We start from the raw sequence: 144,179 nt of genomic DNA, 5'->3' as shown, positions 1-144,179 counted from the left end.
TGGACTTCACTAAATATAAAACACTTGGTGCAGAGAACACAGGATTTGTCTAATTCTGTGACATGTTCTTATGGCCCAGCCAAGGTATCAGCCCCTAAAGGTCAGAGGCTAGGTCTTACATGTTTTGGGGTTCTTCAGAGTGGCTGTCACAAGGTCTTACATGTCACAGACACAATAGCCACTGAAAAAAGAGGCAAAAAGCTACTTTTTAGTATAGAAGGATGAAGGTCAGCATTTTCCAGGCTATAATAGATTTAGGAGAAATCAGTGGTGCCTGTCCATGTGCCTGTCTGCAGGTTCGTGCCAGTCTGTGAAGAAGTTTCACGTGTCTCTGGTAAATATATGAACAAAACTAAATAAGTGCAATTTTATATATCAAAACTAAATCTTTTAGAAATTCTAAAATTATATCTTTATGTGGTGTTGAACACTGTTTCTTTTCACAAATAATTATGATTGTAGGTGAAAGATGCTTTTAATTCATATCCTCACTTGACAAGGCAAAATAAAAGTGGGCAAAATCATTCATTGGTCCCAGTAGCTTAAAAATTACACTTCTGTGAAAGCCAAAGGGATAAGTGAATCAAATAACTTATTCATATACCTTACTAAAATTAAAACAATTACAGGATTATGACTGTCAATAAATAGAAGTGTTTGTGACTAAGACACATAGCACTGGGGCACCTGGGTGCCTCAGTCAGTTGAGTGTCTGCCTTCTGCTCAGGTCATGATCCCAGGGTCCTGGGGCAGCTCCCCATAGCATCGCATCAGGCTCCCTGCTCAGCGGGAAGTCTGCTTCTCCCTCTTCCTCTGGCGCCCCTCCCCCCACCGCTCATGCTCTCTCACTCTCTCTCAAATAAATAAAATCTTAAAAAAAAAAAAAAGACACACAGCACTAATTGTGATATAAGTGGACCACACTGGACTAAGATCAAGTCATTTGGGGCTTCTGTTAGTTTCTCTTCTATTTTCTTTTTCTTTTCCTTTTTTTTTTTTTTTAAAGATTTTATTTATTTATTTGAGACAGAATGAGAGAGAGAGAGAGCATGTGAGAGGGGGGAGGGTCAGAGGGAGAAGCAGGCTCCCTGCCGAGCAGGAAGCCCGATGCGGGACTCGATCCCGGGACTCCAGGATCATGACCTGAGCCGAAGGCAGTCGCTTAACCAACTGAGCCACCCAGGCGCCCCTCTCTTCTATTTTCTATCTTTACAAACAAGTTATGGATTTTTAAACCCAAATCTGTGATTTGATTGAAATGCCAAAAAATATGATCTTAGTCATCATAATTTTAACTTCAAGATAATCTTTTCTGACAACATGATTCTTACCTCCAGCTCTATGCAATGTCAGGTCTGTTGCAAGCAGCAGCTCCACAGAAATGATGCCATTTGGAGGAGAAAATAATTTTGTTTCTTTGTTTTTTAATTTGATTTATAAAGTACATATTTAAATCCATACTACGTGCTTTGCTGTGCTTTATAACTTGTACTGTAGATTTAATGTATTAAGCATCTTCCCTCCAATAATCAATCGTAACATTAAGAATAATAAAGGATTAATAACTCTGGGTCCACTATCACCTCTATTTTAACCTCTGCCTCTTATCTTTCAGAATGCTTTAGGTTGCAAATAAAAGTCATTCCACAAAACAGAAGGGCAAAAATCTCATGGTCCCTCCATTTGTGACAACATGGATGAAACTTGAGGGCATTATACTACGTAAACTAAGTCAGACAGAGAAAGACAAACATTATATGATCTCACTTGTATATGAAACTAAAAAACCAAACTCATAGAAACAGAGAGCAGATTGGTGGTTGCCAGAGGTGGGGGGTCAGAAGTGGGGAAAATAGGTGAAGGTAGTCAAAAGGTATAAACTCTGGGGATGTAATATCTAGCTAACAATACTTAATTGTGTATTTGAGTGTTGCTCAGAGAATAAATTTAAAAGTTCTCATCACAAGAAAGGAACGTTTTGAAACCATGTGATAGATGTTAACCTAACATATTGTGGCAATAATTTTGCAATATAACAACATAATAAATCATTATATTGTATATCTTAAACTAATATAATGTTATATGTCAGTTATATCTCAATAAAATGGCAGGGGAGGGGAATCTTGTGGTTCCCGGGTTGACTGATTTAATATCTCAGTAATATCATCAAGGACCCAGGTTTTTTTTTCTATATTTCTCTTCAGCCATGTCAGCATGTTGGCTTCTCCTTTTATGTCTTTCCTTCATGGTGGCAATATGGCCACGTAGTTCCATGTGTCACATACAGATAATGTTCAGCATCAGTAAAAGGAAACATTCCTCTATTGTATCCTTTTTAAGGCCTGATGAACACCTTCCCAAAAGTCTGACTTTACCTCAAGCCTCTTCCAGAGTAGTGTCACAGGCCTAGTGGGGCAAGAGGAATAGACTTATCATGACTGGATTATTAACTAGTCTTTATCCATCCTCTGGGAATAGAGAAGGGCACAGCTTCCCCTAAAGGATACCAAGCCTGAAAATAAATTAGCTGGAAAAAACGTAAGTTTCTCATAACAAGGAAGAGAACAGGATACATAAACTTAGAAAAACTATTTTGATGACATTCCATCTTAGAATCTAGCCATCATGTAAGAAGTTCAAATACTCTGAGGACACCATACTAAAGGAAGCCTGAGCTTAAAGAAGGCACCAGACAAGCAAGTGAATGAGACCTTCTTGGACCTTCCGGGTCTGTTCAAGTGGATGCAGCCAAGTCAATAATCTAAGACAAAGGAGCAGAACTGCTCAACCAATCCCTGCCGAAACTCTTGACCCAAAGAATCTTGAGATGAAATGGTTGTTATTTTAAGCCTCTAAGATTTGGAGTAGCAATAGATAACTAGAACATCCCATAAGATGACACAATTCAAATATAAAGGGGCTAATAGGTTGTAATTAAAAGATGAAAATGAATATACCATGAAAACAGTAAGCATATGAAAACTGGGATTACTACATTAATATCAGACCAAAATAGACTTCAAGACAAGGAGTCTTACCAGAGATAATGAATAATAACTTATAATAATAAAACAGCCAATTAATCAGAAAGACATTACAATTAATGAGTATATGTATCTAAATCAGCTTCAAAATACATTAAGTAAAAGCTGACAGAAATAAGGAAATAGATAATTCAGAATTATAATTAAAGATTATAATGCCCCCCAACAACTAGACGCCCCCAGATCACTAAGAATATAGAAGAACTGAACAACACAATCAACCACCTTGACATAATTGACATTTATAGAATGCTATGCCAAACAACTGCAGAATACACGTTATTTTCAAGGATACATAAAATGTTCACCAAGATAGACCATATGCCAGGCAATAAAATATGTCTCAATAAATTTGAATAGACTGAAATCATACAAAGTATGTTTTCTGACCACAAAAGATGAAATTAGAAGGGCACCTGGGTGGCTCAGTTGTTAAGTCTGCCTTCAGCTCAGGTCATGATCTCAGAGTCCTGGGATCGAGCCCCACATCGGGCTCTCTGCTCTGAGGGAAGCCTGCTTCTCCCTCTCCCACTCTCCCTGGTTGTGTTCTCTCTCTTGCTGTCTCTCTCTCTGTCAGATAAATAAATAAAATCTTAAAAAAAAAAAAAAAAAAAACGAAATTAGAAATCAATGACAATGGGAGATATTTCAAAAAGCCCCCAAATGTTTGGAAATTAAATAACACACTTCTACTAACCCATGGTCAAAGAAGAAATCAAAAGGAAAATTAGAAAATATTTTGAACTGGATGATAATGAAAATAAGGGTTTAAAATCAATTATCTAAGTTTCTCCTTTAGGAAAGTGGGAAAAGATGAGCAAATTAAATCTAGGGTAAGTAGTTTTATTTAGGAAATACTAAAGAAAATGACAAAAGCAGAAATCAATAACAGAAAAATAAAATAGAGAAAATTAACAAAGCCAACATTTGGCTCTTTGAAAAAAATTCATTGATAAAACTCTAGCTAAGCTGACCAAGAAAAAAGAAAAAACACAAATTTAAGATATCAGGAATGAAACAGGGAATATCACTGCAGATCCCATAAATATCAAAAGGATAGTAAGGACGTATTATGAACAACCATTAAGACTTTGTATTTAACAACATAAATGAAATGGAAAAATTTCTTTAAAAAGCTTATCAAAACTGATGTGCAATAAAATAGAAAATTTGAATATCTTATATCTATCCAAGAAGTTGAATTATTACAAAAATGGTGTCACTGATGAATTCCATCATATCTTAAAAATAATGATATCAATCTTTTTTTTTTAAGATTTTATTTATTTGTTTTGACAGAGAGACAGAGAAACAGCGCGAGAGGGAACACAAAGAGGGGGAGTAGGAGAGGGAGAAGCAGGCTTCCTGCTGAGCAAAGAGCCCTATCGTGGGGCTCAATCCCAGGACCCGGGGACCATGACCTGAGCTGAAGGCAGACAGTTAACGACTGAGCCACCCAGGCGCCCCTAATGATATCAATCTTAAAATAGAGGAGAAATCATTTCCAAATTCCTTTTATAAGACCAACATAACTGATGCCAAAACTTTAAAAGACATTAGATATAAAGTTACAAACTAGATACCCCTTATGAACACAGATAAAAAACTCATTAACAAAATATTAACAAATTAAATCCAGAAATAGATAGAAAGGATGCATATTATCACCAAGCAAAATTTATCCCAGGAATTCAAAGTTAGCCTGTCATTTGAAAATCAATGTAATTCAGCACATTAACAAAATAAATGAGAAAAAAAAAAACATTTAAACATCTCAATATATACAGAAAAAGCATTTGATAAAATTTAACCCACATTCATACTAAAAATTTTCAGCAAACTAACTATAGCAACTATTGTGATATAAGAAATATATATTTTGGTTTTCACCCACGGTTCTTGGCACAGAATCTTTGCAACACTTGTAATTTCTTAAGTGATAAGAGCATAAGGGCATCTTTTGTTACATATTTAATTTTTGTTCCCAGTTCCTCAAATAGCTCCAGAGCATAAAGGTGAAATGAGTGTATTTTGTTATTCAAAATACTTTTGACCACATCTGAGTTTATGTTAATGAGGCAATTTTTGGAAAGTCCTTAGATAACCACTGGATGAGGGCTGGTTGCCAGGGAACCAACCATGTGTTTAGAGGGTTGGAACTTTCAATCTCCCACACCTATCCCCACCCCCCACCTCCAGGGAGGGAAGAGGGTCTGGAGTTTAAATCATTCACCAATGGCCAATGCATTCAATCAATCATGCCTACATAATGAAGCCTCCATAAAAATTCCAAAGCATGGGGGATTGGGAGTATGTGTGTGTGGAGGGGGATTGGAGACCTCTACAAAATTCACCAGGTTGGTGAACACATGGAGGTACTGAGAGGGCAGTGTACCCAGAGAGAGCATGGAAGCTTTACACCTCTTCCCCCATACCTTTCCTTATGCATTTTTTTCCATCTGACTAATCCTGAGCTGTATCCTTTTATAATAAATGGGTAATGTAGTAAGTTTCCTGAGTTCTGTGAGCCATTTCAGTGAATTATCAAACCTGAGCAGAGGGTTGATGGGAGCTCCAATTTATAGCTGGTCAGTCAGATGCACAGATGATAACCTTGTACTTAATAACTGACATCTGAAGTAGGGGCAGATAGTAAACAGTGTCAGAATTGAGTTAAGTTATAGGACACCCAGCTGGTATCTGAAGAATCAGAGAATTGCTAAGTGTAAGGAAAAATCCATACACATATTTGGTAATTAGAATTGTCAGAAGTGAAGTAATGAGAGTATTCTGTGGATAAACAGAACACAGAAGTATTTTTCCGGTAGAGTATCTACGAAAAATAGCTAACATCATACAAAATGGTAGTATGTTGAATACTTTCTTTGGAAGATTGGGAATAAGGCCACAATGCCCACTCTTCTTATAACATGGCTCTGGAGTTCCTAAGAGGGCAATACAACAAGGGGGAGAAAAGCATAAAGATTTGAAAGAAAGGAATATAAATAGCTTTGTCATCTCTATTTGTAGATGAATTTAATTGATTACTAAGTTAACAAGTACAATGGTTAGTTTTATGGGTCAACTTGGCTGGGAAATGGTATTCAGATATTTAGTCCAACATTATTCTGGATGTTTCTGTAAGGGTATTTTTGGGTAAAATTAACATTTAAATCAGTGGATGTTGAGGGGCAGCTGGCTGGCTCAGTTGGTAGAGCATGCAACTCTTGATCTCAGGGTCCTGAGTTCAAGTCCCACATTGGGTATAGAGCCTACTTCAAAAAATAATAAATAAATAAATTGGTGTATGTTGAGATTGCCCTCCATAATGTGGGTGGGCCTCATCCAAGCAGTTGAAGACCTGAATAGACCAAAAGACTGATCTTCCCCAAACAAGAAGGAATTCTGCCAGAAGATGGTCTTCAGACCTGACATGCAACATTAGCTCTTCCCTGGGTCTTTATCCTGGTGGTCCAACTTGCAGATTTTGGACTTGCCAGCCTCCATAATCATGTGAGCCAATTTCTTAAAATGAATTTCTCTATATATATGTACACCTGATTGATTCTGTTTCTCTGGAGAACACTATTACAACTAAATAGAAAGATACAAGTTCAAAATATAAAAATCAATTGTACAGTTGACCCTTAAATAACATGGGTTTGAACTGTGTGGGTCCAGTTATATGCAGTACTATAAATGTATTTTCTCTTCCTTATGATTTTCTTAGTAACATTTTATTTTCTTTAACTTTCTTTATTGTAAAAAAAAGTATATAGTGCATATAATATACAAAATATATGTTAATTGACTGTTTATGTTATTGGCACAGCTTCTAGTCAACAGTAGGCTATTAGTAGTTAAATTTTGGGGGAGTCATTGACCCTAACCCTTGCATTGTTCAAGGGTCAACTGTATTTCCTTTGTTTCTATATACTAGCAGAAAACAATTAGAAAATGAAATATTTAAAAATTCCATTTATAATAGCATCAAATAACATAAAATTTAGTAACTGAGTAATAAATTTAACAAAATGTATGTGAGCACTCTGTCTACATTGAAAACTAGTAAACACTGCTAAAACAAATTAAATAAGGCCTGGATAAATAAGGAGGCATTTCACATTTATGAACTGGTAGACTCAATGCTCTTAAGGTGTCAATTCTCCCAAGATTGATCTATAGATTCAATATAATCCCAATCATAATGCCAGATTTTTAAAATAGAAATTGATTCCTTGATTCTAAAAGTTATATGAAAATGCAAAGGACCTACAGTGTCTAAAACAATCTTGAAAAAGAGCAATACTGGAAGACTTAAATTATCTGACTTTATGACTTACTACATATAAAGCTACATTAATAAAGGACAGTATAGTATTGTTATAAGCATAGACAATTAAACTGAAGAGAGTCTTAAAAATAGAGTCATATATAAGGTCATTTGATTTTTGGGGCACCTGGGTGGCTCAGTTGGTTAAGCGACTGCCTTCGGCTCAGGTCATGATCCTGGAGTCCCAGGATCGAGTCCCGCATCGGGCTCCCTGCTCGGCAGGGAGTCTGCTTCTCCCTCTGACCCTCCTCCCTCTCATGCTCTCTGTCTCTCATTCTCTCTCTCTCATAAATAAATAAAATCTTTAAAAAAAAAAAAAGGTCATTTGATTTTCAAAGAAGGTCACAAGGTAATTCAATTGATAAAAATAGTCTTTTCAATAATTTAGTTCCTTGGAGGAAAAGTTGATTTCAGAGCAGGGGCAAGAATAGTAAAAGGGGCTCATAGTGGGCTAGAGTTTCAATGTGTTCCATGGGACAGGTGATTATTGTCCTTCTCCTGGCTGTGTTCCACTCTGCCTCCCGGGGCAGTAAAGCACTTCTGCTCTTTTCCCCAAGTTTCACAGAGCCTCTTGGGAAGAGAGCCCTGGGTGAGGGGTAAGTCTTTCTCCACAGGGCGCCCAGGCATGAGTTGTGAAGTGTTGTGAGGAACCAAGATAAACCTGCTCATCTCCTAAACTCTGCAGCTCTCAGGAAGCAGGGGCTGGACCAACATCTTTACATTATCCAAGGAGGTAATTCTTTAGTAGCTAACAAAGGAGACAGGAAGACTGACTTCTAATCTCAGTTTTGCCATTAAATGTTATCTTAAGGCCACAGTGATGCAGCCCAATCCAATTCCAAATGCTTTGAGAAGAATGTGCATCATTATGGAAAGCTTTTGTTTGAGAGGCAGAGGGCACTTACACCTCAGAACACATAGGAATACTCTTTAAACTCCTCTTTGTCTACTACACTCAGACCTCCTTTCTTCCCCCTCCCCTCAGACTCCTAGAGCTCTGGGCTGTGGCTCTCTCCTCACTTGCCTTACCTCCAGGGCCTGTTTGGGGGCTCTGTGTTTTTTCCCAGGTGGAGTGATCCAGCCTCCTTTAGTTCCTATCATTTCACCTCCAGGCCCAGCAGTGGTGAAAGGTCCAGTAGTAACAAGCAAAATCAAGTTGGTAAGGAGAGAAAACACTTTGAATTTAATATACATACGTATATATTTTAATCCTGGCACATACACACATAACGCTGAGCAAGTCATTTTCTTCCCTGGCCCGAGAATCTTTGCCCTCCCCTTCTTCTTCTCCTCGTGCCCTCCTCTCTCCCCTTTTCAGGTCACTTTATGTGAAGGCCCCACCACCTCCACTTAATACCTCACTCCAAATCAAGAACTCCTGCCATAGCAATGCTGGGCCCTTCTTCCCCTAAGAAGGAGATATGGTCTTCTGAGAATAATTTCTATCCTTGAGAACACCAGTCAGCACTTTATACAATTCAGGGGGAGAAAACAGAAATGACAAACACTTCAGAAATCACTCATATTAAATATGCCCTTAACAGCATAAATTTTTTCTCAGCTGGCCTTAAGCCTAACCTTATTCTCAGTCTCCATGGAAAGTCTGGCCTTCACACTTTCTCTATTTGTCACAATAAAAGGCAAAGGATTTCTCTAAAATTTCCAATATACAGGTTTTTCTGAGACCCACTCAGTCCCTGAAGGTTTGTTTTTTGTTTTGTTTTTTAAAAGCATGGGCTAATGGGACACCTGGCTGGCTCAGTCAGTGGAGCGTGCCACTCTTGATCTCGGGGTTGTGGGTTCAAGCCCCATGTTGGGTGTAGAGATTACTTAAAAATTAAAAAAAAAAGCTTTATAATAAAATAAAAAATTTTTAAAAATAAAAATAAAAAAACCTGGGCTGATGACCAAAACTTAGGGGGATGAGGGGCAGAGGGACAGGAAGCAGAGGACTCTGTCACAAACAGTTCTTTTTAGTTATGCATATGTTGGAAACTTCTTTGTTTACAAAAAGCAGGCCCTAGTCAATTTATGCCCTTTCTGTTTAGAAGTAACAACCCAACTTATTTGGCACAGGAGTCCTTGGTCTCTCACAATTAGGCCATGCTGTTCATAGCTTTGGCAACTTTCAACAAGATTCCCACTTCACTGTTAAATACCTGTTCTTACCTTGGAGCTTTTCAAGCTGGTAAAATTGTCTGAGGTTCGTTAAGGGTGTGTTAGAGGCATCCCTGCATTTACAGGTCAACAAATTGAGTTAGCACGAATTTGAGCCCCATACAGTTGCTGAGCAGACCTAACGAACATTTCCTTCACAAAGGAAAAAAAAAAATCAATTATTTTCACATCATTTACTATTTACTTTGTAAAGTATCTCCGCAAATCACCAAATTGCCAAAATGTTTTTAAACCCGGACAAGGGCTTGGAATTTTAAATAAGGTGGTCAAAGAAGGCCTTGCAGAAAAGGTAACATTTGAGTAAAGACTTGAAGGAAGTGAGAAAGAGAGCCATGTAGGAATCCTGGGGGAAAGCATCCAAAGCAAAAGGAACAGCAATGTACAGGTGTGAGATAGGAACGTGCGTGGGGTGTTCAAAAAGCCACAAAGTGGCCAGAATGCTGGAGTGGAAAAGGAGGCAGACAGATGTTGGGGATGGAGGATAGAGGCAGATCACATAAAGAGTTATTGTAAATTAGTTTCCCTTGACATTTGCTTAAAGTAAGATTGGAAGTCACTGGAGGATTTTAAACAGAAAAAATGGTGTCATATGACTTGTGTTTTAATAGCATCACATGAATGCTATGTTGCAAATAGGCTGAAAGAGGTCAAGAGTAGAGAAAAGTTAGAAGCCTGTTGTGATAAACCAGGTGAAAAATGATGGTGATTTTGATCAGGATAGAAACAATTAAGAGAGGGTTAAATTCTGGATGAATTTTTTGCCTAACTTTTTTAAGAGGTAATTTATATAGAATGAAATATATCCATTTAAGTGTGCATTTCTATATATTTTGACCATTTTGTGTAACCACTACCACAATCAAGATACAGGAATTTTATCACCCAAAAAAAGTTTCCTTGTGTCCCTTTGAAGTCAAAGTGTCCCACCTCCAACCCAAGCAACCACCAACCTGCCTTCAGTCACTATATGTTAGATTTGTATTTTCTATAGTTTCATATAAACTGGAACAATACCTTATTTTCTTTTTTGTGTCTGGCTTCTTTCACTCAGCTTGTTTTTGAAGTTTACTTGTGTTTATGCATGTATCAGTAGTTCACTCTTTTTTATCGCTGAGCATTATTCCATTGTTTGGATAAACCCCAGTTTATTCAATACTGTTATTTCCAGCTTTGGTTTATAATGCATAAAGCTGCTATACATACTTATGTACAAGCCTTTGTGTGGATATAGGTTTTTCTCTTGAAATACCCAGGGATGTGATTGTCATGTTAAGTAAGGATATACTTAATTTTTTAAAAAGATTTTATTTATTTATTTGAGAGGGAGAGAATGAGAGCATTAGAAGGGGGAGGGTCAGAGGGAGAAGCAGACTCCCTGCTGAGCAGGGAGCCCGATGCGGGACTTGATCCTGGGACTCCAGGATCATGACCTGAGCCGAAGGCACTTTCTTAACCAACTGAGCCACCCAGGCGCCCAGCATATATTTAATTTTATAAGAAACTACCAAAATGTTTTCCAAAGTGTTTGTATCATTTTACATTCTCACCAACAGTGAGAGTTTCGGTTGCTCTTGGCCAACATTTATTGCCAGTCTTTAATTTTAGCCATTTTGATGAATGTATAGTATGTGTGGTTTGGAAACATTTGCTGAACAAATTCTTTGACACTCCCTCCCATCAAAAGGTGGAGTCTTATTCCCATCTCCTTGAATGCGGCTGGATTTAGTGACTCCCTTTTCATCTCTTATTTTGTAATTTATTTATGGAAATATAGTTCACATACATAAAATTCACCATTTTAAAGTTTACAATTCAGTGGATTTTAGTATACTCACAGTAATTCGAGAACATTTCTGTCACATCTAAAAGAACCTCCATATCTATTAGCAGTCACTCCCATTTCCTGTTCTTCCTTCTGCACAGCCCCTCCCCTCAATTCCCTGGCAGCCACCAATCTACTTTCTGTCTCTATGGATTTGGCTATTCTGCAGATTTGCCTATTCTGCAGACTTCATACAGGGAATCATGCAATATTTGGCCTTTTATGTCTGGCTTCTTTCATTAGCATCATATTTTCAAGATCTATCCACGTTTAAGCATGTGTTAGTATTTCCTTTGTTCTTATGGGTATTATTTTATTGTACAGATATACCACATTTTGTTTATCCATTCATCAGTTGGTGGATATTTGGGTTGCTTCTACGTTTTGGCTATTATGAATAGTGCTACTATAAAAATTAATGTGCAAATTTTTGTGTGAACATGTTTTCAATTCTTCATTTTTGAGCAACTGCCAAACTGTTTTCCAAAGTGGCCATACCATTTTACAATCCCACCAGTGATATATAAAGGTTCCAACTTCTCCACATCCTTACCAACACATTTTATGGTCTTTTATTACAGCCATCTTAGTGGGTGTGAAGTGGTATCTCACTGTGGTTTTGGTTTGCATTTCCCTAATGACTGATGATGTTGAGCATGTTTTAATGTGCTTATTGGCCATTTAAAAATCTTTGGAGAAATATCTACTCAAATTTTTTGCCTGTTTCTAAATTGGGTTATTATTGAAGTGTAAGAGAACTTTATATATTTTGGATACTAGATCCTTATGAGATACATGATTTGCAACCATTTTCTCCCACTCTGTAGGTTGTCTTTTCACTTTCTTGATAGTGTCCTTTGATTCAAAAGCTTTTAATTCATTGAAGTCCAATTTATGTTTTTTCTTTTGTTGCTTATGTTTTGTTATGTCTAAGAAACTGTTGCCTAATCCAGTGTCACCAAGATTTATACCTGTGTTTTTTCTAAGATTTTTTTGGTTTAGCTCTGAAAACATTTCGGTTGTTGATCCATTTTGAGTTAATTTTTGTATATGGTGTGAGGCGGTGGTCTAAATTCATTCTTTTGCATGAAGATACCTAATTGTCCCACTACCATTTGTTGAAAAGACTATTCTTTCCCCCAATGAATGGTCTTGGCATGCATGTCAAGGGTTTAAGGTTTTCCAAATGTATAAGATCATGCCGTCTGCAAAGAGAGATCATTTTGCTTCCTTTTCCCCCCAATATGAATATCTTTATTTTTCTTCACTAATTGCTCCAGCTAAAACCTCCACTACAATGTTGAATAGAAGTTTTGAGAGCAAGTAAACATCCTTGTCTTTTTTCTGATCTTAAGGGCAAAACTTTCAGTCTTTTCTGCATATATTTACTGTATGATGATAGCTGTGGATTTTTCATAGACGTCTTTTATCAGATTGAGGAAGTTTTCTTATATTCCTTGTTTGTTGAATGTTTTTTATCATAAAAGGACTTTTTTTTTTTTTTAGCTTTACTGAGGTATAATCATCACACAAAAACTGTATATATTCAAAGTGTATAATTTGATGTTTTGATGTAGGTACACACTGTTAAATTATCACCACAATCAAACTAATTAGCATATTATTCCCCCTATCTAGTTGCCATTTGTGTGTGTGTGTGTGTGGTGAGAACATCTAAGATTTACTATATTAGCAAATTTCAAGTATACAATACAGTATTATTGACTGTAGTCACCATGCTATACATTAGAACTTTAGAACTCATTCATCTTAAATAACTGAAACTGTACCAACATTTCCCCATTTCCCCCACCTCCCCACTATGCTACCCTCAGGCAACCATCGTTCTATTCTCTGCTTCTATGAGTTTTAGATTTCACATATAAGAGATCATGCTGTATTTATCTTTCTGTGTCTGGCTTATTTCACTTGACATAACGTCCTCCAGGTTCATCTATGTTGTTGCAAATGGCAGGATTTCCTCTTTTTATTTTAAGGCTGAATAATATTCTAGTGTGTGTGTGTGACATTTTCTTTAACCATTTATCTGTTGACACTTATGTTTCCATATCATGGCAATTGTGAATAATGCTGCAATGAACATGGAATTGCTGATATCTTTGTGATACTGATTTCATTTCCTTTGGATATATACCCAGAAGATGAGTTGCTGAATCTATATGGTAGATCTATTTTTTAATTTTTTAAAAAAAGATTTTATTTATTTGACAGAGAGAGAGACACACAGAGAGGGAAACAGAAGCAGGGGGAGAGGGAGAAGCAGGCTCCCCACTGAGCAGGGAGCCCGATGCAGGGCTCGATCCCAGAACCCTGGGATCATGACCTGAGCCGAAGGCAGAAGCTTAACGACTGAGCCACCCAGGTGCCCCTATTTTTTAATTTTTAAAGGAACATCCATATCGTTTTCCATAATGGCTATACCAATTTACACTCCCACCAACAGTATACAAGGATTCCCTTTTCTCCACATCTTCACCAACATTTGTTATCTCTTGTCTTTTTGGTAACAGCCATTCTAATCTCAGTGTGGTTTTGATTTGCACTTCCTGCTGATCAGGGATGTTGAGCATCTTTTCATGTACCTTTGGGCCATTTATATGTTCGTATGTCTTCTGAGACATATCTATTCAGGTCCTTTGCCCATCTTAAAAACAATATTTTGTTTTTGTTTCCCACGAAGTTATGTAAGTTCCTCACTGAACCCTTATCAGATACATGGTTTGCAAATACTTTCTCCTACTCTACAGGCTGCTTTTTCACTCTGTTGTATCCTTTGCTCTGCAGCATTTTAGTTAGATGCAATCCCACTTACCTATTTTTGCTTTTGTTGCCATTGTTTTTGGTGTTTTATAGCCAAGATCAATGGCAAGAAGCATTTTACCTAGGTTATCTTTTTTTTTTTTTTATAGTTTCAGGCCTTAAAGACTTTAATCCATTGAGTTGATTTTTGTATATGGTGTGAGATGTCCAATTCCATTCTTCTGCATGTGGATATTGTTTTTTTTTTTCAACACCATTTATTGAAGAGACCTTCCTTTCCCCATTGTGCATACTTGGCACCCTTGTTGAAGACTAGTTGACCATAAATGTGTGGACTTATTTCTGGGCTCTCTATTCTCTTCCCGTGGCCTATATGTCTGTTTTTATGCCAATACCAAACTGTTCTGATTACTGTAGCTTGTAATATATTATGAAATCCGGGGGTATGATACCTCCAACTTTGTTCTTCTTGCTTTTTCTGCATCTACTGAGATGATTTGGGTTTTACCTTTCATTCTGTTTATGTGCTGTATCACATTTATTGGTTTGTTAAGTTGAGCCATCCTCATATCCCAGGGATAAATCCCCCTTGATCATGGTGTGTGATCCTTTTAATGTGCTACTGAATTCAATTTGCTAGATTTTGTTATTTTTGCATCTATATTCATTAGAGGTATTGACCTATAATTTTCTTTTCTTGTGGTGTTTTTGTCTGGCTTTGATATCACTGTGATGATGGCTTCATAAAATGAGTTTGGAATGGTTCTTTCTTCTATTTTTTGTTAAGAGTTTAAAAAAAATTGGTATTAATTCTTTGAATGTTTGTTAGAATTCACCTGTAAAGCTCCTGGGGTTTTCTTCTGTGGTAGGTTTTTGATTACTGGTTCAATCTCCATATTTGTTATTTGTCGTTCAGGCTATTTTTTCTTGACCCAGGCTTGATAGGTTGTATATTTCTAAGAATTTATCCATTGTTTCTAGGATATCCAACTTACTGACGTATGTTTATAATAATCTTTTTTTACTTCTGAGACCTCCACTGTGATGTCTTCTCCTTTCACTTCTGATTTTACTTGAGTCTTCTTTTTTTCTTACTCTAGCTAAGGGTTAATCTTTTTTCATCCCTTCACTTTAAGCTTATGTGTGTCCTAAAGTGAGTTTCTTGTAAACAACATATAGTTGATCCAGGTTTTCTATCCAGTCACTCTGTCTTTTGGTTGGAAGTTTAATCCATTTACATTTAATTATTGATAGAGAAGGACTTTTGCCATTTTGTTAAACATTCTGTCTTGTAGTTCTTTTATCCTTTTTTTTTCTGTTGTCTTCGTGTTCTTTTTGAATTGATAGACTTTGATTTTTTGTGTAACTTCTATAGGTATCTTCTTCATAGTTACCCTGGGATTTACATGAAATACATTTAAAATAGTCTATTTTAAGCTTATTACTTCACTTGCATATAAAAACTTTTACCTCTCCTCCCCCCAGTATATATTCTTATTGTCACAATTTACATATATTTATATTATATAGAAGGATGTTGGGATTTTGCCAAATGCTCTTTTCTGCACCTATTGAAATGATGCCCCCCCCCCTTATTCTATTAATAGGGTGTAATACATAGATTTTCAAATTTTGAAACAACTTTCCATTCCTGGGATAAATTCTGGTTGGTAATACTTTTCTGTGCTGCTGGATTAGTTTTGCAAGTATTTTGTTGATTTTTGCATCTATATTCATAAGAGATTTAGTCTATAGTTTTCCTTTCCTTGATGTCTTTGGTCTTGGTTTCAGGGTAACACTGGGCTATTAGATTGAGTTATGACATGTTCTCTATTTTATTTTTTGGAAGAGTTTTGAGGATTGATGTTAGTTGTTCTTTAAATGTTTGGAAGAATTCACCAGTGAAGCTATCTAGTCCTGGGCTTTTCTGTATTGGAAGTTTTTTTTTAAATTACTAACTCAATCTCTTTTCTTGTATAGTTCTATTTCTTTTGAATCAGTTTTGGTTGTTTGTGTTTCTAGGAATTTATCCATTTCATCTAGTTATCTAATTGGTTGGCATATAATTGCTAGTATCCCCCCCATAATTCTTTTTTCTGTAAAGTGAGTAGTAATGTCCTTTCATTTCTGATTTTAGTAATTTGAGCCTTTTTTCTTGATCTATGTAGAGTTTTGTCAAGTTTGCTGACTTTTGTCAAGGATCTTTTAGTTATGTTGATTTTTTCTATTGTATTTTTATCATCTATTATTTCCTTCCTTATGCCTGTTTTGGGTTTAGTTTCCTTTTTCTAGTTTCTTTAATTTTTAAAATTTTATTTATTTGACAAGCAGGGGGAGTGGCAGAGGCAGAAGCAGACTCCTCACTGAGGAGGGAGCTTGATGTGGGGCTCGATTCCAGGACGCTGAGATCATGACCTGAGCGAAAGGTAGATGTTTAACTGATGGAACCACCTAGGGGCCTCTCTTTCTAGTTTAAGATAGGTTAGGTTATTGACTTGAGATCTTTCTTCTTTTATAATGTAAGCTGTAAGCATGGACACCTTTATGTTTGCCCCCCCCCATATATACACATAAACTTTACACCCAACATGGGGCTTGAATTCATGACCGTGCGATCAAGAGTCACATGTTCTGACTGAGCCAGCTAGGTGCCCCTATATACTAACCTCTTACTACTTACTGCTTTTGTTGCATCCTTTAAATTTTTTTATAATGTGATTTCATTTGTTTATCTCAAAGTATTTTATTTCCCTTACAATTTTGTTTGACCCATTGGTTATTTAGAAATGTGTTTATTTCTGCATTTGTGAATTTCCCAATTTTCCTTCTATTACTGATTTCTCTTGAATTTTTCATCCTTCTAGCTCAAATCTGTTGAGCCATCCAAGTGCATTTTTAATTTCAGTTATTATACTCTCCAACTTCAAAATTTCCATTTGTTTACTTATCATTTCTATGTATTAATAGTCTCTATTTGTGAGACATCATTCTGATATTTTCTTGAGTTATCTAAATGGGATTTCCTTTGAACACATTTATTATTTTTAAAAAAGATTTTATTTGACAGAGAGAGAGAGAGAGAGAGCAGCAGAGGGAGACAAGAAGCAGACTCTCCACTGAGCAGAAAGCCTGATGCGGGACTTGACCCCAGGACCCTGGGATCATGACCTGAGCTGAAGGCAGACACTTAACTGAGTCACCCGGCGCCCCTCCTTTGAACATATTTAAAGTAGTTGATTTGAGGTTTTTGTCTACAAAGTCCAATACCTGGGCTATTTCTAGACACTATTAGTTAAAAAAAAATTTTTTTTGAGGAGTCATACTTTGTTTCATAGTATGCCTCATTGTTTTTAGAAAACTGGATATATTGACTATTATAATGTGGCAAGTCTGGAAATTAGTTTCTCTCTCTCTCCCCTTAGGGACTCTTGTTTAGTGACTTTTCTGAACGAATCCCATAAAACTGTATCATTTCCTATGTGTGGCCACTGCAGTTTCTGCTTGGCTGGCTTAGTGGTCAGCTAATAATTGTATAGAGACTTCCTTAAATGCCTGGAACCCATAGAATATTGGCTTTTGCCAAGGGGCTTTGAATGTGTGTTGAGGCATACTTACAGCACACAATCAGGCAGTTTACAACTCTGTGTTCACTTTCTGCTTGTGCAGAGCCTCAAAGTCAGCCAGAAGTGATAGCTTAGGGAGCTTCTTGGGTCTTCTTGCGCATGCACACAACGCTGTGCATTTGTGTGGCCTTCTAGATTTCCATGTCAAGAGCTTTTCTAAGCCCTTATGGACACTGCATTCCCCAGTCTTTTCCATCAAGATACTGTTTGCCCCAACATAACCCCTCGCAGCAGCAACTAAAATGTCTCCTTGTAAATATCTCAACAAATACCATCTGTATAGCATCTCTAGCACTGGATGAGTTTTGAGTCAGGTAATATATGTAAAACTTCTGTTTTTCCACAAAGCCACCAGACAGTTCCCATAATGACAATTCTTTGTGAATAGAGTCCACTCTGCTCCCGAAGGTACCTAGAATGTGGGCTGTTATTTTCAGGCTACTGCTAAGCTGCAGAGTAAGAAAAGGTGATGCTGTTCCCATCCAGCTTTTTCTTGAGACACTTATTTTTGGAATGAGTGATAAATGGTGATAATCACCATTTTGGAAGAATGCCCAGAACATATGGAGGGGCCACATGATGATGTTCAAGACAACAGCCCAGCTGAAGTCCAAGCTGACAGCTAGTATTAACCACCAGACATATGAGTGAATGAGTTTTCAACAGATTTGTCATTGAGCAGCCCTAGTTAACAGTAAGTAGGAGAGGGCTGAGTATTCCCCTACTGAGCCCTGCTCAAATTGTAGTTTCAAGGCTAAAAACAATGTTACTGTTTTATCATTTAATAAAAATTGTATATATTTAAGGTGTACAACTTGGTGTTTTGACATACATATACATAGTGACATGATTACAAGAGTCAAGCGAATTAACATATCCATCTCTCTATATAGTTACCTTTTTTTTTTCATGGTCAGAGCACCTGAAATCTATTTTCTGAGCGAATTTCCAGTATTCTATACAGTATTACTAGCTATAGCCATCACATTGTACATTAGCTTTCCAGACTTATTGATCCTATAGGACTGCAATTTTGTACCCTTTAACCAACATCTCCCTATTTTCCCCACTTGGTAACCACCAATCCACTTTCTACTTCTATGTATCCAACCTTCTTTAGGCTCCGCATGTAATAAGATCATGCAGTATTTTTCTTTCTGTGTCTGGCTTATTTCGCTTGGCATAATGTCCTCCAGGTTCATCCGTCTTGCTGCAAATGGCAGGATCTCCTTTTTAAGGTTAGATGATATTCCATTATATATACATATATATATAAAGTATTTTATATACATACAAAAATGTATATATTAACATATATACATATATATTAAGATCTGTTAGCAAACACAAAAAGCTGATCTCAAATGACCCAGAAACCATGGATGAGAAGTGGCAGGAATAACACGCCCAGTGGTTCTCTTCAGAGTCCACATCCCACTTGTGCCCAGGGGATGGGTCAGGGCAAGGCTGACACAACCAGGCCCAAATGCTTGCTTGAAGACCCCCATTGACTCTCCTGCTATAGGGTGGTGGAGGATCTGTGAACAGCAACACAGGTCAAAGTTACATTATGGATGGGAGACTCCAAAGCTGAGGAAATTTTGCATGGTCACTGCAGAAAGACTGGCTAATACTCACCAGCATGTGACTGTTGTTGATCTTTTCTAAAGTTGCCATCCTCCAGATTCTTAAAAATTGAAAAACACTGCTTGGTGTTACATTCCTCTGGAGCTGACAGAAAACGTCTGCTTAACTAGCTTACTTTCTTCCCCAAAAAACCCCTGCAAACATGTAGTTTTCTCAAATCTTCCCCAAGTATATGGAGAGTATTTTGGATTAAAAGTCCATAGGTATTTGAAGTTAAGGAGTTGACTACAGCATTTAAAAAAAAACTTCTTCTGGATTATTGTTTTTCTAGTTCCCTACTATTAGAAGCAATGGGATAATTTAGTGTGCTTTTCTATGTATTTTACAAATTTACCTTGTTTCCAATAATTTGTAGTTTTATTAGGTTGAACTACACCCACGACCATTTTTGTAGGTCAAAAATGGCTGAATATCAGCAATTTCACATGGTTCCACCTAATTATATTGTGAATAAGAATTAAATAAATGGATTGGTACATGGTGGAAAAACCCAACTTACTTCTGTATTTCTAATTACCTTCTGATGCTTTCCCCCGGCCCACCCCAACTTAATATTTAATTTATTAAGATCTCCCTCATGATCAGGAGGACCTCTGTATGTTTTTTTCATTTCTTCCTTAGGCACAAATTGTGATGTTGTGTTAGTGTTGTCTTAGTGTATTGACTAAAGTTTGCTTTCCTCTTCATCCTTCTTCCTGTCCTCTTCTACTCTGTCACTGTCAGTGACATGTTATGTCAGCCCTGTAAGAACCAGCCAATGAATCTGATTCGTTAGCCAATAGCAATGCAGAATAGCTGTGCTAACTCACAGTAATTAAGATTGGGATCACACTATCATTAACTGTTACTGTCAGGAAAAAAATTCAGTGAAGAAGTAAATCTTGAGAATGACCTTAGATGTGTGGTATATAAAATTCACTGACTTACTGATGTATTCATCAACTGTGATTATTATTTACATTAAACAATTAGCCAAAAAAAGAAACAACAAAACAATCGAACAACAAAAATTTTATTAGGACCATGGTGATGACCTATTTGAATTTAAATTCTTTCCCAGTGATAAGAGAAAATAAAAATTTCATATAGTCTAAACATGTGTCAGCATTTCTACACCCTGCCCAGCTTAAGTCAAATACTAATGGACTGGTCTTAATTCATTTTGACAGACTCCACAATGGCTCACCATAGAAAGCACCTATCACCTACTTGTTGAATAAATACATATTAATTATTAGCAGGGGCTCTGAAACTGGACAGTGACACTTCATGTTACCAATGTTACTCACTGTTGTGTAGTGGGGAGGACATCCATGTGAAAGTTCCCTGTAAATAGCAATATAAGTGTTTTCCTGAACATTATCAGTTTAGAATGAATATTAACCATACCATGATTGGAATGATTGTGTTCTGAGAATCCATTTACTTTCTCTCTGAAGGTTTAGGAGGGTTTTTGCCAAATGATTTTGTCTTTTAAATACAAAGAGCAGGCATTCTTAAGTAAATATTAAAGCAACTAGATTTTCCAGTCCCTACCCAAGAATTGTTTTATGGTCAGGAGCCCGAGGCATTTGGGAATTCTGGCACTGGGGAAGTTAGTGTCATTTTATTTTACAAAGAGTCTTTTACAGAGAGACTGAAGATATGAGATAAAATGTATCCTGGGGTTACAAAAATATGTGCAGGTCTGGGAATGAAGAAAGGAGGTAGTGGCCATAAACTGATATGTTAATGTCATAGTTCTGGTTCGAAAAATAAGCAAATAGAGAAATTCTGAACTGCTATGAAATGTGTTTCCAGCCAGGCTTTAACTGAACGGTAAACACTATTTCTCAGTGCATTAACCGTCTTTTTAACACCAAAAATACTAAAATCCACCAAAAATACCATAAACATGCCTCCAAACGATTTTCCCATTCTGAAGGTTGTGCTTACTGCTTCTAAGAACCAGTTCAGTTGACCTATAAGCATTTCATTTGCTGTTTATAGTAATATCACCCAGTTTGCTGGGTGATACTACTACAAAGACCAGTATCATGGGGGAACCTTCTGTTATATAATAAAGTCTTCAGTAGGATTTAAAAATCACAGCTCTCAAAGAAGCCATGTGTTTGTTAGGCGTGCTTTTAGACCATTTGCCACAAGGTGAGAGTAAGAAGTTCCACTTCATAATGACAATGGTGGCTGTCACTGAATAACAGAGTGAGGTTTCTGAACTTTGGTGTTTTATTGTATACCTGACATAGGACCCCTCATGTGCAAGAGGCAACTGTGCACCTCTTCCCAACTCTGCTTCAGTGATCTCATTTTGGTAGCTTGCAACTGGCCGTGGTGGGGGTATCTACATCACAGAAATTGGCAAATGCTACAAATCAGACACCTGCTTATCACCCCCACTTCCACTCCTCCACCCTCAGCAACACACACTCCTTGCCTAGAAAACCAGGTATTAAAACATTTACCAGGACGCCACTGCACAGAACTCTATCTTCTTGAACATATTATTCTTACACTGAAATCTATGATTTTACAGATACAAGAGAATGTGGCTTTTAACAGGCTGTTTGGATGAAGTTGAAAAATTCCATGCTAAAATGCTATCGGTATCTTCCTGTATCTATACCAGCATAAACAGACAGTTCAATCTCGGTCAAGCATCCTAGTTCTCAGAATTCTAGTTCCCCAGGATCCAAGCCCTCAGTGTAATAGATGTGGCATTCACCTAATACCCTAGGGTTCTCAGAGCCTCTAAGACAGCCTGAATCTTCTGGAAGTCAAACACTATACTATGAAAAACACTGACAGTGTGATAAAAAAATATTCCACTGATGCCAAATGTCTGTTTGAAAATTTTCTCCAGGAAACGGCTGTTCCAGAAACTGTATACATAGATCATAGATGCCAATGAGAATCAGACTCAATTCAAAACTATGTAAAATGACAATGCTAAAAACGAAGACTTCTTTGCTTTCCAAAAGCAGAACATTTCCAGGGAGTTTAATTAGCTAAATGTTGTCATTATGTTGATCTGTACATGTCTCTCTCATTTTTTTAATTAAAAAAATTTTTTTTAAAGATTTTATTTGACAGAGAGAGAGAGAGTGAGAGAGCTCACAAGCAGGGGGAGCGGCAGGCAGAGGGAGAGGGAGAAGCAGGCTTCCTGCTGAGCAGAGAGCCTGATGCGGGATTTGATCCCAGGACCCCGGGATCATGACCTGAGCTGAAGGCAGTTGCTTAATCAACTGAGCCACCCAGGCAACCCCCCCCTCTCTTTTTTGTGGTTATGTATTTCCATGCTTCTCTCTTGTGTTACTGGGTGTTTGGGCTAATTACTCCCCAACTCAAAGATTTTCTAATTCCCTTTTTTTTTAAAGATTATTTATTTATTTGACAGAGAGAGAGACATAGCCAGAAGGGAACACAAACAGGGGGAGTGGGAAAGGGAGAAGCCGGCTTCCCGTGGAGCAGGGAGCCCGATGCGGGGCTTGATCCCAGGACCCCGGGATCATGACCTGAGCTGAAGGCAGATGCTTAACAACTGAGCCACCCAGGTGCCCCAAAGACTTTCTAATTCTTGTGTAATCATTCACATCTCTTATTGCAGGGCTACCTATGTATGTCACAGAGAGACTAAAGTGTTTTGAGAGATAGCAAGACTTTTTAAAAGACTTCCATAGAATAAAATTCACTCAGCAATGCACTTCAATTCACAATATTCTTTCTCATTCTTGCCCAAATCCTTCACACTAAAGAGTATGCCCATTTCTTATTTTTTGGAACTCAGGGGAGAAAGAGAACAGCTGGTCCACATCTTCCATATAATGGCCCTTAATATTCACGTGGAGCATGCATTCAAGACAGAAGCTTAGGGACTGGTATTAGACTGGCTGAATAGGCTCTATTCTTAAAAAACATTAAAACTGCTATTATCTAGCCTACTGTTTTATTTTTATTTTTTTTAAGATTTTATTTATTTGAGAGAGAGAGGGGGTGAGCAAGAGAGAGAGAAGGAGCAGGAGAAGGGGCAAAGGGAGAAGGAGAGGCAGACTCCCAGCTGAGCAGGGAGCCCGACATGAGGCTTGATCCCAGGACTCTGTGATCATGACCTGAGCTGAAGGCAGATGCTTAACTGATTGAGCCACCCAGGCACCCCAGCTTTTATTTTTAAATAAATTTATAAATTAAGATTTCTTCCCCCTAGGGCACCTGGGTGGCTCAGTCGGTTAAGCGACTGCCTTCGGCTCAGGTCATGATCCTGGAGTCCCGGGATCAAGTCCCGCATCGGGCTACCTGCTCAGCAGGGAGTCTGCTTCTCCCTCTCCCGCTCCCCCCTCTTGTGCTCTTTCTCTCTCTCACTCTCTCTCTCAAATAAATAAATAAAATCTTTAAAAAAAAAAAAAGATTTCTTCCCCCTATACTAATTTCAGCAGTTTTACAGGATAGCAAGTCCACTTACTGGGCATCTGACAATCTCAGCATTATGATGCTCTCTTGTCTTCATTCACTTCACTACCCTTCATGATAGTGACTCCACTATCATTTGGCTCCATAATAATTCAGGCCAATTCTTTAAACTTGAGAAAATGTTATCAATCCTGTAGCCCTAAAGAAGTCCAGGTTAACTAGCTTTCCCCAGAATTTCATATTATTTCTTACCTTATTAGTCAGTGACATGCTCCATTTTTACTTTCTTTCTTTTTTAAAAATATTTATTTATTTTAGGGGGGCAGGGAGAGAGAATCCTAAGCAGACTACACGCTGAGCCTGGAGCTTGACGTGGGCTTGAACCCATGACCCTGAGATCACGACCTGAGCTGAAACCAAGAGTTGGTCCCTTAACTGACTGTACCACCCAGGCACCCTTTACTCTCCTTTCTAATTAACAGTTTACATGAAATTTAGCATTAGCACTTAATGAATATTTCTTCCATCTCATATCATTTTAAACTTTTAAAAAAGTTTTTATTTAAATTCCAGTTAATTGGGGTGTCTGGGTGATTCAGTTGGTTAAGCGTCTGCCTTTGGCTTGGGTCATGATTCCAGGGTCCTGGGATCGAGCCCCCACATAGGGCTCCCTGCTCAGCGGGGAGCCTGCTTCTCCCTCTGCCCCTCCCCCTATTCCTGTCTCTCTTGCTCTCTCTCAAATAAATAAAATCTTTAAAAACAATAAATTCTAGTTAATTTCTATAGTGTAATATTAGTTTCAGGTGTACAATATAGGGATTCAACACTTCCATACCTTTTCTTCTCATCTTTAAAGAGATTATTTTTCCTTCCTCTTTGAGTTTGCTGTGTCTAAAGAATATTTCTGTTTCCTTTTACTTTTATTGTGGCTCAGTTCTTGCATAAGGTTTTCCAACAAAGCATTATAGTTTTATATAACTTGAAGAAAAATGGTTATTTTAAATTTTATCCCTATTTCCACAAACTGCCCCTTCTTTAGCATTTATATTTATCGGCCAGGGTACCCCAGACCATCAAAAAGTCTTCAGGATTAACCTGGGATCTGTAGATTTGGGGTGCTTTTCAAATAATTGAGAAGAGGCTATAAAATAGTATCCTTCCTTCCCAAAAGCTAATAAAATATTTAACCTTCTAAGGAATGCCAAACATGTACTAAAAGGAAAAATACTTTCCATTTAGGCAAATCATAATATTCCTTCTCAAGTGTAAAATAATTCTAAAGTAATACAGAGTAAAAGAAGCCCAGCAGACTCTATCTTAGAGACAGGAAATACTGGATATGATTGTTTTTACTCTGGAACACATCTGAAATCACAGTTTAAGGTATAAACTAAAAAAAAACAGAACCTCAAGAGAAATTTCTCTTGAGTATAGCTCTCATCTGGCACACTTCCCTGAAGGTTGTGACAGAGAATAGAAACTCTAGGAACTCTGCTCCAACTCTTCTGTTTGGAAGGTCAAACTGTCTAGTCACAAACAGTTTAGTTCTTTTCTACCTCTTTATGTGTTTTTTTTTAACCACATAAAGAATGAATTTTTAAATTTAAAGCACATCTAATTTGCTTCTCAATTTAAGCTGAAATTTACAATATTTCTTGAAATTATGGCTGTGACAATGAAAACAAGACCACTGAATGTTTATAGGCCTCCCCAGAAGACTGTTGTTTTAGTAATTTCCACAACAGTCTACAGAATATAAAATTAGAGTCATTTTCAGCCTTTGTTATGAGAAGAGGATGTGCTCATGTTTAAGCAAATTTGGTGCATCCCACTGGGTTATGTGTCATTCAGTGAGACGTGCTCCCTGAGTTAGGGGCCAGATGGTGGATGCAGAAGTCTTTTGCTAGAATACATCTCTATAGAGGATGATATCGCATTGGACTTGGTGACCAGGCTAACACTGAATGCAACTCAGTCACGGTATTTAAATCACATTAAGACTCTCTTTTATTTATGGCTCTCCTTGTGATTTTGTCTGGCTTTATGTCTAATTGTTAGCCTCCATGTGGCAATATGATGTGCTATCAGTTCTGCCTTTTCTTCGCCAAAATGAACTGTGCAACCCTCTCTGAGGTAGAGAGGTTCTGGAAAAAAAAATTTTGTTACATAAACCTACTCCAATTAAACAGTAACTTAATTATAAAAGGACACCTTATTCTATATAATGTTTTTCATATTCTTGATACTGTTCAGTCTATTTTATTAGCATTAGCACAGACACTTGCTGTTGTAATTACAGAATTTTAGAGGCAGGACAAGAGATCATATAGTCCACTTCCCACTGATAAGAAAACTAATATGAATTCAGTCTTATGTTTGACTAAGGTAGGGAACAACCCAGACCTAAAAATCAAGTTACAATATTTGCTTTAGTATTCTTTCCACTACTCCCAACTTCCTTCCCCTAATAGCCACTAATCTTCAAAATGCTTTTATCATCATTGTCCCCGTCTTTGTCCACCTTCTCCTCCTCCTCATTTCACCATCATCAACTGACCATAGTGAGAAATACTACCCATTTTCTTTTTTCTAAAACCATGGGAAAAGGTCTTCTATCTGCAGAATTTTCTTCTTTCTTACAGTCAGGGGAAAAAAGTTGTATTTATTCAATAAAAAAAAGTCAACTGAAGTTGTATTTGTCATTTGGGTATTTCTGACAGTTAGTACCAGAGAAAGTAGTTGTGTGAAAACCAGTGGCAAAGACAGAGAAAACATAGGATCAGAAGTCTTCTTCCTTCCGGTAGGAGTTTTAACACATTTTTTTCCTGGAACACCTCCCTTAGGTCCATATAAAGAAGCAAAGATTTTCGTTTTTGTTTTTCTCCTGGTTGGCTCTTTAAGCATCCCCACTAGGTTGAGTCTGAAACTGCTCTAAACTGAAATCTGCTTCCTAAATACTCTGTAGTGCTAGTTCAACTCTATGATCTCTACTTTCAGAAGTTAGACTCTCTGACCTGCTCAGCCTTGTCAAACCTCTCATGTACTCTACAGCTCCTACTCAATACATAATCCTTCTGGAGTATTACATATTATAAATATGATTTTATCTTCATACACACTATTGGCATTAACCTGAAGGACTTGCTATCAGGATTAGTGTTTACATTGAACACACATAAAAGGCCTTTTCCAGCAGTAGGAAGTAGCAACATCCAACACAGGTACAACTGGATACATCACAGTAAAACCTTGGGTTTTTAGATTGTTAAATTATATTCCTTATCTTCACAATCCTTGATAATATTGCTTTTCTTTAAACCATTTATATGAAGATAGTTTATTTACTAAAAGTAATTAAGACTAAACCCCTGAGGCAGAGAGATTCTAGTAAAAGGGATCAACTCACCCAAAGCATATAGGATTTAAGACTCTTAAGCCAAATCTCTATCAAGTTATACACATTTTTTAGAACTGAAGAGGTAACTGGTTCAGATATTAGTCTTAAGGGGCTAATGGAGTTTGTTCATCAAGTTTAGGCTGGTTTGGCAAGATCATTCAGCTTTATATTTTCTGAGAAATAAAACTTCCACAGTGAAAAGTAATCATGTGGGAAATGTTCAGAACTTCATTTTGCCATGGTTGTTTATAGGTCAATTCTTTTTTGTTCTTTCTTAGTGATTTCATATTAATATCAGTTCCTTTGAACATATTAAAATTATATTCACACCGAATGGTCTAACATTTTTGCAAGCTGAATATAATCAAAACATGTGGCTACAGGAAAGCAGAACTATATACTATATACACTATAATGGTAAAGGGGGTTGGTATGAGGGGCAAGAACATAGCTGGAAAAAGCTTGCCTGTTCTTTACACTGAGAGATTTAAACTATTTCTGACAAGAGGATAACTTCCAAAAAGGAACAAAAAAACAACAACCAAAGAAAAATCAAATAAGAAACATCACTCCCCTTCGGGATGGTGGTTGACTCTACCACCTCTTTCAACAGGAAGACAGAAAAGCCAATCATAGAAATCTCTTCTCTTCGCCAGCAATTATTTAGGAAAGGGCACATGACCCCTGCCAACGAGAATGAGGTTAGTCAGCTAGAATGACTTTAGGCAGTTAGTCAGCTGATGTTTCCTTGTTCTTAAAACTTAAAAACTGATTTTGAGAATTTACTATTTGAAATTTTCTAAATCAGTAGTTACTTTAAAAACATACTAAATGTTTAACTGAATTCCTCTCTTCTTAAAGATGATATAAGAAAGAAGTGACAAATTAATAATGGATTAATTCTGAGTAAGAAGTTCTCTAGGAATGTTACATTAGGGTTTAAAAAGAAAACAACTCCAATTGATGAGTTTAAAATCATGTCATTAGGTTTTTTTCTCCTCTTTGAAAATTGTGCAAAGATTCCCTGATTTTTATTTTTATTTTTTTTTAATTTGCCATCTATTGACACCACAGATTCCGAAGTAGCAACTGCAGAGGGGGCAGTTCAGACAAAGAAACTGTGTTTATTACTAATCTGATTCAGTTTAGGGATTTTTCTTTTTCTTAACTAGAGATCAGGATCAGAAAAGTCTTTCTTATGACTCCTTTTCCCTGGACCCCAATCTGGTTCCTGTTTGGCACACTATGAGCATGAGCTTCTACCAAAGAGAGAGGCAGCCTTGAGCCCCTTACCAATGAACTCACAGCAGAAGAAAGAGGGAAATGCAAAGCACAAGGAAACCAAAAAGACTAAAGTCAAAAGGTTACATGAGAGAAAGAGTCCTTCACTTAGAAGAAATCCCTTTTTTTATTCAAGATTTTTATTTGTTTGACACAGAGAGAGAGAGAGAGCACAGGTAGGCAGAGCGGCAGACAGAGGGAGAGGGAGAAGCAGACTTCCTGCTGAGCAGAGAGCCCGATGTGGGGGCTCGATCCCAAGGGTCCTGGGATCACGACCTGAGCCAAAGACAGACACTTAACCAACTGAGCCACCTGGGCGCCCCAGAAGAAATCACTTTTAAACTTCTGGTTACATGAAAAGCTCCACCTAACAATATCATGGCTTTGCAAACAACCTATTACACTACCGCTTATGAGGAATGAGGCTTGGGGTAGGGTATACTCACTCTTGGAAATTGGAGTGTGCTGCTAATGTGTCTGAGACCTGAGATTTAGAACATTTTGCTTTGGGCTAGTACAGGCTCTGATGACAGACTGACTGGATTTTAATTCCAGCTTCACTATTTGCCAGTGAGTAGTTGGGAAAATAAGTTCTCCATGCCTTTTTCTCATTGTAAAAATTGGTATTTTTTACTTCGTTGGATTGCTATGAGAACGAAATAAGATTAATATATGTAAAATATTTGGAAGAGTGCCTAGCACACAGCAAGTGCTTAATAAATGTTATTTACTGTTATCATGATCATTATATATAGCTTTGACAGGAGTTTTGCTTTAAAAAGGAGAAATAGCAATGGGTGGTAGCTGGAGAGGATAGTGTAGGCCAAAAGTTTTTACTAAAAACAATTTTTTTAATATTGGGAGAAAAAAAGCATAAGTGTGGAGAGCTGGTTTAGCTGGGGTTGAGATTTTGTCAAGAGAGTACACAAAGTGAGAGAGGGACAAGGGATGAGTGATTACAATGGTGTGATCTTGACGAAGGACTGATGGATATAATTTCCATAAGGGAGCAAGGGAGAACAAGGAGGCTTGAGGAGGCTGAGTCAATAAAAAATGATATAAGGTCACTGGATTGTAGGCCCTGGTGGGGTTGAGGAACTACTGAAATCAGGGTATAAAAGAGAGTAAAATTGGAATACCGGAAATGGTAACGCATCGTAGGAATACCAGAACTGAGAAAAAAGATGGGGCTGTAATTATGGATACACACAAGGTTTAGGACATGAGTGTCTGAGAACTGAAATAGAGTGAAGGATAAATTTCCCAGAAAAATCTTATCATCTTGTATGCCTTACAATGGCATAGAGGCCCTATATGACCCAGTTCTGTTCTTTCTCTGACTTTATCTCCTCCTTTGTCCCTGGCTTTTCTCCAGCCATAATGGCCGTCTTGCTCTTCCTTCAGCACACCAAGCATGCTCTGCTTCAGTATTTGCACTTGTTCCCTCAGCCCATTACACTCTTCCCCAAGATAATTACATAACTAGCTCCCTCACCTTCTTTGGCAATTTTCTCTAATGTCACTTTCTCATGGACACTGAAATCTTCAAGATTTAGAACATATGTAGTGTTGCAGACACAGACCAGGAGATAAAAATCTTCAAGGCTGTGGCATCCGGGGGAACTGTTAGATGGCTGCAACGAGCACGAGGAGTGAGCGGTCTGATAGTACCAGCTTCAAAGCTGAGGATTTTAGGGAGGACAGACGGAGGAGTCTAGAAGAAGCAATGAAGAACAAATAGGATCAGACTTTTCTTTCCTTTGAAAAGTTAAATAAAATATGGAATTTATTAAGGATACTGGTAGATCTTACATAAAGTTAGCCCTAACTGCCTCTATTTACTGCTAACTGCACATACTACATTTTGCATGTGTTTTTAGGCAATTCAGAGGATCATCCAGAAAATGGGTCACGAAAGTAAAATTTACTGTTGCGCCAGTATTACTATTTAGAACCCTGTGATTTTAGCAGTAATTATGTGAGGAATTAACTTCCTTTTAAACTGCATGGGCCCAAAACCACTCTACTCTACTAGCGTTCCCAAACATCAATTCAAACAGCCATGTTAGCTTTAGACTTAAGGACATTTGCCTCCTGTGTCAAAATAGGAAATGTAGCAGTAGCAGATATCTAATACAGAAAATGGACCTTTAAAATTATATATGAGAGAACATAAGTTTTTCCATCTTCTCAGTGAATGGCCTTAAGTCCTTACTGTATTGGCCTTCTGGGTGAGAAGAGGTCTCATAAGCTATGATCTATAATATTCGGACCTCAAAGGGCTTAAATATACTATGTAAAATGATAGCAGGGGTCTTGGGAAACCACATTCACGTAATATTTTTCACCTTTGGTAAATGTTTTGGTTCTGAAACAGCACCAAAATATACATTTCAAATTAGTAGCTTGGTCACTTTCAGGAAAGAAAAATGAGCACAATAAATGTCACCTTCTAAAAACAAAAATTAAAAAGTAGAATATAATATTTAAATCACAGGGTATATAATTTATTCATTTTAATCATCTGTTGGGGCACCTGGCTGGTTTAGTTGGTAGAGCATATGACTTTTGATCTCGGGGGGGTTTGTGGGTTTCTGCCACATGCTGGATACAGAAGTTACTGAAAAAAATAAAATCTTAAAAAAAATCTGTGTTTTAAACTAGTTTCTAAAAAAATAAAATACTTTCATTTCTTATCTTTTTCTATGCATCTTTATAAAATATATATACCTAGTGACTGCTGTGAGTAGGAAGCACTGTTCTGATATTCTGAAAGGACTGACTTATAAAAGTTATATGCAGAAAAAAAAAGATTTGAGGCAGCTAAAAAGAACAGTGTTTTGAACATAACTACCATGTGCTATAACATGATTTCATAATGGTTTAATAATATACCACTCCAATTATATGAACTTTTCTCCTAGTAATCAAAAAAGGGCTTTCATGTAAATATATGTCTTATAGACTGTGCAACATACTGAAGTTTACCAGTGACTAAGAAATCACTGGAGAAGTGATTTGGGTAAATTAGGAAGGTTATACATTCACAATAATTTATGGATTAGTTTCTTAAGTTTGGATCAAGATCCCTAAAAAACTGACACAGAGAAAAAAATGTCTTTGAAGAGAGTGTATTTGATTAATCAGAAACTATGAGTAATCCCTGCAAAAAAAACAGATGATAAATGGAATCTGCCTGAAAGAGGAAATTTTAACCCAACCACTGTACTTGAATACACGGTGCTTTATGTATTCCTATAACACAGACTATAAAAATATGTGTACTAAAGGAAAGAGATTTGGGGCACCTGAGTGGCTCAGTCAGTTGAGCGTCTTAACTCTTGGTTTCGGCTCGGGTCATGATCTCAAGGTTGTGAGATCAAGCCCTGCATCGGGCTCTGTGCTCAGCATGAAGTCTGCTTGAAATTCTCTCTCTCCCTCTTCTCCTCCCCCACCGCTCACACACTCTCTAAATAAATAAAATCTTTTTTACAAAAAGGGATAGAGATTTAATATAATTAATAAAATTTAATAAACATGGAAGCCAAACTTCAGAGGGTCGAAAAAATATAGATTGCTGAATAGGAGGAAAATAAAGTATGTTAAGGTTCTTGTGGCGGTGGAGGAAGAGACACAGATATGGATTATTAGTAGATGCTAATTAAATTAGGAAATGCTAATTAAAAATTAATAATTGTTAAAAATTTTAAGGGTTAGGAAATTATGAGAATAGGTGTGATTTTAACAGAATTTCCTTTGCCGCTACTCTCAACACCATTAAAAAACTTTTAGTTTTTTCTAAGCCAGGTGACTGCTGAGACTTAGAGATAACTGGTATAAATGTGAGACACGAGGCTCGCTTGGAATCCTATCTGAAAGAAAAGGGAACTGATACAGAACTTTCTTCTGTATCAGTGGATTCTATGAACAGCTTGATAATCAGAGATATCTGGCCCCTATATAAGCATATTATATCTTTTTCAAGCCCAAAGGGAACTGAATGGGTAGACTGAATCGTCCCTGCCCTGGAGATGGAGAGATTTACAGAGAACTGAGAGACATAAGGGATATCCTTCAGGTACCTCAGCAAGGGATTGTCACTTCACTTTTCACTACTTGGAGGACTATTAATATAAAGGATATCCCCATATCTCAATATAGCAGATCTGATCCCCCTGAGCTAAGAAAAAAACAAAAAGAAAAAGAAAAACAAAACAACCCATTTAAGGAGCCCAGCAACCAGAGAGGAAATCAGCAAAGTAATCAAAACATGTACTCAGTAAAACAGAAATACTAGAGAAGATGAAAACATAAATGAAAATAAACCACAGCATTTAAGGAGATTCAAGTGTAGTGCACACACAGGTCTAAAAGCTTAGTACATTATTTTTAAAACAAAATTTTACTTTATTTTGAAACAAAATTTTAAATGAATTTAAGGGGATGTCATTCACTGTAAGTGCAAGAAATATTTCAAAGTACAAGACAAACATAAGTAAATGGAAATCATGAGGGTGAAGATTTGAAAAACAGGTCAAGGAAATACAAAATGCAGATAATAGGAATTCTGGAAGGAGAAAAAAAACAAATGGAAAAAATGAAACTATTCAACAGATAACAGTAGAAAATTTTACCTGAGTTAGAGAAAGCCTGGATTCTGCTAAGTTCCAGGTTGCACTGATGAGAAAAGCACACATTTAGACATGCTTGGCAAAGTTCTAGAACTCTAAGGATAAAAGACAATCTTATAAACATCCAGGTAGAAAGAGCAAGTTAACTAATAGAAAAAAACTCAAGACTGGCAACAAAATAGCTCATCTATGCACCCTGAGACAAATAGCATCTATCCATCCTGAGAGAAGAGGACTGCCTCTGAGGAGCCTTTACTCAGTAAATTTATTATTCACCTTTCAGAGGAAAAGTAAAAAAGAAACTAAAAAGAGACCTCAAGATGGAATAAGAGTAATGGAAACACTGGCTAGCCATGTTAAATTAAACATAAATGGATAAGGTCAGACTTTTCAGTGTTATGAAAATAGGAATTAAAACTTCTGAAGCAGAAGAGAAAGGCAGTAAAATCACTCTAAAGATCTCACTGTGAGAGAAGACTAAAGAAGGTAAGTATATTCTAAAGAGGGACAGGTAATTTTGCTCTGCCAGTTATCAGAATATAGCCTAAAAAAACCACTGTAATCAAATAAATATGGTATTTGTTTAGTATAGACTTAGAAAAAAGACAAAAACAAAACAAAATAAAAAACAGTTGAACAGAACAGAGATTCCAGATGCAGATCCCAGGTTACCTGAGATTTGATATGTGACAAAAGTAGTAGTTCAATTCTGCTGGACAAAAAACAGTATAAAAAATTGGTGTTGGTATAGCTATCTATCCATTTTGGAAGAAGAGAGAAACAGACTCCTACACTACACTATAAGCAAAAATAAATTTCAAATGGATTAAAGACTTAGTTTAAATTAAAGTCTTAGTCCATTCTGGTTGCTATAAAAAAATACCACAGACTGGGCAGCTTATAAACCAACAAGAAACATTTATTGCTCATAGGTCTGGAGGCTCGAAGTCCAAGATCAGGATGCCAGCACGGTCAGACTGTAGTGAGGGCCCTCTTACAAGTCACAGATATCTCATGTGGTGGAAGGGGCTAGAAATCTTTTTATGAAAACACTAATCTTGCTCAGGAGGGCTCTACTAATGACCTAATCAGCCCCAAAGGCCCCACCTACTCATACCATCACCTTTGGTGGTTAGGATTTCAACGTAAGAATTTGGTGGTGGTGGTGGGTGGGGTGGGGGAAACAAAACAGAGACCATAGCAAAGACTTATTTTGAAAAAAGAAAAAATTCTAAGAAAATCTAGAAACTGTATTAAACGAAAGAGCTATTTTTCTTTGTCCTATATGACCTCAATACCAATATATATGTAAAATATCATATGTAATATATATATAATTAACAAAGAATACTCAAATTCAATAAAAGATAGGAAAGGAAAAGAAACATTAAGAAAATACAATACATAGAAAGTATAAGATAATATGGGCAGAAAAGTATAAACATACATACGCATAAAAATATGAATGGTTATATTCATCTATTCATCTTGAACTGGGTGAAATAATAAGAAAATCAAGCTATTATATATCATTGACAAAAGGCAAACCTAGAATAAAATGACATTAGAAAGGACGGGAAAAAAGCATATCAGGTTAAGTAATAAAAATTAAAAATAGGACTTTTTTGGGGTGCTTCTATTGCATTCAAGTAGATTCAATAGTCATCATGAACCTTGTTATATTCAAGAACAGTGACAGGAAATATAGAAAGCAAAAACTGAGAATGAAGAGAAAGAGACATAGTAGCAATCATACCGGGATCCTAACATACCTTTCACAGAATCTAGCAGGTGAAGTACATGACATATCAGTACAATATAATTTAAATGGCATCATTTAAATCCTGAATATACATATATATACATCCTGTGTACATATATAGACACACATAACATTTATGTACATAGTATGTTTTTAATATATGATTCGTATCACAAATGTATCTATATATTTATATAATTCTGTACCCCAAAACTCAGAGTTTATACATTGTTTTCTCACACACGATATTGCCAACAAGTAACTATGTATCTTAGGCCACACAGAAAATTTCAACAAATTCCTCAAACGTAGAGATTGGCTAAAAAGGAAACTGAAATTGAAACATAAAGTAATAAATAACGAAGATAGCTCTGTATATCTAAATCCATGGGACATGATCAAATTTGATGTGCATGTGAAAATATATAGCCTTATGTATGGTCATTAGAAACCAAAAGGCTCAATGAAAATACGCCTTAAGTTGCGGAAGGTAGAAAAATAGAGGTGATGAAAAAAAATACCAAGTAGACGTTCTTGAAAAGACTAACAAAAACAGATAAAACCTTCAGTAAGTTTAATTAAGGAAAAAAGCTAAGCTTGAAGTAAACATTAGTAATGTGAGGAAACAATGACAGATACGGAGATTAAACAACTTGTAGGAGAATACTATGTATAAATTATTCCAAAATTTTAGAAAATCTAGAATAGGTATTCTTCTAGGAAAATATAACTAAACTTGCCTCAGAGAGGGAAAAAAACTAGCCTATGATTATAAAAGAAATAGTAAAAGTAATCAAAAGATATCTCTCTCAAAGCTAACAGGCCCATGAGTTTATGGATGAGTACTATTAAATCTTTAAGAAAGCAAAATTGCCTATGTTAAGAAAATCCTTTCAGAGCATAGGCAAATGTAAACTTCCCAACTCATTTTATGAGGTTAACATAACTTGAGTACCAAATCCAGACAAATACAGCAGAAGAAAACTAAAGTCCAATATCACTAATAGACATCAAAAAATTCTTTAATGAAATAGAAGCAAATTAAGTTCACAGTATGAAGCAAAGCATCAAGACTAAGGAGACATTTAAGGATGGTTAAATGTTTAAAAGTCTATTAATTTTTTTTACTAACATCAACAGATTAAACAAGAAAAATCCCATGCAAATCTCAACAGAGGCTGAAGAAACGTGTTAACATTGAGAGTCCACTTTTTATTTAAAAGAAATAAAAAGCTCTTATCCAATAAGAAATAAACTCTTTTTAACTCAATAAACTGTGTCTGCAAGTAACTCCCAGCAAATTATATTTAATGATGAAACAAAAGTATCTCCAATACAATCAGAAGCAAGACAGGAATGCGAACTATCACCACTAATATTCAATATTGTACTGGAGATCCTTGATAATGTAAGAACACAAGAAAAAGGCTAAGGATAAATACTGAAAAGAAAGAGAAAATATCACAATTTGCAGATGATACGATTGGCTACAGAAATGTCAAAAAGATGAAAAAATACTAGAATAAAAGAGTTCAGCAATGTGAGAGGATATAAATGACTGCCACACAGAGAATCAGTACTTTCCCTTTATATCAGCAACATTCAACTAAAAATTTTGAGAAAAATCCATTCACATTGGTACAAAAACTAAAATATATAGAAACAAATTTTAAATGTGCAATTCTTTATAAAGAAAACTGTAAGACTTTCCTGTAAGACATGAAGATAAATGGAAAAATATACCATATTCCTAAAAATACCAAATTCCTAAAAAGGACCCTTATCTTCCCATTTTCCACAAATTACTTCATAAATTCAGTACAGGTCTAAGCAAGATCTCAGAGTTCAAATGGAATTTGACAAACTAATTCTTTTTTTTGACAAACTAATTCTAAAATATATCTGGAAGAGCAAAACACTAAATACTATATGATTTCACTCATATGTGGAATTTAAGAAACAAAACAAATGAGGAAAGGGAAAAAAAAAAGAGAGAAGTAAACCAAGAAACAGACTCATAACTATAGAGAACAAACTGATGGTTACCAGACGGGAGGGGAGTGGGCGAATGGAATACATAGGTGATGGGGATTAAGGAGGGCACTTGTGAAGAGTACCAAATGTTGTATGAAAGTGTTTAATCACTATATTGTACACCTGTAATATAACACTGTATGTTAACTAACTAGAATTTAAATAAAAACTTTAAAAAATAACACAAATTTATTTTTAAGAAGAAAAACAAGGGGGATGCATCCCATAAAGTATTTACATTTGCTTTAAAATAATAGCTTATTCATTTAATCGTTCAGTGAATATTGACTGGATGTACACTATATATAAGAATTCTTTTTTTTTTTTTAAAAATATTTATTTATTTGAGAGAGAAAGAGCACTTGCGAGCAGGGGGAGGAGCAGAGGGAGAGGGACAATCAAGACTACATGCTGAGTGCAGAGCCCAATGTGGGGCTTGATCCCACAATCCTAAGAGCATGAGCTGAGCTGAAACCGATTTGGACACTTTAGCCCACTGAACCACCCAGGTGCCCCTAGAACTCTTATAGGAAAACAGAATTGAAAAAAAACACACAAAACCCCCTCTCCCAGAAATTTATATAAGGACTTCTGATTCTGAAAATGGTAGACTACATCATTCAATAATTTCTCTCACTGAGGTCAACTAAAAAGGTTGGATTAATAAAAACAAAAATATCATATAAGCAAACAAAGAAATAACATGAGAGTAAAGAATTAACCAAGTCACACTCTAAGAGAAGACAAGAAACCCTGTGGGACCACCCAGTAATAAAGCCTTTTATTTTTGCCCAGAGGGTATATCCTATCTAGAAGAAATAGCTATGAAACTAAGTTGCAATTTTGATGGCTGCATGGAGCTAGTAGAACAAACTATATTCATAGGGTAAAAGGTGAACCAGAGGTATATGAACTTTCCCATGATCTAGCTCTTATAGATAGCCTGACTTTGGGTCATCTGGTAGACGAGGAAAATACAAATCTTGAATTTGGGTTTAAGGTGTCCTAAACTGGTAGAACCCCCACTCATCTGGCAGAAGTAAATGAAATGAAGGGGGGGAAATCGGAGGGGGAGACGAACCATGAGAGACTATGGACTCTGAGAAACAAACTGAGGGTTCTAGAGGGGAGCAGGGTGAGGGGATGGGTTAGCCTGGTGATGGGTATTAAAGAGGGCACGTATGAATGGAGCACTGGGTGTTATATGCAAACAATGAATCATGGAACACTACATCAAAAACTAATGATGTCATGTATGGTGACTAACATAACATAATAAAATAAAATTTAAAAAAAAGAGAAGTAAATGAAAATCCTATGGGAAAAGATATGATCCTAGGCTTCAAAACAGTTCTAGAATAGTTTCCAAATATAATGTCTAAAAATAATGTATTGTTAAGCATCTAGGCACATAAGAAAACAAGATACCATAAACAAGAAGCAGGAAAAGCAGCTATGAATAAGCCCAGACCCACAATTATTTGGAATTATCAGTGGGAGAATATATAAATAACTATGCAGACCATATTTAAGGAAGTAACAGCCACATAGGCTACTAGAAACAATAAAAAGCATATCTGAAAAAGAACCAAGAGAAATTCTAGATCTGAAAAATATTACAACCAAAATTAAGACTTCAGTAAATGCGGTTTAGTAGTAGCTGAGAAAATGAGTAAACTGGAAGATGGGTCAAAAGAAATTATCTGAAATGTAGCACCAACACAGGCAGAAAACTGAGAAGAAATGGTAAAAAACCTAGAGGACACCGTGAGAAGGATTTAACATACATTTAGTTCCGAAAGAAAGAGAGAATGAGGCAGAAGAAATAGCTGGGAGACAATAGCTAGGAAATTTCCAACACCCAGTAGAGATCCCAAACTTGACAATAATAAAAAAGAAATTTCCATCCATATAGTAAAACTTTAGAAAACTAGAGATAAAATCAAGTAAATATATTAAAAGTAATCAGGAAATATAGAACAGCTTATTTTAAAATGAGTAACAGCTGAACTTGCACGAATAATAGGATGACTGGTGGCTGGGGGCCCTTAAATAGCTTCAGGATGGGAGCTCGTCACCAGAAAAACCAAGGCATGATTAGAGGATTGCAACTTTTAGCACCCCTCCCCACTACCCATACCCTGGCCCCACCAAGACCCCCGGGGAGGGGGAAAAGAGCTTGAGATTGAGTTAACCACCAATGTCCAATGATTTAATCAATTTACTTGATTTAATCAATCATGCCTATGTAACAAAACTTCCATAATAACTTCTAAGCAATGGGCTTCAAAGAGCTTCCAGGTTGGTAAAAGCATCATGATGCTGGGAGGGTGGTGTACTCAGAGAGGGAAGGGAAGCTCCATGCCACCCTCTTCCCTGCATACCTTGCATCTCTTTCCATTTGTCTATTCCTGAGTTATGTCCATTATTTATTTTAAAGATTTTATTTATTTATCCATTTGAGAGAGAGTGTCGGGGAGGGAGGAGGGGAGGAGCAGAGGGAGAGAGGGACAAGCAAACTCTGCACTTAGTACAGAGCCTGGCGTGGGGCTCGATCACAGGACCCTGATATTATGATCTGAGCCAAAATCAAGAGTTGGACGCTCAATTGACTGAGCCATCCAGGCACCTCCTCCTGAGTTATGTCCTTTATAATGAACTGGCATAGTCAAGTGTTTTCCTGAGTTCTGCAGGCTCTTCCAACAAATTATTGAGTTTGAAGAGGGTGTAGTAGGAACCCCCAACTTATAGCCAGTTGGTCAGAAGTACAAGTGACCCGGTACTTGTGACTGGCATCTGAAGTGTGGGGACTGAGCTCTTTAGCCCAATGAGTCTGCTGCTAACTCTAGGTAGTTAATGTCAGAATTGAATCCCATTCCTGGATACCTAGTTGGTACCTGGGGAATCAGAGAATTTGTTGTTGGTATTGGAAAATGCTCCAGATCTAATATTCAAAGGTTAGCCTAGACAACGCACCACTCAAATTTAAAACTGGGAAAACAGTATACATTGTAATACATACAATCACAAGTACACTGAAACAGTAAGACAAGAGAAATATAATAAGCTGTTACAAGTAAATGTCTTTGAGTGATTATAACAAGGTAATGTCCCCCATTTTTTACTTTTTCATTATCATAATATTTCCAAAATGAGCATATACTAAACTTTCTTTGGAAAAAAAAAAATCAAAGCTATCTTTTAGACTAATAGGTTCTAACTATACAGTTCTTGAGAGGTTTTAAGAAAAGTCTATTAAATTACTACTGGAAAACAATCATCTCCTTAACCCATAATTAAATGTGAACTCCAAAACAGAGATATTAGCTACACCAAGGTTCTAATATATTCTAAAGAAGCACAGTAGAAAATATTAGTTTTAGAGAAGTTAACTTTTTTGTCTTGATGCTACTAAATAAACACTTTTAACCAGATTTTTTAAAAAAGAAAAAAGCTCTAATACTAAAGAAGCTCAAATATTTTAGGTAATGATAAAAAAAAAAGAATTAAAAGAAAATTAGGCAATACTTAATATTGAATCATGCCATATTTTGATACCATGTAACTTGAGACAATATAATTTCTTTTCTAGTGGAAGCCAAATGAAAATAAGTCTTAACTCTCTAGTTGTCAAATAAAAGATAAACTTTGCTTCCAAAGAATTTTTAAAATTTTGAAACCCAAATATCCTTACCATGAAAAATGTTTTTTGTTTAATTTACTTTCCAGGAATCCCTCTAGTTTACTGTTTTTAATTTGAATTATTCTATTTAATTCTTCTCACATGTAGAAAAAGAATTCTTGTTTTAAATAGCTTAACATAAAAAATTTAATCTAGATTTGCTTATAAAATCTGTGGTCAAACTACCTAGTCTACTTGTATTCTTATATCTTGATAGTTTGCTTAATAAAATCACAGAATTATAAAAATTAGAGCTGAAAGGGGATGTAGTGATGGCTAGTCTTGTCCCCCCAAAACTGTAGCTTTTTTAAATTTCTGAACTCTACTTGCTATGTAAGTAACTCTTCCAATTTAAAAAATATATTCATTTATAACTATCAATGAAACATGCTCAGTAAGAGACCACTAGTATATACAGACTTGGTATAATTTCAGTCGGAAGTAAAGAAATTTAAATACACAATTTAAATAAAATGAAACACAACCTCAAGTGGACTATTTCCACCAGTGATAAAAATAAGAAATGTTTCACAATATAGACATTATAATTTTCTTTAAGTCTTTTTTTATTTAGAGATTTTTCTGGTAAGGAGATATACCATAGGAAAGCAATTTCACTGGCAGTGAGGTATGTATATACTCTACCAAAATACTCCTTATTTTAACTGTTTTTAACTTTATTTACATACGAAGAAAATTATCAATGCATATCCTTGTTTCAACTATAGTATTAGCCATACTACATGAAATAAAATGAAATGGTGCTTGCATACAAAACTGTTATTTGTAAAGGAATCTGATTGCAGGTTAAAAGAAATAATTTGTTTTTGGAAAGAGTTTAAAAGAATCACAATTTATCATGACCAAGACATCTGCACCATATTTTCCATTCCTCACAGCACATTTATTTCAGTAATTCCGTTATGTCGGTTCTTAGCATGAGCATAGTGTTACACGATTTTCGTACATATAATCACATCCAAAACAAGTTCTAAAATTTAAATTGTAAACATTCTCATCATATGTAGAAATATTTCAATTGGTGTATTAAGTTTTGCTAACTGATCAAATTTGGAATATAAATGAGAAAGCCTATTCTAAGTTGTGTAGTGAGCATTGTTTATTAATTACATTTCTACAATGTTAAATAAAGTAAGAGGCAAACCTGTCCTGTAAGCATGTCAAATTTTAGGTAAAACATTAAAAAGAAACAAATCTGTTAACAAAAGGATGTCTTGCAATAAAGAACATTAGATTTTTTAAATCTATTATGATACAAAAATGTAAAGGGTAAATAGCATCTTTGTTGACAAAGTAGGAGGTAGCATGGATGCACCACTTTATTGTCTGAGAAATGCAACTGGAGTAAAGAATATTTCCTTACCACAAATAATTTCCAGGACTATGTACATATTTCTTTTAGAAATACTTGTTTAAACAAATCTCCCTCCACTTTTTAGTATAAAAAAAACCGTTCCATGTGATTTTAAAAAAACACTTACACATCTAGATAGAATAGTACTCTGCCCTATTTGAGTGAACAGTCTCAAACTATGAAGTACATGATATTTAATGCCCTAAGTTGAGTAAATTTAGTTTAGCGGTTCCTGGTATTATACAAAACACTAAATACATACAAACAAAATATAATATCTTATTTTTCAATGCAAGTCTTGTGGGGAATAAACAGAACCTTGATTCCGGTAACACTGCAGAAAATGTAATTTTCCAATAAGTCTGTCTTTAAGTTATCCATGTGCAACAGTTTATTAATGACTGCTTACATGTACTGATCTTTCGTTGAGTGAACATAGTTAACTGACAAAAACTTAGTAAGCCTTAAAAACACATCTTCCATCCTATATAAAATATATAGACTACTTACTGTTTGAAGTACTCAGTTTGCTCTGATGTCACTGTAATTCACTTTTCCCCATTTTCCTGCTTTAGTATTTATAAACGGATAATTTAACGTGGCTTTAAAAAAAAAAGACAAAGAATTTCAAATTTACATCCAATTTAAATTTGCTATTTAAAAGGTTTCCTTGTTCTATGAAGCTGCTTCTGCCATTAGTAGAGAAAATGAAGTTTCTGTAATGGAGGCAGGCTTTTTAAGTAGTGACGTGACTTCCACCATGCCAGCTCCAGTCCGTGGAAGATTAGCGTTTACAATGTGTCGTTGTAAGTGCTTAATCCAGTCTTCCTGAACAGACAATGGTCCACGAAAGACTAGGCCACAAAACCTATAGAAGAAGTTGATAACAGTTCTCTTAACATGACCAATTCCCTTTATTTAAAACCAATTCACATAAAATCCATAAACATAAGAAGTAGACTTTACTATATCTTGGAGATACTATCATATACTGGAGTACTTGACAACAGTTTTTAAATACATATAAAGTCAAAATGATTTAATATAATATAAAACTGCCAATTCACATGCTTAACAGCTATATTACCTGTAGTAATATTTGTAGAGGTGGAAATACTGTTATTAAATTAAAATTAATTAAAAGGTCTTAATACCTATCCATCTCAATACATTTAAAACAACTATAATTCCAAATGTACCATTCTTTTCAAAAGATCCTTCCCCAACTCAGAATTCCATAAACCTCATGAGGATGAGAATACAAGGAGGTGGGAATAAGTTTGCATAGCTATACTTAAAGTATGAGTGGAGAGAAATGTAGTCCCAAGAAGCAGAAACTCAAGCCAAATAAAAAAAAATTCAAACCAAATCAAAGTAAACCAAACAAAGCAACTAAATAAGATACAACAACAAAAAAAGCTACTTTCATAAATTACAGTATCACTGAAGTTCTGAGATATAAAAAATTTATTCATCAGTTATGAAATACAGTGTATTATGAGCTAAGTAATATTTTAAGCCTGTCTCCAAAAGTTCATTTATAACTTGATAGCTGAGAATGTACCTTCTGCCACAAATTAAAAATCCCTAAAAGGTCTCAAAGCAAAATCTGAAGAAACTGAGCAGATATGGCAATATAAGCATATACCTGCATCGGAGAATGTAAACCTCGTCAGCACCATGAGGTAATGTTAGCATTTTCTTCTTGCTTCCAGATCTTGACCTTGATTTCTTTTGCTTACAATCTAAGGCTAAAAAAGGGAAGAGAAAGACTTAACATTTCATATGTATTCTAAAATATAAATACATACTTCTAGAGAGGTCAGACCATCTAAACCAAGTTAGAAAAAGTCTACATTTGTATTCCCTGAAGCATGCACTAACTTGCAGCTGGGTCTTTAACAACAGTAACATTCTTCCTGTACTACTTTTCAAATAATGCTTTATCATATACCAAACTAGAACTGAGAGAATATAACTAAACTTGAAATTACTAAATTAGCCAATTATTACAATGGTAATCTTTCGTCTTACAATCCTAAGTACATTATTTTCATATCTATTAATCTTCCTTATTTCCAGGAAAATTATAACCTTTTATTTAAGATCATTAAATTAAGTTTCCATCTGATTACTATTCCATTATTCTCACATGCTTTGAAAACTTAGTAAAGAATCAACAACAACATAATAAAAAGTCAATGAGAAATCAATTTTATAGCAAATACATAATAAATAGCTCTTAAAATTATATGCTGGCCCTACATATGGAAGGGCAAAAAAGCTCAATTCTCATTTTTCAACTCAACCTGTATTGCATGTACAACAAATTTTATTTTACTAAGAAATAAATGTAAATCCAGAATATCTCACATAACTTTACAAATGGACCACAAACATAATGCTAACTATTCTTCACATTTTTTTTGAATTTTACATTTTCTCCTATAACTTATTTTAAAATGTGATTAAAAAGGGAAAAAGATTTTTATATTAAAAGTGGATCAAAATTTTTGTGCTGTTCTTGAAATTACTTCAATTACTTGACTTCTCCTTTAATCACTTATTCTAAAAAATATAATTTAATAAAGGGAAAAAAGCTATTTTTTGTAGGTAGGAATGACAGGACATAACATTTTATTGGTTTTTGAATACAACTACACCATTCCTTTGGACAAAGGGATGACAATATTCCAGGGTGCTGCTGGTCAATTAGCAGGAAGAGAAGGTAAGAGTTTATCTCTAGGGATCCAAGGGGGAGGGAAACTAATGTAACAGAAGAGTTACACAAATGGCTTTTCTTCTGTTAACCTGTCATGTGAAATCCCTTGAAAAATTCCAGGTAAGAGAGAATAGGAACTGGCTATTCAAGGATTCTGTGAAATGAGTTGTTCAAAGTCCAGATTCCAAAAGAACAGATGCTACTATTACAAAACCAGTGAACACAGTTCCTTACAGTAGTCAAGTGGCAATGCTAACAGAAATGTCATATAGAAAATTAAAAACCATGAGAAGCCTAGATAAATCTCATTCAAGCCACTGGCTTCTGTTTCTTGTAACCTGCCTCTTTAAAAGTAAAATCCTGCTTGGGTCCAGAGTATTCCTTTGCTTATGCTCAGAAGAAGAATCTAATAAGTAAAGAACTGCAGGAAATCAAGTTAAGAATGGCTAATTCAAAAAAACTAAATAACCAAAATCTGGAATAGAAAAATCTTATAAATTATTAGTTATCTCAGTCAAGAGCCTGGCACATAGTAGAAACTCAACAAATACTTCTGGTGAAAAAACAAAGGAAAACCCAATAATTTAACCTTTGACACTTAGGCAGCATATGAATGGAAATTTGTTCTACCACTATGCAATACAGGTAGCATTCCTGTAGAACACCTGTGCGTCATTTGTTTAAATGAGTATGTTGCTAACAGTCACATTGAAATTCTTCAATGATCAGTCTAGCTTAGATGTAGAAACTAAGTTCTTCACAACCATTAGGAAGAGTGAGGTACCAAGTGCTTTGTAATTAGCACCTTCTTTTTCCTAGTTGCACTGGTGAGCAATTTGAATTTAAGTGGATTTTAAAGCATAAAGCAATTCATACACTAGAAGTAAAGAGTTTAGGGAACTCAAAGGGCTAAGTGCTACTAGATGTCAGCTATTCTTTCCCTATATAAAAGGTAAACCACACACAATCCCTGTCTTTGTTTTGTGGAACAGAATAAGCATTTTTGGTTTATCATGAGATTATAGGGAGAATCTTACTTTGATGAGCTTGCTGGTTGTCAAAATTGCCACACTGTATTCAAATTCCTTTTAAAATGTAAATAAATTACTGTAGGATACAAACAGAATGCATTATAACAATACTTCAAAAATTTGTTCACAGAATGCTAATGTTAAGTGTGTAAAGCAAATTGAGGGAGAAGGGCAGAGGGTGATGGGCAAGTATGCAATAGAATGTTTTATCAGTTATATTTAGATGCCATAATTCTTTAAAAACGGAACTGGACATGTTTACTTTGAGATATAGAAATGTTTTTGACTGTAATACAGGAAAAAGAATTTTTCTGACTTTTGATGTTGTACAGACTCTAGAAACTGAGGTTTAGGCTGTTTTATAAATGATCAGATCTCAATTTTAAATGACAATGCCATAAGCTTTTGTAGTAATTAATATTTGAAGGTATCATGACTTTGGAAAGTAGGATAACTCTGCCAGCATATGACTGAGATTCTCCATTACCCAGGATTCCAAGTAAGTTTAGAGAACCACATGCATTGGGCATCCTTGGAAGTTTGTCCATAAAGTAAGGATATTAAAAACTTGGGACCTCTAGTAATTATACTTAAGTACCTTGGTGTCTTAATATCTCCATAATCACTTTTAAATTTCTTATCCCCTGAAATGTCACGTATTTATTTTAGATGGTAAAACATGAATACATTTTACAAGAATAGTTTTTTTCTAATACCAACATCCAAACTTCACCCCTGCATTATTGCTCAAACATTTTAGAAAAATCTGCAAAAAAATGAGTATTTAGTATATTATTAATATGCACACAAAGGGGACATCCATATGGTATTCTCTACATGAAAAAGATGATTTACACAAAATGTTCCACTAAATGAAAAAGATGATGTACAAACATACCTATTACACAAATGTTCTCATTCAACAGTTTTTATTATATGTAAAGGGAAAAGCAGTTTTATTCTGGGCTGTACCAGGAGTCACTAGAACATTAAAAGCAGAACACTAACACATTCAGTTTTAATATAATGGGGCATATCAATATTTGTGATAAATAGCCAAAGCTTTAGCAAAGTTGTTTACATTAATAATCTGCCAAATATATAACTTTATACAAAGCATTTCTTCGTAAAAGGATTTTATTTGCACTTAGTGTCAAAAAATAAAAACACACACTTTTTATCTCTTCCAAAGTATTTTAAATCTAACACTGTTTCTATACTTAAAATTTACACAAAATACTAGATTGGTTTTAGAATCTTAATTTTCTTCTCCTTGAGTATAACTGCATTTTAGAAAGGAACAAACTCAGTCATTCAAACCTTCCTAAGGTACCTATTCAGGGGGGCAGAAAATGTTTAAGCGATCAATTTTAACCAGAAGACTGTTAAAAACATCTTTGCAGTTACCTGATTTATAAAGGATCTAATCTGCTACTGGGAGTAATTTACTTATAACAAGGATAAACTATGCTGTAAGGTTATACACAAAGTTTTAGAATATACCTTTCCTTTCAGTAAAACAGCTGTTTGATCAAATAGGAATGAAAGAGAAATACAGTAGACTTATGAACCCTCAAAAAGAACACCACACTGCTATGCTACAAAATACAACAACAGCAACAACAACAAAATGTGTTTAAAGCATTAAACCAGATCAGTTAAAAGCAAATCAATGAGTAACACAAGAGATACAAATTCGAGTTTGCTTTCTGAGCCTTATTTAGTTTTATACCTGGAAGAAAAATAATTTACTTTGGGCTCCAACATTATTTAATAAGTCCTTTTGACCTTTTTACCTTTCTGCCCATTACATACAACTATTTCAATGAATTTCATTTTCTTTTTAGTTCACTACACAAATGACCTCCAAAAATTAGTATTTATTTCTTAGAAACATCTGAAGCTTCAGTGTGGTAAAGAAGCACATCATAACTAAATTAACATTCACCTCCAAAATATTTTTATTTGCAATCATCTTCCCCTACCCAGTCAATTCAAAGTCCCATCTCATCTGTTTTGTTCCTAACTGGTTTTTGGCATCTCTGGAGTAAAGTGAAACTTAATACAATGGCCAGGTTATACACATCCAAAATAAGAGGTATAGTATAAGCTCTACTAGAGGGAAGAAAATTTCTTCTCCATCTAGTTGGCCTGTATAAGAGATGGGTAGGGAGCAATAACAGCTATGAACTCATTCAGGAAGACAGTAGGGATAAAAAAGATGGAAAGAGGTAAGTCATTATTCCACCACCATTAACACACTGGTGGTGGAGGTAAGCAGTGGCAGTGGAGAGAGGTAGGAGGAAAATGCATATGTCCCAAGGGGTACACATATGTGAGATGATAAATAAACTCAATTCTAGTTGCTGTCATTAGTCCTTCAAAGTTCTTAAGTCCCAAGCATATAAAAGACAGTGCAAAGAGCATTTTGTTTCCCTCACCCCAGCTGAAAAGGGAACATCGCTTTTGGTGGGGGGGAGGAATGGGAGGAGAAACATGTTACCTTGTATAAAATAGGGATGGGGGATAGAGGAAGCCAAATTCTTATTTCTTCAGTGTACACTCTTCTCTTTGCATAAAGTGCCTACAAGACAGACTTCATGGGTATATGACTTGTGCAGTCACATAGGATCCCATACTTGCTTAAAGACTGTTGTCATACGCAATCTTGAAATTCTTAATAGTTTTTTAACACAAGACGTTACATCTTCATTTTGCACTGGATCCTGCAAAATATGTTGCCAGTTCTGGGTCCTGAGTACCTACCACTCTAAATGAGAAAGCCAGCCCTCAGGTGCACCTCTTAATCTCTTGACTCATAAAAAAAAAAGCTATTAAGAGAAAAATTGTTAAATCCCACTCTCTATAGCCTATTAAAACGGAAAAGACTTCCCTAATTCCAATACCAATTTTTTGTTTCTAGGTATACTACCATAATCAAACCAGTCATTATTCCCAAGATACATATAAAGCAGTTTAAGGGGTTTACTGTCATGAAAAGCAATGTTCCCCTTCCAATCAGAACTAAGCATATAGATAGATATATAATTAGCAACTCAGAAGTATATTTTCACCATTATTTTCTCTTGATATTTTCACTCCAAAATTGGATATTTTTTCAGTATCCTGAGTTACTTTCATCAATTTTTAGAGTTTCCATTCTCAGTGACTAAAAGTAATAACTAACCCAGAATCACAGAGCAATCATGGCAAAGTTAATTAGATCCTGCAAGATTTAACATTTTACCTAGAAAAGGATGGAATGCAAAATACCTGAAAAGCAGATTTCCTTTGCTTTAAGTATGAGGTTTATTGCTTAAAGTATTAGTCTAGAAGAAGCAGGTAGCTTGAGTTTGCCCTACAAATTAAGGATTATATTAAGGGTAGGAATAGCCTTGTGTCCTTGGTTCAGAGAATGAGTTCAAGCAAATGAAGGTAGCCTTTATTTAAACTTAGGTCTTCTTGGGAGAAAAAAAGGTACAATTTGTAGAAGTCTCTGCTATTTCAAAGTACAGGGGATATTTGTAAAAGAATATTCTGAGCAATATTCCCCTAAGGAGTGAAGGGAAAAGCTAAACGTAAGTATACTTTATCACAGATTTTTATAAACAAAGAAATTGGAAGTAGACTAGTTTTTCCAGCTTGTCAAAAGCTAAAAGCTAACAATACCTTGGCTACAAGTTGTTTACTGGTCAGTTAAGAGTTAATAAGGATAGCAAATGTATTATTTCTCTGTGGTAACAGGTTAGGAAAAAACATTTAAAATTTCTTAAGATGGGTTTGACTTGCATGCTGTTTTCTAAAGCAAAATATGCACTTACCAATATCAACCACTTTTCCAAAACTAAGACACATCTAAAATTGGAATAAACATTAAAATACCTATCTGCTATAAAACACTTTTGTTTAGAATTATTTGCATATAATCACACTCCCTGACCCCTAAAAGCCTCAGTATTTTCAAAATATCATTTCATATTTAGTAGGAGTAATTAAATAAATGTTTCTGATTATAAAATTAGGTAAGGAAACAACCTTACTTTAATATTGCCATAAATTATCTTTAATATAATCATGTTCAAGTTACATAGGGCGCACAATAATTATAATGGTATATCTAAAGGTCACAAATGCACAAATCCCAATAGATCTAATTTTTTTTTATAATTTTGAAGTTTTTACACATTCCAGTCAAAATCCAAACTACAATCAAACATGGTGTTGACCAGGCACCTTCTGCTTTGAGTTAACTTCCAGCTAAGGCCACAATTAAATATATGTTCTAAACACTGCACAGCAAAAATTAACCTTATTCCTCAAATTCCAGACACAACAAAGAAACTATTGAATACTATTTTCCACTTCTTAGATACATGAGAGACCAAGAGTCTCCATCAAATCATTCATCCTCTCACCCTAACCTCCAAAAGAGAAAGTCTGTGTATTGTTTTATTATTTCCATAAAGTCATTTAATGCAGATTACTTACAAGTTAGCTCTGGCCAGAACATGCCTTGTTACTTATAAGGTCTAACTATATCTTAATCCAGATTATAAACAGCATTAAAAAATTCATGTTAGAATAGAATCATAGCACACATAAAACATTACAACAAAGGACATAAAGATATTAGACATGTTAAAAAATCCAAACATATAAAAATCTAGGTTAATACAATTGTTAAAAAGATCAAACAAGATATAAAAAGCAAAACTCAGAAAATTAGTAACAGAACCAACAAGAATGGTAGGGGACTAGTTAAGATTTTTATGAAAAACAAATGGTCAAAAAAGATTATCAACCAAATAGAATTCCTAAATTTTATAACTAATGATATCAAAAGCAGGCATCATAAAATGTAAATATTTTGTGCTACAACGGTACAAAACTCTTCCGAGTTCCACTCTCCTAAACACAAATCTACTGATTCGATCAGTGTGGTTATTTGCTTTGTTACAGTGAATAGCTAGATGATAACGTATTGCTGGGTAAGTAATGAAGCCTATCCTTTACTTAGAAACACCATGGTAGCAGATTCATTAACTATACTGACTGGTATAACCATCCTCCTGGTAACAAGATTTAAAACCTAAGTCATCTCTATCTCTGTCCTCTTATTCTTCTACCTCTAACTAATCTGCCAAGCTCTGCTTATTTTTCCTTCCGTAGTATTACCTTTTAATTATTATCTTTCCTTTGCATTCATATTGTCATTGTCCTGGTTCAGGACTCCTAAAATGACCTCACCTACAATTTCTCCACCTCCCCAGCAAATCCTTTAACTTTTCTCCAATTCTTAAAACAAACAAACAAACAAAAAACACTTCACTTGTTCCTCACTAATAAGTTAATTCCATCACCATAGATTAGCATTCCATATCCTTTACCTGTCCGCCTCTACCTCCTACTTCCTTGTATTTTCAATAAACTTCCCACTGTCCCAAGTTGCTCCCTCCTATAGGGATGCTTCTTCCCTACCCCTGATCCCTATTTCCATTTCAATTAGTATCCTCAGGGTCCAAATCAAATGTTACTTCCAAAAGCCTTGCTGGGTCCTGGTCCAGCTGAAAGTACCTTCCTCTTCCTCACAGTATTTCGTGAGGAGAGGTGTAACTCTCCAATGGCACTTACAATTTGTCTTGTATTACAGTTATGTATTATGTGCTTCTACTATAAGATCCAATTTATCTCTGCAGTACTTAGCACAATGCATAAACCAAGTAGGAACCGAAAAAAAACTGCTTGTTGAATTTGTATAAATAAATCAGCCAATCAATTTTTAGTATTGTGGGCAAATAGCCCATTTCTTGCTCGCATAATAAAACATTTAGTATCCATAAGGGTGACTCTTATTTATCAAATGATTAAATTATAGTCAGTCTACAGTTTCACAAGGCAGAAATAAGAACAACATTTTAGAAACATTATCATCAAAATGGTTAGGATAAAATCAAGTATGACACTAGTCTTCGATTACCTTGAAAATTTATTCAATTTGAACAATTTATTGTTGTGCTAATGCTGAATGATGACACATTATTGTGCAGATAAATATATACAGAGATGCACTTTTAATGAAGAAGAACAGTACTACAGAGATAAGCTGTAGCCAGGAAAATACAGAAACACATCTTCCATTTTATCAGGGATAGCTTTTTAAAATACAAGTCTGACCACATTATTCCCTTATTTTAAAAAATTCTTCCATGATTTCCAAATTTTTTTAGCAAGCATTCAAAGCATCAACCCCACCTTTCTGGCATTACCATCTTCCCAAATACCTGTAATTCAATCTCCTAGTACCTTTTGAACTCAAAATTTCATCCCTTTGTGCCTAAACTATGTCCCTCTCTCTACCTAGAATGTTCTACTTCATCTCTTCTTCCTAAAACTACTCATCCTTCAAGTTTAGGGTCTAGCCGAAACCTTATAAACTTTTCCAGTTTCGTACACTTGTACTATCCCACAGGATCATGTGTATGTTTATGCAGCTGAAGTGCAGGGTCTTTACAGCCTCAGAGCTAGCACTGTCCTGGTATATGATATAGTAGCTAAAAACTTTGTTGAATGAATGAAAATTTTGACTACCAGTTTTATTTTTCTCTCTCATTTTAAACATAATGACAAGAAACATAGCAGCATGAACCACTCTTACTTTTCCTTTTTGCTTCTTTTTGAGCCTCTATTTAAATAACGAGTCAAATTGTGAGAGCAGCAGGAAAAAAGAACCCAACTTAATTTCCAGCCTAGAATAAAATAAACACCTTTATATCCTACAGCACTTATACTTTACTTCCATTTACTTGTATACTATCTTGCACAGTTCTCTAATTTTGATAGTTTTATATGTGTTGCCAATAATGCTCTCCTAAGTTCTTTGATGACAGGGATATGCTTCATACTTCTCATGTATCCTCCATATAGCCTAGTCTAGAGTAATTATCAAGGTATCTGCTTTATCTAAAAGCTAGTTTGCTCCTTTAAAGTTTAATCATAATAAGAAAATAAAATGTTCTGTTTGTACTACTCTTTCAGGCTGAATGAATCACTATAAAAGCATGCAATTTCCTCAAGATGTAATTTTATAATAATGTTTTAAAAGACACTGCAGAGACACTCACGAAAAGACAAATAATTTAATGCATCTTGAGAAGCTTTCACAATACTATTTTTTTCTTTCCACCACAGGAGAAAAGTGTTCCTAGAGCACTTTCCACAATACAAGAATTACTCTTCTGGGGTGCGTGGGTGGCTCAGTCATTAAGCGTCTGCCTTCGGCTCAGGTCATGATCCCAGGGTCCTGGGATCGAGTCCCACATCGGGCTCCCTGCTCAGCAGGAAGTCTGCTTCTCTCTCTCCCACTCGCCCTGCTTGTGTTCCTGCTCTTGCTATCTCTCTGTCAAATAAATAAAATAAAAAATAAAAAAAAATCTTAAAAAAAAAAAAAAGAATTACTCTTCTGGTGGCTTATCTGCGCGCTCAGCACCTGGCACTGTTACAGATTCATTAGCACTTGGGTGTTGCAGGCCTCTATGGCCAATTATATCATTAAAGCTGAAAACAGGCAAAAGACCCTATTAAGTTAACACACAATCTATTATTCCATTTAAAAGTGGATGGTATGAAAAATAAAACACTGACTTTACTAAAAAAAGAATGTAGATATATTGCACTGGTGGTATTGACTGAAAGACTCTCTAGTACCAATTTTTAAGTTCTCTTTTTCTCATTGGAAGTTATTTACTAATTATGATGGTGGTGAGTCTGTTGGTGTAGAACAGCAATAATCCTGCTTTACTTCTAAAATGTTGTCATGGAAGTGTTCTTGAAGGTAATGAAATGAAGCCCTTCCCCCAAATATATTTGCAAATAAAAATGTTTTCGGAGGCACATGGGTGGCTGAGTCAGTTAAGTGTCCAACTCAATTTTGGCTCAGGTCATGATCTCAGGGCTGTGAGATCAATCCCTGTGTCGGGCTCTGCACTGGGTGCACTGGTTGCGTGCTTGGGTTTCTCTCTCTCCCTTTCCCTTTGCCTCACCCCTTCTTTAAAAAAAAAAAAAAAGTTTTTCTTGCATTAATTTTAAGTAACTAGAAATCTCCAATGTAAATATTGGAGGCCAGCATTTTATTAAAAAAATATGATCTACAAATAAAAAATAAATAAAATACGATCTACAGATAAACATTTGAATACAATGAGTAAAGAAAATTTACTTGCTGCCATAGAAGAAGTATTATGATTTCTAAAATCTTACTATTGTTGATTCTGGTCAGTACTATTCCCTAAGAGAAAAAGTCACTTAAGGGGAGTGTTTTCAATCTGTGGGTAGTAACTTCTTAGTAGGTAGTAAATCAATTTACTGGGTCATAACTAGCATTATTTTTAATGAAAAAGAATAAAACAGAAATATTAGAGTATATCCCATTCAGTCCAGGTGAGTAATGAGTGAACAAGTGAGTATGTGTATTAAAGTGAGTTTGTATACAGGGTCAAGATGTAAAATGGAGCTCCAATAAAAATGCTGAACACCACTATTACTCTTTCTCCTTTCTAAGAGATAACATGGCTCTGTACCACAGGGAAGCATAGTGCAAACATTCATTCATCTTACTGATATATTTCCTTTCACAACAACCTACTCAGACTTTAATTATTTCCTTTTCTTTACCTGTTGGAATTCACTCTTACTTTGACCTCAAAATATTTTTTTTTTGGTTCCTTATTGCAGATTAACTTGATAGAATATACTCGGCCTTAAATAATTTTAAATATTTTAGAAACTTTAATAACCAAGGTGACCATATAATTTATTGTCCAATCCAGGACACTTATGAAAGAGGCAATCTTCTATTACTCAGTTGGGACAACAGGGCTAACCCAGTTTGTGTAGTCACTCTACTAATAACTTAGTAATGCTGTGTTTTTAATACTGCCAGTATAAAAAGGCTATCATTTAAATATTAAACACAAAAAATTCAATAGTAAAATTAAAAGTCCAAAAGCATTTAATATGAACTACATAAGATTTCTGATTTTTAATGAAAATTATGTAATGTTCTTATTAGATTGTATAAATAATTAACCAGGAAAAAATTTGCATGAGCAGTTAATCTAAAGAGAACAAAACCTGAAAAAGAAGTCCACCAATAGTGTGGTCTATCTTAACTGTAATAAATTCCTATTTAGAAGTATGCCTTGAATTTACAATATATGATATAAAGTAAACCCTTTGGCACTAGCCTCTTTAGACAAAAATTCATTTTAAAAAAGGGAAAAAAATGCTTCATAAATGATTATCCACAAGCACATGGAAATTATTAAATAATTATTTGAACTTGCCAAATGGATTATAAATTTCTGGGCAAAATGAAGTCTATTCTTTTTTGACAGTTTAACTCTGTCCCAAGTATGGCTACCCTTCCACGTCTTCAATTCCAAGCTTTCCTACTTTATGTCCTTTTACTAAAATTATGAAGCGTATTATATTTTAGTTTATATTTGTGACCATATAAATTAGTTTTGATGTTACACAGTTCCAGTATTCTAAGCATTTTCTAACTCTTACCACAAACACACACACACAAAAAGATTTCTTAGGGCTCCTGATTCCTAGCTCTGTGTTCTTTCTACTTCATTTTTGTCATCTCCTCTTTCTCAGCTTTCCACCAGAGGAAGAAGGGTCTATGGATGATAACCTTCAAGGGATACAAAACCTATATACAGAAAACTTTTTATCTGTAGATGAATAAGTGCATGTTTCTGGGATGGGGCCCACAGCTTTCATAAAATTCTCAAAGAGGTCAATGACCCAAAAAAGACTGAGAACTATCACATTAGAATTGCATGAGTCATCAAGTAAATAGCTATTTGGGGAAACAGAGGAGCATCCTTTTTGATCTATTCAGGCTAGCTAGAATATTTACCTCCCTCAAAAGACTGCTAGTTCCTACAGAAGGGGCTAGGAGCTGGTGTTTTCTAAGAAGGCATGGGGGTTTATTCTATCCTAGGTAACCATGCAGGCCTTTAGCATTTACTCTAGGGATACCTAAGCTTTTTCTTCAAGAGGAGGCCACATAAATAAAATCCACATGAATAAAGACTACTTGAATTAGGTACCAGCCATTCTTATGGAGGGTTTAGTCCTACCTATTTTCCCTTTACATTGTTCCAGCTTTGTCATCTACTTAGATTAAGGTAAGATTTTTTAAAAAGGATTTTGTTATTTCTTTCATCAAAACAACATCTACATATTCTTGAAAAATAATGCTTGTTGCTCATATGAATTGATGAATCCCTTATAATAACCCAGTGGAACCCTCCAGAAACTACAGGTTGGGACCATTGACTTACATCTCTGAAACTAATATGGGGGAAGAAAATAGGCACGTGGAGTTTGTAATACAGAACGTTCCCATTTGGAAAATTTAAAATGTTAATAAAGCTGATTAAAAAAAAACTTCTTAGTTGGCATAAGTAAGCAGCAAAGACATATTCCGTGTAGCTCTACTGGTCAAGAAGCTTTCAAATATCAGGAGGAAAGTTTCAGAATTTCTAAGAAAAGGGTGCATGAATTTTTTATTTTTCCTAAAGTGGGTGTGGGCTGTGGAAAATACCACACTAGACTTTTTTCAGCTTTTCATTTCCCTTCTCTTTGCCTTAGGACTGCCAAACACACAATTTATATTTTCTAACACTTCTGACATTTTGATTAGTATTGAAGGTATTTAAAAAGTAATATCCTCTTTTTTTTTCTTGATGCCCTAAGAAATGTATCCCCATTCATCCTATATTACTTTTTTCTTTAATAATGACATTTTTTTTGATAATAAAGTATTCATTAGAATGCACCCTTGGTCAGTGAAGAGTTATGATCAGTTATTTATAAATAATTAATCCTACGTTTTGAAAGATTTTCAGATGATGTAAAACCATTTTTTCATGGCCTACAAAATCTGTACTCGAGAGATGTGCCTCATGGAGTATTTGCAATTATTTGTCTGAATTGTCAGACTGAAGCATTTTTTAAAGTCCTCTAAAATCTAATCCAGGCCTGTTTCTTGGGTCCCCATTCTTTGTAAGAGTCTTATTTATTCAGTCTTCACCAGAATGCTCCCTACCTTAAAGTGAACTTCATTTTAGGATTTCCAATTGCTTGTGTTCTGTATGTGGCAGACAATAGTATTACAAACATAGGTCTAGGATAAGACAGCCTTGATTTTTCAATTTTGCTATGAATAACTACGTAAGTTTGGGTAACTTGCTTAAATTCTCTAAGCCCCAGTGTCCTGTAAAATTGAGACAATTATTGTACCTACAACTCATATGGTGGTTGTGAAGTTAAATGTTACGCATGAAAATTGCACAGCACAGTGCCTGACACATAGTAAGCGTTCAATAAAAGTTAGTGATTATGGTAACAACGATGAATTTCTGTTTCTATAGTCTTTTATTTTCACTGCCTCCCTGCTTCTAATGTCAGCAATCACCTTCCAAGCCTGATGAAGATAGGAGTAATATCATAAAAACTAAAACCTCACAGTAAGAGGTTACTAATCCAAAAGTAAAATTCACTCTATTCTCCTTTTAATACAGTCAACGGTCATGCCTGGTCATTTGTATATCAAGTCAAAGGATAAAGCAAAGAAGCAGAAGAAAGAAAGACATTAGTATGAATACAAGTGTTTCTTTGGTAGCAAGAACATATTGGATGTAAGCCATAGGAAGACATGAGGAAGAAAAAAAAGTTGGGAAAACAACTAGAAGAAAGCAGAAGGCAGAGATCTAAAAGAGCAAGAGAAATAAAAAGATTGGAAGGAGAATTTTAGGCAAAAGGATTTATGTGGATATATTTAGAAAAGAGGGTATATTTTAAGACGTGAGAGAAATGGGATTTGCTAAAGCAGGGTAGCTTGAAAGGCTACAAATGAAAAGAGCAAGGCATTTTGTAAGGTAAAAAGCAGTATTACATGTGAGTAAGTTAATACAATTTTTCACAGGCTAGTAATATGAAGAGGTATCTGCAAGGTTGGGCTAACCAACCAAAAATAACACAGAAATGTGCATGCTAACATTTATGTGCTTGGCTATATTTATTAATCCTAAACATAGTTTAGGAGCATTAAAAGAAAAATCTATTCAGTTGTCAACATGGGCCATTATTAAGGCTTGCCCCTTTAAAGATATGATCTATAAACTAATGAAAATTCCTTAGTTTTCTAATCAAGCTACATGTTTGAAATTTCACAATAATTTCTTTTCCTAATAAAGCATTTCCTCAAGCTAGAACTACAATCTTTTTTACCAAAGAGAGGTGCTTTACTGGAATCCACTAACAAAAATAAATTTAAAAATCAAAAATAGTATAATTTAAAAATCAATGGGAATTATGTAGACTCAAAAGTTTCACACCTCTATTGGGTTTTTTTCCCCCAAATCAAGTCAATAAGAGCCAAATGAAAAAGAATAACTTGCTTAAAATTATATCTAACAGTTTACAAGTTGCTGAAATTTAATGTATATTCAGTCTCAACTGTGCTTACCAAAGAAAGCTATAAATATCATCTGAACTAGCACCAGTCTGGTGAGAAAAAAAGTGTACTGTACCAAGCAGACTTGCTGTGTTATCTGTTCAAACATACCTGTACCAGTCAAAAGTCCAGCACTCTTCTTTCGTGCATAAGCGCGTAAGTGGTTGGACAGGCTAACAGCACTTGTAAACGTCGTATTGCAATGCACACATGTTCTAAGCTTCACAGGCATACCTATCATTCAAAAGAAAACTATAATCCAGTTCTCACTTCAAAAAGTGAAATTTTCTTAGCTAAAAGCGTGAAGAAAAGTACCACAATAAGGATGGTTTAAAAAACGTTCATTGAATTAGCTTAACTTAAAATAAAGAGGGGGAATTAAGTTAACTATTAGTTTGTTGTTAGTATTTAGAGCCAACCCATGCTCTTTGGAAATGTGGAAGAGGAGTGCCTTGAACCTCTGAGCTCCTCTGGATTTAATACCTATTATCACTTTCTTGCAGATTTCTGTGTTACGCAGATCATTTCCTAAACCTAAAATACAATCCTGTGATTTGAAGAGCACAGTTCAGTTGAGAAGTTTCAAAGCTTACGACATTACCAATAAAAAGAATTAAAAAGTCTAGTTGACAAAGTGGTAATTAAAGTGTTTTACCCACAAAACCGTATAAGGCTCAATACTAAATTAGGCTTTCTGATGAAGGCTGGAAGAAAAGGTGGTAAAACACACCACTGAGCAGCTGTTAGACACAACATTTTATCCAGGGCATTTTATGTTCATTACTCTGAATGCGCAATCAATAATGAAAGTTAATGATTTGAAGTTTTTTGCTAAAACCTTTGTGCTAAATAAATGATCAACAAGCTAACATCTTAGTCATCACAGGAAAGAAAACATGTTGAAACAATAAGAAACTCCTAACTTCAAAGACAATCCTCACTCCCCCAACTCCTTTCAGTTGGTTTCTTCAACAGTAACTATGATAATCAGCCACAAATACACTTTCCATCTCTCAAGTGTACTACACCTTAGTCAACACAGCTGATACACCTTTCTTACATTTTCTCCTTCTCAAAAAGGTTGAAGATTTGACTTTGAAAGACTCTCTTCATACAAAAGAAAAGAACCCTATTAACCAGAAACCCATACAAGACAGTTTTACAGACCACTTACAACACAAGGTAATCTTTCCTTAAATCAAAACTGCATACAAATATCTGGGCTATCCCAATGTCTGCCAAAGTAAACAAATCAACATTACCATAATTGTATTCATTATTAATCCACTGATGAGTTACTTTTACCTTAGACACATTCAACTCAGGGCTAAATTATGAGACCCCCTAAGTTCATCTTCAACATTCTTAACCTCCAAAAGAAACCTACAAAGACACTTAAAATTTTTCTAGTCTAAAAGTATAAGCCATACTTAGCAAGAACACATATAGTTTGGCTATTTTTATCTGCTACATCATTTGCCAGCACACACAAACTATTCTTTTGGAAATGAAAAACTACTGGTGCACAAGCACTAACCTAGATCATCTGTTCCATTCTTTTAGACCACCACTGCAAAATCTAAAACCCCAAACAAATGTTTTATACTTAACAACAGTTCTCCAAAACCAAACTATCCCACAATATAATGAGGAATTGGAGAGGGAGACGTTTCTTTGGGTTAATCACAACACACAACAGACACCAATCCATTCGGTTTAAAGAGTCTATTTTTTGTTTGTTTGTTTGTTTATTCGTTTGACCTAAGCAGAAGGAAAACCAACAGCTATATCTTGAAAACATTATCACCCTGGAGCACTGGCAAATATAGGACAGGTATGCCATTTCAGGAATGCTACGCTTTTGAACAATGTTAACCTCCCATCCACAGGACCATCCCCCAGCCATAGCAAATTTTATTTTTACAGATCACCTTTTTGTTTGTTTGTTTTTGTTCTCACCTTACATTCTGACCAAGAAATGAGGCACAGAGAATTCAGTGCTGATGAGCATCAACTGATGATTTATATAGAAATGACAGTATAACCAATCTCTGCAAAAAAAGCAGCTTAAGTAAAAAGATTCTAATAAAGTATTCTCTACAAATATTCCATACAAGTAAGCATAACTAAATTGTGTTTAAACTCTATACGACAGTCATAAACATCCTCTTACCTGAGTGCATAGTCAAATCCATCCTCTGTGGTTGATACATCAATGGACTGTCTTCACTTAATGGAAGAACACACTTCTGAACAAATCTCTTTCTTGCAGTTTGATTATGAATTTTTTGAGGAGAAATAGCAGAATTCCTTTCTTCTCCCATCCTTTTATTTTTAAGCAGTTCTATCAGTGTAAGAGACTGATTCTTTTTTCCACTGGGCAGTTCTGGTTTTGTTTCATCATATTCATTTAAGAAACTCAGCCCTTCTTCTTCTGATGCAGACACTGATAAAGCTTCAGTCTTTAGGCCATTACGGTATGCTTCAAGAGGTATAACATTTTGAGATAGAAAGTCATCACTTGATGCAAGTTTTTGAGCTACAAATGGTCTGGGAATAATACGACGACTGTTCAATGCTTTCAAGATTTTTTCGTATTTTTCTTCATTTTGCATCATCTCATTCAAAACACAGATTGGAGATTTGTGAGCATCCCATTTGGTTTTTCCAAGTCTTTTCAGATGGCCTCTAACATGATTCGATAATCCAATTTTAGTATCAAACCAACCACCACAAAGCTGACAAGTGTGTTCAGAAGTGGTTTCAGATTTCTCTATAGCTAAAAAAAATTTTTTAAGAATAACATCAGAATTTTTTATAAAGTGATCATCTTAAAGCCAATTAACTCTGAAATATAAAATTATGTGATCCTAATAAAGACCAAATTTGAGCATAACCTTTGAATCCTTTGAATTTGAATACAGACATATTAACCCAAATTATCTACATGGAAACTTACCTTTTCTAACTCGCTTAACAGGTGTCCCTGTGCCAGTTCTTTTGAAATGTTGCATTTTGTCACTTGTGGCTATTTGTTCTGGTGATACAACATGACGGGCTTCATAGCTTAATCCAGCTCTGTGAAGATGTCCTCGGACATGATTTGACAACCCAACACCTGTTTCAAATGTTGCTGGGCAGTAAGGGCATGATTTCTTCTCAAGAGACAAATCAGTCCAGTGAAAAACAGAACTATGCTTTGACAATGAAGTTTCTGCATTTTCTAAATGCTGAGGATCATGTATGTCATGCAAAAAGTTATTAGTTCCAGCATCTTCATAATATTCAAAATAAAAGCCATCATTTTGATCATAACTAAGGGTAGCATTTTCTCCGGGCTCTTGACCTTCCACCTTGCTTTTAAACAGCGGGAATAAGTTTACATGTTCTTGATTAATATCATTATAGGTTTCATCTTCTATAGCCTGTGTAGTGTAGTCACCTAGCTCAACATTATCCCAGGAACTTTCATCTTCTGTTTCATAGCTATCTTTCTTTTCAGCGGAATTAAGTTTTTGCAAAACAACAACAGTCATTTTATGCAAGAAATCTGGATAGCTATCCAAGTCTTCTCCTCCAACAGAACTTTCCTTCTTAGATTCCTTAACTACTCTCTTTACAGCTACACGCCTATGCTCTTTGAAGCTTTCCAGCCTTTTGGTGTCAGAGTTTTGAGGGTCTGAAATGAAACTATTGTTGTGAGAATTACTTGATGACGAGAACAGATGTAAAGAATTTAATGAACTGGCTTCTTCTTTTTTGAAATGTAGAGGATATGATTCACCTGATTTTTTGATCATCTTGTAGTTTTCATATTTGTGTCTATATAAATAGTTGCTATTTGCCTTGGCATTAGATTTTTCTTTTGCTGCTTGATGGAAATACTTAGGTTTTTGGTCAGTGCTGCTTTTAATCATAACAGTCTTGTGAGAATTGTTTTGATTGCACACATTTACACCTGACTGGGCAATGCTTTTCCGAGCTTTTTGTATTCTGTGTGGCCGCTTATGGAATTTGGAAAAATTACTTGATTGTGAGGATGATCCAAATGTTCGCTTTACATCTTGCTTTAAAGCAGAGTTCTTTGGAAATGTGGTTGACTGCTGTTTAATTAATGGTTTAGTGCTATCAATATCTATAGGTTCTTCGAGAATGTCACTTTTTCTTTTATCAAGTCCGAGAGGACTACCAAATGAATCAATGCATGATGATGAATGCAAGTATTCCATGTGTTTTTTTAAAATACTTCTGGCTGAAGTAGTAAAAGGACACATCTTACATATGTAGGTGGCTGATTTTTTGGATGATCCTAAAACAGAATCTTTCATGAAAGTCTTTTTTTGCGTTTTTCTCTGGGCTACATCAGAACTGACGATAGGGCATTTTACCACTGCTCCATGGGCAATACCTCGATGGCATTCTAATTCATTTTCTGTCACTGCCATGAAGTTACACTCTTCACAACAGTAGTACCTTTTATCTTTTTCATGGGTTTTAGCATGTTGCACAAATGTTTTAGGGCAATTGGTACCAAACACACACTGAGGGCACTGTAGTCGTGCACTTCTTCCTTCATCCTGAAGTTCTTTCAATTCACGTATTTCCTCCATCAACTTCTGTCTTCTTTCTTGGTGAATAATCATATGCTTTAGAAGTGAGTTACGATCTCGAAATGTCCGTCCACATTCTCTACAGGCATATGGCCTTGGGACATTAAGATGGCGAAAGTGGCTATTCCCATCTAAATGATACATCATATGCCTGTGGAGGTGCTTTTTCTCCCTAAAATTCACATTGCACTTTGTACAGGGGTAGAATGACGGCTCTTCGGTGCTGAAAGTAGCAGGTGACTCGGAATCACTTTCTTCACATTTCTTTTTTAAGGTATTTGAAAGAAAAGTGCTAGTATGAACGGGTGAACTGTCTTCTCCACACTTATCTGGGTTATAAATTAGATGCTGAAAAGCATCTACAGATTCCAAGTCTTCATCAGTTGATTCAGGCTTCACTTTTGATAATGCATATTTCTGTGAGTCTACTGCCTGTAGTTCTTCATTCTGTTCCAGAAAGTCTACCTCTAGCATTTTTGACTTATTGGGTATACAATTAGAATCACTAAAGCAATCCTCAGTATAACGAGTAATCTTGCTTACATCCATTTTTCGCTTTCTCTTTTTCTCTAGACCTACTTTAGAGTGAACTGGAGCTTTATCCACTGTGTCTTCATTAGTCATAAGAAATTGAATGAACTCTTTTTGGGGATCCCAGTTTGTATCATTTTCTGACCTAAATTCATCTGTACCTGAGGAAATTCCTGTCAATGTATCAACACAGTTATCTTTTACCAATAAATCATCACTATCCTCACCCACCTCTACTTGATTTATTAAAGTGCTATCTGACTTTATACTACTCCCTACTGAATTCTGAATGTCACAACCAACGGAAGCAGAGGTAGGTAGTTTTTTAATGGAATGGGTTGGATTTTTAGCATGTGCTACATCTGGTAACAAAAATAAAACTTGGTGTTGACTTGCTTTCTGCGGTGTAGATAGTTGAAGATCAGGTGCCACCTTCAAAGCTGAACAAGATTCTGTTGTTGGCTGATCCACAGGTTGTCCAGTGGTTAATGAAACACTGCCTTTATTCATATTGGAAGTCTTAGCTAAGGAGGAGTGTAAAACTGGTCCATTAACAGCAGCTCCTTTAGGCAAGATAAAGTTTTCACTAGAAACAGGAGGAGCACCAGCATGTATAAATAGAGTAGACTGGCCTCCACTTAAGGCTTTTTCAGATTTGTCCTTTGACAGTTCTTCAGGCAGAGTTAGCGTATTATTTTTCTGAAATGATGTTTGACAATCTTTTGGTTTATGAACTCCACTCTCTTTGTCTGAGATGAAACTGTTGTTATCTAGGAGTTCTTCTTTAGCACCAGTAATATCGGTGTTTATCTTCAAATCATCCATATTGTTGGCAAGCCCATTTAACACATTTAGTCTAGAAAATGGAAGAAAAAAAATTTAGATTTGCATGAAAGAAAAAATTCTATTAGAATGTATGGAGAGTTCAAAGCACACATTTTTATTATTGAAACTTCACTGTTTATATCAAGATCTTAATAATTTTCCAAGAATGAAGAAGCACTTTAAAAAATGTGAAAGACTTCAAAAGTATCTCAAAGGTTAATTTCTTTCTGCTAGGCAACAATCCCATATTGCATATCTACAAAACATCTAGGGAACAGCACCATTAGAAATGGCCACATTATACTGGGAACTGCCTGTCTCCTTGGAAGAATGTAAGCTCTTTGAGGCCAGGTCCTATATAGTCACTCTCATATCTCTAGAACCTTGCACAGTGCATGGCATAGGTGCTTAGGCAGTATTTGGTGAATAAAGTATTAACATGTTGAATGAATAAAAACACCACTGCAAAATCAAAGCCAAAGTGTGTAAGAGGAAAAACCGTTTTCTTCCTATGAAACATAGACAGCCCATTCAAATAATGCAAATATCATCATGGTTCTGACTTCTTGACTCAGCAATTACAGCAAGGCCTTGAAAATATCCAATAATCCTCAAGTACAATTTAAAGAATCTGCTATTTGGCAACCCTAGGTATAAACTATCTGAAGTGCTGGCATAAAATTCCCTATTTCTTTTCCTTTTGTAAATGGTAGCAAGTACAGTTTATTCACTCTCCAAATATTTACTGAGCCCTTACCATGTGCCAGGCACTGCTTTATTATTAGGAATACCAGCAGTAAACAAGACAGACTAGGTTCCTGCTCTCTGATAAAGAATAAAGTCTTCCATTTTTCCCTCACAGTATTTTTAATTTGTATAACAAGTAATACTATTTTAAGATAGGAGGAATTGAATCTGATATTTAAAAATAAAAACATTTTCAATACAGTTCATTATTTCTACTATCTTTTATGGTACCAAATACACGCTCTGTAAAACACTGAGTCTAGTTAAAGAATAAAAGAATTGTTTCTAATTACTTTCTTATTTCACAATTTAGAATAAGTGCTTATAAATACGAGCTTACTCTTTCCGTAAGATGTGTTAATATAATAAATATTACAAATAAATACTATAAATATCTGTCTTTGGCATTATTATTTATACCAACAATTTTTCTGCCCCTTGTATGCCTCAGAATTCTGTCTTGAGATTGGCAAACTTCCAAAGTAATAAAAATAGACGTCCGATAAGATCATATTCAATGATATCACCCCAAAATGGTGCTAATGCAGCACCCAGCAGGAGTCTCTACATCACATACACAGAAGTTAAAAATGGGCAGCACATAAACATGTGTTAGGGAAGAGCGTGCAAATGTCAATGAAAAGAAAAGCAAACCCTGATGCTATACTATTACCCATTCCTGATATTTCTCATTAAATTACACAGAAAAAATAAAATATCCAAAAAGGAACAATCTCATTAAATCTGAAATGGACAACAGAATTTTTAAAAAACTAGCCTGAAAGACACTTATTTCGTGTTCCTATTTATTATAATCACAGAGGTAGACAAATATATGCTCAGTCAATTTGAAAGCCTTTATTAGCTTTTCTCAACAGGAAGCAATGTTGCTAACGAAGTGGTAAATTCAGTGTTAATGAGTGGCTTCACTGTTACCACCTCAGAGGTAAAACCTTCTATGTTCCATGTTCCACCCATCTGTTCTGGTGTTAGAGGTTCAGAGATGGAACAGACGCTTCCCATTTAAAGCAACTTCATTGGTACCCCCTGAACAGCAGGGTGACAAACTATGAGAATATCATGTCTGCTTGGAGACTGCATTCTCATTACCAGAATGGCTTTATATGAGCCTTCCAAAGGTTCACATTCTAAAGATACCGAACTATTTTGCTCAAAAACATAGACAGAACATATGTATATAACATATCTTCTATCTATAAAACACATCTAGCAGAAGGAGAAACAAAAGATCAAATTAAATATTGTTAAAATATAAAATGAAGTCTTTAACAAAGTTTTCCTTCACACCTAAAGAAATATGCCTTACTTGCGCCCAAATTAATGATTACCTCTACTCAAAAATAGAGGTTATTCTTTTTTTTTTTTTTTTAAGATTTATTTATTTATTTGAGAGAGCGAGAATGAGAGAGAGAGAGTACATGAGAGGGGGGAGGGTTAAAGGGAGAGGCAGGCTCCCCGCCGAGCAGGGAGCCGGATGCGGGACTCGATCCCGAGACTCCAGGATCATGACCTGAGCCGAAGGCAGTCGCTTAACCAACTGAGCCACCCAGGCGCCCCAACAGAGGTTATTCTTTTCCAGAATATTTATTAGCACATTAATATTAAAAATGTACCCCATCAGTTAAAAAGTATGCTATAAGAAATGGCTCCGTAAGCTGGTATCTTAACAACAATAAAAATTTTTCCCTAGTTTAATTTTCAGAGTATATCTTAACTAAAAAAATGTTAAAAATACATTTTTTTCTTAACAATATTCAAAACTCATAGCTGTTGCAGTGAGATACAACGCAGAACACTGAACCATCAAAATCTGTTGCAGTGAATAATGGATCTAGAACTTTGAAATCACAAATTATTTCCCTACATTCATGCACAGTTATGTAGCATGTAGGCAAGAAAGCATTTAACCTATAAGCTAATTTCACACTGTTTCAAATAGTTTTTCCAACTATCTTTATGTAGTCAAATATATGTAACAGAGTCATCAACACCAGTTTATGTTAATATAACCAAGTAGGGGACATATTTGAAGGTTGACATTAATCATTAAGTTCAAAAAAGGGAAACTAATAAATTAAAATAATCAAACTAATGTTATATTGCTTGGGCTCCTTAAACTTCAGTGAATTTGCTATACTAATTAGGATATATTAATAAAATGCTTAAATACTATTACTATGTCCTCCTCCATGTAATCATAACCACAGAATTTTTCTTTTAAATGAATTTTAAAATGTTCTTTAAAAAACTTCACTTTATAAAAAGCTGCAAATGGAACTTTAAATCTACATAAAACATATTTCAGTTCCTTGAGAATCATAATGAGTTCTACAACTATAACTGCCTGTAGTTATATACTGTGAGCATTAAAAAAAAAATAGTACAAAGGTCAGATCTGTCTTCAAGATGACAGATCATCACTTTTATGCCTCAAGCTAGACTTATTGTCTTAGAAATTTCAAACATCAGTATTTTTGCAAACTATCAGCACTTGCTATAACACCCTCACTACACTACATCTTGAGGTTACTACAGAAGAAATGAGGTGATAATTGCATATTAACATAATTATTCTGTAATCCCTCTGAGCAAGCTTCCTAGGTCACTCAGTAATTCAGATTAGATACAACCTTCCTGTCATCAAATCTATGCTGTCCACTTTCTGTTCATGAATGTTTTATAGAAAATTAGCTTAATTTCATTCTTTTATGTACATTATTAATTGTATTTATTGCAAGTAGGTTAATATTTTGTGGGCACTTATTACGTAATACCAACCTTTGTCATATAGTATAATTTCATACAAAAATATAATATAATTTGCCCTCATTCCACATTAGCTCATTAACAGCTTTATTACACAGCTACAAATAAATTATAATGTTGCCCACTAGCTGAGTTACAGTTAAGATCTGTCAGATTTTCACAAACCCCATGTTCATTTAAATTATCCTTGAGAACACATGACAACTTCAGTTAGTCATATATGAGGTTGGGTCAAGAAGAGAAAAACATTCACAACTGTCATTCCAATTACAAAACAAATCTTAATTAACTGAAATACTACAGCTACAATTACTGTGATATTTAAGTCTATATATACTGTACACAATGTACAAATACATATACCCTAGCCTCACCTAGTATATAATGCAAGTGAAGACAGAGTATACTATATAACCATATCATCCAGGCAGTATCCTACTCTGGATATATCATTGAGAGAAAAATATTAAAAAAAATACAGAAATTTGTAAGGGTATCCAGCATGCCACATGATGAAATAAAGAGAAAACTTGGTATGCTTCGTCTAGCAATTAGCCAGTAAAATTAACAATCTTCAAATGTTTGAAGGCGTGGCATATAAAAGAAGATATGATCAATGTGTCTGAATCGTAAAGATGGATTTCATCTCAAGATTAAATAAACTGAAAACAGGAACCACTCAACATTGCAAAGCGTTGTTTTACACAACAGTGAACTGAATGGCTCACCAGCTTGGACTACTGTCAGGAACACTGTAGAAGATAATATGGCACTGGCGATTGGGTAAGATGATTTCTAACATCCTCTTTGATATGTACTATATAGGTTAAATTTTTGGTTATTACATTATTAACATTTAATATTATTTGAAATAATGAGCTAAAAATGGAAGTTAAAATTATACTATTGGACTTTAAAAAGATCCTCTAAATTCATAATTACTTGAAATAATCCTTTAAATTGTAATGTGTTGATAAGCTGATTCTTTTTTTTTTTAAGATTTTATTTATTTATTTATTTGACAGAGAGGGACACAGCGAGAGAGGGAACACAAGCAGGGGGAGTGGGAGAGGGAGAAGCAGGCTTCCCGCAGAGTAGGGAGCCTGATGTGGGGCTCGATCCCAGGACCCTGGGATCATGACCTGAGTCGAAGGCAGACGCTTAACGGCTGAGCCACCCAGGCGCCCCGATAAGCTGATTCTTGAACAATGATATGGCACTAAATGACTAACACACTGAGGCCACAGAACTATCTGCAATCATGAAAACTACATAGAAAGTTTTTTTTTTATTGGTAATACAAAAAAAATGGTCAATGAGTTCAAATAAATAGAAAATACATAAATAATGAACAGAAAAATGAAGCAAGAATACACTGGGCACATAATGCTTTCTTCCCAGCAGCATGCAGCACTGCCATTACAAACTAATGATCTTTATGTAATTTTACCATCTACCATCAAACTACATTGAACTTGCCAAATAGTTTTGTTCCTGATGCCATGCATTATCCTCATTATTTAATAGGAGAAGGACGTTACAAATAGTAAGGTACTAGATCATAAACACCTAATAACATAAAGTGATTCTTAATGCTGAGTGTACTAAATACTTAACATAATCTGACACATCTCAAGAAGCAGGTAACTATAAGAACAAAAGGTGGTGGGGAAGCTACAAAGGCCTAATTTTATCAACTTGACAAAATTATACAATAATGAGAAGTAAGAGTAGTCAAAAAACAAATGGATATTCACTTATCGAAGGCTAATTTCCTAATGAAGAGCTTTGTAATTTTAAGAGGCAAGGCAATAAATTTTGGTTCCAACCAAAGGAGAATGTTAAATCATATTCAGCATGGAATGACTGCTTATTGCTTTCATAGAGTCAGAACAAGGTAAGTGATCATCAGGGCACCTGGGTGGTTCAGCTGGTTAAGCATCTGATTTCAGCTCAGGTCATGATCCCAGGGTCCTGGGATTGAGCCTCACGTTGGGCTCCCCAACTCAGCAGAGGGCCTGCTTCTCCCTCTGTGCTCCCCCTTGCCCCGGCTCATGCTCTCTCTCCCTCTCTTTCTTATCTTGAAGAAAAAAAGGTAAGTGATCATCACAGCTTTGATAGCGTAAATAATGTATATATGCACATGATTCCAACAAGAACAATTCAAGTGGTTTTTTTAAATAAAATGAGTGATAACCTCTTTATATATTTTTCAAACAGAGCAAACTTGTGACCACAATTGTATAATTAACATGAATCATAAATGTGTCAGTTTCACACTCCAGAGGTAGTGTGTCAACTCTGCCCTCTACGAACAGAGTATTAACTGCCATTAACTGTTATTTTACTTTGGGTCTTCCAGGGTTCTTCAGTCTATGATGAGTTTGCTCTTTGTGCTTAGTTTTGAAATATTTTATAAACATTAACCTATCGTATCCAATAAACGCAAAAGAAGTGCGTTGAAAGTCCCAGGAAGACCAAACATAATTATATTAGAAGTGAAAACAGAGACAATAAAAACACCGAAAGTGGTAATATAAATATTATATATGCATATGGAATGAACTGCTTGAAAGCTGAAATAATTATGAAGAACAAAGAGATTTCACCATTAAGAAATTACTGTGCCTATATATCTGACAATAATCAGCAAGAGATAAGGAAATATGACAAAAGAAGTTCTTAAGTACAAAATCAGCATCAATGTTAGATGTCTATTTGCTTAATGGTTTTCAGGAAAGGCTAGGAATTTGTTCAAGAACTTAAAAGCTAATAATGTTCAAATGTTGCAGATGAAACTTCTGCCCCAACCACATATGATTACACAGGACCAAGGTCCATTAGATTATGCACATCAAAGTTAGTGACATTACTGCAAATGCAAACAATTGGGCTTTGAAGAAATTCCTTGTAAGAGTAGAAGAGATAATCTGGCCTCAAAAGACTGCCTGGAACGTAACAAATGTTTCCTTCTGATACTCAATAATTTTGCTCTTTCAAATTCGAAACCTCGCATATTCAACTGTATGTACATTTTTAAAGAACATTTGTAGATTTTATAAAGTAAAACTCTTATTATAAAAGTTCCATTAATTCATTTAGTAATCACATATTAGTCATATTTATAAAGTACAAAGCTGTTTATGGTCTGAGAAGTAAACTTGAACATTATGAGGGTGAGAGAATAAATTCTTTCACTGAATTGTAATTTAATTTTATTAACAGGGGCTAAGATTGTAAAAAGAAAAATTCTGCAATTCTGTAATAATCTGTAATGAGTACTTAGCCTTCTACCTGTATTATGTACATTTAAACTCTAGTAGGTAAATTCAAAACTTATATATAGATGGAAAAGTTTGACATGCTCATTGAGAACTAGAAAAATGAAACACAACCAGAAGTTTTGCTTTCTATAAAGTATTTTCATTAAATGTGAACTCTCTTACTGATACCATTTATTCAACTTACCTTTTTTTATTTCTCTAAAATCAGCCCCCCAAATACAATTATCTTCTAAGAAAAATATTCCAAAGTAATCATTATTCTACAATAATCTTCATTTAGGATGATAAAAATTCAAATACAGAAATCTGCTTTCCTTAAAACAAAATATGCAGGAAGATGCATCTCTCTTGCACCAATGTCTTTAAAAAAAAAAAAAAAGAACATATTTTTGTGATGGCAAATCACAAACCAGTCATGACTTTTTTCTGATTTAACAAGTTTTCCTTATTACATGTTTGATTCTGGAGTTTCATTTATAAAACCAAAGACATGTATTTATTGTGAATATAAATAATTACAAAATTTCTCCAAAATGTTAAAGAAAACACTATCTAATATTTAGGAAATGCAAGTACTTATTAATAATCAAATGTACATAGCTCTATTCAAACTAAAAGAATTTCCTTCTAGTTTACTCATATAAAGAGAGAAAGATGGCAAGGTCAAGAATAGCAATTTTGAACCATAAGAAACTTACAGAACCCATGATTTCCAATTTATCCAATATCTTTAACACCAAAATGTTATGAATAGTATATTACTGTTTTATAGAAGGTGACTAAAGCATATTTAAAACAGATTATTTCAGGGAAAATTTTAATTATTCTTAAGATTAATCAAATGGTATTGCTGGCAGTTTTTTTTTTTTCTTACTGTATTGCTATCTAACTAAGGAAGACTATATGTAGGACACATATGTATAAAAAACCACTATTAGTAAAAGGCAATAAATTATGTCCCCAGTGAGTAATATGGATTACACTTTCTATGGTTCAGAGGAAGTAGAAGGTTCTATAAAATAGCATGGAAAAGAAAAGCCTCAGAAAAATGAGGGTTTTAGCTAAATTTTATAGTGTACTGAGCCAGAGAATCATTCTTTGGTGGCAGACATGCCTGAGTCTGAAGAATGGCTCCACAACTTCCACTTGGGACAAAGTTACTCCAACTTTTCTTAAATTTCAGTTGCTTCATCAATAAAGTAAGTATGAAACCTCCTAAGAGGCCTGTGAAGATTAAATAAGACAATATAAAACATGCAGCATAGGGCCTGGCATTTAATAATTACTCATTAAATGTTAATTCCCTCTGACCCTTGCCATAAACTTGTTTCATTTACGGAATGATGACACTGAATTTGTACACTGCTCCTACTGATGAAGGAGGCCCTTACAAGCAGAAATTTATTCTGGGAGGAGATACCTGGCACCTTAAAACCACTCCTAAGGATAAATGGGCAGAAGCTAAACTATCAGAAGAAACATGTCTTAGGAGTCGCTGGGGCTATAAGAATAACTCTCTTGTAGGGATAAAGCAGGGCTTCAGTAAAACAATATTCAATAAGCAATAAAGAGGGGAATTACAGTGTTTAACCGAGTGCTCCAAGGAAAAAGGACATGAAGTGGCCACTCAGGATTTAAGAGTTTCCGATTCCTTAGGGTCTACCAGGACATGAATTTAATTTGTCTCTCATAAAATGTCAATGAAATGAAAGCAGATGAACTAGAATAGAGAGACATACCAAGGTGGATAAAGCCATAAACTTGAACAGTGACAGACGAGGACTGCTGGAAAGAATGGAGATGGCAATCCCAAATAAAACAAACAAAAAAAAATTAAAGATAGGTTTTATGGCAAAAAATATGAATCAGAAAAGCAACAGATTTTTCACTGTCAAGAGTAAGTGTTAAGTCAAAGGTGCAATAACATTAGTTTGGCGTTAAAATTCTTTTGAGTATAGAATCCTATACAGAGACGGATTACATAATATTCAAGTGTAATGGCACAGGGCCTCTAAGTTCACCACTCACCTACCATCTCAGAAAAGATTTTCCGAAAGGTTGAATGTGGGGGAGAGGTGTGTCCTGAAAATGGCTAAAACTATTGTGTTAAGTGTATTTTTATTATTTCATACAAGTGATTGAAATATATAAATTTAAGTGTTTATCAAAATTATAAGGTTAATCACTAGAAGAATAAAAAGTAAACATACTTAAGATCCTCAAATTCTTTTATAAACTATTGTGTTTTAAGTAAAGAAGAATAGCATGCTCTGAGCAAGAGGGTGACAAAGAACTTTGAAATAAAAAATTAGTACACAGCAACAACAATAACAACAAAACAACTCTCAGTAGGTGAGCTGAAAAGCAGAGTGAATATGGCTGATGAAATGAGGTATTCTTACAGAACAAAGACTTCTTAAAAAGGGAGTTAAAAAAAACCCATGAAATTTAGATCCACAGATTATATCAAGTAGGAATTAGGGGAAAAAACAAAACAAAACAAAACCCAGGGGAATAAAGAAGAGGACATAACAGAAAAAATTCCAGAGCTCAAAAAATACCGAAGTCTTTAGATTAATAGGGCCCAATCAGTGCTCAGTGGATGAAGAAAAAAACATGCCTCTTGACAAGTCCTGGGGAAATTTCAGAACTCTAAGAATAAAAGGTAGATTTTACTCATTTCCAGAAAAGAAGATAAAAACTAGACTACCTAAAAAACAATAATACACAATTCTTCATCACCTGTGTCATCAGACTTTTAATGATATTTTAAAATCAAATCTGTCTGAATAAATTATCTCATCTACGTTTTCCACTCTCTCCCACTTCAGTTACCAATGTAATAATAGTCTGGTGTATCCTTCTACTCCTTTTTCTTATTCATACAAACATATGACATGTATGTATGTTTTATGCTTATCTTTATAGAAATGGGATTATACAATATACATGCTACAATAAATAACCTTGTATAGATAGTCTTATAGTAGTGTTTTTATTTCAGTGATACAGATTTTTCACAGTTGCACGTGTATTTTTAATACACATTTCCAAATCATTCCCCAAATTTCTATCAATATGCATATCTACCTCCAACGTGTAAGAATGACTATTTTCCCACAGTCTTACAATTTTTTGCCAGCATCATGGTGAAAGATGTGAAAATACTTTTCAACCCAGAATTCTGTAACTAAAGTATACCACTCAAACATAACAATAAAATATAGACATTTTGGACATGCAAGGATTCCAAAAGTTTGTCATCCACTCAGAGTTAATTCTCCAGCACAGAGATAAGAATATATAAAAAGAAAGACATAAGAATCAATAAACAGGGGTGCCTGGGTGGCTCAGTCAGTTAAGCGTCTGCCTCTGGCTCAGGTCATGATCCCAGGGTCCTGGGATCGAGCCTGGCACCCAGCTCCCTGCTCTGCGGGGAGCCTGCTTCTCCCTCTGCCTGCTGTTCCCCCTCTTTTTTTTTTTTTTTTAAGATTTTATTTGACAGAGAGAACACAAGCAGAGGGAGAGAGAGGGAGAAGCAGGCTCCCTGCTGAGCAAGGAGCCCGATGTGGGACTTGATCCCAGGACCCTGGGATCATGACCTGGGCCAAAGGCAGGTGCTTAACCGACTGAGCCACCCAGGCGTCCCTCAAATAAATAAAATCTTAAAAAAGAAAATCAATATACCTTAGAACCCCTGAAAACAAGGCAACTAAATGTAGTAATTATTGATGATTGTTCAAAAGGATTACCATGAAAAGAGAGTTATATGGTATGTAATAATACGGAAACTAAGAAGCCCAAAAGATTTCAGCATGGAAGGTTAGACTAGTGGACACTGATTCAAAGAAAACCTTTTTAAAAAAGTATTAAAAAGGGGCACCTGGGTGGCTCAGTCGTTAAGCGTCTGCCTTCGGCTCAGGTCATGATCCCAGGGTGCTGGGGTCGAGCCCCGCTCGGGCTCCCTGCTTGGCGGGAAGCCTGCTTCTCCCTCTCCCACTCCCCCTGCTTGTGTTCCCTCTCTCGCTGTCTCTCTCTGTGTCAAATAAATGAATAAAATCTTAAAAAAAAAAAAAAGTATTAAAAAGCTAAGGGTGACCAAATAAAATAGTGAAATAAGATATATAAATTTCAAATCCATAGAATTAAAAAGTAAAGAAAATTTGATTGATTAAAATAAAATAAAAAGTAACAACAGAAGACAGCAAAGAGAAAACAAAAAGCAGAAAGAAGTCCAAATGCATCAGTCTTCTCAACAAATAGTAGAAGTTTATAAATTAAGAAAAAGGCATTCATACTTGGTTTTGTTTTGAAATATGCTATACGTTGTTTATAAAGGAAAAGGAAATGTTGAGGTTAAAAATAAGATGATACAAAGATAAACTAAGCAAATTTAGTAACTACTATCAGAACAATCTAATGGAATTTAAGGCAAAAAGCACAACACCTGCTAAAGATGAATATTATATATAATAAAGTATACAATTCACCAAGAAGATATAGTATTCATGAATTCCTTTGCACACAACAAAATGGCTACAAAATACATAAATTGTAAACATCTACAAGTTAAGGGAAACAGACAGTCACAGAGGGAGGTTTTAAAATTTCTCCCCAAAAGTCAACAGATCAAGGACAATATTCCAGTTTTCTTTATCTATCTCCTCTTTCAAGATCACCCTTCTCTTACATTAAAAAGGTTCCCAAACACAAATCTGCAACCTTCCCCATCTCCATTAGTTGTTCAGCTCAATAACCTTGGAGCAATCTTCTTTATTCATTTATTCACACTTCATATCAAAACTATCAAGAAATCCTATTGCCACTATCTTTAAATTACATCCAGAATCCAATCACTTCACACTACTGCTACATCCAGATCCACTATTATCTCTCCCCTGTATTATTTCAATAGCTTCCTAAATTCATCTTAGTGCATCTACCCTTACCAATCTACTGTCTATTCTCAACAGCACAACCACAGGAATTGTTTTAAAACCTAAGACAGATAATGTTCCTCAAAATCCTTCAATACCTCTTGGTCTTATCCTCTTAGAGAAAAAAACCCAACATCTTTATAATAGCTTGTAATGCCCTACAAAGATCCTTTCCAGCAACATTTTGGCCCCACTTCTTTCTTCTCCCCCCAACTCACTTACTCAGTTCAAGTCACACTGGCTTTACTATTCCTTGAACACATTCTCTTCCATATTAAGGTCTTAGTATTATTGATTATTCCCCAGCTAGAACACTCTCGCTCCGAGGTACTCATGGCTAATTCCCTCATCTAATTCAAGCCTTTGATCAACCATTTCCTTTTGAATAATGCCCACCTGGACCATGTTGATCAAAATTATATCCCAAACTCCCTTATCTTCTCTACTCTGTGGGCATTCTCAAATAAACTTACACTGGTTTACCCTTTTTTTACCCCAAAAAGCTAATCACTTTCTAATATACTGTGTAATATTTATTATGGTTATTGTTTGTATATCCCTCCTATAGAACTAAGTTTCAAGGGCATAGATCTTTGTATTTGTTAAAAGAATCTCTCAAGGGTCTAGAAGAGTGCCACCATTCAGAACCTTGGTATTGTGCATTGCTTTGATAATGCTTTATGTATAAAAACCTCTGGGTACCAAATAAAAGGAGGTTTGGGAAATTCATATTTCCTTGCCATATCAGCAAAGCAAGCAATATGGAAAGGCTATATAGTCTTAGTTCACTGAAAAACTCAAGGCAGGATTCCAGTGTCTTGTCTCTCTCACTTTGCCTTCTATCCCTCCATACCTACTTTCCCTTCTTTCATATACCCCCTCTTTCCATTTCCCAGTTTTAGAATTAAAATTCAGAAATGAAAAAGTTGTCAACAGTGACAGTAATGATACTTGAATTTAAAAAGTAAAGCCACATATTTACTGACAAAGGGTTACTTTGATTCAGCTGGGAAGACTGACTTTGTTAAATCCAACTGCCAACTTAAAGATGCCAGTTTTTCAAAATTCTATTAGGAAATACACAAAGAAAAAAGTCTAAAAACCATGATCAAACATAGAGCACTATATAACCAGAAACCGACATTCTTATTTTAAACATAAATAGGTTTTCTTATTTCAAAACAAAAGTAGAACATTTATGAAATCTGACTATATATTATAATAACCACAGAGAAATTTCCAAGAGATAGAAATAATGTAGATCATATTATCTGGCCACCAAGCAACAAAACTAAAAATTAGTACAATTAAAGAGTTAATTAACATGTCAATTACATCTCAATAAAACTGGGGGAAAAGAATATCTACTAAAACAAAACAAACAAAAAGTTAGTGAACTAGAAAAAAGTCAGAATAAAGTATCTAAGAATGAAGAAAGGAGACACAAAAAGATAGAAAACAGAGAAAGGAACAGAGCCAAAAGATGATACAGTAAAAAAGATCTAGCATATATTTAATGGGAGTCCCAGAAGAAAAGGAGAGAGAAAATAGGACAGACTCAATCCTTGAAAAGATAATGGCTGAGAACTTCCTAAAACTTGACCAAAGATATCGAGCCATGGTTTCTGGAAGCACCAGGAACTCTAAGATGGATATATAAAAAGAAAAATATACCTAGATACATCACAGTAAAGTGTTGACAAAGCAAAACAATGAGAAAATCTTAAGAGCTGCAACAGAGAAAAGAATACGTACTGCCAGCAATGAATGATCCAAAAGAAAATTAAGGAAACAATTCCATCTATAAAAGCATCCAAAATAAAATACCTAAGAATAAATGTAACCAAGGAGGTAAAAGGCTTATAAACTTAAAATGACAAAACATTGATGAAAGAAATTAAAGAAGGTATAAATAAATGGAAAGACATCCCATGTTCATGGATTTGAAGATGAAATATTATTAAGATGACAAAACTTCCCAAAGTGATCTACAGATTTAGTGTAATTCCTATGAAAATTCTAAGGGCCTTTGTTTGCAGGAATGGATAAGATGATCCTCAAATTCATATGGAAATGCAAAGGGCTCTGAAGAACAAAAGCAATGTTCAAAAGAAATAAAGTAGGAATCCTCACTCTGATTTAAAAACTTATTAGAGAGCTATAGTTATCAGGTGTGGTACTGGCATAATTGTAGACCTAGAGACCACTGGAAAGATTTGAGAATCCAGAAATAAACCCAAACACCTGTGGCCAAATGATTTTTAACAAAGGTGCCAAGACTGTTCAAAGGGGGAAAGAATAGTCTTTTCAACAAATGACGCTAGGACAAATGGACAATCACATGCAAAATAATGAAGTTGGACCCTGCCTCATATCACATACAGAAACTAAATCAAAATGAATCAACACTATATATATATAATAGCTGAAACAGTAAAGCTTTTTGAAGAAGGCATAGGGATGAATCTTCACGATGTTGTATTTGGCAATAAATTCTTAGATTTGACACCAAAAGCATGATGAACAAAAGAAAAAATAGATAATTTGGACTCATCAAAATAAAGTTTCTTCATCAAAGAGCATTACTGAGATGTATTTGATAAGGGTTTAGTATACAGAATATATTAACAAATGAACAAAAAGACAACCCCATTTAAAAAATGGACAAAGGCTCAGCCGAGAACTAATGTGGAAGATGACAAAGGAGGACCCTAAGCTCCCCTCGTCCCATGGATACGACCAGATAACACCCACATCAGTGTAAATAACCCAGAAAATGACCTGAAGACTGGTAGAGCAGACTGTCCACAGCTAAATGTAAAGAAGAAGGTAGGAAGGGTGGAGACGTGGTAGGGGGCCAAAGTGACCAATGGGACCGTCTCCAAGAGGGAGGGATACTGCAGGCACAAAGAAGGGAGATGAAAAGACCCCATGCCAGGCACCCCAGGCACAGGGGACATGCACTGGGAAGATGAATCCCCATAACATTTGGCTTTGAAAACCAGAGGGACTGGAACTTTAAAAATCAGCAGGCAGGGTGAGAGGAAACTGAGTCCCTGCCCTTCAAGAAACAGTACTACAAACAGCCCTAATGAGATACAACATAAAAGCAGCAGTCTGAAAAATGCCTGGGATATATACAGGAGGGAGATTGGTTTACTAATCTCAGAGCATGTGCTGGAGGGGTCAGGATCTTTGGAAGACTTCTCCAACAACAAAAAAGCTAGCAGGTGGCACTTCCCTCCCGTGCCCTCCATACAAGGGATACCTATGGGAACCAGTGCAGCATAAACACTCTCTACCTTGCTTTCTAACACGGTTCCCCACCCTCCATGCTCTTCTGCACACTCAGTCCCTCCATCCCACACTGGACAAAAGTTTTCCTGGCCAGCTACAGGTCCCCTCTTGCAGTACACTGGCAGAGACCTTGCTGGCACCCTGTACCCTGTCCCCATGCTCTCTTGCAGACCCAGAGGAGTCCATCCAAAGCAGTGCCAAAGGGTGGCAGTGTGTAAGCAACCCTGCCAGGGACAAGTACAACTCCAAAATGACTCATGCCCCAGGGACAGGGAAAGATAACCACACACACCAGTCCAACTGTGGCCCTAGCAGTGGGATAGGGCACACATCTGGTCTGACTGCAGGCCTTGCCCACCAACAAAAGCTTCTCAGCGGCAACAAAGAGAAAGTGTCCTGCAGATCAGTGCTACCACAGCTCTGGCAAACACCTGGTCTGACTCAACTCAAGCCCAAGGAGGCCCAGACTGTCCCACTAACACCTCAGGGACCAAATCCCACCCACAACAGGAAAAGAGCCATTGCAGATGACTGGACAAAAGGCAAATGTGGTTCAGCCACAACAGTAGGATGAAAGCAACACACATACAAGACACTCCTGAAATGCCAGGTTCTCGTGAACTGGGGATATTGCACTGCAGGGCACCACAGGACCTCTTCTTCATAAGGCCACTTCTTTTAAGAGCAGGAGAAATAGATGATTGAATATTCTGTGTTCAGAATATTCTGAGAAATTCTCAGAATATTCTGAGACAGAAACAGACAGAAGAGTTAGCCAAAATGGGGAGAAAGAGGACTATGTCCCAAATGAAAGACAGGATAAAATCACAGCAAGAGAGCTAAATGAAATGGAGGTAAGTAATATGTGTGATAGAGAATTTAAAGTAATGGTCATAAAGATACTCGCTGGACTTGAGAAATGAGTGGAAGGCCTCAGTGAGACCCGCAACAAAGAGATAGAAAACATAAAACCAATCAGAGATGAAGAACTCAATAACTGAAATTAAAAACACACTAGAGAGAGGGGGGCCTGGGTGGCTCAGTCATTAAGTGTCTGCTTTCAGCTCAGGTCATGATCCCAGGGTCCTGGGATCAAGCCCTGCATCGGGCTCCCCGCTCTGCAGGGAGCCTGCTTCTCCCTCTCCCACTCCCCCTGCTTGTGTTCCCTCTCTCGCTGTGTCTCTCTCTGTCAAATAAATAAAATTGGTAAAAAAAAAAAAAAACCAAACACACACACTAGAGGAAATAAATAGTAGACTAAAAGAAGCAGAAGAATGAATCAGCAATCTGAAGGACTAATGGAAAGTAATCACGCTGCAAAGGAGAGAGAAAAAATTTTTAAAAATGAAAATAGATTAAGGGAACTCAGTAACACCAAATGTAGTAACACTCACATTACAGGGATCCCAGGGGGAGAAAGAGAAAAGGGGGCAGAAAATGTATTTGAAGAAAGAACAAAACTTCCCCGAATCTGGGGAAGGAAACAGAAATTCAGATCCAGGAGGCACAGAGAACCCCCAATAAAATCAACCCAAGGAAGTTCACCCTAAGGCATATAGTAATTAAAATGGCAAAAAGTGATAAAGAGAGTATTTAAAAAACAGCAAGAGAAAGGAAAACAGTTACATTAAGGAAACAGTTACATAAGGCTATCAGTGGATTTTTCAGCAGAACTTTGCAGGCCAGAAGGGAGTGCTCTTTTCTATCTCAAATAAGTAAAACCTTTTCTAAAAAATTAACTAAAGAAAATGAAAATGAAAACCACAATGAGATATCACTTCACACCTATTAGGATAGTTTTAATTAAAAAAAAAGAAAAACATGAAAAATAACAAGTGTTGATGAGAATATGGAGAAACAGAGACCCTCGTCCATTGCTGGTGAGAATGTAAAGTGGTGCATCCACTGTGGAAAACCAGTTTGGTGTTTCCTAAAAATAGGTAACAGATAATTGCCATTTGACCCAGCTACTCAATTCCTAGATATATATACAGGAGAAATGAAAACTTATGTACACACAGAAACTGGTACATGAATGTTTACAACATCATTATTCATAATAGCTAAAAAAAGAAACAAAGTACATGCTACAACTTGGATGAACCTTGAAAACATTATGCTAAATGAAAGAAGTCAGACATGAAGGTCACATATTACATGATTCCCTTCATATGAAATATCCAGAATAGGCAAATCCAAAGAGACAGAAAGTAAAGGGTATCATGTGATAGTGGAAGGAGGAAATAGGAAATAGGAAATAATTACATAGCTGTAAGGGTGTCAAAACAGTTTTGAAACAAGGGAGCTGGTGGTTCCATAATATTATGAATATACTAAATAACAAGGAGCTGTACATTTAAAATGATTAATTGTATGCTACATGAATTTCACCTCAATTAAACAAAAGATGGCAGTATTAAAATGTTCCCATGTTCTGACAACATCCAATTTGCAGCAAACTTCTACTTCCTTAGATTGTCTCTAAAATTACTCAACCAAAGTCTAAATCCTGTAATAGGTTTTTTCTAATACCCTCTTAAAAAAACACACCTAAAGGTTCCCTATAAATACATGCTGAATCCCTCACTGCAACAAGTATAAAAAAACTATTAAGTGTTCTCGCTGGTCTTTTCGGCTGGAAGGCATGGATAAGACTAACAACTAACCTCTCAACAGAAATAACAGAAGCTAGGGGCACTTGAGTGGCTCAGTCCATTAAGCGTCTGTGTCAGCTTAGGTCGTGATCCCGGGGTCCAGGATCAAGCCCCAAAACCGGCTCCCTGCTCAGCAGGGACTCTACTTCTCCCTCTCCCCACTGCACATGCTCTTGGTCTCCCTCTCAAATAAATAAAACCTTTAAAAAAAAAAAAGAAGAAGAAGAAATAACAGAAGCCAGAACATAAAGGGATAATATAGTTAGAAGAAAACAACTGCCTGCCCAGAATTCTAACCAGTAAAAACTATCATTCAAAAATGAAGGTGAAATACAGAACATGATGAGACAACAAATATGGACAATTTCTCAGCACAGGTACTCTTCAAAAAAAGGAAGTGATCACAGATGGAGAACTGAAGATGCAGGAAAAGAATAAAAAGTGGTAAAAATCGTATCTATATGGGGCGCCTGGGTGGCTCACTCAAGTAAGCGTCCAACTCTTGATTTTGGCTCAGGTCATGATCTCAGGGTCCTGGGATCAAGGTCCATGTTGGGCTCCCCGCTCAGTGGGGAGTCTGCTTGTGGGGAGTCTGCTTGTCTCCCTCTCCCTCTGCCCCTCCCCACACTCAGACTCTCTCTCTAAAATAGATTTTAAAAAGGTAACTATGTGGGTATATCTAAAATAATCAGATAAAACAGTGATGATGTCTTCTGGGGCTCAAAATCCACATGGAGTTAAAAATACATGAGTATTACAGAAAATAAATGGGGTAAAGGGGAGAGAATTAATGGAATTGAAGTGTTTTAATCGTCTGGAAAATATAAAATAACTTAATTAGACTCTTCTAGGTCAAAGATGCATGTTGTAATCTCTAGGGCAGCAGTTCCCAAAAGTGCCCAGACCTCTTGGGGCGGGGGGTGGGGGGGTCCCTGAGACCCTATTAGGGGATCTTTAAAATCACAACTATTTTCATAATAACACGAAGACCTGATTTGCCTTTTTCACTCCCATTCTCTCAAAGCTGTACAATGGAGTTATTTACAGTCTACATGACTCACGATATTCCAACAGATTAAAGCCGAAGCAGGTGTAAGAATCCAGCTGTTTTCTACTAAGCTAGATACTAAAGAGATTTGCAAAAATGTAAAACAATGCTACTCGTCCCACTAAGTTTTGTTTTAGAAAGTATATTCTTCACAAAATTATGTTATCTATATTAACATTTAATGGGAAACTCTTCTCACAAACAATAAATTATCTGATCCAAAATGTCAACTATGCCAAGGATGAGAAGCATTGATATAACCAAATAAACAAAGTTCCTTTTAAGAATTTAAATGGGTCTTGAGAACACAGAATTTGAGATTCCTGACCTAAATAAATGAAAGGATAATATGACATTCATGGATTGGAAGACAATACCATAAAGATGTCAACTCTATCTCAAATTAATGAATAAATTCAATTTTTGTAAAACCGACAATGTGACTATAAACATTTACATGGAAGTGCAAAGAATCAAGAAGAACAAGGCAGAAAGATTTGCTTTATTGAATATGAAGACTTGCTATAATGCCATATAAATTAAAACAGCATGGTTTTGGTGTAAGGGTAGATAAAGTAAACCAATGGAAAAAAAAAAAACAAAACAGAGCCCAAAAGCAGACCCATGTATATATGTGGTTACTTGATTTATGCAAAGGTGATCCTGTTGAGCAGTGGGGAGACAATCTTTTCAAAAAATGGTGCTTCATACAACACATATCCCTAAGGAAAAAAAAAAAGTGACCTCTACACTTTTTTTTTTTTTAAAGATTTTATTTATTTATTTGAGACAGAGAGAATGAGAGAGAGAGAGAGAGCACATGAGAGGGGGGAGGGTCAGAGGCACAAGCAGGCTCCCTGCCAAGCAGGGAGCCCAATGCGGGACTCGATCCAGGGACTCCAGGATCATGACCTGAGCCAAAGGCAGTCGCTTAACCAACTGAGCCACCCAGGCGCCCGTGACCTCTACACTTTACATTAATACAGCTGACCCCTGAACAACATGGGTTTGAACTACTCAGGTCCACTTATATATGGATTTTTTTCAGTAAAACAGTACAGTACCAAAAATGTATTTTTCTTATGATCTTAACATTTTTTCTCTAGCTTACTTTATTGTAAGAATAAATAGTATGTAATACATATAACATACAAAACATGTGTTACTTGACTGTTTATCAGTAAAGCTTCCAATCAACAGTAGGCTATTAGTAGCTAAGTTTTTTGGGAGTCAAAAGTTATATACTGATTTTCGACTATGCAGGGGTCAGTGCCTGTTACTAACCCCTACGTTGTTCAAGGGTCAAGTGTATACACAATCAGTTCTAGGTAGAAAGTAAATCTGAATGAATAAACAATATGCAAAATAATATACAATTATCACTTCTAGGCAGAAAGTAGAAAGCAGAATAATAAAGTCTCTAGGACAGTGTCTTAAAACCTCAGCACGAGTGACACTCTGGGTTAGGTTAACTGTTTTGTGCATTATAGGATGTTCAGCATTCTGTGCACTGTAGGATGTTTAGTAAGTATCCCTAGCCAACCCACCTGATGCCAGGAGTGCTCCACTCACCTAGTTGTGAGAACTAAAAATGTCTCTGAACATTACCAAATTTTCTGCACAGGGGTGGAAGGTGTGGGAGTGAGGGAAGGGAGAACTGCCTCTAGTTAAGAACTATTGTTCTAACCCAGTCATTAAGCGTCTGCCCTCAGGTCAAGGCATGATCTCAGGGTCCTGGGATCGAGCCCCACATCGGGCTCCCTGCTCCGCGGGAAGCCTGCTTCTCCCTCTTCCCCTCCCCCTGCTTGTGTTCCCTCTCTCGCTGTGTCTCTTTCTGTCAAATAAATAAAGAATCTTAAAAAAAAAAAAGAACCATTGTTCTAGAAGATAACACAGGTGATATATTCATCTCCTTGGAGCAGGGAAAGACTTCTAAACAGGACACAAGAATCACTGACTATAAAGGAAAATAATGATAAGCTGAACTACATTAAAATTATGACCTTCCTTTCATCAAAAATAGTAAAGGAGTGTAAAAATCAAGCCAAAGTGGGATATATTTTTCTAACAAATATAACTTAACAAAGGTCTTGTATCTAGCACATATAAAAACTCCTAAAAACAAAAAGACATAAACACCAATAGGAAAAATGGGGCTCATATCCATGAAGTATGTAACTCCTATAAATTAGGAATATAGAAAATTAAATAATAATAATTAATAAAAGGTGAGGGGAAAGAAGAAACTTCGCAAAACAGGATATACAAACAGCCAAAATATTTATGAAAAAGTACAATCTTATTTGGAATCAGGGAAATACATCTTCTAGAAGGGCTAAAATTAAAGAGGCTATTAATACCAAGTGCTGGTGAAAATACAGAGTAACATGAACCCTCATATTCTAATGACAGCATAGGTACAACCATATTGAAAACAATTCTTGCATTATCTTCTAAATTTGAACACATATACACCAATGACTCAGCTATTTTACTCCTGGTATATACTCAACATAAATATTGTACATGTGCCCTGAGAAACACGTACAAGAATGTTATGACTGTATTATTCAATCCAAATGTCCAAAAGTAAAAAGAAAGTGATAAAATACTACAAGTGAGCTACGACTACATCTGAAAACATCCATGAACCTCCCAAACATAATGTTAAATGAAATAAGCAGAGACAAAATACCACTACCATGTAATTCTATTTATATAAAAGTACAAAAAGCAGGTCTTAAAAAACATATTCTTTGAAGTCAGGCCAGTGGTTGTTCCAAGAAGTAAGAAAGAGAGAATGATTGGGAAAGGAAACATAGGGGGTTTCTGGGTTGCTGATAGTATTCTATTTCATGATCTGTGGTGGTCATGGGGTGTTTACTTTGTGGTGATTCACTGAGCTGTATACTTACACTTTGTGCACTTTCCTGTGTGTATTACACTTGAATTTTAAAGACATGGATCACGATCTTTTATATGTTGTATATGCAACCTAGAATACAATAATTACAAATGCTTTAGCTATTATGATATTAGATATCAACTATTTAGGAGTAAAAGTCATGTCCGGGGCATAATAATTTTCTACATCTTACATTTCTGGATCCTTTCTCTATTTAAATAAAACAAATAGAATATCTTAAAAAGGAATGCCTGAGTTTTCAGTCTGCTGCAGAAAAACATAACACATTTATATATTCTATTTTCCTATATGTTTAATTTGCCTTGATCACCTAAAGAGAAAAATCCAATTTCTTAGCTTTATATAAAATACACATCTTGGAAAATTGTAACAGAGAAAAGTTGAAGATGTTTGTTTCTAATATTAAAAATATTTTTCCTGACACTTAGAGACAAAGAAGATGAAGGCATAATATAAATGATGCCTGAACTAAAAAGATATTTCTATCAAAAATTGGAATGTTTCCCTCCCTACCAAACTAAGCCTTGGTTTATATTTTTATATTCCATATGGCATTTAACTACAACGCAAGTTTATAACATCAATTATTATTTTGTTTACAAAAGAATCAAATATTTATATTAAGTTGCTTAATATCAAATTGATCCCCTCTGCATTTAATCATTTATGTAGAATAGCAGTTAACAGCAGACAATCTGATTCATTTTTAAGCCAAGTAGTGCCACCAAGTGGTGGCATATTTTCTTCTTAACATACCACTCTGAAGCAACAGAAAGTTACACTGAAATATAGTATCGGAATGGAATTAAAAAAAAAAATCAATCTGATAATAAATTTTAAGTAGGTAAGTTTCTGAAATATTTGGTACAAAAGTTTAAAAACAAAACAGAAAAAGGTCAATATTTTTGGAAAACATTTGTATTGCCCTGAAGAACCTATAGTTTCAAAGTTAAATTTTCCTTAGAAAGCAAACAACTATGAATACAATGCTGCAGTGTTTAATTTTTGTTGTCTTTTAATTCCAAATTTTCTTGAAAGACTTAAATTGCTTTAGAAATTAGAAAAACACACACAGTAAGAGATCTGAAGGGGTTTTTTAATTTTTATTAATTTTTTTTGTGGGGGGAGGCAGAGGGAGAGAGAATTCCAAGCACTCTCCACTGAGCACAGACCCTGACCTGGGGCTCAGTCCCACGACCCCAAGACCATGACCTGAGCTGAAACCAAGACTCAAAGGCTTACCCTACTGAGCCACCCAGGCACCCCTCAACCTGAAGGTTTTATAACAGTATTACCCTTATTAAGTATAGGGAGACAGAAGAGTTGTTAGGAATCTGTTCCGGGCCTCTCCTTGGCTTACTGATCATCTTCCTATGTCTCTTCAAACTGTCTTCCCTCCATGTGCATGTCTCTGTGTCCAAATATCCCTTTTTTCATAAGGACATCAGTTAGTTATAAGTGGATTTGCCCCATCCTCCCTAATGACCTACCTTTAACTTGATTACCTCTGTAAATACCCTATCTCCAAATAAGGTTTACTCTAAGATACTCTGAGGTACTTACTTCAGGTCCTACTCTGAGGCAGTGGGGGTGAATTCAGGGTTGGGGGAGGTGGTACAACAATTCAGCAGTAACACTAATCATTTGTATTTTTGATGACTGTATTTTCTTATCTAAAAAGACAAAATACGGGGGGCGCCTGGGTGGCTCAGTCATTAAGCGTCTGCCTTTGGCTCAGGTCATGATCCCAGGGTCCTGGGATCGAGCCCCGCATCGGGGTCACTGCTCAGCCAGGAGCCTGCTTCTCCCTCTCCCACTCCCCCTGCTTGTGTTCCCTCTCTAGCTGTCTCTCTCTCTCTCTCTGTCAAATAAATAAAAAAATAAAATCTTTAAAAAAAAAAAAAAAGACAAAATACGGGGCACCTCAGGGGGTGCCCGGTGGCTCCATTAGTTAAGCATCTGCCTTCAGCTCAGGTCATGATTCCAGGGTCCTGGGATTGAGCCCCACATCATCGGGCTCTCTGCTCAGTGGGGAGCTTGCTTCTCCCTCTCCCTCTGCCTGCCACTCCCCCTGCTTGTGTGTGCGCTCTCCCTCTCTATCAAATAAATAAATAAAATCTTAAAAAAAAAAAATATGGAGTGCCTGAGTGGCTCAGTCATTGGGCATCCACCTTTAGCTCAGGTCATGATCTCAAGGTCCTGGGATTGAACCCCGCATCGGGTTCCCTGCCCTGTGGGGTGTCTGCCTTTCCCTCTATCCCTCCCCCCACTTGTGCTCTCTCCCTCTCACTCTCTCAAATAAATAAAGTCTTTTAAAAAATAAAAAGACAAAACAGCTCTTGGAAATTATTAAATAAGGGGCACCTGGGTTGCACAGTCAGTTGAACATCCAACTCTTGGGTTTCAGCTTAGGTGGTGATCTCAGGGTCGTGGGCTCAAGCCCCACATCAGGCTCCAAGCTCAGCATGGAGTCCGCTTGAGACTCTCTCTCCCTCTCCCTCTGCCCCTACCACCCCTCACGGCTTCTTTCTTTTTCTCTCTCTCTAAAATAAATAAATATTTTAAAAAATTATTAAATGATGAATACTTGTGATATTGTGATTTATAAGAAATATATTTGGGCTTCCTCCCTGTTTCTGGCACAGCACCCATAAACCCTTAGGAATTTCCTAAGAGTAGAGTTATAAAGATGTCTTTTGTTATATTAGTGAGGTGACTTTTGGAAATCCCCTAAAGTTGGGGACTGCTAGCCAGAGGGTGCCATGCTAACTATGTGTCCCACCCATCTGACCTCTGGAGGGGAGATGGGCTAGAGGCTGGGTCAACTGACACCGGCTAATGATTTAATCAATCCTGCAAATATAATGAAGCTGCCATAAAACCCCAAAAGGATGGGGTTTGGAGAGTTTCCGGATTGGTAAACATAGGGATATGCTCAGAGAGTGGTGCGCCTAGAGAAGACAATGGAAGCTCCACACTTCTTCCCACATGTCTTGCCCTATGACTCTCTTCTGTCTGTCTGTTCCTGAGTTATATCCTTTTATAATAAACTGGAAATCTAGAAAGTATACTGGTTTCCTGAGTTCTGTGAGTTGCTCTAGCAAATTAATCAAACCCAAGGAGGGAGTCATGGGAACCTCTGATTTATGGCCAGTGGGTCTGAAGTACAGGTATCAAGGTAACAACCTGGACTTACAACTGGCATCGTAAGTCTAAGGACAGGGCTATGGGAACCTCTAATTGGTAGCCAATTGGTCAGAAGCACAGATGACAACCTGAGCTTACAATTAGCATCTGAAGTCAAGCATAGGAGGAGTCTTGAAGGACTGTAACATTAACCTGTGAAACAGTATCAGAACTTAGCTGAATTGTAGGACAAGAAGTTGGTATGTGGAGAACTGCTTGGTGGTCTGCGGAAACTATCCCTCCATACACTGGAATTGGTCTAGAACCTAAGATACTATTTTACTTTCATGAACTATATTATCAGCAAAATAAATGACTAAATTTTAGTATAAAGTTATATATATAAAATATCAAAGTAGTAAGTGCCATATAGTTCATGGCCAACCCAATTATAATGCACTCAGTCCTAGACTTCATCTCCTAACATTTATCACTATAACCCAGCCATGCTGGCCTCTTTGCTGTTCCTTGACCAGGCCCCACGTACTTTGCATTTAATGTTCTCTGCTTGGAGTTCTTCCTCCAAGTATATGCAGAGATCAGTTCCTTCAGTTCCAATGATGTTAGTTCTTAGACCATCCTAAATAAAACAGCACCCTTAGTCACTCTTTATTCCCCTATTTGGTTTTATTTTTCTTCACAGTACTTATTGATAACCGACGGACAAAGCAGGCTATGATTTATCTATTTTCTCTCCCCCACTACAAAGTAAGCTTGAGGGCAAAGACTAATGTTTTGTTCACTGATGTACCCCTGACATCTAAAAGAGTACCTACTATGACTACCATATGTGTATAGTGTCACAAGCAGAATGAATTTTTAAAAATTCATGCATCTGCTTTCTAACTTGATCTATTGGTTCCTTTCTAATCAGTTCTTCACATCTAGAGGCAGAGTGACCTTTTCAAGCTCACCACTCCTCTATGGAACGCAACATTTTTCTCTCTCACAGGACATAGTCCCAGATCTTTAGCACAGCTGGAAAGGCTTTGCTGGGTCCTGCCTACCTTTCCATCTGGTCTCACAGTTCTCAGGGATTCAACCACTCTGGCCCTCTCTCAAATTCCCCAGTGTGTCCCTTCTCATCACAGGGCCTCTGCACATGTAGTTCCTCTGATCTGGAATCCTCAGCTCTCCTCTCCCCAGCCCTCCATCACATTAATTTAGTTAACCTTAACTCCTAAGCTTCCTTCAGATCACAGTTCTAAATGTCACTTACTCTGGGAAGCCTTCCTCAAACACCCCATGTCAAGTTCCTTTGTCATAGGCTTTTGAAGAACTGCTCCTTTCAGAGCTCTAATGTCTTTAAAATATTTAATTTATATCACTTTTGATTAACGTATTTCTCCCAATGAACCCAAGTTCCAACAGAATAGGAACGTTTTTGTTGTATACACTGTGTTTTGAGCAACTAGAAGGTGCTTGGATACCTAAATGAAGGGACACGGACAAAGCAGGCTCACTATAAGTGAATAATAAAGCCTGCAATCAGTCAATTATGGGAATCAACAAAGCAAACTTTCTTTTTTATTAACTTTAATTGTTTTATCCAGACACGTTGCCTGTTTCTGGGTAACTGCCTCTCCCCAGCCATGTGTGTGCACAAAAGAGAAAACTTATTTAATATTTCTACTAATTGGAATATAAGAGTAACATAAATCTTTACAACATTTGTCATTGTATCATTAGCTTTCAGGTTGCTTTAAATAGCAATAGAACAAACTTTTACTGTTTCTTTATGACAATATCATAAAAAATAAAATGGGTCATAATGAATTTTTAAAATAAATTCATACCATAAATGATATAAAGTAAGACTATAATACCCTCCCAGATCTATGACATTTTTTTCTAAATACTTTAAAATACCTTCAGATGGCAAAAGTACTTACCACCGTAATTCAAAAGTTACATATTGCACTTGATGTATTACATCTTGTTATTGCACTCTAAGGGTATGGTTAAATGTTTCTTACAAAAAACAATTCCACATAATTTCATGCAACTCAATTCATTCAGTTATATAGAACATTCTGAACTCAGTGTTACAGACTGAATTGTGCTCCCACCCCGCCCCCCCCCCAACATATAATGAAGCCCTAACCGCCAATACTAAGATTGTGGCTCTATTTAGAGACAAGGCCTTTAAACAGGTAAATAAAATGAGGCCATTAGGGTAAGCCCCAACCCAATCTGACTGGTGTCCTTAACAGGTGGGATTATGACATACAAAGAGACACCGAGGATGCATGTACACAGAGAAAAGGCCATGTAAGGACAAAGCAAGAAAACGGCCATCTAGAGCCAAGGAGAGAGGCCTTAGGAGAAACCAAACCTGCCTTGGACTTCCAGCTTTCAGAACCATAAGAAAATAAACTTCTGTTGTTCAAGCCAACCCAGTCCATGGTATTTTCTTATGGCAGCCCTAGTAGACTAATACACTCATCTCATACTGATAGGAAGGTTCTAGTCTATTGTAATATATGTGAATGACTAGTAATTATTGCCCTATGAATACACCAAACTAAGGTCACCTCCAGCATGCTTTATGCTAAATGTTGGGACTTAAAAGACAGTATGTGTTTGGGCATATGAGCATATTTGTCTAAGAAAAAATTTGGTCCTGCCTACTTGTATTACTGCACTCTATGCAGCAATGAGATGGATCTCTATTGGAATAGCTATAGACATCAATTTCCTTAATGGTCAGAAGAGAACAACTTAGCTATTATATACCTGAAATAATAAACATGTGGATCTCCTTTGAGCCCATAATATAAAAAACTTCATATTCAAGGTCCTTGCAAATAATCTTAATTAAATAATTTGCTAACTGTTCTTTTCTGTGGCTGAGGAAACTGTGAACTAGTGGTCAAAACCGTAACTATGCAAAATTAAGTCTTTTCAAAAAAACACAGATTGCCAGAACTTCTTCCCTAGGGTTTCTGATTCAAATTTGCTATAGTTTTTCAGTTTCCACAGTTTTTTTTAAGTACCCCCAGACAACTCTAATATGTAGTCAGAATCATCTAAAACAGGTTTCTCAACCATGTCTACAATTGGAGACCTTTTAAAAAATACTGATGCTCAGCTCCCCTCTGAAGAATTTAGGAATGTGGCTCTGGCATTGTTAATTTTAAATATATTTAAAGAGTTAAAAGGGTTCATTATTAAAAGAATACACACACACATACACACACCCACACCAGTAAGAGAAACTCCTAGGGAGCTAAATGTGCAGCCATTATTGAAAACCATAGTGCAGGATCCATATGGCTATTACATGTTGTGATTAATGTGATGTATGTGCAACCAAATATTGGTGTATATGAATAATTACTGAAAAATACATTATCACACTCCAGTGAACATATTTTCCTTAGTAGTAAAAACAGAGTAAAGAATACTATATACTACAGTATGGCTTCATTATGAAAGGTATCGGTGAGCCTTCAATTATCTAAGTAGAAAAGGAAATAAAACCATTAACAAAATACAGCAAAAAGAATTCAACAGCACATTAAAAAGTATATACACTATGACCATGGTGGGAGTTATTACTGGAATGCAAGGATAGTTCAACATAAGACAATCAATCAATGTAACATACATTAATAAAATAAAGGATGAAAGGACGAAAACAACTTGACCAGCTCAGTTGATGCAGAAAAAAATTGACATCAACATTGTTTCATGATAAAAACACTCAACAAACTAGGAATAGAAGTAAACCACCTCAACATAATAAAGGCAATATATGGAAAGCCCACAATTTACATTGCACTCAAGGGCAAAAGACAGAAACCTTCCCTCAAAGATCAGATACAAGACAAGGATGCCCATTTTTACTGTAGTACTGGAATTCCTCCACAGAGCAACTAGGCAAGACACAGAAATAAAAGGCATTCAATTTGGAAAGGAAGAAATAGTTATCTTTGTGGATGACATGATCTTATAGGTAGAAAATTCTGAAGATTCCACAAAAACAACACTGTCAGAAATAAATGAATTCAGCAAAATTACAGCATACAAAAATCAACACACACCCTATCTTACATCACTTACAAAAATTAACTCAAAATGGATTAAAGACTTAACTGTAAGACCTGAAACCATGAAACCCCTAGAAGTAAAACATGCTATTAACATAGGTATTGGCAATGACTTTTTGTTTTTTTGGGGTGTTTTTTTGTTTGTTTTTTTTTTTAAAGATTTTATTTATTTGACACAGAGAGAGACAGGCAGGCAGAGGGAGAGGGAGAAGCAGGCTCCCCGCTGAGCAGAGAGCCCGACTCGGGGCTCAATCCCAGGACCCTGGGATCCTGACCTGAGCCAAAGGCAGACGCTTAACAACTGAGCCACCCAGGCGCCCTGGCAATGACTTTTTGGATAAGACATTTTAAGAACAAGCAACAAAATAAAAAACAAGTGGGACTACAACAAACTAAAAAATTTCTGCAAGGCAAAAGAAATAACAAAGTGAAAAGACAGCCTACAGAATGGGGAAAAATATTTCCAGACCATATATCTAATAAGGAGTTAATACCTCAAATATATAAAGAACCCACACAACTCCATAGCTAAAAATCAAATAACCCAATTAAAAATGGGCATTGAATCTGAATAGACATTTTTTCAAAGAAAACATATAAATGGCCAACAGGTACATGAAAAGATACTCAATATCACTAGTGATTAGGGAAATGCAAATCAAAACCACAATGAGGTATATCACCTTATGCCTGTTAGAATGGCCATGATCAAATGCTGATAAAGACACAGAGAAAAGGAACCCTTGTGCACTGCTGGTGGGAATGACCTGGTTTAGCCACTATGAAAAACAGTATGGAGGTTCCTCAAAAAATAGAACTACCCTATGATCCAGCAATTCCACTTCTGGGTATTTATCCAAAGAAAGCAAAACCACTAACTTGAAAAGATATCTGCCATCCTATGTTCAAAGCAGATTATTTACGAACAGCTAAAATATGGAAACTACCTAAGTGTCCATCAATGGATGAATAAAGAAATTGTGGTAAATATATACAATAGAATATTCTTTACCCATAAAAAATGAGGAAACCTTGACACTTACAACAACCTAAATGGACCTTAAAGGCATTATGCTAAGTGAAATAAGTCAGAGAAAGACACATAATGTATGACCTCAACTACATGTGGAATCTAAAAGGAAAACAACAGCAACAACAACAACAAATTCACAAAGAGATCAGATTCATGGTTACCAGAGGTGGGGTGGTAGTGAGAGGGGGAAACTGGAGAAAAGCGGCCAAAAAGTACAACTTCCAGTTACAAGACAATTAAGTACTAGAGATGTACTGTACAACATGATGACTACAGTTAACACTGCTATAGGATATACAGGAAAGTTAAGAGTGTAAATCCTAAGAGTTCTCATCACAAGGAAAAAAAATTTTTTCTTTTTTTGCTTTTTCTATTTTAATCTACGTGATGATGGATGCTAACTAAACTAATGGCAGTAATCATTTCACAATGCAGCCAATCCTTGAACAACACAGGTTTGAACTGTGTGGGTCCAGTTTTAAGCAGTTATTTCACAGTACAGTACTGTAAATGTATTTTCTCTTCCTTACGAATTTCCTAATAACATTTTTTCTCTAGCTATTTTATTTTAAGAACAGTATCTAACACGCATCAAACAAAGTATGTGTTAATCAACTCTTCATGTTATTGGTAAGTCTTCTGATCAACAGTTGGCTATTAGTAGTAAAGTTGCTGGGGAGTCAAAAATTATACATGGATTTTCTACTGCAGGGGGTCAACACCCCTAACCCCCATATCATTCAAGGATCTATTGGATGTGAAAGTCAAACTATTACACTGTACACTTTAAACTTAGATAGTGATGTATGTGAATTAGATCTCAATAAAACTAGGAAAAAATTTTAAAATAACAATAGAGGGAAAAAAATCAACATGCAAAGGTCAATGGCATTTCCATAAATAGACAATGGCCATCCTGAAAAAACATTAAGAAAATGATACCATTTACAAAAGCATCAAAAAGAATATAATATTGGGGCTCCTCAGTGGCACAGTCAGTTAAGTGTCCAACTCTTGATTTCAGCTCAGGTCTCGATCTCAGGGTCATGAGTCCAAGCCCAGAATTGGGCTCCATGCGGGGGAGCCTATTTAAAAATTAATTAATTAATTAATATTTTTGAAGTTAATATTTAGGAATAAACTTAACCAAAGAGGCTAAAGACTTGTATACTGAAAACATTGCCAAAAGAAATTAAAGATGACAAAAACAAATGAAAAGACATCCAGTGTTCATGGATTAGGAGACTTAATAACATTAAAATGTTAATAGTACTCAAAGTAGATTTAATGCAATCCTTATGAATATCCCAGTAGCATTTTTGCAGACATAGGAAATTTCATTCTAAAACTTACATGGAATTTCAAAGGACCCTAAATAGCCAAAACAATCTTGAAAATGAAAAACAAAGTTACAGATCTCACATTTCCTGATTTTAAAACTTACCATAAAGCTATTAAACAGTGTGGTAGTGGCATAAAGACAAACGTACTGATGAATGGACTGTAATAGATAGCCCAGAAATATACTCTCATATATAAGGTCAAACGATTCTTGACAAGGATGCCAAGAACATTCAAAATACAGAGACAGTCTTCCCAACAAATGATGCTGAGAAACCCAAATAAACATGCAAAAGAATGAAATTGGACTCTTACTTTCAAATGTTGAATCCACTTCACATATACGGGATAAATCCCACCTGTTTATAGTGTATAATTGTTTTTATACATTGTTTGGTTCAATTTGCCAATATTTTATTGAGAATATTTTGCATCTAAGTTCATCAGAGACGTTAGTCTGTAGTTTTCTTGTTTTTGTACTATCTCTATCTAGTTTTGATATCAGTGTAGTATTAGCTTCATAAAATGAAATGGAAATGTTCCCTCTTCCATTTTCTGGAAAGGATTAGATAGAATTGGTGTTAATTCTTCTTAAAATTGTTTAAAATAATTCTCCAGCTTGAAATTTTCCAGTGAAACTTCAATCCTGGAAAAGTTTCCCATGAAACTTTCCATCTTGGCCTAGAGATTTGTTTTTTTGGGGAGTTTCACAATTCTAAATTCAATGCCTTTAACAGTTACTGGGCTATTAAATATAAATTTCATATTGAGTGAGTTGTGGTTGGTTGTGTTTTTCAAGATACTGGGCCACTTCATCCAAATTGTTAAATTTTGTCTGTAAGTTGTTCATAGTAAGCTCTTATTGTCCTCACAATGTCTATAAGGGTCTATAGTGATACCCCATTACATTATTAAATTGGTAATTTTTATCCACTTTCTTTTTGTCAGTCCTTCTAGTTCATCAATTTTATCGATTTTTCGTATAAGTAGCTTTTTGTTTCAGTGATTTTTTTTCTTTTTAATTTCCTTTATATCTACTCTTAAATTTATTATTTTCTTTTTCTGCTTGCTTTGGGTTTATTTTGCTTTTCATTTTCTATTATATGAACACTTTCTCTTTTCAAATGTAACATTTAATGCTGTAAATTTCTCAGCACTGCTTTAGCTGTATTCCACATATTTTGATATATTTTCATTTTCATTAAGTTCTTTTTTTATTTTGAGAATTTTTAGCCATGGATTATTTAGAAGCGTGTTAGTTTTCAGTCGACAGATTTTCCTGCTATTGATCTCTAATTTGATTCCATTATGGTCAGAGAATATACTCTGTATAATAACCATTCTTTTAAATTTGTTCAGGTTTGTTCTACTGTTGAAGATGTCATCTATTTTCATGAGTATTTCATGGGCACTTGAATAAGATATGTATTCCATGTTGCTAGGTGGGATGTTCTATATAGGTCATTTTTTTTTTTTTTTAAGATTTATTTACTTATTTGACAGAGAGATAGATAGAGCCAAAGAGCACAAGCGGAGGGAATGGCAGAGGGAGAGGGAGAAGCAGGCTCTGCACTGAGCAGGGAGCCCAACACGGGGCTTGATCCCAAGACCCTGGGATCATGACCTGAGCTGAAGGCAGATGCTTAACTATCTGAGCCACCTAGGTGCCCCTATTTAGGTCATTTACATCCTGTTGGTTTACTGTGTTCAGATTTTTATATTCTTGCTGATTTTATGCCTAATGGTTGTATCAGTTGTTGAGAGGAGAGTATTAAAGTCTTCAATTTTAATTGTGGATTCATCTTTTCCTTTTTCAGCTTTATCAGTTTTTTGTGTTTTTTTAGTGTAGATTATGGCTCTATTGTTTGGTACCTACACATTTAGGTTCATTACATCTTCCTGGTAGACTGATGCTTTTATCATTATTTAATCTCCTCTTGGTCCCTGGTAATTTTCTTTGTTCTAAAGTCTACTTTACCAGAATTTAATGTAATCATTCTTGCTTCTTTTTTAGGTTAATGTTTGTATGGTATAGTCTTTAATATCTTTTTCAGCCCATGTAAATTTGTTGTAAGCTACATATAGTTATGGTTGTGTGTCTTTTATCCACTCTGTCATTTTCTTTGATTGATATATTTATACCATTTACATTTAAAGTAATTTCCAACCTGCAGATTAAATGTTCCTACTCACCTGTGGCAGGTATGACTGTGTTAGAAGAGCCACTTGAAAACCACAAGAATAATGACTCAATATAAAGAACATCAATGAAGAGATAAAAAAGAAATCAAACAAAAATTTATAAAATTTATAAATTTATAAAACAGAAACAAATTCTGAAGATGAACAATAATTAAAATGAAAAATGCACTAGTGAATCTCAAAAGATTTGAGCAAGCAGAATAGATCATCAGTGGACATGAAAGTAGGTCAACTGAAATTACAATCTGAGAAGTAGAAAGAAAAAAGAACGAAGGAAAATGCACAGAGCCTAAGAGATCTGTGGACACCATCAAGTGTAACAACCTATTTATAATGAGAGACAAAGGAGAGAAAGAGGTAAAAAATATTTCAAAAAATAATGACAATAAATATCCAAAATTTGATAAAAGACATGAAACTAAACAGCCAACAAACTCAACAAACTCCAAGTAGGAAAACTCCAAATAGATCCAGACTATCACATTAATCTAAAATGGTCAAAACCCAAACACAAAGAATGAATAATAAAAGCAGCAGGAGAGAAGCAATTAGTCACATACATCGGGCCCTAAGAAGATAAAAAGCTTATTTCTCATCAAATACCATAGAGGCTACAATTTTTAACCAAAATTTCTATACCCAGCAAAATTATCCTTCAAAAAAAAGGGGGGGATTAAGACAGTCTCAGAAAAGCAGAAGCTGAAGAGAGTGAACCACTAGTAGAACTGCCCCACAAGAAATGTTAAAGGGAGTCCTTCAGGCTACAATGAAAGAACACACCAAATGGTAATTCAAAGCTATGAAAAGAAATAAAGAACAATAAAGACAACTACATGGGTAAACATAAAAGCCACTACTACTGTATAAAGTAACTTGGGACAGTAACACAAAACAGAAGAGGGATGGAGCTGTATAGAAAAGTCTTTACACTATTGATACAAAGCTGGTATTAATTCAAACTAGATTATTATAATTGTAAAATGTTAACTGTAATTGCCAAGGTAAACACAATAACTAAAAAATAGACATAAAAGGAAATAAGGAAGTCAAAATGATGCACAACACAAAGCTCAATTAACACACCCAAAAAAGCAGTAATAGATAGAACAACCACACAAATTTTGAATAAGGAAATAGAGAATCTGAATAACACTACAAACCAAGTGGACCTAACATATAAAGAATAATCTACCCAACAACAGCAGAATATACTTTCTTTTCAAAGTACACACGGAACATTTTTTAGGATAGACCACATGTTAGGCCACAAAACAAGCCATAAAAATTCAAGACTGAAATGATACAAATACCTTTTCTGACCACAATGGAATGAAACTAGAAATCAACAGCACAAAGAAAACTGGAAATCCACAAATCTGTGAAAATTTAACAACATTCTTAAACAGCCAAAGGGTCAAAACAAAGAAAAAAAGGGAAATTAGAAAATACCTTGAGACAAATGAAAATGAAAACACAACATACCAAAACCTGAGGGATACAATGAAAGCAATGCTAACAGGGAACTGTACAATTGTAAATACTTAGATTAAAAAAGAAAAAAGATCTTAAATCAACAACCTAACTTTACAACTCTAGAAATTAGAAAAGGAAAACATTAACCCAAAGCTAGAAGAAGGAAATAATAAAGATTAGAGCAGAGATAAATGGCATAGAGAACACAAAAACAATAGAAAAAAACAACCACAACAATGAAACAAAGAGTTGGCTTTATGAAAAGATCAACAAAATTGACAAGTCCTCTGCTAGGGATTAAGAAAAAAGGAAGAAGATTCAATTAAATCAGAAATAAAAGGGGATGTATAAACAATGTCACAGAAATAAAGAGGATTATAAAAAAATACTATGAAAACTGTACACCAAAAAATTGGATAACCAAAAAGAAATGGATAAACTCCTAGGAACATGCACCCTACAAAGACTGAATCATGAGGCAATAAAAAATTGTGAACAGACCTTTAACTAGTAAGGAGACTGCAACAGTAATCAAACCCCATTCCCCCCAAAAGGAAAGTCCACGATTAAATGGCTTTGCTGGAGAGTTCTACCAAATATTTAGAGAATTAACACCAATTCTCTCGAAACTCTTCCCAAAAAATTGAAGAGGAGGAAACATTTCCAAGCTCATTAAATGAGGCCAGCATTACCCTGGTACCAAAGTTAGACAAAGACACAAGAAAACTAGTCTAGACCAGTATCTTTGTTCTGAATATTGATACCAAAAAATTCTGAACTAAAAGCAAACTGATTTCAACAGCACATTGAAAGGATTATTACACCATAGTAGGAGGGATTTATTACTGGAATGCAAAAATGATTGAACATTTGAAAATCAATCAGTGTAATATACCACACATTAACAGAATGAACAAACACAACATAAATCATCTCAATTGATGCAGAAAAAAACATTTAACAAAATGTGACACCATTTCATGATACACTTGATCTTAGCCAAAAGGCCGAGAAGCGATTCACCATTTCATGATAAATAAAACTCTCAATAAACTAGGAATAGAAGAAATCTACCTCAACATAACGAAGTCCATTTACAAAAAAACACATAGCTAAACTCATACTCAGTGGTTAAATGCTGAAAGCTTTTCCTCTAACACCAAGAATAAGACAAGGTCGTCTGCTCTTGCTACTCCTATCAAACACAGTACTGGAAAACCTAGCCAGAGCAGTCAGGCAAGAAAAAAAATAAAAGCATTCAAATTGGAAAGGAAAAAATAAAATTATCTTTCTTCATAGACAACATGACCTTATGTAGAAAACCCCAAAATACCACCAAAAAACTGTTATAATAAACAAATCCAACCAATGTAGGACATAAAATTAACACACAAAATTCCGTTGTGTCTATACATTAACAATAAACAACCTCAAAAAAAAAATTAACAATCTCATTTACAAAAGCATCAAAAAGAATAAAAAACTTTGGAATAAATTTAACCAAGGAGATGAAAGACTTGCGCACTGAAGACCACAATACAATGCTGAAAAAAGTTAAAGAAAACACAAACGGAAAAATATCCAGTCTTCAAGTATTGGGAGACTTAATATTAAGATGTCCATATTATCCAAAGCAATTAACAGAGTCAACATAATCACTATCAAGTTCCCAGTGGCATTTTTTTTTTTTGCAGAAGTAGATAAATTCACCCTAAAATTCAAATATCAAGAGATCTCAAGGCAAAGTAATTTTGAAAAAGAACAAAGTTGCATGTCTCATATTTCTTAATTTAAAAGTAAATTTACAATGCTACAGTAATCAAAACACTCTGATAATGGCATAAAGACAAACAGACCAAAGGTCAGAAGACAGACCCTGGAAATACACTCACAAAATGGTCAAATGATCTCTTGCCAAGGATGCCAAGACTACTCAATGAAAAATGAATAGTCTCTTCAACAAATGGTGCTGGGGAAACAGGATAAACACATACAAAAGGATGAAGTTGGATCCTTCTTTTACACCATAAATAAAACTTAACTCAAAATGAATCAAAGACCTAAACATAAGACCTGAAACGATAAAACTCCTAGGATTTCTCCTACAGAGAAATGGGAGAAAATATCACCAAACTGTAGATCTGATAAGGAATTAATGTCTAGAATATATTAAAAATTCTTACAAAACAAAAACCCCCCAAACAACCCAATTAAAATATGGACTTGAATAGATGTTTCTCTAAATATGATCTACAAATGGCCAACAAACATGAAAAAATGCCCAACATCACTAGAGAAATGTAAATCGAAACCATGAGGTATCACTGCACATCCACCAGGATGGTTGTGTTTTCAAAATAACAGAAAATGACAAATGTTGGTGAAGGTGTGTGCACTGTTGGTAGGATTGTAAAGTGGTGCAAAAACAGTATGGATATTCCTGGAAAACTTAGAAATAGAACTATCATATGATCCAGCAATAACACTTTGAGGTATATATTCAAAAAAATTTAGCGTCTTGAAGAATATTTGCACACCCACGTTCATAACAGCACTGTTCACAATAGTGAAGAGATGGAAGCAACCCAAACATCTACTGATGGATGAATCAATAAAGGAAATGTGGTATATGAACACAATGAAATATTATACAGACTTAAACAGGAAAAAAAATCCTGTCACATGCTACCAAATGGATGAACCTTAAGGACATTACACTAAGTGAAATAAGGCAGTCACAAAAAGACAAATACTGTATGATTGATTCCATCTATAGGAGTCATCTAAAGTAGTCAAATTCATGAAAATAGAAAGTAGAATGTGGTCACCTAAGGCTGGAAGGAGGGGTAAAAAGGGAATTTGTTGTTTAATGGGTATAGAGTCTCAGATTTGCAAGATGAAAAAGGTCTGGATATCTGTTTCATAACAGTATGAATATACTTAATACTACTGAACCATACACTTAAAAATGATTAAGATGCACACAGTAGCACTATTCAAAATAGCCTAAAGGTATAAGCAACCCAAATGTCCATCCGCAGATGAATAGGTAGAGAATCTATAGCATAGCCATACAATAAAATATTATTCAGGCACAAAAAGAAATGAAGTACCAGGGTGCTTGGGTGGCTCAGTTGGTTAAGTGTCCGACTCTTGGTTTTGGCTCAGGTCATGATCTCATGGGGCCTGAGATGGAGCCCCGGGTAGGGCTCCCAGCTCAGCAGGGAGTCTGTTTGAAGATTCTCTTCCGCTGCCCCTCCCCCCACCACTCATGAACGTACTCTCTCTAAAACAAACAAATCTTAAAAAAAAGAGAGAGAGAAAGAGAAAGAAAGAAAGAAAACGAAAGAAAGAACCCACATCCTGCAACATGGATGAACCTCAAAAATGTTATGCTTCATCTGGCTGGCTCAGTAGATAGAGCGTGCAGCTCTTGATCTCAGGGTCTTGAGTTCAAGCCCTATGTTGGAGTAGAGCTTACTGAAAAAATAAAAATAAAAAAAATTATTATTGGGACACCCACAGAAGGAGAAAGTAGCTCAGTTTGTTAAGCATCTAAAACGTCCACTCAGGTCATGATCTCAGGGTCCTGGGATCGAGCCCCACATCAGGCTCTCCACTCAGCAGGGAATAATCTTCTCCCTCTCCCTCTGCCCCTTAGCCCACCCGTGCTTGCTCGTGTGCTCTCTAATAAATAAATAAAATATTTTTTAAAAAGCCAATGTTATGCTAAGTGAAAGAAGCTGGACAAAAAGGTTACATACTATATAATCCCTTTTATATGAAATATCCAGGACAGGCAAGGTCATAGAGATAAAAAGCACATTAGTGGTTTCCAGGGACTGGGGGAGAGGAAGGAATGAGGACTGACTGCTTAATGGGTACAGGGTTTCCTTGGGTGTCATGAAATATAATGGAACTAGTTACAGGTAATAATTGCACAACATTGTAAATCTAAAAAGTCACTGAATTTTATACTTTAAAATTAATAATATATTTTAGGTGAATTCTACCTTAGAAAAAATCAATTGTATTTCTATATACTAACAATGAACATATAGAATCTGAAATTAAAAATCACAATACTATCTCCAAAAAACCCAAAATATATGATAAACTGAACCTCATGAAAATTTAGAACTTTAAAGACCCTGTTAAGAAGATGACAACACATGTTGCAGACTGGAATGGGAGAAAGTACTTAGAAAAACCCTATCTAACGAAGGACCAGTAGCTACAATACATAACTCTCAAGACAACGGTAAAAAAATAAACAATCCAACTAGACAATGAGCAAAAGACATGAAAAGACGTTTCACCTAAAAGAAGGTAAAAATGCACATAATCACTTGAAAAGATGTTGAGCATTATTAGTCATTAGGGAAATGTAAATTTAAAACACAATGAGAGCTCTCTGGGCTCAGACCAAGTTTGCGACAGTATAGTTAAACGCACCAAGAAGGTCGGAATCATCGGTAAACACAGAACCCATATGATCCCTCCCTCAGGAAAATGGTGAAGAAGAGTGAAACAAGTCAGCGCGCCAAATACACTTTCTCCTTCTGTGGCAAAACCAAGAGGAAAAGACAAGCTGTGAGGACCTGGCATTGTGGTTCCTACATGAAAACGGTAGCCAGTGGTGCCTGGACCTACAACTACAACACCACTCCTGTCGTCACAGTGAAGTCTGCCATCAGACATTGCTAGCCCATAATAAATGGGTTAATTCTGTTAACAAAATTACTTTGGCTTGTTAAATTTATTAATTGGATGTTCTGATTTGCATTGCATTAATTTTACTTTCTCAAAAGACTTGGAAATTTAAAATCCTTCTAATTAAAAAAAATGCACCAATAAATACCACTTTTCACCGATCACATTGGCATGGATTAAGACAGGAATTAATATTTAGCAGGTGTGGGGAAAGAGATATTCTCAAACACTGCTAACAAAAACATTAAGTGATATAATCTCACTGCAATTTTGCAATATCAGAAATTAAACTGCACATATACACTGACCCAGCAATCCGTTGCTACAAATTATCCTACACTCTCACACAATTCCAATAATGTAGTGAAGAATATTTATTGCAGCACTGCATATAGAAGCAAAAAACCCTGAGATTTTACCAAAGTATCTCTATCAACAAGGAAACAATTATATTAAATGTAATCCATATATGGAAAAATGTCCAAGATATACTGGCAAATGGAAAGCGAAAGATGTAGAATACATATCAGCTATTTCTGATAATTTATGGGGAGTACAGTGCTGGGTGAGAGAGGACAGTTTTACTTACTCTAAACATGTCCATACTATTTGCTCATACTTAGTAAATAAGTATATGTGACTCCCATAAAAAAATAAAATTTCAAAAATACTAAATGTTACTTGGCAATATATCTGAAAAAGGTCAAATGTACATTGTGCAATCTCATCTATAATGAAGAACAAATATTTTTATTAATTTAAAAGTCTTTTCTTTTTTGCATTACAACAAAGGGCAGCACACATCTACATTGCTACTAAAGAGTGAAGTACAGAGAACTTAATTTGAAAATTAAGGAAATTAGCTAATACAAGGTAAGTATTCATAAAGAACTTCAAATCCTTGGATTCGGGAACTCTGCAAAATGAAAAAAGCAGTGGCTGACCATATAAAATACTGAAGCACAGAATGAAGACGAGTCTGAAACTAAGGTACACCTATCAGCCTCTGAGAAGAGAAACTAACCTAAAATCTTTCAAATACATGTAAGTCAAACAACCTCAAGGTTATATTTCTCTGAATACTCAAATTTATCAACAAGAAAACTAAACATACTTCACATCCATGATGAAATAAAACAAATAACTGACGTTCTGACATTTGATAAGAATCTATGTCTAAGAAAATCCTTGTAGGGATCAGAAGAAACAGCATGAGATGGGGTCAATGTCCAACTCTGTAATCAACCTTTATGGCAGAAGCTGCAAAGAGGAAAAGCAACAAATTGATCCCAGTGGGGAAGAACCTCTCCTTGCTTTGGACTTGCTAGAAGGCATAAAAATCCCCCAGGTGACTACAATGGCCAACCCAACCAGCCTAATTTCAAATATGGAAAAAAAAAACTAGTATAAAATACTTCACAATATTTTAAGTTCCTTAAGCATATTATTTATATATTACAGGCCTACAATGATAAAAACAAAATTTTTAAAAATACTTTTCATCAAACAGCAAGCTTCCTAAGCTATAAAAATCAAAAATATTATCACACTTCCAGACTATGATTCAATTTCCTTCTCTACTCCACTATTTTTTTACCCTCAGGAAAATGAGAAAAAGTTTTCTTTATAGATGTAACCAGTCTTCCTAATTTTCTACTTGTATTAATCTAATACATCCTTTAAAATTTTTAAAGAAATAACTATTACAAACTCACAAAAAGAATACCATTAGTAGCAAACACTCCAATTTCCATAACATGGATTAATGCCTTCATTTGAAAAGAGTAATCAAAATCAACAGTTTTCCTTAAGGTCTCAACTAAGAACATTACTAGCCATTTTTTAAAAACTGGATTCAAAGAAGACTTGGGTAATATTTTATTGCCTTCCAAAATATCTATAATGCTGTATTGTCCTCGTTGGCTCCTTCCTACAGCCCAATAGCAACTGAAGTACCCATGTCCTCATCCCATTCCAGCCAATATTCTGAATCCCTAGCTGACTGAGAGAGAATTCTGTTCATTGTTCCATTTTTTTTTTTTTTAAAGATTTTATTTTATTTATTTGACAGAGAGAGACACAGCGAGAGAGGGAACACAAGCAGAGGGAGTGGGAGGGAGAAGCAGGCCTCCCGCAGAGCAAGGAGCCCGATGCGGGGCTCGATCCCAGGACCCTGGGATCATGACCTGAGCCAAAGGCAGACGCTTAACGACTGAGCCACCCAGGCGTCCCTCATTTTTCCGTATTTTACAAACATTCACTAAGTACACACAGTACTCTGGCACTGTGCTACTAAGATAAGTAAGACACTGATGGTGTCTACCCTCAAAGAGCTCACAGTCCACTAAAGAAAACACTCTACTACAGTATGACTAGGTCTGGCTCAAAGGATAAGATAATGCTTGAGATGGACTATTTCAGGAGATAAGCTGATGAGCAAGAGGAAGGACAAGGTGAGAGGCTGGGGAAGAGTGACAACATATAATTAGGACTAAAACTAAATATATGAAACATCAGACTTCATTTATTAAGGTAATTCTAGACATTCTGGAATAGTTGCAGTGAAACTGTTATATGCTATGTTACGGAGTTTACATTTTATTGTGCAGGTGCTAGGGAACAGTAAAGGGGACAACTAGAGGAAGGAAAGCAGTGTAGAATGCTGCAAAGTGAGGTCAGAGACTTGGAGAATCCAATAAAATTACAGAGAGAATACATAAAAAAACTGTAGCATGTTCATACACTGGAACGGTACTCAGCAGTAAAAAATAATGAACTACTGATACTCACACAATAAGATGTATGTTGGCTGAAAAAAGCGACATATAAACGAGTGCATATTATATAATTCTATATATATAAAACTCAAGAACAGGCAAAACTAAGCTATGCTGATAAAATTCAGAAAGATGCTTACCTCAGGGGGAAAAGGCTATTGGACTGGAAAGGGAAGAGTTTGAGGAACTTTCTGGGCAATGAAAATGTTCTACATCTTGATCTGTATGGTAGTTACATGTGTGAACATGTATGTAAAAGCCTCATTCACCTCTATACTTTAAATTTTACCATACGTAAGTTACAACTTAATTTATATAAAAATGTAAGTTATATCTTATTAAAAAAAAGGAAAAAATGCATAATTGTGATAGAACAGGGTCAGAATAAGTTAAACCAGTGTCATCCCTTAAGCAATATCTGACTTATAAGAAATCAGAATAAAGGTTCTAACACACTATATATTCAATTAGGAAACAAAATCCCTGTAAGACCTTAAGTACAAAAGTCTAGCTTCTTCTTCCCTACAAGAAGATATATAGACAAGTGTTCCTTATAAATGCTGTGAAGATAATGTACTCGTCCTAAAGAAAAGAAATAGCTCACTATAAACCAAAAAAAAAAAAAAAAAAAAATTTTCTACACAGCAGTACCTACCTTACAGAAAGTACTATAAAGATTAACAAGGCATGAGAAGCAGTTAACACAATACAGAGCACAGTAAGTACTCTTCACACTACCACTACAATTATTATTATATAATAGCAATAAAAGGGAAACTTTCCTTCAAACTATGCCTAAACCACTTACTGAGAATACACTGTTTAACTACATATTATTCAACTACAGCACTTCTCATTCTAGGTTTTTTATTTTCTTTTTTTAACTTTGAGATCAGCAAGTTTCTGACAGCTGAAACATCTGGTTAGATTAGAGAAAGACCAAGTTAACTACAATTTAAGTATTCTTTTTAATCTGTTTATATCCTGAAACCATGTTCACTTGCCAAAAGATAGTAAGTCTATCTTTTAAACATCTCAACAGTTAATATTATTAAAAAACCCTCTTTCACATATCAGACCAAAAAAGTACATGATCACAATTCAATTTCCTGAAAGTCAACAGTCTTTAAAATATTAAAGCAAATCAGAATGCTAAATTAGAAAAGTCATTCAGTAGAGATACTCATAAGAAAAAAAGTGAAACAATCATTTATAATTCCAAACATTATATTAACATAAAGAAGTCATAATTTGGCAAATTTAATCAATTTATAGAAGTGCTTCATTAACAGAAATAAGAAAGTAAAATTCGCAAAGGCAAAAACTACTCAAGCACTATAATCAACTAAGAGAACACTGAAGCATCCAGCAAATCTCTTACTGAACTGGTTTCTGAATAGCTAAACCAACCACCAACTCAATTTTCTAACATGTTGAATAGTCACGGGAAACTACATACTTAAGTTAAACTCAACATAAAAGAAGGAAAACTAAGAATTTAGTTCCACAGTTTGATGACTCTATTGTTACTCCCACCAAATCAACTGGAGCAAGTACATCAAAACCAATTCTTCATATTTTGAAGTTTTATTGAAAAACTCATTAATTCTGAACTTGAAGGCACATTTTTAAAACACAAGTTTTTTGTGTTATTCCTACTTTGATATGTAACATTTAACAAAGTAGTCTTCTACTTACCTAGATTTTGTCTTATTAACATCTCGTTGCAAAAACAATCTCATTCGAAATTAACTCAAACCTGAAAGAATACATGTAAAGACCATCATTTAGTTTTTGTGTCAAGTATGAATAAGTACATCTATCATACACTTATTCTTTGAAATTAAAAACTGCAAATCAAATTATTTTGACATAACCTGTATCCAAAAGTGGTTCAACTAAAACATGACCATTTTAAACTTTTAGCAAACTTGCTAAGTACCATGTTTTTATGAACAATAATCTATTCAAATGAGAAACTTAAACTTTCTAGTTCTCTTTCAAAAAATTTACAGTAACTTTTCATTAATTTTAATAGTATAGCAATTAAAATCAGTATTTGTTAATAAAACACATACTTCTATCTAGATGTTTATCTAATACTATTAAATATATATACATATATATATATATACCAAAAAGTACACCAAAAAGCTGAAGAAAAAAAATACAGTATGAGATGGCATGAAAGTATATACTAACAGTAAATATAAAAATGGCTAACAATGATTAAGTACTTAGTAAATGCCAGGGACCATTATTCTAGAGGATAGTACACACTGATACTTTCCTGCTTCCTCAATTTAATTCACAATCTAGTATAATGTAACAGCTACCCCAACATTCCACTGAAAATTGACTTGAAAAATTACCTACCCCTAATTTTATCACATTCCACAAATTCTAAAAACTCAGTATGTCTTATCCTGTATTCTACAAATCTCCTTCCCCAGCCTGAAACTAGCTTGTTATTCTTTTGAATTCTTATTCACAAAAAATGGCACCACCATACCTACTGCCATTCTCACCTAGATTCCTGTAACTATTCTATTTCCAGACTATCGTCTCAAATTTCTTCTTCCCAGAATCATGTAAGTTATCATTTTGCAATGGCTATTGTGAGGATGTCACGTCTACGCTTCAAGTCCTTCAACAGTACTTACTCATCAATGATCTCATCCTTATCAATTATCCCCAATCTTTACTCTCACATTCACTCCAGGTTTCTAATACTAAACCCCTTCAACTCCCAGAACAGCCCCCATGCCCTCTCAGCTTTCACGCTGCTTCACATGGTGAACTATACCTACCTTTTCTCTCTCTTTAACTTTGCTAACACCTTTCTTACTAGTTTTGTAATATTTAGCTTAGTCACCCTGAAAGATCCTTCTTCAATTTCTTCCACTATGGTGTTTCTCAATTGCATAACTGTTTGATAGCTCTATTATCAACTGTTTACTTATGTGTCTCCTGAACTACAGTATGGACACGAAGGACAAGAATTCATTCATCTCATTTCAGCATTTTCACTGGGTGGCAGGCACATAGTAAAAGTACAACAGTGCAGGCTGAATCAAAGATTAGAAGTTTTGTGTTGTATCCCAAAATGTACACAGGGATACAAAAGATAAAGAAGTAAAATTCAGGCTAATGAGTTTAATTCACATTTCCAGGACTCGAGAAAAAAAATCCATATCCCTTCTGAATCTGGTAACATTACTTTATGAAATAACTACATCTAAGTAAAAAAAGACAACGATAAAAATCAGCCCGGTGCAAACTTTTATTGAGTAAATTAATCAATTTCACTGATCATCAATACCAAGATTTTGGTACTAAATGTTTGCATCCCTACTGAAAACAAAGTTTGTGGACTATAAATCCTAGACTCATTGAAGTATTAGACTTAAGCAAAAAAGAGCTAGAGAAGAAGGTGAATATGGTCTTAATACTAATGTCAACAACCTAGCCAAGTGTTTCTCAAACTTTAGCACACATCAGCATCACCCAGAGGGCTTGTTATACAGACTGCTAGCCCCCACCCTCAGAGTTCCTCATTCAGTAATTCTAAGTTGGAGCCCAATGATTTGCATTTCTAGTAAGTTCCTAAGGTGATGCTAGTTCCAGGACCACACACTAGGAACTGCAGACCTGGAGTTTTCTGCATAATGTCTAGAAGAGATGAGAATATTCTCTCAGCCACCCAATGCCACCAATCTTTACCTACCCAGGACTGGATACTGTGACCTATTACAAGCTAAACTAAAAATCAAAGTGAGAACACTAAAAGTCTACTATGAATTGCTGAGTGTGATGGGATGAAAAAAAAATGGCCCTGCAAGAGAATCCACATCCTAATCCCCAGAACCTGCGAATATTACCTTCTATAACCCCTCCCCCCAAAAGAAAAGTCTTTACAGATGTGATTAAGTTAAAAAATTTTGAGATGGAGAGATTATCCTGGATTATCTGGGTGGGCCCTAAGTATTCTTATAAAGAGGGAGATGGGGAAATTTGACTATACACAGAGAACGTGAGACAGAAGAGAGAGAGATTTGAAAACACTGGCCTTGAAGATTGCAGCCATAGTCAGGAATGTCTGTAGCCACCAGAACTGAGAGAGGCAAGGGATGGATCCTCCCCTAGAATTTCTGGAGAGAATAACCCTGCTGACACCTTGATTTCTGTCCAGTGATCCTGATTTCAGACTTCTGGCTTTCACAATTGTCAAACATAAGTTTGTTATTTAGAACCACCTAGTTTGTGATAATTTGTTAGAACAACAATAAAAAATGAATATACTGATGATGGCAGGTTCTCTAGGAAGCCAGAAGCACTACATAAAAGGTGCTATGAACAGATTCTTCATATGTTGAAACCCTAGTTCCCAATGTGACTGCATCTGGAGAAAGTGCCCTCAAAAAGGTTAACTGAGATTAAATAAGGACATAAGGATGGGGCCCTAATCCAATACGACTGGCATCCTAATAAGAAGAAAAAGACACCAGGGATGCATGCACAGAGGAAATGCCACATGAGGACACAGAAAGAAAACAGCCACCTTGAGGAAGGAAGCCTCAAATAAACCTAACACCCTAATCTTGGACTTCTAGACTCCAGAACTGTGAGAAAATAAATTTCTGTTGCTCAAGCCACCAAATCGGTGATATTTTGTTATTGCAGCCCTAGCAGACTAATACAAAGGATATACATGTTTGCACAACAATGTGAATGCACTTAATGCCACTTTCCTATACGTTAAAATGCTTAAACTGTTAAACATTATATGTATACTTTACCGCAATCCATAAACACCACACAAAGACAGTAACTAACTTTGACTTCAGTTCTTTTTTATTTTGCTCTTTTCAGTTATATTTCAAAGTCCGAGAAAAAAAAACACTTGTAATTACATTTGTTCCCCAGAGTCAAACCAGGTCACTGTAAACACTATATTTTTTAAAGGGGAATTTATAATGTAGTTTGATAGGAAGTACTTTTTAAATCCACACCTAAAAAATATAATTAGGATACTGTCTAGGTGAGTAATGAGAAAACTACAGATCAATATACCTGATGAATACTGAGCAAAAATCCTCAACAAAATATTAAAAACCAAACTTAACACATTAAAAGAATTCTACACATTGACCAAGGTGGATTTATTCCTGGAATGCAAGAATGGTTCAACAAATGAAAATCAATGTAATATACCATATTAACAGAACGAGGGACAGAAACCACATGATCATCTCAATCGGTGCAGAAAAAGCATCTGTCAAAACCCAACACCTTTTCATGACAGAAACGCTCAACAAACTGGTAATAGAAGAAAACTACCCCAACATAATAAAAGCCACATGTGAAAGGCTCACAGCTAGCATCAAACTCAATAGTGAAAGATGGAAAGTTTTTCCTCTAAGATTAAGAAAGTAAGGATGCCTCCTCTTTTTTTTAAAAAAAGATTTTATTTTTAAGTAATCTCTACACCCAGTGTGGGGCTCTAACTCACAACCCCGAGATCAAGAGTCATACGCTCCACCAACTGTGCCAGACAGGCACCCCAAGAATATCTACTCTTGCTACTTCTATTCAACATGGTACTTAAGTACTAGTCAGGGCAAAAGGATAGGAAAAAAGAAACAAATGATCTCCAAACTGGAAAGGAAGAAGTAAAATTATCTGTTTGCAGATAACATGATCTTTTAGGTAGAAAATCTTAAAGATTCTTAAAAAAAAAAAAAAAAACAACTCTAATAAATGATTTTAGCAAAATTTCAGAATATGAGCATGTGAAGATCAGCTGCATTTCCATATCCTAACAATGACCAAACTGGAAAACAAAATTATGAAAATCTAACTTACAGGGGTGTCTGGGTGGCTCAGTTGGTTAAGTGTCTGACACTTGGATTCAGCTTAGGTCACGATTTCAGGGTGGTGAGGTCAAGCCCCATGTGAGGCTCCGCGCTCAGCGGGGAGTCTGCTTCCCCTCTTCCTCTCCTTCTCCCTCTGCCCCTCCCCCTGCTTGCACACATGCTCGCTCTCTCTCTCTCTCTCTCTAATGAATAAATCTTTAAAAAAATTAAAAATAGAATTAACCTATGATACGGCAACCCCAGTTCTGAGTATATATCCAAAAGAATTCAAAGTAGGATCTCAAAGACAGATTTACAGCATTATTCACAATAACCAACTGGCAGAAGCAAGCTGAAAGTTCATTGACAGAAGAATAAAGGAAATGTGGTATATACATGGAACACTGGAATGGAATACTGTGCAGCCTTTAAAAATAAGGAAATCCGATCACAAGCCACATTAAGGATGAACCTTGAGAACATTATGCTAAGTAAAATAAGCCAATCACAAAAGACAAACACTGTATGATTCCACTCATGAAGTATTTATAGTAGTCAAAATCACAGAAAAAGAGTAAAAAGGTTGTTACCCAAGGGTTGGAAGTGAGGGTGTGATAAAATTAGAGTCTAATGGGTACAGAGTTTCAGTTTTGCAAAATAAACAGTTTTAGAAATCTGTTGCACAACAATGTGAATATCCTTTTTTTTTTTAAGATTTTATTTATTTATTTGACAGAGAGAGAGACAGACAGAGACAGCGAGAGAGGGAACACAAGCAGGGGGAGTGGGAGGGGGAGAAGCAGGCTTCCCGCTGAGCATGGGAGCCCAATGCGGGGCTCGATCCCAGGACCCTGGGATCATGACCTGAGCCGAAAGCAGACGCTTAACGACGGAGCCACCCAGGCGCCCCCAATGTGATATCCTTAACACCACTGAACTGTACACTAAAAATGGTTAAGATGGTAAATTTAATGTTTTTTTTTTTAACATTTAAAAAATATGTAAGTACCAAGAAAAAAAAAACACATACAAGGGCCAAGATGGATTAACAGGGATTGAGTTTGCCCTCCATCTGAAAAGTCTAAAAAACCAGAACTATATATGAAATGACAGTTTTTGGATATTAGACAGGCAAATACAGAGGCTGAACCCTAAGAGAGGGGAAACAGATGAGGTAAACCCTCCAACAATCCCAACTTACTACAGACCCTCACCTGGGGACAGGATACCCAGGCAGAATCTGGCGGTTTCCCTGAGTTAAGGAGACTGAATTGGAAGTCCAAAGCTAAGACAGCTAGGGACTGCAGGGCAAAGTACTAGAGAGAAGACAACTGCACAGAGTGAGAACACCCATTAAGTATTATTAAAACAAACCCAAGACCAAGGAAAGAGCCACTCAAAAGGATGACAAGGATTACTGCCCTAGTCTCAAACAAAGACAAAAATAAGACCTGTTTCCTTCAGACAGAGTGGAAAACCTCTTAATTCAGGTAGCACTGACTAGAGTAACCCTAGACTAAACACTTTTGAAAGAAAGACCCAAAAGGGGAATGTAGCTCAGAAGGGAAGAATCACAAAGTAGCATGAGGAAACTTTCAGGTGTGATAAATGTATTCAGTATGTTGTTTGTGTGGTGATAGCTTCCTAGGTGTATACATACCTCAAAACTTATACTGTACACTTTAAATATGTGTACGTCACTACATGTCAATTATTTCTCAATAAATCCATTTTAAAACCTCAATTAAAACAAAACAACCCAATCACAAAATGGGCAGAAGACTTGAAGCAACAAATCTTTTGGTGAAATCTTTCACCAAAGATATATGAATGTTAAGTACATGAAAATACACTATCACTTGTCATTAGAAAAGTACAAATTTAAGCCATAATGAGTTATCACTATACAACTATAAGAATGGCTCAAATTAATAAGACCAACCATACCACATGTTGGTAAATGTGTGAAGGTACTGAAACTCTCATACAATCATACAGGAAGATAAATGGCACAACTACTTTGTAAAAAGTTTCACCATTTCTTGAAGTGTCAAATATACATCACTACATGTATGATCCAGGCATTCCACCCTCCTAGGTATTTACCCAAAGAAATGAAAGCATATGTTGATATAAAAACTTATATATAAATGTTCACCTTTATTTGTAATAGCCAAAAGCTGAAGGAAAAAACATCCACAGACATGTGAACCCTTACACTGTAACTTTATAATGGAATAAGAGTGAACTAATTACACATGCAATGTGGATGAACCTGAAAATAACTATGATGAGTGAAAAATATGTAGACAAAAAGATTATATACTGCATAAGGGAAGGAGCAATAAGTATGAAAGAATTAAAAAGGGGCACAAGGAAAGTTTTGAGGGTAAAGGATATGTTTACTATCTTGTTTGTGGTGATGGTTTCATGGGTATATATAGATATCAAATCTATTCAAATTATATACACAAAACATAAGATTATATGTCAGTTATACTTCAACAAATCTGCGTAAGATCACAATAGACAAATATTAATAAACTTGGGAAAACAATGAGATCTTAAAATAAAGAAGTCAGAGTAATAATAATGAGCACAAAAATAATACTGTCATTTATAACCAAAAAAGAACAGACACAAAATGAATCATCTCTCAACATCTACCACTGGTACTACAATTACTCTACAATTGGTAATTCACTGCACAAGCAATGCTTCCAAAATGTCATAGGATATATCCTACAAAACAAGTAAACTAGAGTCATCTGGACCTTCAAACAGATTGATGTATTCAATTTATACTTGCCTAAACTTCTGTACTCAAACACAATTCCTACTGAAATAGAATACTGCTCACCCTAGAACACAGAAATTAATTTTACAGCATGAATCAAAACTCTGTCTGCAATGGGGCACCTGGGTGGCTCAGTCATTAAGTGTCTGCCTTTCGGCTCAGGTCATGATCCCAGGGTCCTGGGATCGAGCCCCACATCGGGCTCCCTGCTCCGCGGGAAGCCTGCTTCTCCCTCTCCCACTCTCCCTGCTTGTTTCCCTCTCACGCTGTGTCTCTCTGTCAAATAAATAAAATCTTAAAAAAAAAAAAAAAATCTGTCTGCAAAGTAGCCCCAATTCAATTCTACTCCATTATCCATGCGTTTGGCAATGAGGCTTTGGGGTTTCACCCATCAAGAGGGAGAGTGTTTTCCCCTGCCCTTTAACTCTAGGCTTCCTTATAAGGAAGACCAATGGAATGCAATGCATGTCAGTTTGCCAATTCTGAGTTAGACCTCGAGAGACCTTGCATGTTTCTGCTCTTAGAATCCTGCCTCCACCATAAGAACAAACCCAGTCTAATCTGCTGGAGGAAACAAGACAGCCCAAATGTCCCACCACAGGCCATCCTAGAGAACCCAGCCAAGAGAAGCAAAGCCACCCTCTTGAACTGCTGCTAAATGCAGACTCATCAATGAGCCCAGCCAAGACCAGAAATACTGCCCAGCTGACTCATAGACTTGTTTTAATAATAAATGTGTTTTAAACCACCAGGTTTTAGAGTAGTTTGTTACACAGTAATAGCTAACTGATATAACTCTATCCTAAAGATACCATATTAAATTATTCTTATCCCTAGAAGAGTTATTTTAGATTAACAATTGGTCTAGATCTTAATTTTGAAGGCAAGGGAAAAAAGAGACATAGAGGTCTATTTTACTGTTTTATTAGCAGTGACTCTACAAAACATCTTGTCAGTTTGTCAATCTCAAGAGACATATAAACCGAGCAAAATCATTTTTATAAGTAATGTTACCAGTCACTATTATTTTTTGTGAAATTCTGTTGCTAGACAGCTTTACTAGATTCAACCATATAATGAAATTTTTCAGGATCCTCCAAAAATCGATGAAAACTATTATAGAGCAATCTGCTATCATTCCTTTTCTTATTTATGTTAATAGCACCCTGACTGCCCATTAATAAAACACTCTTACTCAACTGTTAAAGTGGTACCAATTATAGGGCCCTGAACTGAGGGATGAACAAGTGACACCCAGGCTGATGAGAATTCCTCAGGTAGCCACAGTAATTTATTCATGGATGAGAACGTGGGCTAGAGTGGGAAATTAAAAATTCTTCTCAGGATGTCTGCAAGTACTAGGAAAGGTATACTCTTCAGTGGAAATAACAGCTATGAGAATTATATGTGTCAGGCAGCCATCTCTGCCCACCTCCTAACGTACTTAGGAATGAAGTCACCACAGAAAAAACCCAAGCCACGAGATATAAACATTATCACAATAATATCATATGCACCTATCAATCCAAACATGCCTGAAATAATTGCAGTTAATAGCAGAATAGTAAATATTTCTCAATCCTCCTACTGAAACCTACTAGAGAAACTGAACAAAATATTAAAAACAATCAATCTGAAGGCACCAAAAAGCTAACACAACAGTAAAGAATGACCAGGCCAGGATCTAAGACAGGATGGAAACCTACAGATACCCTGGATGGCCTGGGTGGCTCAGTCGGTTAAGCGGCTGCCTTCAGGTCAGGTCACAATCCCGGGGTCCTGGGATTGAGCACCGCATCGGGCTCCCTGCTCAGTAGGAAGCCTGCTTCTTCCTTTCCCTCTGCCCTTTGCCCTCCTCACCCTCGCTCATGCTCGCTCTCTCTCTCTCTCAAATAAATAAATAAAATCTTAAAAACAAAAAACAGAAAACAACCCAGCACCCAAGGATGATTTGCCTTGGGGGTTTTTGCCAATCCAGATGAGGCAGCTGAGAAACTGATCATTATTTCTAACATTGTTAGAGTTAACAGAACTAAAAGGGGAATGTAAGGTTCAGAAACGGTGGGAACCATATAAATGCTGCCCACTATTTCAGCTGAGACCCCAAAGGACTAACCTCCAGTGAGCCAGAAGTAAACAAGTCCTTGCACGTACTGCAGCCCTACCTAAAGACATTTAGCTGAGCAAATAAAAAAAACTCAATCCCTAAAATTTAATTAAAGTAATCCCAGACTGCTGGAGACCCCAGGTGTGACACAAGCAAATGAAAATCATCTCTGGAAAAAGACACTACCATAGGGCTCAGAATTTAAGCCTGGAAAAGCAGCTGAAAATTTAAATGGAATTTAAATGAAAGAACATGGCAGTAAGAGAACCAGAGAAGCAGTCAAACAAAAATTCTCTGTATAAATTTTGCCCAAATCACTGGATGACTGATAAACTATGTATGCACAGAGAACAACTGAAAGGGTCAAGGAGAAAAAGTTAGCAGAGGTCAGTATTTTTACACTTGAAAAACAGAGCTGTACTATTGATGCTTTTTCAACAGAGTGTATTTCTCAAGTGTGCACAGTTTGGGCAATAGGGAGCTGAAGCCTTATAAGGCTGAAGTGACTGAGGACAGAACCCAAGCCCAGGAGAACAGGTGGAAATTATTGGAATCCCTAGGAGCAAGAAAATCACAGGGCAAACGTCAAAATCAGAATATAAATTTCATCCAATTCCCAGAACATGAATAGAAACCAGAGTCACTAAAACATATTCATAATGTCCAGTTTTCAAGCAAAATTGTATCATACACAAAGAACAATAAACTGTGATCCATACTCAGGAAAAAAGGGGGAGTCAACAGATACTGATCCTGAGCACCCTGAATGTTAGGGTTAGCATATGAAGAATTCAAAACAGCTATTCTAACTATATTACAAATATTAAAAGAAAATAAACTCAAAGAATTGAGAGAAACCATGAAAAAGAAAGCTGAAAGGTAAAATAACTGAAATAAAAAATTCAACTGAAGGGGGTGATTAGAGGTGGCAAAGAATTAGTGAGCTTGAAATATGGCAATAACACTGTCCAGAAAACAAAGTAAAATGAAGAAAAATTAACAGTCTCAGAGACCAGTAGGACAGTATCAGGCAGTCCAACATAAATATCACCCAATTCAACACTGATGTACAAGATGCAACAGAAGAATAAAAAAGGTTCAAAATAATGTTTGTTGAAGAAATAACAACCAAAAACATCTCAGATGATAGAAAACAGTAATTTACAGATCCAAGAATCTCAATAAACCCAAGTAGGATAAACATAAAGAAACATTTCTACACACATATCATAGTCAGGCTGTTAAAGGCTGTAGAGAAAACCTTGAGTGGCCACAGAAAAATGGCTACGTATAGGAAATGACAGTACAAGTAATGGCTGATATCAGAAAAAATGGGACAAGGGCGCCTGGGTGGCTCGGTCGTTAAGCGTCTGCCTTCGGCTCAGGTCATGATCTCGGGGTCCTGGGATCAAGCCCCACATCGGGCTCCCTGCTCCGCGGGAAGCCTGCTTCTCCCTCTCCCACTCCCCCTGCTTGTGTTCCCTCTCTCGCTGTATCTCTCTCTGTCAAATAAATAAAATCTTTAAAAAAAAAAAAAGAAAAAAGAAAAAATGGGACATGCTAGAGCAATACCTTCTATATCCAGTGATACTATCCTTCAAAATGAAGGTGAATAAAAAAAGATATTTTCAGATAAAAATGAGATTTGTGTCTAGCAGACTGTAAAACAGAATTAAAAAAAAAAAAGATGGGGGAAGGAGAGAATAAAAATACTTAATCCAAAAAGACAGCAAGAAAGGTGAGAAAAAGAACATAACAGAATAAATAGAAAGCACATTAGACTCTACATTTGAGCCCCAAGACATCAATAATTACATGAAATCCAAATAAACTTTACAATTAAATGATGAAGTGTTAGATCAGATTGAAATAAAAACAATGATATGGTGTGGATACACGAAACAATTCTGAAACAAAAAGGCACAGAAAAACTTAAAAGTTGGGGGGAGAAAATGAACCACCCAAACACTAACTATAAGGCCCGTGTAGCCATATTGTTATTAGTTAAGGTAGACCGCAAAGCAAAGAGCATTACCAAAGACAACGAGAAATGATGATGATAAAATGTTCAACTCATCAGAAACATTAAACAATTCTAAATTTGCAAAAATGGGCAGCAACACAAGAAAGACAAATCCATAATAACGGAAGAGTTTAACACATCTCTAACTGAACCAACATGTTGCAATTAATTGTGGGGGGATGTAGAAGTTTTAAACAACATGCTTAACCAACTGACTTGACACATATAAATACTATACCTAAAAACCTGCAGAACACAATTCTTTCCAAAAATACACAAAATATTTATAAAATCTGGCCAATAAATATCTAAAAAGGTACAATCACATTTGGAATCAGGGAAATGGGAAATAAAACCACTACACATCCACAAAAATTGCTAAAATTAAAAATTAACAATACAAAATGTTGGTGAAGATGAAGTACAAAAGTGTTGATGAGATTATAAATTGATACAAAACACTTTGGGAAAAAAAGTTTTTAATATCTTCTTAAATTAAACATAAATACACTCTAAAACTAAGCTATTAAACTCCTATTTACTAAATATAAATGTGTGCATGTGTGCGCACTAGGAGACATGTGCAAGGAAATAAACAGCAGCCTTATTTATGAAAGCCTAAAACGTAGAAATAATCCAAATTTCCATCCGTAACAATGAATAAATTGTGGGTTATTCATATAACGTACCATACTGTACAAGCACACCTCAGAGATAGTGTGGGTTCAGTTCCAGACTGCCACAATAAAGCAAAATTGTAATAAAGCAAGTCAAATGAATTTTTTGGTTTCCCAGTGTATGTAAAAGTTGTTTACACTATACTATAGTATATTAAGTGTGCAATAGCAGTATGTCTTTTAAAAGTACACACTTTAGTTTCAAAATATTTTATTGCTAAAAAATGCTAACCATTTTCTGGATTATCAGCAAGTCATGGTCTTGCCTCAATGTTTATGGCTGCTAACTAATCAGGGTGGTGATTCATGAAGATTAGAGTGGTTGTAGCAATTTCTTAAAATAAGACCACAATGAAGTCTGGCACATGTATTGACTCTTCCTTTCACTAATGATTTCTCTGTAGCATGTGATGCTGTTTGGTAACATTTTACCCAGAGCAGAACTTCTTTCAAAATTAGAGCCTAATCCTCTCAAACCCTGCTGCTGCTTTATCAACTAAGGATGTATGTAATATGTATACCCTTTGTTGTCATTTCAACAGTCTTCACAGCATCATCACCAGGAGTAGATTCCATCTGAAGAAAGCACTTTCTTCGCTCTTCCCTATGAAGCAACTCTTCCATCGGTTCAAGCTTTATCATGAGATTGCAGCCATTCAGTCACATCTTCAAGCTCCACTTCTAGTTCTAGTTCTCTTGCTATTTCCACCACATCTGCAGTTACTGCCTCCACTGAAGTCCTGAACCCCTCCGAGTCACCTCTGAGGGTTGAATTCAACTTCTTCCGAATTCCTGTTTGTGTTTTTATTTTGACCGCTTCCCGTGAATTATGAATGTTCTTAATGGCATCTAGAATGGTAAATCCAGGTTTTCAATTTACTTGGTCCAGATCTATCAGAGGAGACACTATCTATGGCAGCTACAGTCTTAAAAAAATGTACTTCTTAAATAGACTTGAAAGTTGAATTTACTCCTTGATCCATGGGCTGCAGAATGGATGTTGGGTTAGCAGGCATGAAAACAACATTCACCTCACTGTACATCTTTGTCAGAGCTCTTGATCAAGTACATTGTCAGTGGGCAGTAATATTTACAAGGGAATCTTTTTACCCAAGCAGTAGATCTGAACAGTAGGCTTAAAATAGTCAGTGAACCATGTTATAAAAAGATACGCTATCAACCAGGCTTTGTTATTCCATTCATAGGGCACAGGCAGAGTAGATTTAGTGCAATTCTTAAGGGCCCTAAGATTTTTACAATGGTAAATGTGCACTGGCTTCAACTTAAAATCACCAACTGCATTAGCCCCCAACAAGAGTCACCTGCCCTTTGAAGCGAGGCACTGGCTTTTCCTAACTAGGATAGTCTTAGATGGCATCTTCTTCCAATATAAGCCTGCTTTGTCTACATTGAAAATCTGTTGTTTAGTGTAGCCACCTTTGTTAATTATTTTAGCTAGATATCTTCTGAAGAACCTGCTGCAGCTTCTACATCATCACTGGCTGCTTCATCTTGCCCTTTTATGTTCTAAAGGTTTCTTTCCTTAAACCTTGTAAACCAAAACTCTGCTAGCTTCAAACAGTTCTTCTGCAGCCTTCTCACCTCTCTTAGCCTTACAGAATTGAAGAGAGTTAGGGCCTACTGCTCTGCCTTAGGCTCTGGCTTAAGGGAATGTTGTGGCTGGTCTGATCTTTTATCCAGGCCACTAACATTTTCTCCACATCAGCAATTAGGCTGTTTAACTTTCTCGTCATTCATGTGTTCACTGATGTAGCACTTTTCCTTCAAGAACTTTTCCTTTGCATTCACACTTTGACTAACTGGTCCAAGAGGCCTAGCTTTTGGCCTTATCTCAGCCTTTGACTTGCCTTCCTTACTAAGCTTAATCATTTCTAGCTTCTGATTTAAAGTGAGAGACATGCAACTCTTCCTTTCACTTAAAAACTTAGAAGCCATTATAGGGTTATTAAATGGCCTAATTTCAATATTGTGTCTCAGGGAATAGGGAGGCCCGAGTCAAAAGAGAGAGACAGGGGAACAGCCAGTCAGTGGAGCAGAACATTTATTAAGTTTGCCATCTTATAATTGCCAAAACAATTATAATAATAGCATCAGCAATCATTGATCACAGATCACCATCAGAAATATAATTAAAAATTTTGAAATGTTGCAAGAATTACCAAAATGTGATAAAAAAGACATGAAGTGAGCAAATGCTGTTGGAAAAATGGCACCAATAGACTTGCTAGATACAGGGTTGCCACAAACCTTAAATTTGTAAACAAAAAACAAAAAACCACCATTCGCAAAGCTCAACAAAGTGAAGTGCAATACAATGAGGTATGCCTGCACAGCCATGAAACTGAATGAACCATAGTTACATGCAAAAATAGGTATGAATCTCACAAACAATGCTGGAAAAGCCAAGATCCATTTATATACATTTCATTAACAGGAAAAAATATATAGTTCAAAAAGTGGTAAAAATATAAAAATACAAAACAAAAACCATAAAGGTTAGACGGTAGTCTCTCAAGGACAGAGGGAGAGGTTTGACTGGAAGGGAAAAGAATGGAGGAACTGGCAATGTTTTAATTCTTGACTAGGGGTTGGTTAAGCAGGTACACACTTTTGAATTCTGAAGTTGTACATTTTTTTTACCATGCATTGAGTATTTTTTCCACATTAAAAACATTTCAAAATTAAAAATATAGACATTTAAGGTTTTAAACTTTCCCCCTAAGCACTGGCATTACCTACCCTACAGTATTTGTTTTTATTTTAATTAAAATTATATAAACGCATATTTTAAGAATGAAATAAAGCTTGTTATGAAAATCAGCACTACCCACCACCTCTTCTCTAACCATCCCTCCCCCACCCAATTTCTAAACAATTTGGTTATACTGGTTTTTCATTTTGGATTTAATTGCCTCCTACATAAGAAAATGAATTAACTCTCTAGTATTCGTGCTATATTTTCTATAACCTCCTCAAAGCCCTACATAAGGATGGCTGACTTTTTCACTAAAGTGTTAAAACAATTCAATGGAGAAAAATAGGTCTTTTCAACAACTGGTGCTGGAGCAACTGAATATAAAGAGAGAAAAAAAAGAATACCAACTTAAATCTCACACTCTATACCAATATTAATTTTAAGTGGACTATAGATTTAAATGTTAAAATGTAAAACTATTAATCCTGTAGAAGATAGAAAAAAAAATCATCAGGATCTAGACCTAGAAAAAGAATTCTTTGAATTAACACCAAAAGCATGATCCATAAAAAAAAATTGATAAACAGGACTTCATCAAATCAAAAATCTTTTATTTACTCTGTGAAAGATCCTGTTAAGAGGATTAAAAAACAAGTGACAGAGTTGGAGACGTTTGCAAACTACATAACAAGACTCTAAAATAGAACTCTCAAAACTCAACAGTAAGACACAGCAAAAATATCAAAATAAGGACATCTGAAAAACATCATCTCCATTAAATTAACAAGAACAATGGCAAAAAAAAAAAAAAAAGAGTCAACATTTTCCAAACGAGAAATTAACCAAAGTCTTGCTGCAAGACTTTCTTATTCAAGAAAGATGGCTAAATCTTGATTAAGACCAGCAAATTTTGTGGCATTTTATTTTGCCCTATTCCCATCCTCCCACTCCAGCTCTATGGTAGCTTTGAAACTCAACAGTCCACAAACCTGGTGAAAACTAATAGCCCGGCAGCTATACTTGGGGCGGGGGGGGGGGGGCCAGAAGATGATGAGATCACCTCTACTACATTCCCAGAGGACTGTCATTATTTGACATGTTTGGTGGTTTCTTGGAAGACCCCACTCCTAAAGTTACCTTAATTTGACCTCGGAGCTCACCCAATGCAGAAAGAGAACAAAACAAAACTTTTCCCCAAGGGTGTTTGTCAAAAAACTATCAGAGGCCACTTTTTTATATTGCAGCTGACCAAGGCAGTGGATAAGACAAACAACAGGCTAAACAAAAGAGCTGAAAAAGAAAAACTGGGTGCTAAGAAAAGCTGCAATATATTCCTGAGAATCTAGATGGTCACATGTAAGCATAGGGATGTGCATATGCTCAGGAAAGGCCTGAGAAGACCCTAAGCACGCACCTCTGGCTAACCAGAGGCTCTGCACAAGCAGGAAGTGTAAGGCAAAATTATAAAATTCCTTTCTGAATGTTGAGACTGGGAGATTTCGGGCATTTAAGGACATCTCTGTTGAATTATTAGACCACTAAGCTAACTGAATAGAAACTTCAGGGGCCACCCATGATAAAGAATACAGATTTTACAGGGGCGCCTGGGTGGCTCAGTCAGTTAAGCGTCTGCCTTCGGCTCAGGTCATGATCCCAGGGTCCTGGGATCGAGCCCCGCATCGGGCTCCCTGCTCCGCAGGAAGTCTGCTTCTCCCTCTCCCACTCCCCCTGCTTGTGTCCCCTCTCTCGCTGTGTCTCTCTCTGTCAAATAAATAAAATCTTAAAAAAAAAAAAAAATACAGATTTTACAGAATTCGTTTAAAAAAACTCTTTATTAGTTTAATAAACAACAAATAGTAACAACAAGCACTGGGAAGGGGAGAATCTGATTATCAAAGCTGCCACATTATTTAAAATGAAGTTTTCAACAAAAAAATGATAAAACTTCTAACTATATGAGAAAGAATGGCTCATACACATGGGAAAACAAACAAAAAGCAGTCAACAGAAACTGTCCAAGGAAACACAGACATTAGACTTACTAGGCAATATTCATAAATCACTTACTTTAAACATGTTCAAAGAACTAAAGGAACTTTGTCAAACGAACTAAAGGAAAGTATGAGATGGATGTCCCACAAACAGAAAACATAGAGAAAGAAATCATGAAAAAGAATGAAACAGAAATGGCGTTGAAAACTAAAAAAATTTAAATAAAATTAAAAATTCACTAGAAGTTTTCAGCAGCAGATATGAGCAGGCAGAAGGAAGAAATCAGTGGATGTGAAGATCGAGATTATCTACTCCAAAAACAGAAAGAAAAACAAATGAAGGAAAAAAAAAAAAAGAGGAATCTAAGATACCTGAAGGACATCATTAAACATGCCAACATACACATAATGGGAGTCCCAGAAAGAGAGGAGGGGAAAGGGCAGAAACAATATCTGAATAAATAATCACTGAAAATTCCCCTAAATTTAATGAAAAATATTACCCTAACACCCAAAAAGCTCAAGGAACTCAAAAAACAGAGAATCCTGAAAGAAGCCAATAGATAAGTGACTTGTCACGTATCGAGATCCTCCATAAAATTAATAATTTCTCATCAGAAACCATGGAAGCCAAAAGGCAATAGGAAGACATATTCAAAGTACTGAACAAGTAATACTGTCAACCAAGAATTCTTTACTTTTCAAAAATGAAAGTTAAGACATTCACAGATAACCAAAAACTGACAGAACTGGTTGCCAGAAGACCTGCTATACAAGAGATACTAAAGGCTGAAATGAAAGGACACTAGGCAGTAACTTGAATCCACCTGAAGAATAAAGAGCACAAAAAAGGTAACTAGATAGGTAAATATAAAAGACAGTATAATTTTTAATTTTGTAACTTTTTTCTTCTATCATTTAAAAGACATATAGAGGTAACTTACATGACAATAATAGCACAAAGGAAGGAGAAGGAATGGAGCTATACAGGAGCAAAATTTTTGTATATTTTTGAAATTGATATTAATCTGAACTAGACTGAAGTAAGTTATTAACTGCAATTCCCAGGACAACCACAATGAAAAAAATATATAGTGAAAAAAAGGAACAACGGATTTTAACGGTACTAGAAAATAATCTATTTAGTACAAAGGAAGGCAACAGTTGAGGAATAAAGGAACAACAGAAAAAAATCTTAAGACACAGAAAACAACAAAACAGCAGACATAAATCCTCCCTTATCAGTAACTACATTAAATGCAAATTAATTGGTCATTCCAATCAAAATCCAGTGACTGACAGAATGGGCAAAAAACCACAATCCAATTAGATGTTATCTAAAAGAGATACACTGTAGGTTCAAAGACACTTTAGATTCAAATAAGCTGAAAGTAAAAGGATGGAAAAAGATATACCAAGCAATCTGTAACCAAAAGAGAGCTGGAGTAGCCATACTCTTATCAGACACAACAGACATTAAGGAAAAAAAGTGTTGAGACAAAGAAGGACATTTTATAATAATAAAAGGATCAATTCATCAAAAATTATAGATCAACTATAAACATATATACTCCTAACAATAAAGACTCAAAATATATGAAACAGAAACATATAAAGTTGAAAGGAAAAATAAACAGATAAAAACAAATAAAAATAGTTGGAGACTTATATACCTCATTTTCAATAATGGATAGAACCAGACAGAAAAACACAAGGAAACGGAAGACTTTAACGCTATAAACTAACTAGACTTGACATTCATCTACAGAATACTCCACTCAAAACAGCAGAACACTTTCTTCTCAAGTGTACATGGAACATTCTCCAATATAGACCATATATTGGGCTATAATACAAGTTTCAAAAATTTTAAGGAAATAAAATCATACAAAGTATGTTCTCCACACACAAGGGAATCAAACTAGAAAGCAGTTATAGAAGAAATATGGGAAATTAATATGTGGGAATTAAGCAACTAAATAACCAATAGATCAAAGAAATCACACAGGGAAATTATAAAATATGTTAAAACAAAAGCACAAGTACGCCAAAATTTAAATGATGAAGTGAAAGCAATGTTTAAAGGGAAATTTATAGCTATATATTCCTACATTAAAAAAAATCTCAAGTCAATAACCTAACCTTTGACCTTAAAAAAACAAAAAAAGAAAAAACTAAACCCAAAACAGGCAGATGGAGAAAATAATAAAGATTACAGCTTAAATGAATGAAACTGAGAACAGAAAATACAGAACAATCAATGAAATCAAAAGTTGGTTCCTTGAAAGTATCAATGAAATTTACAAACCTTCAGAAGGCTGGCCAAGAAAAAACGACAAATTATTACAATCAAGAATGATAAAAGGATCATTACTACTGGCGTTATAATAAGAAATAAAAAGGATTATATGGGAACACTAGGAACAAATGCATAGCAACAAATTAAATAACCTAGACAAAATGGACAAATTTCTAGGAAAAAACTACTGAAACTGAATCAAGAAGAGGCAGAAAATCTAAATAGACCTATACTAAATTAAAGAGATTAAATAATGAATAAACTTACCAAAAATAAAACAGGATTAGATGGATTCTCTGGTGCAATCTACCTTTAAACCAAATGTTTAAAGAATTGACACCAATGCTTCTCAAACCTTCCCCAAAACAGAACAGGAAGGAACATTTCCTAATTCATTTTATGAAGTCATTATTTTACCTTCATACCAAAACCAAGACATCACAGGAAAAGAAAACTATAGATAAATGTCCCTTTTGAATAAAATCACAAAAATCCCCTCTATTTCACGTGTGCTCGCATACAAGTGTTTCTAAAGACATACCATCTAGATCCTCTTTTCTTCTTGTCCCAATCTGAACTGATCATTCTTCAGACCTGCTGCACAGCCCACCCTTCTTGGATTTCCCTCACCATTTTAGTTATGTGTTCTCTTTACTTCTCTCCTATACTAAATTCTATTTCCTGGAGAATTCCTCTTTTTTACTTAACCCATCATTTTCATAAAGTCCATGTCCTCTAGTAACTTCCTGAGATACAGTGCAATGGAAGGAAATATTCTAACAACCTCTTATGTTTCATAATTTTAGCCTATTCCCACACTTGATAGCTTGAATTAGTAGTTTGGAAATACCTTTCCTTCAAGAGTTTTGAAGGCATTATTCCATTAACAATTCCTTTCCACTGTTACTGATTCCTAATCTCTTTTATATGCTTCATATGGGAAAGCTTTTGGGATCTTCCTTTTATTTCTGATGTCTGAAATTTCATCATGACGTACTTTGATGTGTTGTTTTTCGATCACTACGCTGAGCATTCTGTAAGGCGTTTCAATGTGAAAACCCAAGTTTTTTGTTCAATTATATTAATTTCCTCCACACATCTTCTCCCATCCTGTAATTCTTTTTTTTTTTTTTAAAGATTTTTTATTTATTTATTTGAGACAGAGAGAATGAGAGGGAGGAGGGTCAGAGGGAGAAGCAGACTCCCTGCCAAGCAGGGAGCCCGATGCGGGACTCGATCCAGGGACTCCAGGATCATGACGTGAGCCGAAGGCAGTCGCTTAACCAACTGAGCCACGCAGGCGCCCTCCCATCCTGTAATTCTTATCTTTCATTTGTTGAACTCACCAAATATGATCTTCTAATTTCCTTATCTTCTACTTTACATCACTTTTTGTCCTGCTTTCTGGAAGATTTCAACTTTATCTTCCAACCGTCTGCAAGAATTTAATATTCTAAACTTCTAACTCTTCTATTAAGTATCTCATATTCTATATTTCCAATCCTATTATTTCACATTCTAAAGGTCTAAGAGCTTTTGTTTTCTGAGGGTTGCCTTTTTACTTTTTCTAGCAAGCATCCTTTCTTGTTTCAAAGATACAATTATCTTACTTCCAAACATATTTCAGTAACGTTTTAAGTTTGGGGGTTTTTGGGGTTTTTTTGCGGGGGGGACTGCTGTTTCTATCTCTGCTTTCATACTGGGGTTATCCTCAAATGTTTAATGATCCTTATTGTCATATCTTAAAATGAAACATATAAAAGCTATCTGGAAATCCTGTGTTAATGGGTAGGTGTCATTGCAAGATGATCAATCTGGGCCCATCTGGGCCATTTCCCTGGGTAGATCCACATCTGTTGTTATCTGTTGGTCTTTTTTCCTGATCGTTAGTTTGCTATAACAGGATTAATCTTCCAATCTCACATCTGGGGTTATGAGCCTGACCCCCAGTATTCTCAGAACTAATAGAGAAAAAGAGGCTGGGGATGATTCCTGGTTCAACATACAGATTGCTGTGTAATTCTGTTTTTTTAGTATGACACCCTAACCCAAGCTGTGTGTGGAGTTCTCAAATACAGAAATCCTCCATTTGAATATCAGAGAAGAAACCTGAAGGTAGGAAACCCTTTCCTAGTACCACAAGTGTTGCTTACTTGTTATTATACACTTTGGGGCAATTCTTTCAAAGTACATGAAGCCACCAATTTCTGAAGCATCCCAGAGTATACAGTACCAATTCTAGGCCTCCCCTACTAAGAGCAGAAAATTCAGTTTTCTCAGATCTACAAAATTAGTTACCACTTGCTGCTTTCAAGCTTCCAAAGTTTTACTTCTGTGATCAACTTTCCAGTTTTCTTTGTCCTTGACACCCAATGCCTTTTTAAGAAAACCACTATTACAGGGGCGCCAGGGTGGCTCAGTTGGTTAAGCGACTGCCTTCAGCTCAGGTCATGATCTCAGGGTCCTGGGATGGAGCCCCGCATCGGGCTCCCTGCTCAGCGGGAAGCCTGCTTCTCCCTCTGACCCTCCCCCTGCTTGTGTTCCCTCTCTCGCTGTCTCTCTCCGTCAATTAAATAAATAAATAAAATCTTTAAAAAAATTATTAAAAAAAAAGAAAACCACTATTATAATTCTATTAGGAATTTGAGAGCAAAGTAGTTTTTTAACTCATGATGTTTAAATGAACATTAATCTCATTTGTTTTTTGTGTCATGTGCTCATTGTCGTTAACCTCTAATCAGTATTAAATTTAAGCTTAAATCCCAGGAGTACACAGAGTTTTCATCATCCAAGTAGTTATAATCATTTGGCTTTAACATCTAGTTTTATTACTTTAGTCAAAAAACATTGGACTATACAATTCAATTTCTCTAATTTAAAACTTCAAATTCTCTTTGAAGCCCAAGACACAATTTTTTAAAAATTCACAGGAATTTGAAAAGAATGTCTATTCTCTATTTGGAACAAAGTTTGACATACATCTAGTAAGTAAAACATACTGCTACTCAAATCTTTATAGCCTTAATTTTTGTTTATTTGTTCTATTAAATTCTGAGAGATAAAGTTGATATTACTAATTTCTCTAAAAAAAGGCTACTTACTCTACACTTCTCATTTCAATGCTGTTTATCACACAAAAGTTCAAGCCTGATAGTGTTTAGTTCTTTTTATTAATTAAAAAATGCCTTTTTTCATCCATTTTACCCTAGAAAGGTTTTCTCCTTTGCTTGAATTGATGAACTTGTAAGTTTTTGTATTTTTGCCATTCCTTTATTTTTAAGATTTCTGTTATTATGTCTTAGATAAAACTCAAAACCACACACCAAGAATTTTTAATTCAGTATGTAAAGGTGGGGAGTGAGGAGGACCAACTCCCGTTACATGAAGAAAAAGCTATTGGAAGGGTTTAAGGTAACCAAACTTGACAGGAAGTTGGTGAATAAGTTTTGGAAAATAATATGAACCAGGAGAAAGTTAGACAAGGAATATCATACTAAAGGACACCTACGTAGGATGCCATTTGTATCACTCTAAATGGCACTGCCATCATTAAGGCATTCACTGACCTAGCATAAGATTTTTGGTTCCATCACAGCAACTGGAAATTATCTCCATCTCCTCCACCTCTTTCCTGTATGAACTTTTTGGTAGGATCAATGTGTATGGAATAGTCAATTTTGTTTCCTAGTCCCCATCCCTCTCAAACTGCGGCCTCTCCTCATGCACATGGTGATTTTTCGTTGTTTTTCAGCTTGTATAGACCGAAGGAGAACAAAGAGGTGGGGGTGGATCCATTTCCAAGAAGTTTACAGGCAAAAGGGAAGAAGAAAAGAGGTCCAGGGGAGGGCTTTCAGGGAAGCTTCCTATTCCCATACCAATAGTTCATCATGATAACCAGAGAGTAAACCGTTCTGCTGTCATCCCTTCTCACCCATACTATTTATACCAAAATGCCAAACTTCAGAGGATGGATGAAATCTCTATTTCCAGTGACAGTAGGGAACAGCCTATTTTCTTTTGCTTTAACTGACATTTCAACAGGTAACTTGGACACAGTCAAATGTACCTCCCTATTTTATCATGTTGCCAGAAACCTAACTTCTTTACTAACTGAAGTTAACCCTATATTAACTGTGAGAATGATTAAAATGTAAACTTGTTAAAGTAAGACTAACATACTATCTTAAGTTCCTAGACTCTATTAACTCCCAAATTCTGTTCTATTTACTAACTCTAAAAAGGGCAGAAAACAATTTTTAATTGTATTACTTGTATAATTTTTTCATAGTTTTTAAATTCTTCTGTTTTAAGGGGCGCCTGGGTGGTGCAGTCTGTTAAGCATCCAACTCTTGGTTTGGGATCAGGTCGTGATCTCAGGGTCGTGGGAATGAGCCCCACATCAGGCTCTGTGCTCATTGCACAGTCTGCTCTTAGCTGCCCCTCCCCACAGCGAGTGCTCTCTCTCTCTTTCTCTAATAAATAACTCTTTTTAAAAACTTCCTCAGTTTTAAGAATAATCTTACTCACTTTAAGACATGGTACACATTCAAGAACTCTTAAAAACTCCAGTAAAGACAAACAACTTACATCTTAAATTTCAAAAAATACTTCTGTTCCAAGGGAACTATAGGAATCTTTTCCCCCAATAAAAGCAGTTTGTTCTCAACTATCCTAAATTTTAAAATAAGCATTTATTTGAAAACAAATTTAAACACTGAAAGTCCAGACTAATTTTTATTATCTGTTTTCCCACCAGCTCCTATACCAATTAGAATGTCTCTTAAACCATGGCTACAATGTACTATTATAACTCAAAATACAACATTACAATTACAAACAAGCTCTTCTTATTATTCATCTCAAGCATTTTTTTTTAGTTCAAAGTACTAGCATTTCAGAAAATACCACTATAGCATAACTTTCTTGAGTTTTACTTAGTTTTCCAATCAAACTTAAAAGCTCATCAGTTTTTTATAGAGCAAAGCAGATGTATCCCAATTAGTGTTAGTAACTTATTTGCAAATTGTGTGTCCAAGTAAATTTATTTTCAATAGCTAGAGATAACAAGACTGTTCCATTCTAATTTTAACTTTGCATGACAAACAGGAGCCACACACTTCACCTGCCTGATTTTAAAACTACCGATCCTTACTCCCTCCCTCCCACCAAGATAATAACCTCTAACTTCCTCACTTCAATCTTTCTCTCAGTCATGTTATATGTGGCTGCTAATCTTTTTTATTTTTCTTCATTTATTTCTGTTCAGTGGACTTTAGTTGAATCCCTTATTTCTAATTTCTAATCCAAATTTCTTTAGATTCCTCCAGCTCAGGCCACAATCTTATCAAATTTATTTTTCATTACATTCATTTAAAATAGATTCTACTTTGAGTAAGGAAAATGCTTGCATTCCACAATTCCCATCTCTGTGCTTTTTAACATACCTTTCTCCCTAGTTGATACTCCCTTCCCTCCCCACTAATCTATTCATACTTCTTCAAAACCTAGATTATAAAAATATTTTTGCCAAGCTTAATTAATTAGTCCAATCTTACTGGATACCACTCATTTTATTTTGTGTCAACTCAGTAATTCAAATATTTCATTATTAAGTACTCCTCAAGTTGTGTCTTAGCTCATGAGCTCTTTAGAGGAGGAACCATATCCTTTGCTCTATTATTTCAGCATTCTTACCCCCAGTGAGATACTACATGAATTCTATATAACTAACCCAATGAAAACAAGCAAAGGTTGGAGAAAATACAACCATACAATAAGGTTTTTCTGCATACAAAAAAATCCAATCTCCCAAAACTAAATTCAAATATAATAGCCATTTTTGTCAAAACAACACAAAAACATAGAACATACCCTTAAATGTGTTTTTTCTACCCAGAGAAGTCAGCTCTTAAGGCTGTTCATTAGTAACATTTGAACTGTTTTGTTTGTGGTTTTCTAAATCTTACCCAAAAGGTATTATATAAAATTAGTATTTTGTAGATAATAACCGTATGTTTTCAAGGTCTAATCTAACCAATTTTGCTTTAGCCTTCTATACTTCACAAATACAAAACCTATGTAAGTTGATAGATGAGGTTTTATTTCTTCAAGACAACTATTAAAATTCTTAGAGAAGAGTGTATTAAGCAAAGTTATTATACATTTTAAAAAACCAAAACTTTAAATATTTTCATTCATAAATTCAAAAGTATTCATAATCCAACGTTAACAAGAAAGGTATTTTCTTTTTTTTTTTTTTTTTTAAGATTTTATTTATTTGCCAGAGAGAGAGAGAGAGAAAGAGAAGCAGGCTCCCCACTGAGCAAGGAGCCCAATGCGGGACTCGATCCCAGGACCCTGGGATCATGACCTGAGCGGAAGGCAGATGCTTAACCATCTAAGCTAAATGTCCACTTCTGCACAATTTATAAAACATATCTATTCCTCAAAACTAGGCATACTAGAATGTAAAGATACATATTTTCATTGTTATATACTTTTTACAACTTTATTATAATACATATTTCAGAAATAAAAATCCTTCTCCCAAAGCACCAATTGTTATACTAGTAAACAGGGCTTCCGCTGCTCAGTATTTATGAAACACGATGTTGTAACCATTAATTCCATTTGAAAAATAAAATTGATTCAAGCGCTAGAAGTAAAATCATGATCACTAACTCCATTTCAGTTCTCATTTAGTAAAGTGTACCTACCTCATGGATTTTAACCATTCAAATTTTTGTGTAACTGTCCTTAAGGTAACATTTTAGTTCTTTACACATAAATGTCAAAATCTTTCAGGTTGAGAATGGATACTGAGCTGTAAACAGAAATATACCAATTTATTCTTATCCCTACAATCACAATCAGAAATACTCAAACGCCTTATTAAGTAACCTGCGATGCTTGAAAGCTAACTCACATAATGCTTAGAAGCTACTATTAAAGAGGTTCCAAAAGGCCTCTATATAAGGAGGCAATCCAAGACCTCCTCTACCTCTTGGCTATATGCCTAGAAAATACTGTAATGAAAGCAAGCCAGATAACTATGTTATCTCTAGAAGCAATTCAAATCTCTGCATTCTAAACAAATTTTCTCATTATAAAACTTCTAAAGGGTCAATATTAATGAAAACTAAGAAACACCTCTCTGATTTTGGCATAAACCACACTGGGGGGAAAAAAAAAAGGAAGAGCCATGGAACCAACTACTTACCATCTCATTACCTCCAAATTCACTTAATGCCAAACAAGGATAGAAAAGAAAAAGATTCAAGCCATCAATTCTCAGTACCCTTGGAAAGGAGGACAAATATGCCATAAACAAGTTCAAAAATAAGCCGAACTTATTCATGGTGATAGAGATCAAAATAGTGGTTACTTCTGGAGGGGGAATTAATAGGAAGGGGCACAAAGCACCTTTCTCAGTGTTCTGTATTTTGATCTGAGTAGAAGTTATGTGTACCTATATGTAAAATTTCACTGAGCTGTATTCATAAGATTTGTGCACTTCACTGTATGTAAGTTATATCTAAATAAAATATATAGGGGCGCCTGGGTGGCTCAGTTGGTTAAGCATCTGACTCTTGATTTCAGCCCAGATCATGATCTTGTGGTCGTGAGACTGAGCCCCATGTTGGGCTCCACACTCAGCACAGAGTCTGCTTGAGATTCTCAACCTCTCCCTCTGCTCCTCCCCTCCTGCTCTCTCTCAAATAACTAAATACATCTTTAAAAATAGCACCTGGGTGGCTCAGTCGTTAAGCATCTGCCTTCGGCTCAGGTCATGATCCCAGGGTCCTGGGATCGAGCCCTGCATCAGGCTCCCTGCTCCATGGGAAGCCTGCTTCTCCCTCTCCTACTCCCCCTGCTTGTGTTCCCTCTCTGACTGTGTCTCTGTCAAATAAATAAATAAATAAGATCTATTAAGATAAATAAATAGGGGCACCTGGATGGCTCTGTCGTTAAGCGTCTGCCTTCGGCTCAGGTCATGATCCCAGGGTCCTGGGATCGAGCCCCGCATCCGGCTCCCTGCTCCGCGGGAAGCCTGCTTCTCCTTCTCCCACTCCCCCTGCTTGTGTTCCTGCTTTCGCTATCTCTCTCTCTCTCTGTCAAATAAATAAATAAAATCTTTAAAAAAAAAAATAAAGATAAATAAATAAAATTTAAAAATAAAAATAAATAAACCATTTAAAAATAACTTACCAATAATGGTCAAATCTAAAACCTTTTCTCAAATCTCATCCGTTTTGATCATTCTCCATCATATTACTAATCTCCATCATATTGCTAATCACAGAACACCAATATACCCTAAGCACAAGGAGACCTATGAGGCTTTGTTAGTATTCTTCCGGCATTTTTCTTGTTCTGCCTCATATTAATTCACTTAAATATTAATTCAATATTTATCAAATGCTCATGTACAAGACATGGATTAAGCACCCTCTAACATATATTTCTCACATACACATCCCCCATACAAAACAAATTCCCTAGATTCAAGCCACTCTATTATGTGATTTCAAATTATATCTCCTATTTTAATTCCCATCACTTTACAGATTTGTTCTCCAGCATACTCTTTTCTTAGCTATTCTTTAAGGCTCAGTTCAATTTCTACTTTATCCTTTCTCCATACTTGTATAGAATTTACTATCTATAGCTGCACTGTCCAATATGAAAGCCATGTCACTACTAGGTACTTGAGGTTTAGCTAATCTGAACTGAGATGTGCTTTAAGTGTGGAACACACACTTTTGATTTTGAAGACTTGGCATGGGGGGAAAAAAAGAATGTAAAATATCTCAATTGTATTTACATATTGAAAGAATGTTTTGAATATATTGCATTAAATAAACACATTAATAAAATTAATTTTACCTATTTTTTATTTTTTAACAAAGCTATAGAAAATTTTAAATCACATTTGTGGCTCAACGTATTTCTATTGGGCAGTGCTGCCCTATACAATCTATAAAAGCCCCACAAATTATTTTTTAATACATGCCATCCACCCAATGATAGTGTAAGAATTCAATTATTTTCTCCCTTTTATAGTGATTATTACATTAGGAATTACAGATAATAACTAAAGAGAATTAAGTGCCTATTTAATTTTAATATCATTTAAAAATATTTCTAACAAGGAAGCTTATGGCATTTCAAAGTATAAAAATATTTAAAAAGTTATTTAAAAAGTTGTTCTCTGATGGCTATAAATTGAAAATGTCATCTACATTTTATGTATATCCAATTTTGAGTTAAATGTCTCATCAGATAGTATTATTAAACCTGTAGCTTTTCTAATACCAGAAAGTATTAGTTCTGATTAACCTACATTATTTTTCTTCTTGGTCACTCAGTAAAGGAAAAGGCAGCTTCCACTTTGACCAATATCACTGTACCAATATCTAGTAGCCAAGACAAAGAGCCTTTATATGGTGGTATGAATAAACAATGTGGGCAATAAGACACCGCCTGAAATAAGGGTAAGGAGAAAAATGCTTTTATAATGTTGTTTTATAAGTAGGAAATAAAACTTACAAATTGTAATAATTAGGTTAAAATATAGATAGAAAGGAGAGGAAGGCAGAATAGAAAGAACTTTTCTATAGAATCAAGATATGCCTATGTTCAAACTTGGCTGCTATACCATTTACTATCTATGTGACCAGAGTCTGAGTTTGTTTCCTTGCATAAAAAATGGGAATATATATATCAAGCATTATTATAAGGAATACACAGTAGATATTTAATTAATGTCAGTCTCATATCCTTTTCCTTTAATACTAATGACTACATAATGGTGATAAGATTATGGGTGACTTTTCCCCCATTCATTTTCCAAACTGCTGAAACTATTTTTAAGCATATATGAAACTTCTAATTTTTCATACTCACACCCCTCTGCACGTGAACTTAAAATTATTTACTAGCTTCCTTTTACAATTTTTTTTAAAAAGCTTAAAATTTGTGTTGGTGGTGGGAGAAGTAGGTGGTAAAAGAAAACTTAAAGAGAGAAGTAAGTTTAAGACTATATCAGCACAGACAAATACAAAACAAAGTATAGAGAGGAAAACAGCAAAAGGAAATGCTGTGTGAGGAAATTCCCCTGACTCAGACTAAGCAGTGAAAAAATAACATGCCTCTCCTCAATCTAGCTGCTGCTGAAGCTACTCTTCTCTCCTATCTGGGGTTTATATGTATATTCTGTACAAATATACACAGCCACTCACCCTCTTCTCTCTCCTAATGACCACCATCCTCATCGTCAAAAATTTAAAGGAGAGTAAAGAAATTCAGGATGTTTTAAAAAAGATAAACCAACACACTGGTTGGGAAATAACTTCACTAAAATGTACTCATTCCCAAGTGCATTTATTCATCAGCTGACCAGTAACAAAAGGGAATGTGTTCCTGAAATACTGAACCTGATTAATAGCTTTTGCTGCTAGAACTGGAGAAGGCAAACTTTGTTGCCTGCCTCTGACTTCCTAACAACCTTACCTTTGTAGACATGGGTCTAAAAAAGGAACAACAGCAAAAATATACAATTCCAAATCACTTGCAGGTGAAAATTCCAAGTTACTATAAAAAAAAAATATTAAACAATAGTAACAGTAATAACTATTATTATAAAAGATAACATTTGTGTACCCATTGTGTACCAGAAAGCTAAGGACTTTACATGAATTGTGCAATGTAAATCTTAAGCTTCTATGAAGATATTACTGTTAAATCCTCTTGCTTAGGGCTCACACAGCTAGATTTTTTTTAAGTACTTTCTATGCCCAATGTAAAGAGTGGAGCCTGAACTCACAACCCCGACTCAAGAGTCACATGCTCCACCGACTGAGCCAGCCAGGCACCCCCACACAGCTAGATTTTAACCTCATCAGTTTTACTTCAAGGCTTACACTTTTAAACCTTATCTCATCCTGCCTCTTTATTCATAATTGCAAATGCAACTATGATTTCCTGTGTGTGTGTGTGTGTGTGTGTTTGTGTACGTATACACATTTATGTGTGTGTGTATGTATGTATTATTCAGTAAATCAACAGTAAGCAGCAGGCAATTAATTCCCACTTTGGCAAGGTTTAACCCACCTTCACAAACCATTCAACGGTTGGCAACCACTCCCTCCCCAATAAATGGTGTTTTGAAAATAACAGTTACATTTAACTTCTTCCTCAAGAAACTGATGAAAAAGATTTGCATTAAGCTTTCCAGTAAAAGGATAAACACCATGGAAGAAAGCATAAAAATGTTAATCTTTTATGAAAGTTAGATAAATAACTGATATAATATAGATATATATGCTTTGTGAACTGTAAAGTACTTTAATCCTAACACTTTATTAGGATTTTATTTTAAATTATCCATTTGGCTTCCAAATATTTAAATTTCTGGACTTCGTACAAAAAGTCTTTTAAAAACTTTTAAAAGCTATATATTCAACTTCAGTGAATGATACACATACTAAAAGGCTTAATATCTAAAAATCGTATTTATCACTCTAACCAACTTCAACTGTACCACAATCTAGACTAACAGAATTAAATTGCAAGGAACAAATTACTCATCTATACTTTTTACAAAGTTACTTACAAGATCACAGTTCCTAGAATCCCAAAAGAAATGGGAAGGCTATAGTTTGCAAACAGAAGGGGTAAAGCAAAAATTAGTAGAGGGAGAGTATAAAGGAAATATCTTAGAAACACTCATCTTAATCCAGCCTCACTTTCCTCCATTCGGGAGAAGTGTGCTCTGCTGCTTCTATCCTGGCATGCTTCTTTTCTTCCCCCTGAAATCCTCTGCTTTTCTCCTCCTGGAAAGTCATCCACAGGACTTTTTGTTTTCCTTGCTAACATCTCTCAATTGTCAAAGGATGTCCTACCTTGAACTTAAAAGGACAAAAACATAGTAACTCCTCATAATACGTAAGAGTTCCTAGTATATTCAGAGAATAGTAACTCCACAATTCAGATTTGGCAGCTCTTAGAAAAAATTTAACAATAGAGCAACTAAGACCCTAGAGATGAGAAAATACCTTTTTCATGGAGACCCCCATCTTCCTAAAGAAAAACTATGAATTGAATTTGCTGTTCTACCTTCTAGGTCTCCAGTGATCTTTTTATTTGTTTTTAAGAGAAGAATAGAAATACTTCATCCAACCAGCAGGGTGAGCTAGTGCTAGAATCAGATTGATTATTGTCGATTTTCTGAAAATTCAAAGATGTAAATGGTTTGTAATATTAAAAGCAACGATTTCCCTCTAATAAACCCAAATTAAAAGACAGTACTTCTAGAACTGCTTTAGTCATTGCTACATCTCATAACTTTGTAAATATTTACAAATTCCATCTACAAAATAGTCTGTATAGGGATTAGTGATAATAAATGTAAAAAGTTAGCTCATCTGAATACCTATCCAAAATATCATAGTAGCTATCCCTTATTCTCATGTTTTATTGTATAAGGCTATCAATTAAAAAGTTAAAAGCACTTTTTAAAAAAAAAAAAAGACTGTCTGAAAAGCAATCATGAGAAAAGTATTCCTACAAGAATAAGATCCACTCTTTTCCTTTGGAATCACACCCTGAGAAGAATCGAAATAAGTAACCCTAACTCTTAACAGTGTATCTCCGACAAACCTTATCTTTTCTATCAATTTCTCTAAACTGCAGGTATCCCCACCACTTCTAGTGAGTGTCCTTGACTCTCTTTTCTCCTCCTGCTACCCAATAGTCTCAACTCAACCACATTTCAAAAACTCTCCCTCTTACAACTTGAATAACAAATTAAAACTGCAAAATGTTTAAGGTTTGCAGGTAACAGACTCACTTTGTAATTAAAAATCATCTGAGAGTAATCCTAATTATCATAAGACTAAAATGTAAGTAAATCCACTCGCACAGTGTTGAAAATTAAGAAATAGTTTATGAACTTTCTTAAAAATTCAATAATTTAAACGCACTTTAAATGACCCATAAAAGCTTTAAAACCTCAATACAATTTAACAAGTTTTTGTTATATTTGATATCCAAAGAAGTTAAAGAACTGTGGGGTCCTACCATAAATGATTTTGCTACTTGCTGAATTTCCTAACAGATCTTACAGATCTACTATTCAGTGGTCGTAGTAATCTTAACAAGTTGTTTTTAAAAGGGCCAATCTAAGTGGCATGTCCATTTACCAAAAAAAAAAAAAAAAAAAAACTATTACAAAATGAAGGCACTGTATCATTGTTTTTGGCATCTCATTTCTTATGTAATAACTGGTAGTAATGACAGTTATTTCAAACTTACCAAGAAGTTCATCGAGCTGTTTGTTTCTTTAAATTTTGGGGGGTCAAGACTGCTTTTTGAAAAACTCCAAATTCAAAAACATTGCTCCAAAATTACTTGAAATGTCTGTATTTTGTATCTGGAATTATTTCACTGGAAGTCACTTTAAAAACTACATCGCCATATCATGTTAAATAACAGTTTTTAACTTACTGTCACAGAAGTTCTCATTAAAATAATAGTATCTAACAGATACTTTCAAACATACTCTCGTTTTATTTTTTAACCATTATTAGTTACAGAGAGTCACCTTCTCATCCCAGCAATGTGACCAATGAAAAGAGCAATGGGGTAGAAGTGGAAAAGACAATTTTCCATTATGCACTAACATAATCATATCTGGCCCTAAGTATATCATAAAACAGTGGGTATAACTAGCTGTTCCCTGAGATTCCTTCCACTCTACCACTGCATGACTCAGTAATACATTTTGCCAATGTTAATGTATCTTCCATTCATTAATACAGTAAGATTGTTCTCTATTAGAAGAATTTAGCTAAAAGGGGGAAAATATATATCTGAAAGAAGCAAGGAAAATGAAAGTTTTAAGTTACATTAAAAAACTCAAATTTTAATTTGAACAGAGATCTAAAGTTAACGATCTAAATGTGTTTATCCCTTCAATCACATTATTTACTCTGTTAGTATGACCTGGCCAAAACAAAACATTAGTTGTTTCCAAGTTCTGTACTTCAAATGTTAATACAGTATACAAACTATGATGTAGCCATAAGTGCAGTATAATGTTATATTAGAGTTCTAAAATTTACACTGCCATGATTTTAACAGCAATATACTTATCACTGCACCAACAGTGGTCAAGCCTTCATGTTTCACCCATTAAAATGTCTAAATTTTAACTTCCTCATAAAAACTAATTTTTTCTCACCAAAGCTACCAAGGCAGGATTACTGCCATCAAGTTCCCTGGATACTTACACACGACACTGTAGGCAAAGAGCAGGTTTCCTTTGAGTAACTTGAGTTGTCTATTTTTTGACATGCTTTCCTTCTTGGACCAAAGAAATGTAACTAAACTACTGCAGAGAAGCAATATACTATTAAGGCAAACCTAATCTATCATCCAGATGCAACAAGACTGGCATTAGTCGGAACTGGCCAGAAGAGATGATGGTGTTTTGGTATTTCTGTTGTAATTATTGACTTGTATACAAAACAGGATCATCATTTAGGCCCTCATTGTGTTTACCCCCTTGTTGAGTACTTCTTAATGACCACACAAAATCTGAAGTCTAAACATAAAAGTTTTATAACAACTAAATTTATGTCAGTATTACTCAGACAGTTCAAGAAAAGTTTTCCACTAATGTTGCTAAACCATGGATGGATCCCAACACGAGAGTCGTCTGTGGAAGTCTCGTAACAAGAAACCTTTAGCTCCACCACCTAAGTTTCCAATCACTGAGAAGGGTCTGGGACAACTCATCTTCAGGTTCACGGGAGAAGTGGAGCACACCTGCTTTCCTCTGGCAGAGATTAAGCTCCCAGGGACACAAAGGCCAGGGAATCAGACCTGGAGAAGCAAAAAGCTTTAGCTGAACACCCACCAAGCCCCTGGCAACCCAAACACTTTGGGCCATTTACCTCTTGCCGTTACTTCCCAGGCACCTAGCGGCATAAGATCTTGCAGAACAGGGGGAGGGGACGGCTCTGCGGTCCTGGTCCCCCGTTAGGGGAGGGGTGTGTACAGTTAATGCCAGAGCTGGCGCTTCTGGCCAAAACCGAGCAGCTCCGGAGAGGGGCTGGTGACTGCTCTCGGACCGCCCCGTTACTCAGTGCGTTGCAATGGCGACCGCCAGGCTCCCCAAGCCGCCTGATCTCGGCCCCTTCCCCCTACTGCTCACTGGCTGCTCGGCTGCATGTGACTAAACAAAACCCCCAAGTCTAGTGCCCAGCTCAGCCCCTTTGTGTCCGCTACCGGATCCTCCGACGCCGCCGTGGAAAGGTTCCCCCCCCCCCCCCCCCATTCTCCGCCGAGTCCCGCCCCGCGGCGGCGGCCGCCGCTCACCTCAGGCTCCGCCGCCCCCCGCGGCCGCTGCGGCCGCCGCCTCCCCGAACCCGGGACCCGGGCTCCTTGTGTAGCACCAACTCCGCCTCCTCGGCCGCCGCCGCCATCTTAGCCTGTGCGGCAAAACGCGTCCTTTTGGATGGTTGGGACCCAGCCTAGGGCGTAGCTCCCCGGGCCCGAGCGCCGACGGTCGGGTCCCCCAAGTTCTTCCGCCACCCTCAGTCCCGCCGCCGCCACAGCCCAGAGGTCCGAAACCCACTCGAGTCCCGGAGAATCCGACCAAATAACCCCTGAAACTCACAGTTTGGTGCCGTGTGCGTCAAACCGGGGCGACGTTGGGAGCGCGCGGCGTCCCCGCGTCACACGCCGCTCTGTACGCTACTCGGCTCCAACGGCCCCCCTCCGCTCCCCGCTTTTCGCCTCCGGCCCCGGTTCCCACGGCGCAGGCGCGCTGCTTTCCCGCCTCTACCGAGCTGCGGGCCGCGGGGGCGGCCAGCGAGGAGCTCTTGGGCGGCTTTGCTCTGATGGAGCGCCTGGGCCAATTAGGCAAACGGGGGCAGCAGAAACAGTGCACCACTGTTCTCGGGTGCCAGAAACCAAACAAGGTCACCTCCCCCAGCGCTGACCTAATCACTCTCAAGGAGGTTCCCGCCCCAAAGTAGGCACGCTCCAAATATGGTGGTGCCCAAACTCTGCAAGACCCAAGCACTTAGGCAAGCCTAGGCCCTTTAAGGTGGAACAGGCCCATATTTGATTTCCATAACCACTAGCGTGCCAGAATTCCTTTTCTTTTCCTACTGTTGATGAAAACAGCTAAGGAACTCAAGATTGCCAGTCACAACTGCAATGGCAGAGGAGGGTTTGGATCTTAAGGGAACCAACTGTTGGGAGATGCTTGATGGCCAGGCAAAGCATCAAATGTGGCAACTTGATTAGCAGACCAGCCTACCCTAAAAGGTGCCCAGGGTTTGGCCCAATTTGATTCTTTCAAATTTCAAGTGCAGGGAGGATATTTTCTCCCTGCGTTACTCAATATGCCAGGAGTCTCCAAATTAAGGTTGTATAAGAAGCACTTGAGATACCGGTTAACACTTCAAGGAATCGGTAGGTCCCAAGAGAGTTCTGGAAAGCTTCCTTTTTAACAAGCATCCACCCCAAGATTCTGAGGGCAGAGTTTCACACACTACACTTTGAGAAACACTGACTTGGAGCTGTTCTCTTTGCTTTTGAACTGAGCAAACGAGAAGTTGCTAATGTCTGACAACCAAAAGTTCCCAAGGAATCTGCAAGTCCTGTCTTAATAAACTCTTCAGCTTTTCTGAATCTCTGTTTTCAATTTAAAAGGAAAAAAAAAAGTTTCATTATTTTAGCAACTATCATAAACTGTGCTCCTCCAAACCCTCAAGATGTTATTGATATTCAGAGAAATACAGTATAATTGCACTTACCTGACAAGAATGAGGAACATTCTCTTTCCTGTACTATAGTGACTATCAACAGCAGCACAAATAGATCCCCCAAAACAGATATTTACACTTGCTGCATTAGTTGATAATAATAGCTAACACTTTTTTTAAAAAATAGCTAACACTTTTGAGCGCTTACTAGGTACCAAATATTGTTCTAACTCA

At 35.8% G+C, this 144,179-nt stretch overlaps 1 protein-coding gene and 1 pseudogene across 10 annotated transcripts; both read right to left on the bottom strand.

Annotated features, from left to right (window-relative positions):
* Nucleotides 1-41,457: 41,457 nt before the first annotated feature.
* Nucleotides 41,458-143,126, bottom strand: ZNF644 (zinc finger protein 644). 10 transcript variants are annotated; one of them, XM_035018064.1, is made up of 7 exons: nucleotides 142,850-143,126; nucleotides 108,401-108,461; nucleotides 61,239-64,276; nucleotides 60,453-61,058; nucleotides 58,391-58,513; nucleotides 43,646-43,748; nucleotides 41,458-42,865 (listed from the first exon to the last, which is right to left on the bottom strand). In XM_035018064.1, the coding sequence occupies exons 2-7, from the start codon at nucleotides 108,442-108,444 to the stop codon at nucleotides 42,673-42,675; spliced, it is 4,107 nt and encodes a 1,368-aa protein (XP_034873955.1). In that variant the 5' UTR covers nucleotides 108,445-108,461; nucleotides 142,850-143,126; the 3' UTR covers nucleotides 41,458-42,672. The 10 variants fall into 10 exon arrangements, with proteins under 10 accessions (XP_034873955.1, XP_034873956.1, XP_034873954.1 ...); XM_035018065.1 differs by lacking the exon at nucleotides 142,850-143,126 and adding an exon at nucleotides 142,125-142,430; XM_035018063.1 differs by lacking the exons at nucleotides 108,401-108,461; nucleotides 142,850-143,126 and adding exons at nucleotides 85,915-85,994; nucleotides 89,599-91,493.
* Nucleotides 100,149-100,231, bottom strand: LOC118020512 (annotated as a pseudogene).
* Nucleotides 143,127-144,179: the final 1,053 nt, after the last annotated feature.

The sequence above is a fragment of the Mirounga leonina genome, unplaced genomic scaffold (assembly GCF_011800145.1).
Source record: "Mirounga leonina isolate KUSES-001 unplaced genomic scaffold, KU_Mleo_1.0 Mir_173, whole genome shotgun sequence".
Lineage (NCBI taxonomy): Eukaryota > Metazoa > Chordata > Mammalia > Carnivora > Phocidae > Mirounga > Mirounga leonina.
Note: the sequence above shows the minus strand (reverse complement) of the source record. Positions and strands in the feature narration are given on the sequence as shown.

Bases quoted from the DNA above. Each gene is read 5' to 3' on its own strand.
- ZNF644 (XM_035018063.1), bottom strand. From the start codon at position 85,961: ATGTCTTTAAAATTCAAGTGTAATACACACAGGAAAGTGCACAAAGT. The intron at 61,059-61,238 runs GTAAGTTTCCAT...AATTTTTTTTAG, and splicing joins TGTTAAGCGAGTTAGAAAAG to CTATAGAGAAATCTGAAACC. The intron at 58,514-60,452 runs GTAAGAGGATGT...TTTGAATGATAG, and splicing joins GGATTTGACTATGCACTCAG to GTATGCCTGTGAAGCTTAGA.